Raw genomic sequence first — 144,179 nt, 5'->3', positions numbered from 1 at the left:
GGAAGGATCCTACGCCCTTCCTTAGTGAATCGACACTGATTTGGAAACAGTGGGTATAGACGCACAACTTCTATTGTGTAAAAAGTTGTAAAAATTTTAGCGTCAACATGTGAGTTTTTGGATTTCTATAGGTGTGATTTTGTGTGCAGCAAGCTCAAGCGTCTCTTCCGCCCCCCTCTTCACCCAGGACCGGTACCGTCAGCGAACGGACCTAGTTTTTTTCCCAAGATGCAAAGCCAGTTTAAAATGTTTTACTCTATTTTGACTTATTTTCCATGTAAAATATTAATATTAACGTATTACGCTCAATCGTTCTTGGAAATACCCTACAAAATTCCTGATTAATTTTATCAACGTGTATCCCATCCGCACAAGACATTTGGATCTTGTAATTGTCTAAATTAAATATTAACAAAGATGTTTCCTCACTCCCACTCCATACAAACATGGATGCCATTAGTAGCAGACAACTCGAAGGACAGCCTCAGGAAATTGGGCTTTTTTCTGTTACTGGGGGAGATGACAGTTTATGCCTAATATATCAATATATTCTATGTATATTTAACTTTATTTCAGTGTATCATAACATGTATTTTTCTTTTTTATAGTGTTGTTATAAGTGAAGATAATTATATTGTTTTAAAAAACTCTCATAGACTTCTGCTGGGAGCAGAAGGTTCCAAGTTCACCGTCATTATTAAGTACAGCAGCACCTGTCAAAGGGTGCAGGAACAACCTGCAACGAGAAGCGGCTGAACTGGTGGTATTTGCAGAAAGGGCCACCCAGAAGCTCGCCTCAGGCACAAAACCGTTTGTTAAAAACTCGAAAGGAAGCGAGTTTCTGCCTGTCTTGGTTTTTGTGCGGTAGATATACTTGTTTTGGTGGTGAACAAGGGAAGTTCGTTCTCTGACCTGGAAGTGGAAACACGTACAATTATAGTAAGGAAGTCATCTCTACTTCTTTGCTTAACGGTTAGTGATATCCCAGGAACGTGAGGACACTTTCGGTCCCCGTGGAGATACCTGTTGAAATACATCATTTGATGTATTCGGAACTCGTGTGAGTGATAAAACTTTGTCTATACTAATCACTATTTAGTGTGAATTAAAGAACGTGTTGAACAGTGCGCTTATCTAAGCAGTGGAAGCTTAGTCATACAAGTCAACTACAATTTATAATGGAGAGTTATGTTTAATAACCACATTTTTTTTACTAACCGAAAACTTGTAGGAGAAGAACTAAAGTAGACATCTTGTCTAAGACCCCACCTATAGTATGGGGAAACGTTTACACGTCCAGTATGGCAGTGAAAACATAAAAGTAGAATATCTCAGTTGAGATATTTTAAGGCCTGTAACGTCACAAACGCAGTGCCTTCCTTGGACTTTCTGAACAAGGTTCCAAGCATTTGTATTGCTTGCTCTCATGGACATACCACATGTCCACGTCCAGAGAATTCATCGTCCAGCATACTAAACATTTAACAGGAACATTCACCCTCTACAGTGAAATGGGAATGTGGAAGGACATGGTGACTTTGTGCTAGAACTGTGTACGTGAACGATTAGTCAACTACAGGAACAGGGCAGCAAACTTACCAAGATATTTAATCAACTTAGTTTATTTTTTTTATTTATTTTATCTTCATTTAACGTGTTGCCTAACAATGAAATTTTTGTGTGATAATATTTTCTCCTCTCTGAGACTGACAGAGACTATGAACTCATCAACTGAGGATTAAAGAAATTAGTATTAAATGTTCTATTAAATTTTCTAAGGTCAACCAGACCTTAATTAACAAGTTTTTGTCCTCCCCTCTTTAAGTTTCTAATATAGTGAAACAAGTGTTGTATATATATATATATATATATATATCAATATATATCATAGTGTCAGTGTGTTAGTAGTGCACTACATAAGAAGTTTAAGTATCAGTGTATTGGAGTGTTATCATCAACATCCATACTCATCTTGATGTTTCATTATCTTGGAAATAAACCGCCATCTCTAATCAGATTTTGTGTTGAAGTCAATTTGCTGCAGGGTGAGTACCTACTGCTAATGAAAATGTTCTGTTTCAGGAGGTTGAGACAAGGAAGCATTTTCCCTTGTTGTATGTATGTCTGACCAGCTCTCTGAATGAGGCCCAGAGAGAATATTATGCCAAGAGAACCAAACTATCAGTCATGAGTATAGTGAGTTTTTAGTGACAGGCTGCTACCTGTTAATTTAAAGTAGTTTTTTTTAAACCCTTTTTGGTATTTCTAAACAACTCACTATAGTAGCATCTTGGCCATGACTGTTGCGCAGATAACCCTGAGATCTGTTGCTCTCATTAACTGAAATTTTATGCTCTACCGATTTACTTGTGGCAGTGGCGGCTTTCACAGGAGAGTACCCTCATCTCCAAGAAGGGAAGTACTTATGCAGATGTTGGCAATTTGCATTTTATGTAAATTTTATCTGTTAGTTTTGAATATTCCCAGCCACTCCACCTTATGTATTTAATTTTATTTGTGTTGGTGTTCTTGGTAACCTTAGCTGCGGCTCTGGCTACCTGCACCTCACAATAATTGTGGCGCCCCAGCTATCGGGCTGAACTTCACGTGCTGTGTTAGCCACTCACAAATTTGTGGCTACCCAGCTGCAGGGCTCGATATTCCACGCTCTTGCGCCTAGAAACTGGGCGACAGCAGCGTTAAGGGCAATAGAGTATACTTCATATACTCTCTGGTCAGAGTACAATTTAAGTAAATTTTTCGGTATATGTTTTTGTTATTTCCTGAAATTTCCAAGAACGACGGTGTCTTGTGTTTTGAATTTATGTTTGTGTTTTGAATGTTCTGTATTACAATTGTGTTAGAGAATTCAGGCTCTTGAAGTTAGGGGGGAAGTATCTTTTTTTTATAACATTATTTTCTTTTGTAAATGGTCGTAACAAGAGCACAGTCTCGAAAATTAGACAACATGGACCAACAGTTCGTAAATGAAGATTTCGCTCAGAGAGCTGACGAGCTCTCAGAAGAGAGTAGTATAGTAGAACAAAACGCTAACGAGCGCACGGACAGCGTTGTGGGAGACGCTGACGTGGTGGAAACGCCAGTCACCGGTAGGGAACCGGAAGTGCCGTTGCGGGAGGAAAGGAACGAAACTACTGAAAATCCGAGTATTGTTAGCCCAGCCGTTAACGAAGGTAGCTCTATGGAAAACATAAGTAGCTTAAATCTAGCAGCCATTCTAAGCGAACTTTTGCAAGGTCAAAGGAAACTTGAAGAAAGTAACCGGAGCCTAAGGGAAGATTTAGACGTAAAGCTTAAAGAAAATGCGACAAGTTTAGAGAATAAAATGGTAGAAAACTCAAATAGTTTAGAAAGAAAACTTGAAAGGAAATTTGAGGAAAGTTCTCATAGCCTGGAGCAAGTACATAAAGAGACGAAAGATATGTATAAACGTCTCGAACAGGCTATTGAGTCCAGTAATGCTCGTCTTGAACTCCAGTTGGAGACTGTGAGTTCGAGACTCGAGCACAGTGAACGGGAGTTGACTGAGCGACTAGAGATTACCACAGTAGAGCTTAGGGGGGAGATTGAAGGCGCTCGGGAAGATCTCAACTCACGCGTCACAGAAACCACAAAGAAACTGGAAGAATATTATACAGATCTTTCTGCAAGTATACAACAGGTCTCGTCTCGTGTCAAACAGACCACTATACAACTTAACAATCAGGTCAGGAGAGTGGAAGTAAGTTTCGCTTCCCAACTAGCCAGGCTGAGGGGGGAAATCGAGCAGGAAACGCCACTTGAGGAAATTCGATCTGAGTGTAACGGTAGCATCCAGCAGATGCAAGATACCGTACAGGATGTGTGTACACAATTAGAGAAGAAGATGGAGGAATGGAAGAACTCCATACAGAAGGAGACGAGCGAGGTGATCGAGGGGAGACTCGCGAACATCTCTGTCTCCGCTACCCAAGAACGTCCTCCATCACCGAACAACACCTCGAGTCGCGACTTGCCCGGTTCTCAACCTGGGAACCTCGCTACTGCCCACGAGACAGACCCTGTTCCGTCAACGTCTCGCTCATGTAATCATGAGACGAGACAAAATATCGCTACTGCATTAGGTCTCATACACAGAGATGTGACTTTGCCTGTGTATATGGGAAACGAGACGGAAACCGAGACCTATAATTTTCTTCAAGATCTCGACCGGTACTTCGAGGTCACAGGGGTACCGGACGAGATGAGACTAAGCTTCATTCCTCGAGCTGTCCGGAACACATGTTACCAATGGTTCCAGGTAAACCGAAGCAAAATTCAAACTTATGAAGATTTTGTGAGTGAATTTAGGAAATGCTACCTAAGTGAAGAGCGGTTGGCTAACTTAAGGGCTAACATTTTAACTTCTCACTTTGACAGTAGAGTGCACAAATCCCCTGCAGAATATCTGTTGGATTTGCTGCACAAAAACAGCATTTTGGAGCCACGCATGTCAGATGCGACGTTATTGAAGGTACTCCCACGGCACTTTCCCAATTGGCTATTTAGGGCAATAGTCTCGTCTCGCCCTAAAACCATTGCTGAACTTTTGAATTTGGTCCAAGAACTGCAGTCGTCGATGACAAATCGAGACCAGTTCTATCAACAGAACCCGAGGAAAGGGGTCAACATGCTCCAGGTGAGCATAGACGGCGAGGATAATAACCCCTGAGGCCTTAGCGGTAAGCACGTGGCTCGTAAGAAAAACAGAACACGAGATAACCAGCGTCCTTACCAGAGACGTAGACACAACACGAACCAAAACAACCACCAGCGCTCCCCGCCTCGAAATCAGAGCAGCGGAAGTGGGTCAGCTGGCTGGTCACGTGGGGGGAACTCCCACTCCACCCACAACAACGGTCGTGTAGCCCGCGGTAGGAGGGGCGGAATGCGCAGTGCGGATGGACAGCGAGGGAATTCCTTCCGTCGAGAAGAGGAGGAAATACAACTTCTCGAACGCTATGACCGTGCGCCCCCTCCTCCCACTCAGAATACAAACAATACCAGGAGTAACCAATCCTCATCTCCTTCTTCAAGGGAATGAGGATTGTCCGCATGTACTTGCGACGGCGGTAGGAAGGACACGGTGAGAACTTGTCCAACCGAGTTAACAAAATTACATTCCAAGTATGTGCGACATTTTGAAGATAACGTAGAAAATAAACATGATGATAACTCTTGCGAAACCGCAGTGAAAGAAATTTTTGTAACTGAAGAAGAAAAGGAAGAAGAAAATTGTAATTTATGTTTAGAGATAAAATCAAAGAAGCATTTCAATGAAGGCATGTTTGAAAATAAATTAACATTACTTAGTAGGAACGGAGAACATATTGATCTAGATAGGGAAATCTATGAAGAAGCGAATGGCATATTTAAGAATTTGTTTGACTCATGTAATGATGCATTACCTGCTAATAACGTCATCTCACTACCAGAGATACAAGTGTGTTTGTTTGGAAAAGACGTAAATTGTTTATTGGACACTGGGGCTACTTGCTCTGCAATTTCGAAAGAAATTTGGGACACTGTCTCAAATAGCCCCCCCCCCACCCGCATTTCTGAGTGCGAAGAATATACGGGTAACGTCCGCTTTTGGTAGTAAATCAGCGACGATCATTGGCCAAACTCTGTTAGTCATTGAGATACAAGGGAAGGAATTTCATACTCTAGGTATAATAATTTCAGGTCTGAACAGATCTTTGATATTAGGATCCAACTTTTTTACCGAATCTCGTGCCGTGTTAGACTATGACACCGGCCTTCTACATCTCAAACATCCTCATGATGTAGAAGTTGCATTTAGATCAGTAAATTGCGAGACCGAGGATCTAGTAGTTCGTTGTTTAGAGTTGAATGGAGAGTGCCAAAAACCATTTAGTATTATGGATGAGGTAGATAATTTTGAGTGTAATTTTTCCCCGTCAGACGAAAGACGGAAGGCCATACGGGTTAGTGCACAGAATGAGCCTAAGACCTGCAGAGATAAGGCAGCTCGTGCCCCAAACTTGGACGATGGAAGATTCCCAAGTGCCCAAGAAATGGCAGTTCACGTATTCCCACCAGAAGAGTGGATGAAAGTGAAAACTCGCGCCTCCAGTTCAGAGATAGAAGAGTTTGTTTCGAACTACTCAGATCTCTCAGCCTCCCAAAGAGAAAGTTTGAAAGCTGTGCTTCTCAAGCATCAAGCACTTTTTGATGTCAAGCCAGGATGCATAGCTAACTACGAGCATGAGATTGGAGTAACGGACGAACGTCCAATCAAGACAAAACTCTATCCTTACCCTAAGAGATTTAGAAACTTAGTATCCAATGAAATTTCGAGATGGGAAGCATGGGGTGTGATTAAGAAACAGCCTACGGCATATATTAATCCTCTGGTAGTGACACCGAAGAGTGACGGACGTATTCGAGTCTGTATCGATGGCCGAGCTCTGGCCAAAATATCTGGTGATCTTTCTGACAGACCAATGCCACCCTTATCGGTTCTCCAGGACATTTGCGATAATTCTTGGTTTAGCTGTGTCGATGCAACCGAAATGTTTTTACAAATCAAAGTTAAGGAAAGCGACCAAAAATACTTAGGATTCCTACATGAAGGCATATCTTATGTCTTTCAGAAACTTCCTTTTGGGACGAAACAAAGCCTTGCTTCTTGCGTCAGAGCTTTAGATATGCTGATAGGAACTGAAGCTAGAGAGTACTGCGGCGCATATGTTGACGACCTAATTTTGGCCGACAGGAGCTTCAATGATCATATTGTACACCTCGACAGAGTGCTGGGTTTACTCACTGCGGGCGGCCTAACTCTCAGACTGAAAAAGTGCAATTTCGCAAGGAAAAGCTTAAACATACTTGGTTTTCATCTTTCTCAATCCGGTATCGGTAAAGATCCGGAGAAAGTGAAGTCGGTGTTGTATTTCAGAACACCCCGGAACGTAAAGGAACTGCGTTCCTTCATTGGCTACTGCCAGTATTACAGATGCTTCAGTAGGAAATACTCGGAAGTTCTCCATCCGTTGTTCCAACTACTGAAGAAGAACGTGAGGTTCAAGTGGGAACCAGAACATCAGGCAGCGATGGAGAAGATCAAGCAGATCTTCCAGGAAGAAGTAGTGCTGAAAACCGCCCTGCCTGACAAACAGCTGATTTTAGAGTCGGATGCGTGTGACATTGCGTGTTCATCTCTATTGTACCAGCGTGATGATAATGATGACATTAGGGTCATCGCATTCACATCACGTGTGTTTAATGCGGCACAGAAGAACTACTCTGTGACGGAAAAGGAATTTTTTGGACTGATAGATGGGGTTGTTAAATTTAAACAATATTTAGTAGGAACTAAATTCATAATTCGCAGCGACCACCTTGCTCTTAAGTTCATTCTATACTGTAGGCTTACAAACCAGCGCATCACCCGGTGGGCGATGCTGCTCTCCAATTTCAATTTTGAATTTCAGTTTGTTAAGTCCAACGAAAATTTGAGTGATTATCACTCTAGGTACCCTCCTCACACAGAAGAAGACCTCAGTGTTGCACGGAAGCCTATCCTCCAGGAGTCGCTGATGTCCATCCTGACGGAAATTCCATGTGAGTTGAGGAAGATGATTGCCATACTACCGGAGATGCAGTCTTCAGCTCCTGTCTACGGCAAGATCAAGAAAGATGTAGAAGAGAAGACGGACTCACCAAAGGTGAATGGTGCTTGTCACCGTTTTGAAGTGTTGAACGGACGCTTATGTAAGCGTGACCGGGAAGGAGTCCGGATATGCATCCCAGAAGTGCTAGTAATTCCACTGCTCGATTATTACCATACAGATCGAGGGCACATGTCGGCTAGTAAATTACTACCACTTCTATCTGAATTCTTATTATGGCCGAAGATGAGAGCAAGTGTGAGGAAATTTTGTGCTTCCTGCGAATTATGCCAGAAAAGCAACCCTCCCCAATGTTATCGTCCGGGACCACTGAATCCCGTCGTCGTTGAGAAGCCAGGCTATTTGGCCTGTGCTGACTGGTTAGGACCCATAACCAAGGGAATTGGGGGAGTCCACTACATTTTAGTGTTCTATGACGCATTTTCGAAACTCATTGGTTTATATGCGTGTAGGAAAGCCAACACTACCACTGCAATAAGGAAACTAAAGGAGTACTTAAAAGTGAACCCTAGTGTGGAACTAGTCTTGACAGACAGAGGGTCACCTTTCCAGTCTAACCGCTGGAAAAATGAGTTAGCAGAACTTGGTATCAGGCACATCACTTCCACACCATATTATCCCCAGGGTGAAATGGCGGAAGTAGCTGTCAAGGCGACAGTACGTTTACTACGTAAATTGTGCCATGATAACCAAAGATTGTGGCCCAAGTACTTAGATAAAATAGAGAAGTGTTTGAACTCCGCGAAACACCTGACCACTGGCGTGTCAGCCTTTGAATGTCACTTTGGACAGTCTATGTCTAGAGACATAGCCAGGCTATTTGAAATCCCTGAAGTGGATCAGCGCCATGACGTACAGTATTACATTGAGATTGCAAGAAAGAACCACAAAAAGAATGCTGCTGCACGAAAACGAAACTTTGACAAGTCACACCGTACTGTAGAGTACAATGTGGGTGACCTTGTTCTATCTAGAGTTTTCCCCAAGTCGGATGCTCTAGCAGGTGTTTCGAAAAAACTCTTACTCTTATACTCAGGGCCGTGGCAAATTGTCGCTACCACTGGCCGAAATATGTACACACTAGCGGATCCAGCGACAAAAGAGGTCAAGATGACCAGGAATGCCTTCCTCTTAAAGCCGTACATTGCTAGAGAAGAAGCAAATCACAGTGGTACTGGTGCAATAGAGTCGCAATAGTATCACACATTGATGCATCGAACCCCGGACTTGACACATGTGTAAATAGTGTTAGTGCTATTGTGTATTTTAGTGAACTAGTGTATTAGTGTATTTGTGTATGTATGGGAATTTATGTGATTCAGGTTTATGTAAAGTTAGGGAATCCTGAATTCTCTATATTTAGCTTTGTTTATTGGTATTGCTGTGTATTGTGTTTACTTTTAATTTACCTTGTATGTTTTGTTTTTTTTCTTCTCTGTTTTGTGGGATTATTTTTTTAGGAACAAAAATGTGCCCTCTTTATGATCTACGTCCTGTACTAGCAAGTACAGCACCTAGAATCATAGGGGGGAAATACTGTAGAAGGCCGACGTCCTTCTCCATCATCTGCATATCAAAATGCAGATGAGGGGCACATTTACATATCAATATGTAAATAGATCAATTTGCGATACAATTAATTGCTTAAATATTAGCATACTTATTGAATATTATATAGTTATTATGATTAAAATGTGAAAAACACCGAGCGTAGTACGGAAATATTAATACAATATTGTATTATATTGTATTTATTCATTTATGTTTATTTCCTTTATAGGCTAATTATATTGTACTTTACCGCCTGCATCTAATTACTGGGTCATTGTATAATGTATAGCATACATGGGGATGAAGGAAGAATGATATTAAAATACTCTACAATGGATATATTAATGGAAGAAATAAGCATATTCCATAGGAATCATGCATTGAGTTTTAGAACCATGGAAGACGGAGCTAGCGCTGACAGAGAATTTTTTTTTCTCTCACGACTTCTCGTCGCCTAGACTTCTATATGTGAGGTCCTCACGACTCACCACTTCAAGAAATCACTAGATGAGGGACAAAATAAGACTCATTATACACAGGAAGGATCCTACGCCCTTCCTTAGTGAATCGACACTGATTTGGAAACAGTGGGTATAGACGCACAACTTCTATTGTGTAAAAAGTTGTAAAAATTTTAGCGTCAACATGTGAGTTTTTGGATTTCTATAGGTGTGATTTTGTGTGCAGCAAGCTCAAGCGTCTCTTCCGCCCCCCTCTTCACCCAGGACCGGTACCGTCAGCGAACGGACCTAGTTTTTTTCCCAAGATGCAAAGCCAGTTTAAAATGTTTTACTCTATTTTGACTTATTTTCCATGTAAAATATTAATATTAACGTATTACGCTCAATCGTTCTTGGAAATACCCTACAAAATTCCTGATTAATTTTATCAACGTGTATCCCATCCGCACAAGACATTTGGATCTTGTAATTGTCTAAATTAAATATTAACAAAGATGTTTCCTCACTCCCACTCCATACAAACATGGATGCCATTAGTAGCAGACAACTAGAAGGACAGCCGCAGGAAATTGGGCTTTTTTCTGTTACTGGGGGAGATGACAGTTTATGCCTAATATATCAATATATTCTATGTATATTTAACTTTATTTCAGTGTATCATAACATGTATTTTTCTTTTTTATAGTGTTGTTATAAGTGAAGATAATTATATTGTTTTAAAAAACTCTCATAGACTTCTGCTGGGAGCAGAAGGTTCCAAGTTCACCGTCATTATTAAGTACAGCAGCACCTGTCAAAGGGTGCAGGAACAACCTGCAACGAGAAGCGGCTGAACTGGTAGTATTTGCAGAAAGGGCCACCCAGAAGCTCGCCTCAGGCACAAAACCGTTTGTTAAAAACTCGAAAGGAAGCGAGTTTCTGCCTGTCTTGGTTTTTGTGCGGTAGATATACTTGTTTTGGTGGTGAACAAGAGAAGTTCGTTCTCTGATCTGGAAGTGGAAACACGTACAATTATAGTAAGGAAGTCATCTCTACTTCTTTGCTTAACGGTTAGTGATATCCCAGGAACGTGAGGACACTTTCGGTCCCCGTGGAGATACCTGTTGAAATACATCATTTGATGTATTCGGAACTCGTGTGAGTGATAAAACTTTGTCTATACTAATCACTATTTAGTGTGAATTAAAGAACGTGTTGAACAGTGCGCTTATCTAAGCAGTGGAAGCTTAGTCATACAAGTCAACTACAATTTATAATGGAGAGTTATGTTTAATAACCACATTTTTTTTACTAACCGAAAACTTGTAGGAGAAGAACTAAAGTAGACATCTTGTCTAAGACCCCACCTATAGTATGGGGAAACGTTTACACGTCCAGTATGGCAGTGAAAACATAAAAGTAGAATATCTCAATTGAGATATTTTAAGGCCTGTAACGTCACAAACGCAGTGCCTTCCTTGGACTTTCTGAACAAGGTTCCAAGCATTTGTATTGCTTGCTCTCATGGACATACCACATGTCCACGTCCAGAGAATTCATCGTCCAGCATACTAAACATTTAACAGGAACATTCACCCTCTACAGTGAAATGGGAATGTGGAAGGACATGGTGACTTTGTGCTAGAACTGTGTACGTGAACGATTAGTCAACTACAGGAACAGGGCAGCAAACTTACCAAGATATTTAATCAACTTAGTTTATTTTTTTTATTTATTTTATCTTCATTTAACGTGTTGCCTAACAATGAAATTTTTGTGTGATAATATTTTCTCCTCTCTGAGACTGACAGAGACTATGAACTCATCAACTGAGGAGTAAAGAAATTAGTATTAAATGTTCTTTTAAATTTTCTAAGGTCAACCAGACCTTAATTAACAAGTTTTTGTCCTCCCCTCTTTAAGTTTCTAATATAGTGAAACAAGTGTTGTATATATATATATATATATATATATATATATATATATATATATATATATATATATATATATATATATATATATATATATATATATCAATATATATCATAGTGTCAGTGTGTTAGTAGTGCACTACATAAGAAGTTTAAGTATCAGTGTATTGGAGTGTTATCATCAACATCCATACTCATCTTGATGTTTCATTATCTTGGAAATAAACCGCCATCTCTAATCAGATTTTGTGTTGAAGTCAATTTGCTGCAGGGTGAGTACCTACTGCTAATGAAAATGTTCTGTTTCAGGAGGTTGAGACAAGGAAGCATTTTCCCTTGTTGTATGTATGTCTGACCAGCTCTCTGAATGAGGCCCAGAGAGAATATTATGCCAAGAGAACCAAACTATCAGTCATGAGTATAGTGAGTTTTTAGTGACAGGCTGCTACCTGTTAATTTAAAGTAGTTTTTTTTAACCCTTTTTGGTATTTCTAAACAACTCACTATAGTAGCATCTTGGCCATGACTGTTGCGCAGATAACCCTGAGATCTGTTGCTCTCATTAACTGAAATTTTATGCTCTACCGATTTACTTGTGGCAGTGGCGGCTTTCACAGGAGAGTACCCTCATCTCCAAGAAGGGAAGTACTTATGCAGATGTTGGCAATTTGCATTTTATGTAAATTTTATCTGTTAGTATTGAATATTCCCAGCCACTCCATCTTATGTATTTAATTTTATTTGTGTTGGTGTTCTTGGTAACCTTAGCTGCGGCTCTGGCTACCTGCACCTCACAAGTACAGAACACACATTTAGATATAAAATTTAGCTTGTACTAAGAAGTTGGAAAATTTGAATGAAAGCGGATTTCAGTATAAGAAATGTGTATTTTCAATAGTATGGGTAGGGTAAGAAGTAAGTACCTATAGAACTCCGGTTTATCATGTTTTTATATCATTCGGCATGCCTCCCTGTTACATTAAACCGAACAGTCCAGTATCTCCTGTACTTGAGAAACTCGTCAAAAGTCTAAAATTCTGGCTTCTACTAAGAGGTTGGACAGTATGAATAAGAGCAGGATTTGGTATAAAAGGTATACTTTTAATGGTATGGGTAGACCAAGAACTGAGTATTTGTAGAACTAATATGTATCAAGTGAGTTTTCTTTCTTTCTTATCATTATTTTTACACGAAGTCCATCTATTATAAGTAATAAACCCCAGGAGAAATATAGTTCCATTCCATAATTTTTAACGCTAACCTTACTGTTTTTACATTTATTCGGTAACTTACGTTAAAACTTATTCAAAACTTGAACCTTTTTGATAGAAGAAATGTGGGATCTTTCTTTCTAATGCAGTTTTCCGATTTCGAAACCATCTAAATGTGGCTTAGCACCAGGGGCACACCCAGCGAGGTCCATTCCCAACAACTTCCTAACTCAACATACATTTGTTCACTTTCGTAATAAACTATACTTTTTTTTAACAGGGAAATAATTGATGTAGCATGAACATTTGGTTTTACACTTCATCTGTACTCTGTCTCTCATAAAAAGTAATCTAGTTCTACAGGATGTCCAGTATACAATGCAACCCGGAGTTTGGATAGTAGAACTTTTGAACGTGAAGCGATACACAAATAATGGTTATACCAAAATGAAGCTTTGTTCATGCATATATTTTTAAACCAGGAAGCAACGATTGAAGTACACTAAGAACTACACAGTGTTGCCAGATGTAGCCAAAAGTGTAAATCTTTTTTTATTTTTTATTTTTTTGCAAAACATGTAAATTGACTCTCGGCTCATGCGTATGGATGTTCTGTCGTTAATTTTCAATTTGTTTAGTTGGAGTAGCTTGGAAACTATGGAGCAGAAAAAGGAATTTTTCATTTCCACCGATAACTAATCGGATGAGGCCTCTGTAAGGAGGAACTAGGGAAATCAAAGTTTTTATAAATTAACACTTTGAATTGGCAACATTGCTGATGTTTCAGTGCATCAAAAGATCTGTTAAGAACCCTGTCTACATTATGCAATTCCTGAAAACAACAAAAAGAAACTTTGAAATTATCATGATAAAACTTTTACTTACATGCAACCGACAACACTGTTATTCATTTCTATGGGGCTACTTAAAATAAAAGGTATACAAGAACAATTATCGAACTATACAAGACCTAGAAACAAACATTTGCAGTACCATTGAGAACATTAACATTTCTACTCTTCGTAAAGTTACTGCCAACATGGTAAAACGTGTGAACCAGTGTTTGAATCAAAACAGGGGCACATCCAGCATCTGCTGTAGAGCTGATAACTCATTGCGTGGTAGTAGCAGTGTTGCCGGGTACATGTAAGTAAAAGTCTCATTACAGTCAGTCTTGTAGACTCTTCTTTTTACCTTGATCTTAATCTATTATCAAAAATAATACCTAATATCTCCTTCCAATGCATCAATTCCAACTTAATCATGTGTTCTATTCCCGTATTTAAACTCTTACCCCTATTCACAGTGTAATCTATGTATTTAAATGTATTTACTTCCTTTTAAGATCCTGTCCTATTTGTGTGGCTTTCTCTCCATCTCCTCTGAAGTTCGCATATTCTGTTTTCTTTTTTTCTTATTTATTTTCTGTTTTCTAAAGCTCTTGTCCGCTCTTCTAATTTTTCTTCTATGTTAGTGTTACACCACTTGCAAACAGCATATCCCAGGGAAATGTGTATTTAGTACCTTCAGAAAGAATAGCCATAGCTACGTCGAATACATATGGGCTCAAGGAAGATCCTTGATGTAATCCGAATCTGACAGGAATCAGTCTCTGGAGCCCACGTTACTCTTGACTCTTGGCCTACCTTCTTTGTACATATCTCTGGCGACGTGAACATACTTGTCCTGGCACATTTCTAGTTCTTATGTATCTCCAGATTGACACTATACGCTGTCATGAGCTTTCTTAAGATCGATAAACACTACTTGCAATTTTTTTTTTGGGGGGGGATTTTCCCATCACTTGTTTAATTGCAAAAATTGAGTCTGTTGTTCCCCGAGTTGGTATGAATGCGAATTGTTCCTTTCCTATTTATGTCTCTTTTCGAAGCCGTCTATCAATGATTCTTTACCAATCTTCATTGTATGGAGTATAATCCGCTTAATTACTAAATAATTATTGCAATCTTGATTATCTCCTTTCTCTTTGAAAATTATTATTACGTCATTTCTCCATTCTTTCTTCGACGGAGCATTTCAATATTTCCACAAGTATTTCAGTATTTCACCCGCGCCGGTTGCTTGTCATTTTTCATTTTACTTATCGCTAATATTACTTCTTTTGTGTATATGGTACACTATCCTTCAAGATTACTATCAAGTTTTCTTCATTTAACAGCTTTCTATAGTGGTCTTCCCATTTTGTTTTGATTGTACATTCTTCCTGTAGTAATTCTTTGTTGTTGTTTATCTGTATAATATAAGAGAAATCTTACGCTGCTTTGTCTCTTGCCCTGGCTATCCGTAGAATTTTCTCATTTTCGCTACTTTCAAATTCTTCGTACACTTCTCGTCAGGTTTACATGTTTGTTTGGATAAAACAAGCAGGCCCGTATTTAGGTAAGTGCTATTCTGTGCTCGAGTACAGAGCGGCAGAATTTAGGGGACGGCAAAAGTTTGGATTTTTTTTTTTTTTGTAAGAGTCATAATAATGTTTAAAACTAGCAACCCGCAGAGTCCCGTGCAAGCAGGAGAAAATATGTTAATGTGTTTAATTCGTTCTAATGATAGTAGTTACTAATTAGCTAGCTTATTTGATTATTTTTAAAAAGTCATCCTCTCCCACCTCCACTCCAAGGTTGAGGATGAACTTGATCATCATGGGAACTGATACCGTTAAACCCAGCGACCTCGAAAACTATGAATTCAACACTAATGTGTGCCGTCTTCGATTACTTTTAAAATCTTGCCCCCTCCCTGGGGAGTGGAGTATGACTTTGAAGTTGAATTGGATTAAAACTCTCACTATTCATATCAGCGACCCCAAAAACTGAGTTCAACACTAACATTGGTTCGTTTTCGACTATTTTAAAAATGCCCACATGTTATTCTTATGGGGACTTTGGAGCCCCACATCTCAGCTCAGGTGTGACCTAGATACCTGGAACAGGTTATGTGGATCATTTCTCTGACAGTTTTAGAATAGGCCTATATTAAAATTCCATGCTTCTATTTATTATGGGTTTCGAGTTGAAAAGCGCTACAGATAGACACATTATTGTATTATTAATGTAGGTGCTATTAAACCATTACTAACGGTGAATAATGTAAACAATTACTTTTTTTTATCAGTTATCACACCAACGGTCACCTACCTTTGAGCAGAACACCACACTATAATCATCATTGAGAGAATTAGGCCATTTAAAATTATGTTGCAGCCTATATCTAAACTGCTACTCAACAAGAGCTATGTTCGCAAAATCACGGCTTGTTTCTTTGTTTGAGACATAAGTTTGTGCGGGGAGAGGGGGTGGAAAATTCTTTAGAACACAGGAGCGCACAATATATATATCGATAGTATTCATTGAACAGTGAGATATAGGTACTGTATTTTTTTTTTTTTTTTTTTAATTTAGTTTCCCAGACATTAAGGATGGAGTGATCTACCACCACACATTTCACATATCATGATGACATGCTGCAACCGCTCGGCCTACTTTATAGACTCTCATCGTTAACCATCCAGTCTGTGTTTCCTCTATTCTTGGACTCCAGTTGTACACTGCCACAGCCTTCTATATACCATAGCCACGAAGTAGGAGAATTGGCAACGCGGCAGGTAGTCCTTGTTTCTTCCCAGGATTCTTATCATGATTCTGCATTTGGATAAGAGAAATAGTGTGTGAAGAGCGTTGCTCTCAGTTTTTAATCAATTAATACTCATTTATTTTAGTATTTTTTTGACAATTGTGTTAGGTGTTACAATTTTAAAACTCTGTGATTTAATTTCAACGTGTTCATGTGCCGCTTATCCTTTTCGTTTTACATTAATAGTGTGAAAGACAATTGAGATTAAAACGAGATAGTTCGGCCATTTTGGCACGAGCCATCTTAACTCATAATCTTATTTAAAAAAAAAATTATAAGAATTAACGACACCCCCTCCTCTACTGATATATATCCTCAAACTCGTAACCAGCCCAAAAGTGTAGGTAGGACTCGGTAGAAGTTAGGGAGGTCGATCTAACCATATTATAATTATAGTATATTGAAAGCCTACCGTGAAAATTTTAGGTGGGCCCGGTCCCTGTAGCCTCCCCCTTTATATCCTGTTTCTGCATTGACAGGATTTTAATGAATGAAAAAAAAAAACAGAATGAGCATTTCTTTGTGATCTTAAAAATCATTCAATAAGAGCCTAGCGTGCAGTTTTACTATACGGATCCATAATATAAGTAGCAGTGGGGCGGGTAAGACCGTTTCTATCTATATATAGATCCAAAGAGGGCTACAGTTTCCCCTTGATGCTTAAGTATACACTGGATAAAATGGGCTTCAGTCATGCTTTACACTTGATACAGCGGCAAACTATGGTTTAGCCCCTTCCTTGATCATATCCTGGATCCGCCACTATCCTGGAGATTTGAGGTTTATTCTGGGGGATATCAATTTCATCTCACTTTCCTTTGTGGCAATCGGACAATAATCAAATTTCTCCCCAAAAACACATTTCAAATAGGATTATTGGGGGGACAGTCTCCCTCAGTTACAAGATTGGAAGGGCATGTCCCCTCATCCCCCCGGGATATGCGCCAGTGATAGAAGGAACGGGTTAGAAGTCCCACAGGAGTTGATTGGGTTATGTTCTCGACATCAAATGTGCAAATTAAAGACTTGCCCAAATTTTTCTGTACATTTTACAATCTATGGATGCGTATAGTAAAACTTCATCGAGCATTGTAAATATTCTTATAAAACACGTACGTATTGTCCAGAACTAACTGTAATTTTCATACAGCTCATGCACCTTTTCTTTTGCAAATATACGCTTTAAACTATAATAATCGTAGGACACGCATATCACGCATGGTGTAATAAGTATGGTCGTATGCCTGCTTTTTCGTGTTTACTGCATCCCCTACAACCCAGGGTTGAAAAAAAAACATGTTTTTTTTAAACTTTTATGTTTAAAACATGTTTTTTTTGTTTAAAACGTTTTAAACGTTTAAAACAAAGTACTTTGTTTTAAACAAAAAAACATGTTTATTTTGTTTAAAACAATAATCTAAATAGGCATATATATTACATTTTTACACTCTTAGGTATTGTTGCCATCTATATTCAACCACTAGATCAAATTTCCGGAACTTCCCTAATCTCGATCCGCCCAAATGTTCATTTCCGGAGAAAGAAATCGGGATTTTCCCGATCTCCGTTCACAGAATATGTAGTTGTTTCTAACGCCCATTGACGCAACTGCTGTGTCAGAACTTTAAACCTCAATGGCTCAGTCTTAAACCTCAAATTAAGGCTGGAAGATGGTCTAATTTATTCCTTATAGATGCAGCTTTGCTGGTGTGCATTTTATGTATCTGGGAGAAGGGTAAATATCTTGTTTTTTTAAACAGTTTTTTGGGGGGTCATTCCCCCTCTTGGGGAATAGATTCATAAAAAAATGTTACGTGAAGCAATGAAGTAGGCCACTACATGGTAATATTATGTATTTGTACTTCTTGCTTATATGGGGTAGCAGGAAGGGGGCAAAGTTAGCCAATTTTTGGAGTTTCAGTTTTTTGACGTAAATTACATTTATTTTTACAACAAACATCAATAGCTCAGTCCTTAATTAAGCTAGAAAGATGATTTGGTACCAAAGGGATGAAGCTTTCCGTCAGTTGCATTTTATGTATATAGGGGGTACGTATGTACAGCCGAGAAAGGCAGGATGAAGTTCGTTTTTTAATTTTTCATCGGGTTTTGGCGGGTTTCCTCCCCCCTTTGTGGTACATTCATAAAAATTGGTATGTAAAGCAATGAAGTAGTCCCCTACATGATAGTAACCTGTATGTGTACGTGTTGTTTATAGAGGAACAGGGGGTCAAATTTGGTTAATTTACATTTATTTTCGGGACGGTCCCATATAACACAAGATATATTTCACTGAAGTGGTCTAGAAGCATAATTCTTGTTCGTATACATGATGTGTGCAGCAAAAATGATTTGCATATGGACGTGGTACTATAGTGGGGGAGGGGAGAGAATGTCTAATTCAGCGTTTCCCAACTGGTGTGCCGTGAATGGGCCGCTGGTGTGCCGCGAGGAATCGAAACAAAATTACTAATTTTATAGCAATCAAAATGGAAAAGGTAGGGAAAAATGTATATTTGTGTTTCACATTACTATGAACCTCTACTATGAATCTACAATATTAAGTTTCATACCACTATTTCGTAACTTGAAAATTTAAAATATTATTCAATCCTTCCGATAAATTACCTACATTTGAGTTTAAAAAGTAAAAGAGATTTGTTTGTTCGTTCGTTATTTAGTGATCTTCCTTCTTAATAAAAGGTTGGATACAGTTTTTTTTAAAGCGTATTTTTAAAAACCTGAGTCCAATATTTCATTGCAATTGTTTTCTATTTTTAAATTAGAATTAAAAATAAGCATAATGATTTACCATGGGGGAAAACCAGTGATAGTGCTTTCTTCTCTGTAAGAAGGAGATCAATAATCACAGAAAAATACCACAGTGTTTTATATTTACAAATAATAATATCTATAAGTGTGCCGCGAGAATCCAAGTAACACCCGTAGTGTGCCGCAAGTTGAAAAAGGTTAGGAAACGCTGGTCTAATTCAATGAATGTTTTTGTGCGCATATATATATATATATATATATATATATATATTGATATTTCCTACATCAAATGAATTCATTACGTAATGGCAGCAATGGCTACCATTTCTTATATTATTGTCACACGTAAGTGGCCTACACATTAGCATCATTTTGTCAGCGTAGGGTGACTGCAAGGGTTGCCAGGGCTCTGCAAAGTCAATATTTTCATATTTTTAATGATTTTTTTATGTCTGTTCTTTTTCTACGAATACGGCGGGAATTTCACGAATGTTGCATCGTTGGAATTTGTGGTCTATAAGCTTTCCAATGGTGTATAACTCATGACTCTGTGATAATTAGGGGGGTCACTAGAGCCCTGAACGTGAGAGTCTACCATTTTGTTAAAATCCCTGGCGGGTGTCTAGAGTTAATTGTGTTGTTATGCTGTAGACACTAACCATTGTTAGCTATCCATGTTGCAGATAGAGCTGTATCTTGAATACTGTTTAGTTAAAAAATGTCATTTGCTCCTTGTAGGCTAGTCACTGCTCTTTTCTATGAGTTGTATTGTATTTGTCCAAATATTTCTTCTAGCTTATGATGTGAGAACTGTTCATTATTATGGAAATGATAGTGATCAAAAATACCCAAGTTTTGAATTTGTGAATTTGTATCTTAGAATAGTGTATAGTGTGTTTAACCTCCGTTATTCTTGGAAATTAAGAAATGTTCAAATACTTTACTTGAATTTCTGTTGGTTTAGTTATACGCACACTGATGTGCAGAATTTCGTTCAGTAATTGCTGTTATAATAAGAGAAAACTCTGCTTGTAATTTACTCCATGCACAAATTCTGCGGAGGATGGGTTGTTTGTTAGAAAATTAAATTAGCTTCTTCAATCTGATATTTTAGTTGTTTTAAACATGTCCAACCAGCATCGAAAAAAAACACGTTTTAAACAATTTGTTTAAGACATTTAAAACAAACTGAATAAAACAACAGCCCTCGTTTTAAACATGTTTTAAACACTTGTTTTAAACATTTTGTTTTAAACATATCAACCCTGCTACAACCACTAGTAGGGCTGTGCGATATCCGGTTTTGAATATCGAACTTCGATATTGACCAAATATCGAAAGTCGATCGATATATCGAATATCGAAATATCGAAGGTTTGATAATATATCGGTCGATAATATCGAAAAATATCGAAGTATCGAAATATCGAAAAATCTAAATATCGAAAAATATCGGAGTATCGAAAATATCGAAGTATCGAAAAATATCGAAGCATCAAAAAATATCGAAGTATCGAAAAATATCAAAGAAAAAATGCTATGGATATTAGAAAGTAGGGCATGACAGTGCTTACTTTTAAGCTTTCGAGCCACTTTCAGGGCCAGTTCTAATAAAATGTCTCGATATCTCTTAACCGTCAGATAAGGCAACGGGATGATACAACCGATCACAGTACTAATGTGTTATTTTGGGTAAAGTGAGCGCTCAGCGCTACTGCCGCGACATCTTTCTAACTTATCTGACGGTTAAAGATATCAAGGGATTGTAGGACGGGCTCGCGGTAATAGAAATGCTGTTAGATTTATCTTCCCTTCCTTCACAAACACACTTCAAAGGGCACAAGAGAAGCAAAATATCACCGGAGTGGAGAACTGCATTTGTTAAACCTTTAATTCTTTAGTAGGGTGATTGTTTACTGATAACGAGAATCGATTCTTTTGAAACTACAGCAGTACTACTAAAAAGAGACTCGTTTGTTTCTCGTTTTTTTACTTATTTTTTTCTCTCGACCATGATGAAAGAATATGTAATAAAAGCACTGGGTATTTAAAGTCCAAATTGTTTCTTGGCTCTTTTTTCTTGTTCTTGCACAAAAAAGTCATGAAACAAACTCTATTTTACCTCCCTCCACGTGATAAAAATTTTGCTTTTCTTCCACATAAATATATGAAATAAACCTCTCTACCTTCCTTAACAAATGCAATACCGCATCTGATTGACTTTTTGTTAGTGTTTTTTAAATCAATTAAGGTAAACTCTTGCTTTAATCAATCTAACAATATCAATATTAACATCCACTCTCTCTGACTTTACTCTCTATAAAAACCATACAACATTATTCTGACTCAAAATCTACACTAACTACAATCAACTTGAGTCCCTCAAAACCACATAAACAACTAACTAGATATATTCCAAGTTATATAGCAACCATTCTCACTTCTTCTTCTACCTCTCTCTTTTTTCGATACAGTACAAACACTAAAATACTTTCCGCCCTAAAGTCTAACTCAAGCCTATCCTCATTCCGTACACTAAGCCTCATTTTAGCTTATACCCCTAACATCCTCCCCGGGTATCATAAAAAAAAGAAACGACCCTCATACATATAACTTTCTCTTCAGCACTTGCTGAAATTCTAGCCCTTGCCTTTGCCTAATCGTTGTTCCTTGTTCTTATGACTAAATTTTTGTTCTAAGTCTGTTAGTATGCTATACCACTGAAGAACCTTTTGTTGCCAAATCAATAGATGTTTTAAAAGGAACTCCTGTAACTCATGCTTCAACGACTCAATATATTCTGTAACATCTTCTATCTTATTATCTTTCTGAGTCCGACATCGGTTGTAGATCTTCCTTGACTTTCGTGACCTTTGATGCTTGTCCTCGCACTCGTTTGTTTTAGCCTTTCTAGGTAAACTGCACTTCACTTCACCCGCAAATTTAATATTTTCTTCTTCTGACTCCGTCAGTAAACGGTAACTCTCAGAATCCGTTGGTATTGCTACAGATGTTTTTTTAGTTGTAGATTTACTTTTTATTTCGCTTTCCAGTATCCTGAGATTTATTAACATCTGTTAAACGACTACTAACATGATCTTGTGCCTTGGACGAGGAACCTGATAGTGATTCTGTTGGTGATTGATAAAAGATAGTATCCATTGTTAACATCTGGTACAAATCTTGGACTTGTTCTTTAGCTAAAATTGACGAACTTTCATCATTCTGATGCTGTAGTTGTTCTAATTCTTGCTCCTTCTCCGAAACTTGGTCATTTATGTTTAATTCTTTAATATCTCCATCTATATCCTGTAGTACACAAGCATACGCAAAATGATGTAATCCTGTACATTTGAAACATCGTTTTCCGAAGGCAGGACACTTATTTCTTGCATGCAAACGATAACAACTTTTGCATCGTGTAACTTGTCTACCACTTCCACTTGAGTAACCTGACGGCACAGAACCTGCCGATGTTTGCTTTGAACTTCTGGGTGAGGAACTAATACTAGTGGAATAATCCGACAGAGTGCCTGTGTTCATCTTTGCTCTATTAGTTTGCATGAGATAGACCGGATGTTGATTGCGCTCAGTTGTAGTACTGAATACGGACATTTGTTGTTCAATATTTTCAACAGCTGTTGCTATATCCATAACTTGCTGGAAATTTAGAGACTGTGAAGTTAAGATCTGTCTACGAGCAACATTATTTTTCATACCAAATACAAATTGGTCACGTAATGAATGATCCAAACAACTTCCAAAATTACAATAGGCAGCTTGATTTTTCAAAGTCATAACAAATTGTGCTACTGTTTGATGTTCCAACTGTATTAATTGATGGAATTTGAATCCTTCTGCCATTTCACTTGTCTTGACTCCATAGTGAAGTAACATGAGTTTCTTTAATTCGTCATACGTTTTCTCTGCAGGCTTGTTTGGAGTACACAAATTTCGTAACTCTTCGTATGCCGGAGTACCCATTACTGCTAAAAATGTAGCAACCTTTCGGTCTTCGGGTAAGGCTGCTGATAAAGCCACCTGTTCAAAACGTTCTAAGTAGATCTGGATTCTCCCTGTTTCTACATCAAAGGGCTCGAAATTGCCAAAAGAAGCCATCTTGATTCAGAAGCGTAACTTTTAATCCTTTTCGACTGCGCCAATTGTTAGGGTTTTTTAAATCAATTAAGGTAAGCTCTTGCTTTAATCAATCTAACAATATCAACATCCACTTTCTCTGACTTTACTCTCTATAAAAAACATACAACACTTTTCTGACTCAAAATCTACACTAACTACAATCAACTTGAGTCCCTCCAAACCATATAAACAACTAACTAGATATATTCCAAGTTATATAGCAACCATTCTCACTTCTTCTTCTACCTCTCTCTTTTTTCGGTACAGTACAAACACTAAAATACTTTCCGCCCTAAAGTCTAACTCAAGCCTATCCTCATTCCGTACACTAAGCCTCATTTTAGCTTATACCCCTAACACTTTTATACTTGTTAAATTCACGACGAAAAAAAGTGCCGGGGTCCTTCATGGTTATCAGCATTTCGAGGCACCCGCTGTATTTAAGCACTGCTTGTCTTTAGCCTTATGGAGGGGAGAGACAAATTTAACATTTGCAGCAAAGGTGGAAACCTCTCTTGATGAAGCAAACCAATATCATTACTGTTCTTTGCCACATAGGGCATTTTGCTTCTGTGTGGGAAATTTCAAAGGTCAGAGATAAGGGTTATACAACTAAGACATGTGGATTACAATACAACTTCAGAATCCGGTTTAACATTTTGGCTTTCAAATCGATTGTTGTATGATTTAATTTGTCTCTGCCAACTTGATTAAAGGCCACCTAATGCAAAACAGTGATTTTTTAATGTACAAATTGTTTGTTGGCGCCTACACCTTTGTTTCTTCATTTTAAAGAAGAAAGTGCTATCAAACGCCTCCTACCCCCCCTCCAAGATAAGAACTATTATTTTTCTTCCAGATAGATGTATCAAGTAAGAGTTTCTGAAAATCAAAATCTTGCAAAAAGAATCCAGTGCTTTCGCTAATTTTCTCCCTCGTAAATTTGGTAACCGTGACAATCTTCTCTGTGATTGTTGTTGGATCTCACACAGTTGTGTTGTGACTGAAATGCCATACCAGTAGTTACTATTTGGAACGAGAGGCAGGGATCATAAAAATGGCTGAAGAAAACGCAGATTGTGGTAGTTCAACAGGAAAAAGAAATGTATCTCTGTGGAAATATTTTGAAAAATGGACAGATACTAAATATGGTGGACCTTGTGTGCGATGTTCAAAATGTTTAGTGACTGTGTCTCACAAATGTGGAAATACTTCTAACATGAAGTCACACCTGCGTGTACATCACCCGCGCCAATATTCTGAGCTTCAAAAAGCGAATCGGTTAACTCTGGATGTATCTGCTGAAGATGAAGTCTCTTCTGGAGATCCAGATTGTTCAGAAAGAGAACAGCAGGGTGCACATTTGAGGTATGAATAATTTACTTGTTTTCATCGTAGTGTGTTACAAAAGCTTTTCTCATTCCCGATCATAAGCACATTGCGTGAGCACCCTGACTTTAACTGATTGCTCTAGGATTAATTTACATATCAGATGATGTAAATGAAATGAAATGAAATCTTTGAGTTTTACGTCCCACGGTTATGCCGATTAGGCTAAAGGAGACGGTGATAATGAGAGATGAGTGAAATGGTGGAATGAAGTGGGAGGAAACGGGAGTACCCCGAGAAAACCCACGAGCACGGTGTTTGTCCACCACAAAGTTCACTTGGCGGAGGCTGGGATCGAACCCGGGACCCCAAGCACCAGAGGTGAACGCTCTACCACTGAGCCACCGCGCCCCCCATATCAGATGATGTCTAGAAAAGTACTGTCTTTGTCGTTGATCCATCGCATGCGTTAATAATAAAGACAACATATCAATATAGTCCAATCACGATTTGTTGTCAACATAAACAGTTTCTTTACCATTTCTGAATGCATAAGGTGTACAGAAGTTAACCAGCAATGCATTGCCTGCGGTGTTCAGATATCTATGATGTTTCATTCCTGTCAAATCGTTTAATACAGGACAAAGGTATGCATGGTGTAGCTCCGGATTACCTCCAGATATTAATGGAAAGCACACGGATAATGTACATTAAAACGGATAATACAAACAAAACATACATAGAATTGGCAGAACCATCTGAAGTAAATCTTGTTACGTTCCATAACTTTTCTGGTATTCTGCAAAAAAAAAAAATATTATTTCATTCGTTTATTTATGTAGTTATTTATTGAGTGCTTTTATTTATTTATTGACATTTTACTTACTTTTATCTGCATTTGCTGTTTTTCAATTACTTGCAAGCAAAACTATGTTCGTTTTCATGAATTTGATTTCTTTAAGAAGAGGGTTTCAAATTAAAAAGCTTTCCAACGAGGTAGGTATTTTTCATGGCACTGTCATAATTAAGGGAATTTCTAGGACCGTCAACGTAAAGGTATACGCTTTTCGTAAAATCACTGTTGGTTAACAACGAAAGGTCCGCGATTTTATAGTAGCATCAGTTTTATTCTTTGGGAACATGGTTACAAATTTTCCTTGAACTGTAGGTAATATAGAAATATATTTCCTAAAGGATCAGAGGGTGGTGGTGCATATGGAGGCCCTCTGGCTCCTCCCCTATTAGTTTCCTGTCACCGGCGGAAGTTAGCCAAAAAAAAAAAAAAAATGGAAACTAAAAAGACTACCTAAAGGCGAGAGAAATGGTGCTCCCTCGAAACGTTATGTGACAGCAGCAGTAGTAAAATAGAGAGTGGATAATGTTCCATTTCATTTTCATGCTGGGAATAGTCGAAATATTAATTTATAGTCTGATTTCCATCGAGTAACACAGCCAGTCGCTACAAGATCAGTATAACCTTTTGACTTTGTATTTAAATTGATAGACTTGTACATTGGCACACATGTGGTAGCGACTATATTTTCATTGTTTTGGTTAGAATAGTGTTGATCACTGATCAGTAGGTGATGCTTGCTGATGTCTTGAAAATAATGTATAAGACTATTTGCAGATAAGATTCTGGACAATAATTTGTTACATGTTATCAGTTTCCTCCACTCCAAAAGGGCCCCGCAAAAGAATTCGGACAAAAATGAACAGTAAAGTAGTGAAGCGTTATTATGTCCAAATTATAGGGGGTACCTAGCCACATTATACGTTCCTTCGATTTCTGCTGCTTTGCTGTGGTTTGGCTATGAGAAAAGTTTTTATGAAAAAATAAAATTGGTGTTTAGCTTAAATTTGGAGTAATTGGCATTCGACTTTCCCGTTCATTTCCATCAAATTCGAAGTACAAAGTATTAGTGTAAGTCGGGACAGGGCTGAATATTTTACAAACTGCTTATGCGACAGAATGAAATCAAATACTATCAATGATGGGGCAAGGGAGAAACATTATGACGTTATGATCGTCATCTGCCATCTTTGTGGCGAACATATTGGATTCAACGTTATTTCAATTAAGAACATTGCCATGGGATATATCAAATGACACCCTCTTTTAACGAGAAATAGAATGGTGCAGTTCATTTTACAAATTGCTACAATTGTGTTTCAGCTACCTTAACCTACCATAACATGGTTAGTAAGTGAAACACGTTGCAGTTATCATAAAACGAACTGCTCTATTCGATTTTTCATTAAAAGAGAATGTCATTTGATATATTACATGACAATGTTCTTATTTGAAATAACGTTGAATCCAATATGGTCACCACCAAGATGGCGTACGACGACCGTAACTCGTCATAATGTTTCTCCCTTGTCCCACCATTGATACCATTTGACTTCATTCTGTTGCATAAGCAGTTCGTAAAATATTCAGCTCTGTATGTCGAATTTGATGGAAAGAACGGCAACTTCGAATGCCCATTATTCCAAATTTAAGCTAAACACCAATTTTATTTTTTCTTAAAATCATTCCCCACAGCTAAACAGCCAGGGGACAGCCAAACCACTGAAAAGCTGGAGAAATAGAAGGAACTACAATGTGGCCAGAATCCCCCTATAATTTGGGCATAATAACGGTTTCACTATATCACTTCTCATTTTTAACCGAATTCTCTTGCGGGGTACTTTAATGTAGTGGAATTACAAGTAACATTTCCGAATCCCCTCCTCCTACTCAAATTCCAGCCTAAATATATTGTTTTATGAAAGATATATGCAGATTTTTAACATGCATGTCGCAAAATTAATTATTTCCGTGCTTTGCTTGCAGAAAAAGTTCATCGTCTTGTTCTTCTGGTTCTCATCAATCAACTGTCAATCAAATGCGTAGGGCAGAGGATAGGAGTTCATTTCCACAGTTAAAAAAACGTACACTTCAACATTACCGACCACTGGACTCAAGAACACAGGAGAGGTGTACACGGGGCGTGGCATATTTCATTGCTACAGAAATGCAACCATATAGTACTGTGGATAAGCCAGGTTTTCGTTACATGGTAAAATGTCTACAACCTGGTTTTGAATGTCCAGGGCGACGATCTATGACAGATACTTACATTCCAAGACTTTATGAGGAAACAAAAAATCACGTAACAAGGTTAATGAAAGAAGCGAAGTCAGTAGCTTTAACTATTAACACATGGACCTCTGCTGCGAAAAATCCTTTCATCTCATTAACTTCACACTTTGTCAGTGACAACTGGGAACTACTAAGTGTGTGCCTTAATTGTTCACTCCTTGATATTGATCACACGGTACAACAACTCACCAAAGGTAGTCATCAACCTGGTTCGGCTAATAATATAAGTAGATTTCGAGTGGTAGTAATTGTTTACACATTAAAATATCTTCCGTGATTACATTTACTAGTATTCTCACCTTTTATATTGAAATCACAAAACGATGATACGTATTAAACAATTTTATTCGTTGATTTTCTTTGAACGAATATGCACATAGACTGTATTGCAATCGTACATGTTTGTTTGGTATCTATCAACAACTACATAGCAACTAATTATCCAATAATGTATGTTTCTTACATATATTAAAAATCTTCTTCTTCTGTTATTTTTAAATTAACATTATATCTGGTATAGTGCTTATGTAGAAGCACTTTCTGCCCAAAAATACAAGTAATTATCAATTTATACAAAGTATCTCGTTGTATAAAAATGTCGCCCGACGATGGGACTGAATATAAAAGTTACAAGGGAGCTTGGTTTTTATATTTAAGAACCACTGGTCCGTTTACAAGAACAATATTCCATTAATTATGTCCTATACATTTTGATCAACCCTCGTATGTATATATAACATTATTTAGTTTCCTTTACATGAATACATTTATACTAAATCTTTTATTCCATTAATACTTATTTTTGACAATAAAGTTTCAACACAAATTAATATAATGTAAACAATTTTTGTGTTTAATCGATCATGAATTAAATTATAATCCTTCACATTAATAAGAAAGAATTAAAATCGTTGGAAAATTATCGTTGGTTAGTGAAAATCAAAGAAAATTAAATTGAATAAAAATCAAAAATTAAACGCAACCTACGTTCGAGCGAACAAAAGGAAGAAAATAAATCTATTTCTACTCAAACAGAAGACACCCTTTTATTTATTTATTTTATTTTTTTTTCTTAATCTCCTTCATTCTTATGTATTTGAACAAGAACGTCAGGCGCGACTAACTTTTTCACTAGACGCATCCATTTTTCTTTTGTATACTGGGTAGGTTTCCAAACCTTCAACTCATCTATATTACGAAGTCCAATTGACGTACCCGTTTTAGCGTTCAACAATTCAAAAACTTTAGGGTTTATTTCCTTAAAACATAAATAAGGACCAGAGAAAATGTCACAAAATTTGTAAATCTTCTTTAACAACATATTACTTTGTGGATGTTGTTTAACAAAAACTAAGTCATTGACCTTGATCCGATATTTTCCTTCTTGCAAAGACTCTACTTGAGAATTACGTTTCAAAAATTTGTTATGTCTTCGGATTTTTACCATATTCACTAAATTGGAAGAATCTACGATTGTTGAATCTTCTAACTTGACATTAAAATGTCGTTCCACAGGGAAAATCAAATCAGAACCGTTATGTACATTAGCAGGAGACACGCCTAAAGTGTCTGATATAGAATGATTCAAAAGGTACGTGATTTGACTGACATGCTTGATCCATTCGGCATGTTTATCTTTACAAAAGTGTCGAAACAACATACCAAAATTGCGATGCACATTTTCTACAACAGAGCTACTAGGATGGTACGGAGTTACAAAATGAATTTTAATGTTAGCCTTGTTCATAGCTTTGATAAACACATCACTTTTGAACTGTGAACCATTATCACATAATATGTGTTCTATAGGGCCACAATGTGGAATATATACGTTCAAGATTTTATTTATGATAGCAGCGGAAGTTGCTCTACGCAGAGGATAAGCTACTACATAACGTGAAAAGATATCCATGGTTGTAAGTAGATAAGTTTCTCCAGTAGCTGCTCTTGGTAAAGGTCCATATAGATCGATAGACTGAAACGAATGTGGTCTCTCTGGCGTTATTGAGAGCATAGGTTTTTGTACAGCCTGGTAGTTATGTTTAATTCGCATGCACTCAATACAGTCCTTGATATGATTTTTGATTTGAGCTCTCATTCCTCTCCAATAAAAGGATTTATTAATCAAGGCACATACCTTTACATAACCAAAATGACCGAAATCGTCATGATAGGCCTTTAATATGCGTGTTGTCAGCGTAGGTGGAATGCAAATTTTGTTTCTAGATTTGAATTTAAAATCTTTAATAAGGAGAATTCCGTTGGATAATTTAAATCTGGAATTCCAATGTTTGGGACAATTACATCCTTCATTGCATGAAGACAAATGTTCCATGATTTGTTTATATTCATGATAATTCATTTGATGTTCTCGCAAATCTTCTATTGAAATGGTAGCTATTTCATCCTGTAAGACCTTAAATTCGTTGATGGACAAGATATGTTGTTCTTCTCCAGGAAACAGACGTGATAAGGTATCTACGGGTCCATTATCTACCCCTTTAATGTGTTGTACTTCAAAATCATAAGCTTGAAGCTCTAACGACCAACGAAGTAGTCTGTTATTATATCCCTGTATGCTGTTAAGGTATCGTAATGAATTATGGTCAGTAAGTACTATGAAATGGCATCCGCTGAGATATGGAGCAAATTTTTGCATCGCAAAACGTACAGCCAAAAGTTCGATTTCTGTCGTGGTGTATCCTTTCTCAGCTTTCTTTAAAGTACGGCTAGCGCAATGAATAACGGCCGGTTCCTGAATGGTTGGATTAGGTTGCCAGAGTACGGCAGAGATTCCAAGTTGAGAACCGTCACACTGAACATAGAAAGGAACGGCATATCGAGGGTGATTCAAATGGATGTTTCGCTTCACGCATTCCTTCAACTTATTAAAACTGTGTTCTTGAATCGGACCCCATTGCCATGGTACTCCTTTCTTTATAATCATAAATAAAGGCTGGGCTATCTCAGCAAATCGCGGGATGGCCTTGCGAAACCAATTGAAGAGCCCTAATACTTGCCGTGTGTGTTTGACATTTAATGGGGCAGGCAGATCTTCTATGGCTTGTACTTTAGATTGACTGAATTGTAAACCAGAGGCATCAATTTGGTATCCAAGAAATTCTATAGAATTCTGCAGAAATTTTGATTTCTGTAGGTTGATAGTAAGGCCCGATCTTTCCAATCTGTCTAAAACTATATCTAAATACTTCAAATATTCATGCGGATTTTTTCCCATGATCAAGATGTCATCGGCGTAGGTTATCACGTTGCTGCGTAAGTCTTGACCCAAGACTTTATTTAAGCAGGATGCTAACGCCGCACTACCATTGATAAGCCCAAAGACTACACGGTTGTATTCGTATAAGTGACCTTCAAAACTAAATGCTGTGTACGGTTTCGAATCTTCATGCAGTTCGACCTGATTATATGCCATTACTAGATCTAAATTTCCGAAGACTGCATTCCCTTGTAAAGAGGCTAGTATTTCTTCCACAGGAGGATACCTCACTTGTTCCAGATCAATATGACAATTTGTGCGTCTCAAATCTAAAACCACACGTAGAGAACCATTTTTCTTGGGAACTACATGTAATGGATTAAGGTGAATGCTACGTGAAGGCCTAATGATCCCATCTCTTAACATATCTGTAATTTGCTGACGTACATTTTCCCTGTATCTATATGGAATTATATAAGGCTTGCTTACAATGGGTTTGTCTGTTTTAACCTTAAAAGAATAAACAAAATCCTTGCAACGCCCAGGACGTTCTGAAAAGACATTTTTATGTTTGTATAGGATATCCTTAAAGTCAGCTTTTACTGTATTATCTGTAAAATCAAGACTACTTTCGAGTGACTTAACACGCTCAGAAAACAATACATCGTCTTTTGAATCCATCAAATTTTGTGTGTCTTTCGTTCGTTGATCATTTAATTTACCACTTTCTGAACTAACAGAAACATTATTCAATACATAAGGAACATTATTATATTGACAAGCAATATCATCTAATTTTGGAAGCAGTTTCTGAACGATTTCCTGAGGTATGCCAGGTATAGTCAACGTTTGGTTTCTAAAATCGAGCATGACACGCAATTGAGATAATAAATCTAAACCCATAATTAATTTTTCATTCAGTTCCTTTATTACTAGAATAGGGATTGATATTTCAAAACCTTGAATAGCTATTGTCACACGAGTAGTTCCAGCTACTCTCTTTTTATGTTTACCGGTAAAATCAACTATAATAAGATTCTCAGCCTTTTGTAACTTAGGATTCGAATAATTGCTAGTAATTGCTTTCCATAGCGAATATGATAATAAAGAGGCGTTTGCTCCTGTGTCAAGTAAAGCTTCTGTGTTTAACCCATTGATTTTGACAGGTATTTTAGCTGTACTGTATGATTTTAAAAATACAAAATTTTCTTCAACATCAAAACCATCATTGACGGTATCATCTTTGGACCAACAACGATTTACTACAGGCATAAATTGGTACTGACATCTATTAACTGCTATTTCCGAATAATTATTTACAGATACGTCATGTAAAAGGTCGTTTTCATCATTAACATGAACATGTAAGTTGGAAGATAAATGTTCATAAGAATCAATAGCTGACATGAGTTTGACGTTATCGCATAAATTTGAAGATAAATGTTCATGAGAATCTATAGCTGATATGGGTTTAACCCCTACCACATCAGCTGCAATTAGTTTAAATTCATACTCGTGTATGGTTCCAATAAAGTACATTGTACAGCACAATCATGATTATGTCCCGTATTACTGTTCTGTACAGGAATTGCATCAATATCTGGATTTTGATGCGTAGTGCCATCTCATAACCCCCGATTACGTCTATCCACGTAGTGTACTGTATTCCTGGAATTTCGCCATGTATTTCGTCTATTTCTGAACCTATTTTGGGTATATGGTCTTACATAAGGATTGCCACGACTAATTAGGTTAGGCGGATTCCCTACATAGCTCTGCCTATTTTGCTCGTTCTGATTGCTTGAATTCACTCGGTTTAGGTTGTGTTCTGTATCGTTCACACTACGGATATTTAGATTCCGAACAGGTACAAAATGATCTGAATTATTTTTACTTTTGCCTATTCCTGCTTGTTGATTCAGAGCATGGTATTGAGTTTCATAACATTGAACAAGCATTAATAAATGGTTAAAACTCATACACTGGGTAGAAAACAGGATCTGTTGTAACTTAAACGGTAGCAAATTTCGAATTGATGCTATGATTCTAGATTCCGATTGCAATGGATTTACGACTTTTAATTCGTTGTATGTATTTACAACAAACTCGACAACAGATTTGTGCAAACGAGGATTGAAATGTTGGTTTCTAATCGTGGCATCTCTATTTGCAAGCAAAAAGTCATTTTCGTAATTTGCGATTAGCGCTGCTTTGAATTCCTCATACGTACTAACGTGATCTCGTACTGCTTTAAACCATAAAGAACATGGTGGGAGTAATAAATGAGGGATTAGTTTCATATATTGTGATCTATCTATACACATTATATTGCACTCGTCCTGAAATTTTTCTAGGAAAGAAGTAGCATTCTCATTACATTTACCACTGAACTTACTCATAGCACGTATTTCACTCATCTTTACGCTTAACTTTACCTTCCTTTTATCATTCCGTGTTCTTGTTGAGTGACAATTCCTACCTATGGCGTGATGTGTAGTTGCACCATCTCTTTTCCGCCCATCTGTACTTCTCGGATGAATTTCTTCCAAAATAATGTCCTCATCAGATACGGGTGAAGGCGAAGTCATCTCTTGTGAACAAGGGAATTCTACACGATCATTATCCATGTTGTTGTGGTATGTGTTGTCCTTGATCTGTAGTGTCCTGATTTTCTCTTGTAAGGTAGCTATCAACTGTGTATTCGCACGTATCTGGTTGGAGTTATCCGTGACCTGAATCTTTTGTTGCTGTACAGAAGATGCTATTACTTCCAAATCCCTTTTTACACCACTGACTTCTTGGATTAGATGGTTTTGATTATCCTGGCAATCCTCAGATATTCTTTTTAACTTTTCATCAAACTGCGAAGTGATGTCATTCATTGCCTGGATAATAAATTGTTTCGTCTCATCTGACTTCTGCTCCAATCGTCTGTTGGATTCCTCGGACTTCTGCTCCATCGTCTGCTTTAATTCTTCATATTGTCTGTTGGATTCCTCGGACTTCTGCTCCATCGTCCGCTTTAATTCTTCATATTGTCGGTTGGATTCCTCGGACTTCTGCTCCATCGTCTGCTTTAATTCTTCATATTGTCTGTTGGATTCCTCGGACTTCTGCTCCATCGTCCGCTTTAATTCTTCATATTGTCGGTTGGATTCCTCGGACTTCTGCTCCATCGTCTGCTTTAATTCTTGCTTCATGGCTTCCATATCGTCTTTTCGGCTTTGTTCTTGCCGCTGTAAGACTAGTAAAATTCGGTCTTCTAATGTCATTCCTGGTGCTGCACTTCGTTCACCGTTATCACTATCACTGGTTTCTTTCTGCATTGCCTCACCGTTCATTTTTCTTGTGATTATTCTACCACTTCTAAGTCTTGTCAAGTTCGTAGTCATTAACCTTATTACAGAAGTAAATTCACCCTTACTTTACTTCGGGATATGAATTTACAAGATTCCCGGGTTTCGGGACCAAAATTTTTACAACGACTCACCAAAGGTAGTCATCAACCTGGTTCGGCTAATAATATAAGTAGATTTCGAGTGGTAGTAATTGTTTACACATTAAAATATCTTCCGTGATTACATTTACTAGTATTCTCACCTTTTATATTGAAATCACAAAACGATGATACGTATTAAACAATTTTATTCGTTGATTTTCTTTGAACGAATATGCACATAGACTGTATTGCAATCGTACATGTTTGTTAGGTATCTATCAACAACTACATAGCAACTAATTATCCAATAATGTATGTTTCTTACATATATTAAAAATCTTCTTCTTCTGTTATTTTTAAATTAACATTATATCTGGTATAGTGCTTATGTAGAAGCACTTTCTGCCCAAAAATACAAGTAATTATCAATTTATACAAAGTATCTCGTTGTAACGGCAGTAAACCTAAAGGATGCCCTATTAAGTGCACTCGATGACTGGGGGATAGCTACAGCATCTGTTGTTGTCTTTACCACAGACAACGCAGCTAATATTCTTTCAGCAATGAAGTTAATGAAATTTAACCACATTAGCTGTTTCGGTCTCACACTTCAAATAGGAATTGAAAAGGTCTTGAAAGAGGAACCACTATCTAGTGTGATCATTAAGTGTAAGAAGATACAGACAACACTTTCATTATCTTCCAAACTGAGAAGAGATTTCAAAAATGTCATGGAAAGTTTGAGCAAACAACCAAGACTACTTTCAGCAGCTGTACCTACTCCGTTGGTGGTCCACTCTGCACCTTCTGGAAGCTGTAGAATCTCAGTACAGTGGGTTAGTGGAGCTCTTCAGTTCATTTTATAAGGGCAAATACAGTGACATGCTGCTTGATCCCTCAGAGTTGAAACTGCTGAAGCAAGTTATAGCACTTCTGAAACCATTCGAGGAAATGTCACAGCTCATGAGTGGAGATTCATATGTCACAATAAGTGCAATCCTTCCACTTCTGTCGATAATTGAAGAATCTGGCGATGCGGAAGTGTCTGGTGGCTCAGCTGATGAAAATAGAAGTCCACCTGGCATCGAATTGGATGCAAGACCAACAGCAGATGATCCATTGATACCAGAACTCAAGCAACATGTCCTTTCCGCTCTGAAGAAAAGGTACAGTGATGTAAGTGAAAATGAACCTGAAGATTTGAAACCTCCATGTAAACTGCTGCAAATGAGCACGTTTTTGGACGTCCGTTTCAGAGAAACTTACCTGAATGAAAACGAAATGTCTTCGGTGAGATCAGCAATAATTGACGAGCTTTCTCCAGATTCATCAGCCAATGAATCAAACACCATGGTGGTACTTCCGACATGTGAAAAGCGTTCAGAAAAACAACTGTCTGGATTTGAGGCAGTGTTTGCCAAAAGAAAGAAGAAGGAACACCAGTATCGGAAAACTCCTAAAGATGAAATTGCAGAAGAGATTGATCACTATCTAAAAATGCCACAGCCCTGTATGAATGACGATCCTCTTATTTGGTGGCGTAATCACCAGTCAGTTCTGCCACACTTGAGCAAACTCGCTAAAAAATATTTGTGTGTACCAGGTACCAGCGTTCCATCTGAGCGTGTTTTCAGTAGTGGTGGAAATGTTGTAACAGACAACCGTACTGCTCTTACTGGGTTTCATGCTGAACAGTTGATTTTTCTTGCAATGAACAAAAAATTTGTTCCCCAGTGCTGAATGATTAAAGGTTTATTCAAGTAACAACAAATCCAATTGGATGTAAATAAGTTATCCAGTTCTAAACAAATATAAAATATGAGAAGTACATTTACATTAAAAGTCAAATATTCAAATGTTTAGATGTAAATCGTCTACTCTAATTTAGGAAGTTTTGAAAGGTTCAGAAATGTTAGTGAAAGATGAAAAAGAAATTGTGCTTTTAATTCAATACATTTTAAAACAGCATTGTACCTCGGTATTTAATATCATTAGTGGCGTTGATGTTCAATTGTTCTTGGTTATTTCAGAAATATTTGTTTTGCTGTATTTCTTAACCAATTGTACTGATAATGATAGTGGACATTATAATGTTAAGTCTGTGAAGGGCGTATCAGTATTCTCTGTGTCTTAATATATTTACTGTAAGTGAAGGCTGCAGCAGTGAATTATTGGGCCATTTTTAGAAATGTTATTAAGAAGAAATGATGGCATTTATTTGGGTATAACAAACTGCAATACAAACTAGTCATGAAAGCATTTACTTATTTGTGAATTTTAGTCACCAGACAGAAAACAAATTTACACGGAAAAGAAAAAAAATGTTTCACCAAAACTTACTGTCCAAAAATAACATCTTGCCTATGACCGCTATTTTACATTACACGCTCACTATGCTTCTTCCTAAGGTAATTTATTATTCCTTGCAGCATATCTTGGGGAAATTCTTGCAACTTCATTCTGAATGCAACGTTTTAGTTCTGGAATTGTATGTGGTGCAGTAACTTTGAAGACTGAATTTCAGAAGCTTCCTAAGCAAAAATCACTTCCCGCAAGATCGGGTGAAGTGGGATGTTCCATAATCTAGCGATAACATGGTTTTCCTAGATATGTTGCAGAGAGTAACGTGTGACCTTAGGAAGAGACTTACTGAGAGTGTAGTGCAAAATGGCGGTCATCGGCAAGATGTTATTTTTGGACAGTAACTTTTTGGTGCAACACTGTTTTTCTTTTTTGTGCAAGATTGTTTTCTGTCTGGTGACTTAAATTCACAAATAAGTAAATGCTTTCAGATCTAGTTTATGTTCCAGTTTGTTATACCCAAATAAATTTCATCATTTCTTCTTAATAACGTTTTTAAAATGGCCCGATTCATTGTCACACCCTATAAGTAAAATTATACACTTTATGGATATACTGGCATACAAGTCTATTTGTCTATATTACAACACTAATTTCTTTAAGCAGAACTGATTGAATTATTTGGTATATAGTAAAATGTAGCTATCATTTTTATAAATATTAAAATATTTGTTTTTTTGAAGTTGTGAACACGTCATAACATATTTTGAATAGGACAAATATGATAATTGTATGATGCTTTACAAAATAAAAATTGATAAGGTTTTATTACCTACTCTTAAAAAAGAATTGAAATATTGTCAGGTTTACAAAAACATGTTAGATTTCAGAAGAGTACTGTGTAATTTTTAAAGATAGTACTGTAATATTTAAGTAAGACTTCGCTTATCCAGTCCGGTGGTATAACATTATTGTTTTTTTCTTTTTCAATGAGATTTGTGTAAGGAAGAGAAAGTTAATCTTAATTCCTATTTAGTGCAAGTTTTGAGCATTTACTTAAATTCTTATTACTATCACGATGGTGAGAATTATTTTTACGAAAATCTCATTTTCTCTTGTATATTCACTTCAATAAGTTTCCTTTTCACCAGTTATACTCATTTGTAAGAAACAAAGATTAGTAGCATGTATACTATAAAAGTTTGTGTGCAAGTTTAGTTGTAGTTCACGTAATTTTTGCGTTTCCGACAACATAAGAGGAGTAGTATGTAGAAATTGTATAAATATATCTGGAATATTGTATAAATATATCTATTCTATCCAATTATACCAGAGTTTATAAACACAGCAGGTACTCATTATTCAGCTCTTTTCCTGTTACACAATGTCGTGTTTGAACGGCTCAGCGCCACAGATGATTAACATCAAGAAAGTTTCTAGAAAACTAAGGATAAGGCTTGCAGATTATATGCGCCCTTATGGATCGCCACATTTTCTCGATTCTGGCATCATGTTGACTATATTGTTTGGGCTTTGATCAAGTTTGGCACACAGAATATGTTACAGCCATTTCAGTATAAACTCAAAATATGCCTTGATATCAGTTATTGATCTGCGGCGCTCAGCCATCTATTTACGGGCAAACTGCACGTAACATTTTTGTTTATTTTTTGTAATTAAAACATGTTTTCTAGTAATTATGGAGACCACCTCCATTACCAAAATATCGAATGGTATCGAAGTATCGTAATATAGAAAAATATCGAAATATTTAAGTATCGAAAAATATCGAAGTATCGAAATATCGAAGAATATCAAAATATCGAAAAAACTCGAAATATCGAAATATCGAAGTATCGAAAAATATCGAAATATCGAAGTATCGAAAAATATCGAAATATCGAAGTATCGAAAAATATCGAAGTATCGATATATCGATTTCGATATTTACAAAATATCGAAATTTCGATATTCACAAAATATCGATCGATCGATCGATATATCAAAGTATCGCACATCCCTAACCACTAGGCAGGACCATCGGACTACCTATGACAGATAATGCGGCGTTGCCATTTTCACTTCGTGGCTAGGAACATATAGAAGGCTATGACACTGCACGAAGTGAACCTTCAAGATGTGTCCCTCGACCTGGGTACGCTTAAAGTATGCAATCCCAATTTTCTAGGCAGTGAAATACGCACACCACTCGGGCAGAGCAAAGTCCTTAGTGCCTACTAGTTTATCCTACTGGTCGAGTCAGGCCTACTAGCGAGTCAGGTCCTACTATGCCCTGCAGGCATGGAGACAGAGCTTTATAACGCAAGCTCATCTCCCTCTAGTGCAAACATCAGATACCATATCCTATGGTTTGATCACAGCCCGGGAGAGTCGAATTCAATCTGATAGCTCCAGGCGAACTCAAGGGGACTTCATCATTCCCGGCCTTGCCTACCTCTATCGTTCAGTGGCTACTCTCTCCTGCTTACAATTAGAGGTACCGCGAATACGTCGAGATACTTCCGTATCTCATCCTGGATCCAATGGTACGTGTTAAGTTATTATTTAGATTTGATGATAGCCCCTTATTTTAGAGATATTTCTCCTTTCCCCGGGGACGGGAATCCTTTACCCAGAAACCTTTGGGATCGGTACTTTCCCCAGTCAGCATTCAGTCCCCATACACGGAGTAGACTGATATTCCTCCGCCCAGAAGGATCGTAGAAGCAATCCAGGACTTCCTCTAAGGTATAGGTACTACAGGAGTTATTCAGCTTTTGGAGGGTCTTCTTTGCGTGGCCCTTGCATCATGTTCAATTGTGGATTAATAGAAAATGAAATCTCTGAATGTTACGTCCCACGTTTATGTCGGTTAGGCTAAAGGAGACGGTGATGATGAGAAATGAATGAAGTGGTGGAATGAAGAAAGTGGGAGGAAACGGGAGAATCCCAAGAAAACCCACGCACACGGTCTTTGTCCACCAGAAAGTTCACTTGTTGCAAGCTGGGATCGATCCAGGGACTTCATGCACCAGAGGTGAACGCTCTACCACTGAGCCACTGTGGCCCCGTGGATTGATAGAATCTACAACTAAAAATAATGAACGTTTCTTTTAACCCGACTTTTATCTGATATTTTGTTTTCGAATTATAGCTGTTTTTCCTTTTTTCCGACAGATTTTGGGCTGACCAGGTCCCTGGTTCGATCCCAGCTCGCGCCAGGTGTGCTTTATGGTAGGCAAACACCGTGCACATGGGTTTTCTTTGGGTCTTCCATTTCCTACCACTTTGTTCACTCCACTATTTCGTTCATGACGATAAACATCTTCCTTAGCCTCGAAGAATAAACGTGGGACATTACACTAAAATACTACTAATAATATTACTATTGACTAATAACACACCAATGACGTAGATTTAAAATAAATATCAGTTACTAATTTAAAAGTTCAAAAGATAATGTTAACACGTTAATTGACAAACTTTATAACGGTTTTTGAATTTTATAACAATTAATATATTGTTGTCCTTTGATGTTCTGTTGCCTGGTATATTAAGTGTGTTCATCTGTCATAGAAGGAGTCTGTTATTTCGGTTTGAAAACTAAATTATTTAAAAGTAGTAAATATGAAGAGCGATAAAATACAATCAGATATACTGGCCGCTACGAGTGCCATTAACAACGGCCGAGGAGCTTCTATTGATGACATATTTTCTTATTTGAAAAGAATGGACAAGGCTTACCTGAAAACAGATGAAATAAACCATGTTCGGTCGGAAATAACTGCCTTACTGAAGTGTGGCACTCTTGAGCAACGCGGAGACAAAATCAAGAATACCTGTTTGAAGGTCAACACAATGTGTGTTTTTGGAGACAATGAGGACGAGAAGCAAGGCAATAATTCGAGGCCCAGCAACGACACAGGTGACGGAGGGAAACCAGCGGTACAGATAAAGAACGAGGAAAAGCCTGAGAAACAGAAAAAGCCTGAGAAACAGGCAAATGACGATCGAAACCAACAGGCACAGGGTGATGGGAAATCCGTTCATCCCATTTGTTCTCGGTGTGGCAAGCCAAAGCGTCATGGATCGCAAGGCAAGAGTAACACAGAGAATGAAAACCAGAAGAAGTCGAATCCAGCTGAGAAAAGACCGCACAGCAACCAAGATTCATCTCGTGACAATGATCCGAAACGACAAAAGACCTCTGATTCAGGACACAACTCTTCCCACCGTGATGGACATGGCCGTGGATCCAATAAGCGCAGTTCCAGTAAGCATAATTCCAACCGCTGAAGACAATTGCAAACATGCAGCCTCTTCACCACCCTCACCTAAACCTCAATTTTTGTATTTAAAAAAAATAGTGAAATCTTATAGCCACAATCCCGTTTCAGAGACTGTTTGCATGCGTACACAAGGTGAAAATAACCTATGTTTGACAATTTAAAGCAACCAAGTATATGTATTGTAAAATTCTTATATGTACAAGTTTTGATTAATAGGTACTCAAATCCTCAGATAAACTGTATAAAATACACTTGCCGTTTGAGATATGAAGAATAATTCATAACAGCATTCAGTTAAATATTTTGTTTTATCAATTGGCCTTATGGAAAAACTCCTTCTTATGAACCAAATAAAGATTTTTACCCTTTAGATGTGTAGAATTTTTCACAATAGTAATGTTAACAACTATTAAAGTAACATCAAAGATAAGGATTACTGAAATTTTATTTTATTTTTATTCCTATGTTCATCTTTTCTGGTGGCCAGTTGTAATTATCTTGAGAGTACGTTACAACCTTATAGAGGGTACGTAATATTTATAATGACATTGTGCCATTAAATTTAGAGCACAATTCTTCTTTTTATAGTGAAACTACAAGTAATAGACTTTGTAATTTATTTACCTATAATTTGAATTCATTCTTGAAAGAAAAGTATCGTAGGGATATACGGAAAGAAATGTTGAATTCCGCTGGTTCCTAAGCTGAGCGCACTCCCGAGCGAGATTTGAGAAGCGAATCGGAGGAAAAAGGGAAGACGGAAAGATTATACAGCTTTCTGCAAAAGAAAATAGAATATTAGATATATACAGTGGCGGAAAATGGAAGCAGCAGCGGTGCCCCTCGCCTCAGGCCCTGCCTTTTGACAGGCTCTGACAATGGCTGGTACAAATGATCTATTGATAGCGAATTAATGGAGCTTTTCGACGGTGCCTGGTGAATTATGCTTGTATCAGAACTTACTTGTGTGTTTGACTGTACTTGCTGACAGAAAAGCTCTAATCAGTCTCAGTAACCATGATTATGCATAAAATACGCCGAGTTGAGCAAGAAGTTGACCGTTTTGCATAGCAAGTCACCCGTGGTAGCCCCGAACAATCCCGATTTCCTGTTCCTTCTCCGGCTCCACGGGTCCGTTCACTGATTTGCTGATGGAATCTTGGATGTTGTGCTTTACGTTGTACTGTGTATATATACACACCAGGTAGATTTACTTATAATAGACAAACATATAGAGCCCTTAAAATGTAATATTTATGGTCTAATTTGCTACTTGTTAAAGTCTTCATTTTCCTCTTTTCTCGCTGCCTTATTTTCCTCATAAAGTTCAGAATGATCTGATAAGTTAGATATTTAACACCTGATTTAGGGGTACACAGTGGCTCAGTGGGGTCCATGGTTCGATTCCCGGCCAACTGTTTGTAGTGGACTTGGGTTACTCCCATTTGCTCTCACATTCCCATTCCACCAATTCTTTCATCATCATTCACTTGCTCTTTCATCATTTCTCTCTCGCTTAGCCTAAAGGGCATAAATGTTGGACATTAAACTGAAAAATGTCATGTCATTAACTCTTGGTTGTTCTAACGTAGAACAGGTGTCGCAAATAGTTCGATTAGTGGATAGAATTTTTGCTGACGTATTAAACAAACTTCAGAGTAATGGACTTGACATTCCTGATTGTCAGATTGCAATGGCCAGTCAATAACAACAACCTTGCAGCAACCATTCCTTGGCGCATACATTGCACACGTTAACATTCTAACACTCGCTTTCTTTGTAAATAAAAATGAAACATTGTTAATTTTCTTCTCTGTTTATCCACCGGTGGATTGCTCTCCGGAAGTACACTCCAGTTGTGTCAAAATTTGTCTGAAACGCGAGATTGGTACTCGATGGAGTTCAATCGCAGAATCTGTGAAGGCACTTCCTAGTAAACTGGACAGGTTATTGATGTACTGGAAGAACTGTGTAGCACCTCAACTGAAACACTTGATACCTGAAAAGAAGCAGTTCCAATTCTCTCAAACATGTATTTATGTAACTGCAGTGTCTATATTCATTTCTGCTCTGAATTAATCCAATAGATATTGGATTGGATCCAAAAATAGCTACAATCTAAGGATATGAGTTCCCATCACACTCTTATTCGCTTGAAGTTCATAATGAGTACAATTCGTACTTGGAGATTCAATCTGCCGGAGCATATTATGCATGCAGCAGACAGAAGTGCAGAGAATGAAATGTGGCAGTGGGAGCACACTATAGAAGAAACTAATGCATATCTGAAGAAGAAATAAGTGATAAACCTTTGACTGCACAAAGCCAAAATGGAACACTCTATTGACGAAGTCTAGATAGAATTTGCCAGCAAATGTGCGACCTTTTTTCCCAAGTGCGAGACCTAAATTATTTAAATGATTTGGATTGTTCTGGCAACTTAGTCCAACATTAAATCAGATGCAAATGCAGAAAATTCTAAAGCATGTTGGTATGTTTTGGCACTATTGAATCCCAGTGACCTTGATGATATAGAGTTCTACGTGTTAGTATTACTAAGACGTCAGTAGTTCACTAAGGTGCACTCAGAATGCTAAAGAATGACTGAATTTTTCTCCGTATGCTTAAATACATATCTTCCATGGCACCTGAGCTCTATAAGACTTTAGTAACTGCTCTTCACCTGTTGATTACACTTCCTATATCTGTAATATCATGTGAAAGGTCTTTCAGTGAAATGAAGCTGATAAATTTACAATTATATAAGTACCACTATGCAATTATGTAAGTATTGTCTTGAGTACGCAGGTGTCCGAAAGTACCGTTACCTACTCCTATGAGAATCAATCACAACTCCCAAACGAAATTACACAGAATTTTAAGTCTGCTGTAAAATGTACTGTATCAAAGCTCACCAAGCCTTCTTTGTAATACTGTTGTTTACTTTCGTTTTAGATTGACTAAATAAACGAAAATAGGACATCACAGCACAGGGGCGGATCCAGAGGGGGCGATCGGGACAATCGCCCCCCCCCCCAGAAGAGGAAACTTTCTTATTTTATATATATAAATAAAACCCATCCCAAAGTTTGGAGCCCTTAAAAGTAGCAGTATGACAACCCCACCAGAAGTCGGTCCTGGATCCGCCCCTGTCACAGCAGAAGGCTTACTTTGTACTGACAAGGAACGGACATGAACATATAAAAGCATGTATAACAATACACATTTTCCCCTCATATCTATTCCGTCTATCAATACAAAATTAGGTACAGTCATTTCCCAACCCCTATAGCATTTTTAGTGATGCATGTGGATTGTGTGCTTTTACCTGGGGCCACTCCCGAGAAGTCCAAAGTCGATGAGAGGGATTTCTGGAGGGAATTTTCCCGACATTCTACCAATTTTCCCAGTTCAAGTACATTATGGACTCCAATATATAGCGCCTCTGGAAAGCTTGTTTCATGCTGAAGAGAATGAATTATAAACCATGACTCTCCAATGAACAGTGTTGATGCAATAGCTATTTCACTGCGAGTCTACGATTTTCTAGGCCTGCGCGGGCCGGGCTTGGGCGGGCCGACACTGATTTCTCTTTAGGTCGGGCTGGGCTGGGGCCGGTTAATTGCAATTCTTTAATAATTATTGACTTTCGTTAAACGATAATTGGAATAAATCTAAACGTTGAAGAAGTGTGTCCGTGAAAAATGTTACAAAGAATGCAATAGCTATTTACAGTTTGTGTTACTTAGCGGCTCCACTTTCACTATAGAGGATTGCAGGCATTGCGCGGTAAATTGAGCTCTGACCTTGATCTTTACTGAACCAAATATATGACAAGAAGGGGTGGGAAAGTTTTGCTTGTCGCTAAACAATATTGCCATCATCACTTTATGCTAAAATCAATCAAGTTAGATTTTGTTACATGAAATGGAGTTTTGTTCTCTTGATGACAGGCAAAGTTCTAGGAGGCAATGGTACCATTCGGGAGGCAAGCGTCAGGTTGTGAACCAGAGTTTAGAAAATGTTTCTGAGGGTTAGGTCAAGTTTAATACTAAATTTTGAGAAAGATTGGGGCTCGAGCTAAATTTTTTAAAAATTTATCGGGCCGGGGTCGGGCCAAGAACTTTTAAAATTTATCGGGTCGGGCTTGGGCCAAGAATTTTAAAAACTTATCGGGCCGGGCCGGGCTGGGCTCGGGCCGAAAATCTCCAAAAATTTTCGGGCCCGGGCTGGGCCGGGCCTAGGTACATTCGGGCTGGATTGGGCTCGGGCCGAAAAATTCGGCCCGTGCAGGTCTCTACTTCGTTGTCTATGGCACCTAACTTTTTCTGCATGAACATATCTTCGTTATGTTTAACGAATGGACTAAGTTTGATTCGGATGTCCGGACGACATGTTCATTGTTCATGTCCTTTCCTTGTGAGATGCGAAGATCAGGTTACCAATTCCCGGTATTCTGACGGCAAAGAGGTTTAAATATTTTTTCAGAAAAACTTTCCTCGTCGTGTGAAGAACGAAAATTTTAACTAGAATGATCATACTGTATGTCTACCAATGGAGCAATAATTCAGTAAATAATATTAATGATGAAAAGTTCAATAGACATGAGGACTGAAACAGGTGTTAAATTTCTCCGTAGCAGAGACCAGCACACATATGATATTTTGGAATAATTAAACGTCATTTTGAATGCGAATTGGTAGAATAGAGTTTAATATTTGTTTCCTTCCTGGCACGTATTGAGCAAATTTTCGTTGACGTTTTACAGTGGTATCAATGATGCATTGAAAATCATATGTTCATGTAAGTTTTTTTTTTTTTTTTTTTTTTTTGTCCCTAATGATGTTAGGAATTATCTCCTATAGTTTGCATAATGACATTAGGATACACTGTACACTAACTTCTACGATGAATAGCTTCAGTGTAAAATGGAACTCTGCGCTATTTGAAAGTTTCACATAAATAAATAAATAAATAACATAAATAACTTCACTGATTGGTTGAGTTGGGATTTAGTGTCCCTTTCAAAGCAAGGCTACATTAGACGTGGATCTATAGCAGTGACGTAAGGAGGGGGACAAACTGAGCTTGTGCCCCGGGTGCCGGATTGGGAGGGCGCAAAATTGGCCAAGCATTGGGAGAGCGTTTTGGTTTGGTTGGTCAGGGGGGTCGCTAAAGCGAGTTCTTGTCTCGGGCGTCAACTAGTTTAGTTGCGTCGCTGATCTAGAGGTTCAAGTGGAACCTGAACACATGAGGTCCCGCCGGGAATCGAATGCGAGTCTCCTGCGCCAAAGACGAGTACGCTCACAATATAGCCACGAGAGAGCTCAAATAAATTTTGCAATCAAATTTATGACTCACTGTAATTAAAGAAGACAATTTTCTACTTCTGTCTATTCTTTCGCAACTATTGTGAGTCAAATACTAAGAAATGGGGTGTTCAGAGCACAACCAATCACCAAAGTTGTGGTAAAATGAGAAATAAAGTTTGTATAATACGCTTAAGTACATAGAAAAGTTATCACCGTTTTATACACAATACTCGTATGAATTATTTATAATATCTGGACATGAATCTTCTAGGCTCTAAAGAAGTTTCGGAGAGAGTTCTTAAAGATGATTCGATTGGATTTGAGTTTAGCGTCCCGTTAGCAGCGAGGCTATTTGAGACGTAAACCTACAGATTACTGTGAGATCCGAAATACATCAGCTCCCACCGGGAATCGAATCCGGATCTCTCACGTCAAAAGCTCGTATGTACGCTATCCACATATGACCTAAAGGTGGACTTTATTCCCTTTTGCAATAAACGGGCCATATACAACATGATCCCTAATCATCCAATACTGTATTTTAAAAAACGGTGAAACAACTGAAGCGATACACTCAAATGTATCTTTCGCATGCAGTATCCATAGACTTAACATTGGCACTATTCGAAGAGCCAAGATCAGTTCGCTTTCAGTGGTTGTTCTGAGGGCTGTTACTACAGTTGCTAGCATGACCCTGGCTACTCTATTAGCACTTTACTGTGCTTCTCTGGTGGTCTTAAGTGTGGTAATGAGTGCTTCTATTAGATAAGATATGAAAGATACCAAACGGTGTGAACAAATATTCATATCTACTCTTGCTTATGCAGGAAATGGATGACTGACCCCTTTTTCTAACTTCGGATAGCCGGTAGAGAAAATAATAATAATAGGCCAAATAAAATAATGTGAATTTGGCTACATTGACAGCCCACTGACACATTGCAAGTTTTCTAGCATTAGAATCTCCCTTTAAACTTTTTTGTTTAGACGTAAGAGCTGCAGTAAAATCTGTCTTTTTGTCTACCATCGGTTTCATTGAAAACTGGCGAACTTAGAAAAGTGGCCAACTTATAGAAAGTAACTGTATCTTTTGTTAAAAAGTATTATTTATTATAATATACATGTTCCTAACCCAGTAACTAATTATTCGTATGCTGTTTCCATAATTATGTATAATACCGTAATATAGCCTACCATTATATACCTAGGCTTCTAAGGACTATTACGGCAATAAAAAAAAAAAAAAAAAAAAACATCGCATGTAATATTTACGTACTACGTCGAAATAAGATACTTAATGAGGGCACAAAAAAAAATTATTATCACTTTAGTTTTCTATATAGGGCTACATTCTTTTCCGCGCCGCTCACTCACGGCACCGGTCGGAGGCTCTTCTACACCCTAGGAAAGTTGTTCATTTTAACGTTCATCACTGACGTCATATTCGCTTGAATCAATGCAAGATTCTCAAGACTCTGCCCCTTGAGAGCAGATTTCAGCTTAGGCAAAGGCATAGATGAGGCGAATATCGGGAGAGTTCAAGGATTGTGATCCTTCTTTTGGCCAAAAATTAGCCCACAGGCCGTCTCATACCAGTTTCGTTTGTTTCATATTTTGCCATATATATATATATATATATATATATATATATATATATATATATATATATATATATATATATATATATATATATATATATATATATATATATATATATATATGCACCCCGAAACGATATAAGGTTAAGTGTTTGAACGCACCTTGATGTCATTCTGCATACGCCACTAGTTGAGATTATCTTGTCTCGAAATGGTATCATAAAAGTGATGTTCAGTTGGAGGAAAGGGATGTCTACTCTAAGATTCTGTCTTGTCTCGCCTCGTTTCGTGCTCAATACTATCCTGGGGACTTTTTTTTTTTTTTTAATAATCTTCAACTTAGACACGTTGGGCCTTATGCAGAGTCGTTTTGAGATGTGATTAGTGACATGCTAAAGAGTTCGACTAACATATGTTACCTGCAGTAGGCAGGCCTTTAGTATGACACTAATTATATGTCAAAACAACTCTGCATAAGGCGGGTTAAATTTACAAATAAAATGTTTTACAGTCTTAAAAGTAACTGAAAGCTGTTGTACCTATTTTGAGTCCATCGTAAAAAGTTCACTTCTCATACAAAGAGTTCATGGTTCGATCCCTAGCAACATGAACTTACGGAGGTAAACATCGTGCACCTGGATTTTCCTCAGGTTCTCTCATTTTCTTGCACCGTATTTCACTAACTCTTCCATGTGCGTCATTCTTAGGATGTATGACAAAATTAGGAGTGTGGTATTACTGCGTGAAGTATGTAGTGGCGTACACATAGGGTAGTTCAAGCACTAGATTTTATTTCCTTTCATGACAAGCGTGACCAACGTACGTATAGCTTAACACAGATTTATGTCTGTTTGCTTTTTTTATAAAATCTTGCTCAAGGGGGCTAGGTGAAAAACCATACCCTCTTGCGTATGTCACTCGCAGTATGTGTGTCACCGTTAGGAGCAGACAATCTGCTACGTAAGAGTGTATTTTCCCCTTTTCTTTTAACGTATACAATACAGGGTGGTCAGAAAGTCCCTTTACATTCGAACTAAATACGTGCAATTATGTTAAGATCTCAACATGTTAAGATCTCAACCTGCCATTCAGATTATTGATATAACAACAGTGCTTCTCATGTAAATTGTCACATGATTGCCGCGTTACTGCCACGTGATATTCCGCAGAGAGAGGGAAATAATGTCTGTGATTTGACCAGTTCATTGTCTCGCCTTTTTGTGTTTGTGAATAACAATAGCAGATACCAGTGACTTCACTTTGGAAGAACACTTTAGTGTATGGCTATTCGAGGATGCGTTTCCGATGCGTTACCCCCGCAGCGAAAGCGACCTAGGTGGCCACTCGGTTATTTTACTTTCACCAGAGTTATAAATCATACTGTGAGCCAGTCAGGGTTTCCAGTTTTTTTTTTTTTTTTTTCGGATCCAGGTCTATAATAGCAGAGTTTCAATACTCTGCACAAAGCATCTTCCAAGCACATGTTCCTTGCTAAAATCCCCTCGCCTGGCAATACGTCTTTCCTTTTTTCCTGATCTTTTACTGATTCCGAAACAGCAGGCAGTCTATTGTTCCGAAACGCACGAAATACGCTCGAGTACGAAATATGTATTCTGCACGTTTTTATTGCTGTCGCGTTTGCAGCGCATTGTGAATAGCCATGTACATTAAAATACATGGTCAGCGTATTCTAAGCGTACGCATGAGCAATAAAAACGTGTTGCGAACGCTTTGAATAGCCGTTCATTTAGTGTGTGGGCCCATGAACGGAAGCACAACAACAGTGGCGGCGTAAGGGCGGGGCGAGCGGTGCCACCGCCCCGGGCCCCACTTTGTGGGGGCCCCCGAACGGTACGTAAAAAATAATACAAAAGAACCATGTTAGAATGAGCCGTACAAGGGCTATCAATGTTTATAATCCACACTCTCCCTAAAAGTAAACGCAAATATTACACCAGATATAGTATGAAACAACAAATGTCTGTTAATAAAACTAATCAGTGTCGGATTTCCGTATAAGCTAAAAAGCTATAGGTTCGTGCCTCTCTCTCTTGGAGACCCGCAAAGAAATATAGAGAAAAAATGGATGTAAATTAAAAATAAATAAAATAAAAGTTTCATATCTTGGGGAGCCCCCATAGAAACTTAAAGGAAAGAGCTCCAAATACAGTTGAAAAATAGATAAAGTAAACGTTTCACGCTCTGGGGGCCCCCTAAGAAATTTAAAGGAAAAGACTGCATGTAGGTGAAAAAATAACAAAACAAACGTTTCACTCTTTTGGGTCCCCCCAAACAATTAAAGAATAAAGCTGAACGTAGATGAAAAATAAAAGTTTCAGTCTCTTGGGGACCCAAAGAAATTTATAGGAAAAAATGTATGTGGTTTAAATATAAATAAAATAAAAGTTTCACTCTCTACAATAACCTCAGAGAAATTTAACGGAAAAATCTGAGTGTAGATTAAAGTATAATAAAAGAAAAGTCAAAATATATTGTGTTGTTTACATTCTAAGGTCTTATGATGCAAGTAATGGGGCCCCGTCTGCTAGCCTATTTCCTAAAATATTATCTATTTATTTATCAGTTCAAGAGAAGGGCACAAAGAAGGGATCAACGTACATAAATAATGCTTTAACATTCTGTTGCTAACTAAAAGCTCATTGGTGCAGACGCTATAGTCTCTGATTCAAACACTTCAGCATTATATTTGATTCAACTCCTGATGGTTCTCAAGTGGAACAGTTGCCACAAATCATTTGATTTGTTGACATACAACGTGATTCTGTTCAAGTTCGGGAAGCATTTATTGATTTTATCTCTGTCGAAGAAAAAACTGCTGAGAGTATTCCTGCTGAAATACCTACTGAAGAAACTTTAATGTGATAGGCTTGATATTAAGATTGCAGAGGCCAGTCTTATGATAATCAGGCTACAATGGCCGGGCAATATTCTGCAGTTAAAACTTTGATATGGAATATAATTCCTTTGGCTATTTTCGTTCCTTGTAAATTCATTGAACGTTATGGCGTACAGTAACACTTTGCACACATTAACATTCTGGCGGTCACTTTCTTTGGAGCAATGAAACGTTTGTTTGTATTCTTCTCTAGATCTACTCACCGATGTGCTGCAAAAGCACGTAAAGATTGGTCTGAAACGTGAAAGTGACATCAAATGGAGTTCGAAAGCAGAAGCTGTGAAGGCACTTTCTATTCAATTGGATGAAGTAATTGATGTGTTGGAAGAACTGCGTGACAGCTCGACTGAAACGCTTGATACTCGAGAAGATGCTGGCCTTCTTCTTGCAAGCATCCAGTTATTTTAATTCATCGCTTTACTGTATTTTAAATTTGAACTTCTCTCATATATTGATCGGATCCAAAAATGACTTCAATCTCAGGATATGAGTTTAAATCAATACTCTTATTCAGCTACAGAACCTGGTTGACACACTGATACCTGAAGACATGAGCTGGTCAAGGAAATCATATATGCAACTGAAGGAAGTTGCAGAGCATGGAACAACTGGTACACACAGTAGGAGAAGGAGATGCATGCCTGGAGAAGCAAAGAATGAACCCCTAACTACACAGGCCAAAGTGAAGCGCATTATCAATGAAATTCTAGATGAGATAAGACAACAAATGTATGACCATTTTACTCACAAGGAACAGGCATGAACGTGTCATTCGGACATCCGAATCAAACCTAGTCCATTCGATAAACATAACAAAGATATGTTCACAAAGATATATGCACAAAAATTAGGTGACATGGACAACAGGGTAAGTCCTTGGGACCCATTAACCTGTTAATATAAAGAAAAACGTAGACTCGCAGTGAAATATCTATTGTAACAATACTGTTCATTGGAAAGTTATGGTTTATATTTCATTCTCTTCAGCATGAAACAAGCTTTCCAGAGGTGCTATGTATTGGCGCCCTAACGTACGTAAACAGGAAAAATTGGAATAATATCGGGAAAATTCCCTCTCATCAACTTTGGCCCCTTCTGGAGTAACTCCGGGTAAAAGCACACAACCCAAATGTATCTCGAAAAATACTATAGGGGATAAGAAATGAGTGAACCAAGTTTCGTTTTGATAGACGGAATAGGTATGAAAGGAAAGGTTTATACCAATACGCTCTGTGTGTAGAAAACCGAACCTATGCCCTGACCTACAAAGAGAACATAATATAAAAAAATAAAGGTGTCACTTATAAAAAATACAAAGGATATCAGAATAAATAGTAGTGCGTTTATATTTTATTTAATATGTTCTCTTTATAGCTCGGATCATAGGTTCGGTTTCGTATGTACAGAGCGTATTGGTATACAACCTTTCCACTCATACCTATTCCGTCTGTCAAAAACAAACATAGTACATCCATTTCCTAACCCCTATAGTATTTTTGAGATACATTTGGATTGTGTGCTTTTACTCAGGGCCACTCCAGAGGGAGGCCGAAGTTCATTGGAGGGATTTTTGGAGGGAATTTTCGTGATATTATCCCAATTTTCCCTGTTCAGGTTCGTTATGGGCGCCAGTACATAGCACCTTTGGAAAGTTTGTTTTATGCTGAAGAGAACGAACTATAAACCATAACTTTTCAATGAACAGTGTTGATACAATAGCTATTTCACTGCGAGTCTTTATATGAACATGTTAATGGGTCCCAAGGACTTACTCTGTTGTCTATGGCACCTAATATTTTGTCCATGAATATATCTTTATTATATTTATCGAATTGATTAGGTTTGACTCGAATGTTTGGATGACACGTTCATGTCCGTTCCTTGTCCGAAGGATGACCTGAACGACAGATTTGGATTTCTGCGTTCTATCGCCAACTCTGTGCAGCAGCTAGATAATGAGAGCGAGGAAAGGCTAAAAGCATGTTGCTCTGATTTGGCTTTCTTCTACCCGAATGACCTGGATGGCTTAGAATTATTTCAGGATTGTAAGGATATAATCCTTCGGTAAGGTGTGCTCAGAAAGCTAAAAAACAAGTTGACTCTTCCCTACAAGGCATACTGAAATATGTATCTTCAATGGGGCTTGAAGTTTACTAAAGTTTGGCAACCGCTCTTTAGATTTTGATAACACTACCCGTATCTGGCGCATCATGTAAAGGGTCTTTCAGCAAAATGAAATTAATAAAAAGCTGGCAAGATCTGTCCATTGTCTGGTGATAGGTGGTAATGAAAAGTAGAATGGTAGAACCCGAAGTTGAATTCTGTGCTCACATATTTAATCTATGATACATTCCCAATTATTCAATATACTCAGAATTTTTTATTATAATATATTCAAATACTAAGTATGTTAGCAAGTGGTAATGGAAATAGCCATAAGTAACAGAATATAAATATGACTGAATTATTAAATACAAAATAATATAATCATAAAACAAGTGTGATATCTATAAACGATAGCGCAGGAGAGAAATCTATTCTTGGCATTATTTACTAATAGTTCGGCTAAAAAAAAAATGTTTAAGTATCGTGTATGATCACTGGAGACAAACCGAATGTTAAAGTGAATGGGGCTAATTGTAGGAAAAAAATCTAATCAAATAAAACCTATGTAGCGTAAACTCAGACAGGTGAGAAACCATGAATAAACTTAACCGAGAAATTGCACAGGAGAAACACCAAAAGACGAGAACCGAACAAGAAAATTCTAGTAAACATAGAGCTTACATTTAGGAATCGCATTGGTTATATTTTTTATTTTCATTTTTTATTAGGAGCATTACTTCCACTATTCCATCTAATTACAGCACGCGTTGAAACTAAGATAGTATAGGTGTAGGATAAATTCAGGATTCTTTGTTGTTACGTTTTCTTTGTTCTTAAGATTATGTTATTTCTGTTGTGGATTGTACTTTCCGTTACATTTGCATCTATAATTCTTTTTTTATCGTGTCCTTTGTTTAAAAATGAATAAAAAAGGAAAAAATATGCAATGATAGTCTGGTCCAGTTTTATTTTTAAATACCAGCCTGAAGGCGGTTCTAAGCACTAAAAAAATAAACAGGGATGCTGAATGTCGCCCCCATTTATTTACTATATCCCAGATCAAGTTGGTTTAAACGCACACATCAACGGGAAAGGGGGAAGAGTAAACAGAAAGAATAATTATGCAAATGAATATCAAAAATAGAAATGTATAAATCATGGGTTTTCGAAAAGGGGTCCCGATCTACTTCACTGGCCCAGGGCCCCAGTTTGCCTTACGCCGCCACTGCACAACAAAGAAAATAAGTCGCAGGTGATGGATAGGTTTCGTGAACAGTTCGATAAAGGAGTCATGAAGTCGTCAGATTTTGATCAAGTGAGAGAAGAAAGCTTTTCGGCTGGAAAGTGTTTTGGATGTCCCTTGTTCTAGTCGTCCATCAACCCAAAACGAAACGTATGTAGAAGTTAGTGCGTCAATGACGTGTTCACCCTGCAAGTCGACCAGAAAGTGTTGTGCCAAACTTGAAATTGCAGGAAGCACAATATAACTACATATGAAAATGGATGGCAGGTGTAAAGGGATTTTCCGGCCACCCTGTACATAAATAAATAAACAATTTGTTCCAGCAGAATAAAAATTATGAATTCATAAAAAAAAGAACGACATATTCTTTTAGCTCCATAGAGATTTGTTTTGTATTATTCTCTGTAAAACTATGACTGAGAATATATCCCTCAGAAATCTCATTCCGTTCTAGCTATGTAGTCTATCAATAGGTATACGAATACGAGTATGTCTTGTTTTTAGACAATACTGTTGTAGTTAAACAAAAATCGAAGTTTAAGATTTAATTATTATTTTGGGCCACATCTCATTAACTGTACTGTCTTGTCTCGTCTTGCTAAATGTCATAACGTAAAGCTTGTTGAGTGTATACGAGGAAATCTCGTTCTTCCTCATGCATAAGCTGGGTTGCCACTTTAGAACAATCTTGTAGCTGCCATTAAAAAATCTTGTAACCCGATCTTTCTATTTACTGTTTTATACATTACAACTTTCTGAAAGCAAGAAAGATATCTCCACCCATGCAGCACTGCACTCTAGTGGACAAAAGTGAACCTTCTCATTAAAAACGTGTGTCTTGGCACGGTTCCCTTCCCCGTCCAAAGAATCTGTTGTTGCAGAAGCGGCTAAACTGTTTCTTTATTTATGTGAGCGGGAGAAAGATAGCAGGTAGCAAGCAAGACGACTCAGAAAGTTGCACATAGTTTAACTCCTTGCAAGATAGAAAAAATGTTGTATGTCCCTTTCAAGACTATGTTTGAATGGAGAAATATTATAGGATTTCAATATATATATATATATATATATATATATATATATATATATATATATATATATATATATATATATATATATTAAATGACAGCTACAAGATTCTTGTAAAGTGACAACCCAGCTATAGAGTTATCGCACGACTTCAACTTTCAAGTTTACGTAAAAAGAAAAATCGTTTTGTTCTCGATTTTCACGAAAAGTAAACATTACGCTTAACCATATCGATTTGCTAAGCTCAATAAAATCTAGCGATTGATATATTTTTGGTCATGGCAGGGGCGGATCCAGGACTGACTTCTGGGGGGGGGGATTGTCATACTGCTACTTTTAGGGGCTCCAAACTTTGGGATGGGTTTTAATTATATATATAAAATAAGAAATTTTCCTCTTCTGGAGGGACGATCGCCCTCCCTGGATCCGCCCCTGGTGCATGGTCAAAAGGGCTTAAGAGCCTGACATGCTAAAAAATAATACAACATTTACCATTTTTCATTTGCTTGTTTTTCATAAGTGAAAGGAGATAATGAAATGCAACTTACCACAATCATAGATAATGTTATTCCACAACAGAAAATATGAACCTGAAGAATTTTCAGTGCTGCCAGAACAATTTTCCCCAAAATCTAAGTTAAGGCAGCGACTAGAGGAACGAATTCAACTGCATTAGATTACGTATCATGTTGTTTTGGAATCCAGTGAACTACTTTTCAAATAACATTATTATTTAATTTTAATAATTGTATGTTAAAACTATTTTGTTTATTACAAACTAAATACAACTATTATTTAAAAAGTATTTCACTGGATTCCAAGACAACATGATATGTAATCAAATGCAGTTGAGTTCATTCCTCTAGTCACTGCCTTAACTTAGACTTTGGGGGAAATGTTATTCTGGCAACACTGTAATTCCTATGAATGGCAACACTGAAAATTCTTCAGGTTCATATTTTCTTTTCTGGAATAACATTATCTATGATTGTGGTAAGTTGCATTTCTTTATCTCCTTTCACATATGAAAAACAAGCAAAACAAAATTGGTAAATTTTGTATTATTTTTAGTATGAAAGGCTCTTAAGTAATTGCCTGTTTTCAATTTGCGATACATAAGAAAAAAGAAAAACACAATCTTTCGGTTGGTATTATGGGCTTAAAATTTGGTCGAAATTAAAGATTTATATCAATTTTATTTTAAAGTTTGATTTGGCTCTTCTGGAAAAGTTTTTTTTTTTTAACTTAAGCCCTTTTGACAATCCACCAAAGACATTAATAGTATTGTATAATTTACTTTTATCACATTCCTTTAGCGAAGACGATGAGTCATGAAACTAAACATTTCATATTAAAGTTGATTAATTGACTAATTAAGTAAGTATTTAAAATGTGGAGCAGATTATGTTTATTTTACATTTAAAAAATCAAATTATCTCTCTTTAATATTTTCCATTTGTTTCTCTTGGTCTCTTCATGTGCGTTTCTGCAAATGTCGGAGTATGTGAATACAACACAGCAGTAGCTTCCTCACTTGTCCCCAGAGAAGCAAGGGAATCACCCTTGGTACAGTCCCAACGCTATATATATAGTAACAAGATGAATGATTGGACTTTTCCTGTTTTATGATGGGCTGTGTGCTTCACAGTTGAAGCTCTGCTGTGTTCGTGAGTTTGTCAAATGGACCACTTACGATATCTTCATCTTAGAGCTTCTTAGTAAAAACTTATGGATCTACGATGAACTTTATTTGTCGAGTACGTACATGAGTCTTAGGTTTCCAATGTCCGCAACGTGTAGCATGAAGATGACTTGCAGAATGGACAATTGAAGCTCATTCTGGCATTCTCGATAAAGTAAGCAATTAAATTATCTTCGACACATCAAACAAAAAAGTATTTATACATATCATTCAACCATCTTGATTTCAGCAGGTATGTATGTTTATCTAATCTTATCTTCTATAGGATGCAACAGAAATACATATAACATCACGAATCAGTTTGCATCTTCCGCATAGAATACCAGGTAATAATTAAGTTCTTTACATGCGATGAATGCAGAGTTTATTTTCGACAATTGTATCCAAAAATAATAAACATAATACTAACTTGGTATTTAATTTCAGACATACAGTAATTCAAGCAGAAATTTTAAATGTACGTACGTACAATACCACCACATTTGTCATCACGTATCAACATTTTTCTTTTTTAAAGAAGTTTTCCGAAATAGGAATAACAACTAAAACAAGAGCAAGTGTTTCATGGCTTTCTAAATTTTTCTTATTTTTTAGTTATATATATATATATATATATATATATATATATATATATATATATATATATTATTATTATTATTATTATTATTATTATTATTATTTTGACATAACAAGACAGAGAAAACAATTGCTACTCAGCAAGCTACAAATGGCTATTCAATAGGAATATCAGATTTTCATTTGTTCTTATTTGTTTTTCCTAACTTGTTAACCACACAACTGCCTAGAGCAATGCTATTCAACCTATTTTTCTCGTGTACCCCTTCAGGCCCATATCCAGGGGGTTCTAGGGGGCCGGGCCCCTATAACATTTTCACAGTAGGCTTGCAAATGAACTATAATATGGTGATGAACTATAAGATGGTAGATCGCTCCCCGCCGTAAATTCTACCATCCCCTACATTTTTGGGCTGTCTACCGGCCTGGACACAATTTACCATCCAACTGGGTACCCCTGAAGCTTTTTAAAAGAAATAAAATCGAAATGAACTTATTAAATTTAATACACATGTTCTGTTGATTAAAAAGGGGGACAATTAGTGTACCAATCAAAAGACTATTTACAGGGGAATAACCTGCATATCCGAAAAAAAAAAAATAAGATGGGAAATTTCAAAAATTTCTTAAACTATAATTATTCAATAAATATACCCTATTGGAAATATGTTTATTTAAGGATTACGTACCCCCAGAAACATCTTCGCGAATAGGGATATGCACGAGACAAGATTTCTGGCTGTCTCGTCTCGAAAATGTGCTGTAAAAAGTGATGTTTCGACTCGAAAAATGTATATTTTACTATTGGAAGAGCCGTGTATCGACTCGAATTTTGTTAGGAAAATCCTGTCTCGACTCGTCTCGTGCTCATCCCTATTCGCGAACCCCCGGTTGAATAGCATTGTCCTAGAGGACTATGATAACTCAGTGGTAGAGCGCTCCTCTTTGATGCATAAAGTCCCTAGCTCGATTCCAGCTGTCGTCAAGTGAGCTCTGTATCATGTGCATGGGGTTCTGTTCATTATCATAATCACTGTCTCTCTTCGTCTAGAAGTATAAACACGTTGGACGTTAAACTAAACTTAAAAAAAAAAACGGTTCTTCAAAACACGTTTTTCTTATTTTCGGTGTTCCATAAGAATTCATAAACTCTAAAATTTGTAATCACCCTGTGTCATTGATATTAGTTAATTGAAAAAAGTGACATCTTTGAGTTAAACGTCCCGCGATTATGCCATTTAAATTAAGGGAGACGATTATTAAAGCAAGTGAATGATGGAATGAGAAAGTGGGAGGAAACGGGAACACTCTTAGAAAATTCATGGGCACGATGTTGTCCATTGCAAGCTTGCTTTACCAGGTATCGAACCAGGGACCTTAGGCATCAGAGACAAACGCTCTACCACTGAGCCATCGTATTTCCCTATAGTTTATTGAGTTCAATCTAATCACATTGAAGGAAAATCTTGAAAATTAGATAAGATTTTTTTTTTCTCATTTGTCATGTGATAAAAATTGCAAGTGATTATTTGATTTTTATTTTCCTGCACTTTTGCTTTTGTGTTGTGTGTCAGTCTTATAATTTACGAGTGAAAAGCTATTAAAACCTTGGTCGTAAATCCGTCACGTGCAGTATTTCACAAATACAGTGCTAAAAATCTCACCCTCTGTCGATTAACACACATGCTTTTTTTCTTTCTATTTTACATTTTCTTCCTTTCGCCTGTTCACCATACCATGATTATTATTTGCAGCTGACTCACGGCCTCAAGAATAATTTCGGCGCCAAGGACGTTTTCCTTTGGCCGGCCAAAGGAGAGACCATTTGTGTTGTTTGAACATCGCGGTTTCTGACTGATGGACAATATCTTTTTTTAAATGTTGTTATATGTGATATTTGGCTCCTGTGTGGTTTTCTTCCAGACTCTTTCTAACAGTGCTTCTTACTTAAGTGTCATCTTCTTTCTCGTCTAGTTTGTCTTCTGCAAGTGTATAGTCTGTGCTTCTTTAAATCTCTTCAATCAATCAAAATTTAATTGACTAGCCCTGTATCTATTAACTTACGTTTGTGTGACTTAAGAACTGCATCCATTACTGACCATAAGTGGTAAGTTATTATTATTATTATTTATATGTAAACAGTTATTTAAAAGAAAAAGTAATTCCACTTTTTCATATTCTAGATCAGGAATTAGGAATTAGATTTCTGGCTTTCGACATCTGTGGCCATGTTCGCTCGTCAAGTATGAGGGCTCCTCTGCGATCACACTACCCGAGGAAAGGGAAGGAAGAAAGGATTGGGAGAAGAAAGGAAGCGGCCTGGGACCTATATATTAGGTACCATCCCGGCATTTGCCTGGTGTGAATGAGGAAAACCTCACTCAGAATGGCTAGCCTGAAAAAGCTTTTACACTTTTCCGACTGAGTGTCCTTCCTCCGGAATCGAACCCGGGACAGCTTGCACCAAAGACGAAAGCATTAGCGACTACGCTACGCGGGACCACTTTTTCATATTCTACTCATTGTAAGTGCATTATTGTTAGCAGAAATGAATGCCACTGTTAACACTGCTAGTTAATAAATAAATATTCCACTAGAATAAAAGTTACCAAATGCATAAGATAGGCAACGAACTACATATCTTTTAGCTCCATAAAAAAAAATCGTTTTTCTCGATTTTTCGAAAACTACGAATGAGAATTCGCCGTTACCGCAATAAAATTTAAATTTTAAGAGTTAATAGTATTTTGGATTATAAACCTACATATGTTGTTAGCTATATTCTGTACGGTGGCCTTGTTAATACTATAATGAAAAGCCTGAATGCTATATATATCAGCGTTGCTTTTACCTTAATAGATAGTGTGGTTAATTTACAATATCAAGTTATAGGTTTATATATTTTCTCTCATTTTTCTCGAAAACGACGCATGTTGATTTACCCTCACCTGTATTATTTTGCTAAGCTCAATGAGGTCTATAAACTGGTATATATATATATATATATATATATATATATATATATATATATATATATATATATATATATATAATAAATCTTTGGACAATTTTATTTACGCTAAACGCATTAGCTGTTACAGAATAACGTTAGTAATGTCATAGATAAATTTTACTGCATACGTATAATCAGGGTCGGATCCAGAATTTTCTGAGGGGGTGCACCAATAACTACCAAAATAACCAATCACACTGAAACTCTTCAAAGTGACACGTGACAACATTTTTTATGCTTACAACGCTGATACATAGAAGGGGGGGGGGTTTCAAAGAGGGTCGCAAGTGTTATGCAGGAAATATTTTTCTTCTCTCCTCCTGTGGCTTCTGTTTTTCTTTTCTTTTTTTATTTCTAATTGACATTACATTAAAATGTTACCATTATTTTGCTTGATGAATCCTGTTCCTTAAGCTCTGCTTTCTTTTAAGCTCCAAACGGAAACATGATGGCAGAAAGTTTCGGAAAGTGTTGCTATTTTTAGTGCTAGCTTCTCATTTTAGATAATGTATATTTACTACGAAAGGGGGCGGTAGTGCACGTGCATCAGTGCACCCCCCTAAATCCGATCCTGTGTATAATGAAAGAATACCGTCAGTGATTTAAAAACTTTTTCTCTAACCAGGGATGATATCGAAACTGCACCTTGAATTGGGAGACATTCTATATATTTCCTGATAGGACTACTCGAGCAAGTTCCAAAACAGGTGTTTGTTTCGTGCCCTTAAGTGACTCCATCTTTGCAGGGGCTAAAATATATAGAACATTTTTACCTATTTTCTATAGCAGGTGATCAAGATTAACGGAAATTATTGTAAAACGTATATAACCGAGTAGAAAATAGAGACAAGTTACTCACATACGTTCGGTGAATCAGTTAACTTAAAGAAAAGAAACAAAGTGCCTAAGGCATTTGTCTGTAAATTGAATGGAACTCTTAAAGATTAGTTCCAGTCCCACCAAGGTAACATTTTTCTTTTACCTGTTCTCAAAGTTTCTCTTTGTATTTCTATCGGATTCGATTAAATAGAACTTCGAATAGAGACCACGTTGAATTCATTCATTGACTAAGCCTGAAATTCTGATAAAGGTATGGCTATGATTTTATTATTATTATTATTATTATTATTATTATTATTATTATTATTATTATTATTATTATTATTATTATTATTATTTAAAGTACGAAGTTTCAAATGAGACGATGCAGTATTTACGTAAACAAAATGATAATTTATTTGATAATATTCACTAGTCCATTATACATTTGCGAGGTTTTGCTTTGGGAAATGTAGTGTATACAACATTGAACAGTAACAGTATTACAATAAAAATATATTATTAAAAATATTGATTAAGTAATTGGAGGTAAACACACTTTCCAGTAAAAATTATATATAGAGAGGATTTATTTTAAAGTGCGATGCAAACGAATATTCGAGTTTCAATCTGATTAGAAATCGATAACTTACACAAGAATATTTACTTCATTAGTTCTATAAATCTTTATGCTTATCGTATTATAATTCACTTTAAAATTATGATTTTTCCATTTCAAAACGTAGAACGAGAAATAAATGTAATATTCTATTTGTTAAGGAAACCATTCAAACAGTGATTATTTCAGGGCATGACTTGTGGGAGAATTTGAGACTGTCGACATAAATTTCCCCCTTCGTGGCCATAAGTTATCTTCGATCATGCTCAAAGTGGACTAATAATGTTTTATCAGTTTTCTCTCATTCATATATTGACCATTATCGGGGGGAAATCTTCTGAAATCGTCAATGCTTATAATTAGTTTTTCATTACAAATCAAACGATAATAATGAAATATTGAACATAATATTTTGTTCTCAGCTGTGGATTTTAGATTTGCAATTCATATAATGTTCCCTTCTAATGGAATTTGAGAGAAAAGTAGTTGCAAAGATTTATTTAAAGAAATGTTCTCAGTTCTCTGATGAAAATAGGAACATACTTTAAAAAATAAGAAAAAAAAAACGAATACATCCTTCAGGGTTTGAACACATAAACTTCTAATTGATAGATTAGTGACCCAAACCTCTGACCAGTTCGTATGTCTTCAGTGAGTCTCTTTTGACTTTTGGGTAAAGTAGTTTCCTGCTTGACACTTCTTTTCGTTTATGTCGATACGACTATAAGTTTGTGGTGAATATTTGGCAGTTACAGGTCTTGCAATGCATAAAAGTCTTTTTCGTATAAATTATATTCAATTTTACGTCCTAATAACTTATATACAACAGGTTGAATCTGTGAAATGCATAGATCGTTGGAGTGATCGTAAATGTTTTCATAGTTAGGAGCCTGGATATGCAAACCCGCTCAACGTGGGGATTTACTTTTGAGAAGTTTGGTACAGTATTTTGAATTGTGGATTCGTGGTACCAGTCAATAGATGAAAATTTTGTCAATTTTACATCTTGCTTGCCTTTCAGTTCAGAACTCACAAGGAACGGACATGAACGTTTCATCCGGACATCCGAATCACACTTAGTCCATTCGATAAACATAACAAAGATATGTTCATGCACAAAACATTAGGTGTCATGGACAATGGAGTATGTCCCTGGAGTCCATTAACCCTGTTAGTATAAAGAAAATCGTAGACTCGCGTTCTGCCACCACGAACTTCAACTGTTCTACATGTTGATGTTGCACATGGTTTTCGGCATCGATTGGGCGGGACCATCCAACGCTACGAACATTTGAATCACACTGGTATGAGCAAGAAATCATTGGTTGAGTGTGAATTCCATGGAGGCATGAGGGAAGTGCGAGTAATATTGTAATAAAACTTGAATAGTATTAAAGATTTTTCTTTAAATATTCAATTAATATTTAACTTGGTAAATGAGGAATCACTTTAATAATAATAATAATAATAATAATAATAATAATAATAATAATAATAATAATAATAATAATAATAATAATAATAAATCATTGTTAGTGTGTATAGCTCACTCAGATACGTTCTTCCAGCGTCGTATTTCACAATCTTCCGTGAGCGCACGTTAAAAGACCCATAACAAAAAGCGAACTATTCGGTTCTACATCAACTATTTCTTTCGTTTTCTTTCTCACTTCAACCATAGGTTGGTGGGCAACATGGAAATTTTAAAACTTTTCTCCCCCTTGGAAGAGCTGTTTTATAGGCCTACTTTGATAAGATCTCTTCTTCATGATTGCATCTAGATATTCTATCTTTTGTCTTCCTCTTCCTGATTTTCCTTTTGCCTTTCCCTCTATCAACACGGTGATCCAATCGGAGTGTCGAATAAGATGGCCAAGTGCGCTGTTCCTTCTTTTTCCTATTATTTGATCTGTCGTTCTTCATTAGCTTCTTTTAGTACGTCTTCGTTCCTTTTAGTAGTAGGGGTCCGCGTATGGCGAACTGAGTCAGCAAAAATTTTCTCGATTCTGATTGGCTGAGAGAGGTCACGTGACGTTAGGCCCCGCCCACGCGGGAAATTCAAATTTTCAGGTCACGTGGTATGACGTCATGAGTCACCCCGCGGGGAAATCCCTCACTAATTTGTTCCCTTTTATGGGTAAGATGTGTGTTTCTGATTGGTTGATAGCTGTCACGTGATTTTAGACCCTGCGATATTTGAAATTCGTTCCCTTTTACGGGTAAGATGAATGGTTTGGTACCACGATGCTGATTGGCTGATAGAGGTCACGTGATCTTAGGCTTTAGGACTTTTTTTAAAATTCGTTCCCCTTTTATGGGTAAGATGAGTGGTTTGGTACCTTGAATTTGATTGGTTGATAGCGGTCACATGATCTTAGACCCTGGGTTTTGAAATTTGGGTATCCTCTTTGATGAGTACTTTGGTACTACGATACTGATTGGTTGATAGAGGTCACGTGATCTTAAGCCCTGTGACTTTTGAAATTCGTTCCCTTTTTACGAGTAAGATGAGTGCTTTGGTACCTCGATTCTGATTGGCCGACAGAGGTCACATGATCTTAGACCCGCCACACGGTGAACAGATTACATGGGAAAACCCCTCACTCATTTGTTTCCTTTTATGGGTAAGATGATTGCTTTGGTACCACGATGTTGATTGGTTGATAGAAGTCACATGATCTTAACACACCACAGCCCATGAGTGAAATATAGAGCGATATGTTGGTGATCACCCTAGACATGGTTTTTAGAATTTAGTTCCCTTTTTATGGTTATGTGTAAAGTTCCCATGAAGGGTTCAACCTCCTCCTTAAATAACCCTTTTTTTTGGTATCATGATATTGTACTGAAGTTTACATTAAATATTATCGTTCTTTTTGGCAGATAAGATGATTACCAGCTTTCTTACCTTGATGGAGATCCTGTCCTTGAATTAGTAGCCTATGTCTCTGGAAGTAACAATGGTGAAAGAGGGGTGTCGCTTGTAGATTTCTTATAACACATTGTTGTGAGTTTCAGCGATTTATTGCTCAGTAAGCGCTTCATTAATGGAAACAGTGTTGCCAGATTTTTCTTACCTAAACTGTTCCGATTCTTTTCGAAACGGTTCCGCAGAGTACAAGAAATTTTAAACTAAAATTTTTTCGAACTAAAAAAATTTCAAAACTAAAAATTTTCGAACCAAAAAAAAAGTTTGTTACTAAAAATTTTGAAACAAAAAAGTTTCAAACAAAAAATTTTCGAACAAAAAATTTCGAAACAAAAATTACAAATAAATTTCAAACTAAAAAAATTAAACAAAAATTTTTCGAACCAAAAAAATTTAAACAAAAAAATTTCGAACCAATTTTTAAAAACAAGTTTCGAACTAAAGATGTAAACCACATTTGAAAGTTTTCAAATCAATTTTTCGAACTAAATTAAAAATCAAATTTTGGACACTAAAAATTAATTAATTTTTCGAACAAAATCGTGTAAACCAAATCTTGAATATATTTTTCACCTTAAATTTTCAAGATTACCATGATTTGAAAACAAGTGTTCAGGGTTTCAAGAAATAATAAAACATATTTTTTTTCAACTTGTTGTATTTAACGAAAGGTATGTGCTCTTCCTATACATGTTTATTATCATAATAAATACAGGATCGAGTTTATGAATATGTTGGACGTGTCATCATCTTCGAATCTTGTAGCCGTATCCTGTAAAGAAAAAGAAGAAACGACGGATTACTTTATGAATTTCTTTTATTTCTGAAACAATAAAAATGAGTCAATATTGATAAGAGAGAAATAAAACTTACTCGTAAATGATGGATGTGTTTAGGTTCATCTTCCTCCTCGGGTACAGGATCACTGCATTTTTTTCACAGATGGTGGTGTTGGTGGTTTACGAACTCTTCTGGGTACTGCATTTTTCTAGGTGTTGCTGCTTTATGGTCAAGGTTCCCCCTTCGGTACGGGATGACTACATTTCTTCCACTGATGGTGTTGGTGGTTTATGAACTCTTGTGGGTACTTCATTTTCTTCTTGGTGTTGCTGCTTTGTGGTTAAGGAAGGGAAAGAAGAAAAGGAAAAGGAAAAAAGAAATGGCGGCCTTATTGGGTATTTACAGTTTTTTCTTCTTCATCTTCTTTTTCCAGTTCCATCTTCTGTTTTTTAACATACCCGTACGGAACCGTATCGTAGGAATTGAGTTCTTTAAATCGACGTTTTGTGTATCGGATACTGTACATTTTTTCTTCCTTTCGTGTGACGATGGTATGGTCTTTAGTCCTGCATATCTTATGGGGGATAGTGATGGTGACTTGTCCACGGCATTGATTTGTAATCATTTCTTTTAGCGTATTGAAATTTAATTGTTGTCCTGCATTGTAGTTTAATGTAAATCCTCTAATTTTACATATGTAGCTGGTGACGTTGGTATCCGGATTGTATATTTCTAGGCTGTAATTTTTTGGTCCTCCACTGACAAATGTCTTGATGTATGCTCGTGGTCCGTAAGACTCCATCTCATCCGATAAGCATCCCAAGTACGTAGAAGGTTCAATGGTTGGCTCCCCGGGCTTCTCCGTAAATATTACAGAATCCGTGTCGAAATATAAAACACGTTCCTGCAACATTTCCAGGTACTTGTACAGTTCCAGACGTGCCTGACATGTTGTAAATGCACCTAACACGACATTGGTGTTTCGGTTTTGAACAGGCACATGTTCATTGTACTCCCAGAACGCATACAACATCGTATCATTGATGGGTACAATTTGATGGAGTTTAATGTCGGGGGAAGTGAGTTTTTCATAAAATTCTTCCGGCCGATCAATAATTGTGGTCTGGCTAAAGTTTGTACGCTGGCAAAGCTTTCCCCATAGAGAGTTCCCACAAAGCCATTGGATCCGTCCAAAATTGAAAATAATCCTGCACGAAGAAGTTTATCTAAGCTTTGTGGGAACTCTCTATGGGGAAAGCTTTGCCAGCGTACAAACTTTAGCCAGACCACAATTATTGATCGGCCGGAAGAATTTTATGAAAAACTCACTTCCCCCGACATTAAACTCCATCAAATTGTACCCATCAATGATACGATGTTGTATGCGTTCTGGGAGTACAATGAACATGTGCCTGTTCAAAACCGAAACACCAATGTCGTGTTAGGTGCATTTACAACATGTCAGGCACGTCTGGAACTGTACAAGTACCTGGAAATGTTGCAGGAACGTGTTTTATATTTCGACACGGATTCTGTAATATTTACGGAGAAGCCCGGGGAGCCAACCATTGAACCTTCTACGTACTTGGGATGCTTATCGGATGAGATGGAGTCTTACGGACCACGAGCATACATCAAGACATTTGTCAGTGGAGGACCAAAAAATTACAGCCTAGAAATATACAATCCGGATACCAACGTCACCAGCTACATATGTAAAATTAGAGGATTTACATTAAACTACAATGCAGGACAACAATTAAATTTCAATACGCTAAAAGAAATGATTACAAATCAATGCCGTGGACAAGTCACCATCACTATCCCCCATAAGATATGCAGGACTAAAGACCATACCATCGTCACACGAAAGGAAGAAAAAATGTACAGTATCCGATACACAAAACGTCGATTTAAAGAACTCAATTCCTACGATACGGTTCCGTACGGGTATGTTAAAAAACAGAAGATGGAACTGGAAAAAGAAGATGAAGAAGAAAAAACTGTAAATACCCAATAAGGCCGCCATTTCTTTTTTCCTTTTCCTTTTCTTCTTTCCCTTCCTTAACCACAAAGCAGCAACACCAAGAAGAAAATGAAGTACCCACAAGAGTTCATAAACCACCAACACCATCAGTGGAAGAAATGTAGTCATCCCGTACCGAAGGGGGAACCTTGACCATAAAGCAGCAACACCTAGAAAAATGCAGTACCCAGAAGAGTTCGTAAACCACCAACACCACCATCTGTGAAAAAAATGCAGTGATCCTGTACCCGAGGAGGAAGATGAACCTAAACACATCCATCATTTACGAGTAAGTTTTATTTCTCTCTTATCAATATTGACTCATTTTTATTGTTTCAGAAAAAAAAGAAATTCATAAAGTAATCCGTCGTTTCTTCTTTTTCTTTACAGGATACGGCTACAAGATTCGAAGATGATGACACGTCCAACATATTCATAAACTCGATCCTGTATTTATTATGATAATAAACATGTATAGGAAGAGCACATACCTTTCGTTAAATACAACAAGTTGAAAAAAAATATGTTTTATTATTTCTTGAAACCCTGAACACTTGTTTTCAAATCATGGTAATCTTGAAAATTTAAGGTGAAAAATATATTCAAGATTTGGTTTACACGATTTTGTTCGAAAAATTAATTAATTTTTAGTGTCCAAAATTTGATTTTTAATTTAGTTCGAAAAATTGATTTGAAAACTTTCAAATGTGGTTTACATCTTTAGTTCGAAACTTGTTTTTAAAAATTGGTTCGAAATTTTTTTGTTTAAATTTTTTTGGTTCGAAAAATTTTTGTTTAATTTTTTTAGTTTGAAATTTATTTGTAATTTTTGTTTCGAAATTTTTTGTTCGAAAATTTTTTGTTTGAAACTTTTTTGTTTCAAAATTTTTAGTAACAAACTTTTTTTTTGGTTCGAAAATTTTTAGTTTTGAATTTTTTTTAGTTCGAAAAAATTTTAGTTTAAAATTTCTTGTACTCTGCGGAACCGTTTCGAAAAGAATCGGAACAGTTTAGGTAAGAAAAATCTGGCAACACTGTTTCCATTAATGAAGCGCTTACTGAGCAATAAATCGCTGAAACTCACAACAATGTGTTATAAGAAATCTACAAGCGACACCCCTCTTTCACCATTGTTACTTCCAGAGACATAGGCTACTAATTCAAGGACAGGATCTCCATCAAGGTAAGAAAGCTGGTAATCATCTTATCTGCCAAAAAGAACGATAATATTTAATGTAAACTTCAGTACAATATCATGATACCAAAAAAAAGGGTTATTTAAGGAGGAGGTTGAACCCTTCATGGGAACTTTACACATAACCATAAAAAGGGAACTAAATTCTAAAAACCATGTCTAGGGTGATCACCAACATATCGCTCTATATTTCACTCATGGGCTGTGGTGTGTTAAGATCATGTGACTTCTATCAACCAATCAACATCGTGGTACCAAAGCAATCATCTTACCCATAAAAGGAAACAAATGAGTGAGGGGTTTTCCCATGTAATCTGTTCACCGTGTGGCGGGTCTAAGATCATGTGACCTCTGTCGGCCAATCAGAATCGAGGTACCAAAGCACTCATCTTACTCGTAAAAAGGGAACGAATTTCAAAAGTCACAGGGCTTAAGATCACGTGACCTCTATCAACCAATCAGTATCGTAGTACCAAAGTACTCATCAAAGAGGATACCCAAATTTCAAAACCCAGGGTCTAAGATCATGTGACCGCTATCAACCAATCAAATTCAAGGTACCAAACCACTCATCTTACCCATAAAAGGGGAACGAATTTTAAAAAAAGTCCTAAAGCCTAAGATCACGTGACCTCTATCAGCCAATCAGCATCGTGGTACCAAACCATTCATCTTACCCGTAAAAGGGAACGAATTTCAAATATCGCAGGGTCTAAAATCACGTGACAGCTATCAACCAATCAGAAACACACATCTTACCCATAAAAGGGAACAAATTAGTGAGGGATTTCCCCGCGGGGTGACTCATGACGTCATACCACGTGACCTGAAAATTTGAATTTCCCGCGTGGGCGGGGCCTAACGTCACGTGACCTCTCTCAGCCAATCAGAATCGAGAAAATTTTTGCTGACTCAGTTCGCCATACGCGGACCCCTACTACTCTTTTCCTTTCGGTCCATGAGATGCGCAGCATTCTGTGCCAACACCACATTTCAAATGCTTCCAACTTGGATATTTGAGCTTTTCTCAATATCCACATCTTTGATCCGTAAAGCGCCATGCTCCATACCAGTGTTTAATAAATCGTTTTTGAACGTCCAACGGCACATTTCTTGATGTTAGTAGTCCTCTTTTCCTATAGAATGCTTGTTTAGCCTGCGCTATTCTGGAACTTAATCTTTTTCACTTCTTCCGCCCGAGGATATTAGACTCCCTAAATAGGGGAACGTTTTAATGTCTTCGATTTTCTCTCTCTTTAGCCCTATGTTTGCCCCTTCCTTTCCTGCTCTTGTAAATTTTATCACTTTGTTTTTCTTCTTATTTATCTTCATTTTGCATGTCTTTTCCACTTGGCCGTTCAAGTTTAAAAGTGCTTCGTGCATGTCCTCTTCGTTCTCCGCCATCAGTGCTATGTCATCAACAAGCCTTATTGCGCTGAAAATCTGACCATTTACTTTTACACCTTTCTCGTTTTTATCAAAGAGTTCCTTCATAACCCCTTCTATATAGACATTGAACAGAAGAGGTGAAAGTCCACATCCTTGTCTTACTCCTTTACTTATTCTTGCTTCCTTCTGATCTCTTCCTATAACAGCTGTCTGGTTCCTGTAAAGTTGGTATATTATTATTTTGTCTCTGTAATCTACCTTCAGATTCCTCAACGCTCTGAACATGTTATCCCAATTACAACGAGATACTTTGTATAAATTGATAATTACTTGTATTTTTGGGCAGAAAGTGCTTCTACATAAGCACTATACCAGATATAATGTTAATTTAATAATAACAAAAGAAGAATGTTTTTAATATATGTAAGAAATGTACATTATTATATAATTCGTTGCTATGTAGTTGTTTATAGATACCTAACAAACATGTACGATTGCAATACAGTCTATGTGCATATTCGTTCAAAGAAAATCAACGAATAAAATTGTTTAATACGTATCATCGTTTTGTGATTTCAATATAAAAGGTGAGAATACTAGTAAATGTAATCACGGAAGATATTTTAATGTGTAAACAATTACTACCACTCGAAATCTACTTATATTATTAGCCGAACCAGGTTGATGACTACCTTTGGTAAGTCGTTACAAAAATTTTGGTTTACCTCACCCGGGATTCTTGTAAATTCATATCCCGAAGTAAAGTAAGGGTGAATTTACTTCTGTAATAAGGTTAATGACTACAAACTTGACAAGACTTAGAAGTGGTAGAATAATCACGAGAAAAATGAACGGTGAGACAATGGAGAAAGGAACCAGTGATAGTGATAACGGTGAACGAAGTGCAGCACCAGGAATGACATTAGAAGACCGAATTTTATTAGTCTTACAGCGGCAAGAACAAAGCCGAAAAGACGATATGGAAGCCATGAAGCAGGAATTAAAACAGACGATAGAGCAGAAGTCCGAGGAATCCAACAGACAATATGAAGAATTAAAGCAGACGATGGAGCAGAAGTCCGAGGAATCCAACAGACAATATGAAGAATTAAAGCAGACGATGGAGCAGAAGTCCGAGGAATCCAACAGACGATTGGAGCAGAAGTCAGAAGAGACGAAACAATTTATTATTCAGGCAATGAATGACATCACCTCGCAGTTTGATGAAAAGTTAAAAGGAATATCTGAGGATTGCCAGGATAATCAAAACCATCTAATCCAAGAAGTCAGTGGTGTAAAAAGGGATTTAGAAGTAATAGAATCTTCTGTACAGCAACAAAAGATTCAGGTCACGGATAACTCCAACCAGATACGTGTGAATACACAGTTGATAGCTACCTTACAAGAGAAAATCAGGACACTACAGATCAAGGACAACACATACCACAACAACATGGATAATGATCGTGTAGAATTCCCTTGTTCACAAGAGATGACTTCGCCTTCACCCGTATCTGATGAGGACATTATTTTGGAAGAAATTCATCCGAGGAGTACAGACGGGCGGAAAAGAGATGGTGCAACTACACATCACGCCATAGGTAGGAATTGTCACTCAACAAGAACACGGAATGATAAAAGGAAGGTAAAGTTAAGCGTAAAGATGAGTGAAATACGTGCTATGAGTAAGTTCAGTGGTAAATGTAATGAGAATGTTACTTCTTTCCTAGAAAAATTTCAGGACGAGTGCAATATAATGTGTATAGATAGATCACAATATATGAAACTAATCCCTCATTTATTACTCCCACCATGTTCTTTATGGTTTAAAGCAGTACGAGATCACGTTAGTACGTATGAGGAATTCAAAGCAGCGCTAATCGCAAATTACGAAAATGACTTTTTGCTTGCAAATAGAGATGCCACGATTAGAAACCAACATTTCAATCCTCGTTTGCACAAATCTGTTGTCGAGTTTGTTGTAAATACATACAACGAATTAAAAGTTGTAAATCCATTGCAATCGGAATCTAGAATCATAGCATCAATTCGAAATTTGTTACCGTTTAAGTTACAACAGATCCTGTTTTCTACCCAGTGTATGAGTTTTAACCATTTATTAATGCTTGTTCAATGTTATGAAACTCAATACCATGCTCTGAATCAACAAGCAGGAATAGGCAAAAGTAAAAATAATTCAGATCATTTTGTACCTGTTCGAAATCTAAATATCCGTAGTGTGAACGATACGGAACACAACCTAAACCGAGTAAATTCAAGCAATCAGAACGAGCAAAATAGGCAGAGCTATGTAAGGAATCCGCCTAACCTAATTAGTCGTGGCAATCCTTATGTAAGACCATATACCCAAAATAGGTTCAGAAATAGACGAAATACATGGCGAAATTCCAGGAATACAGTAAACCACGTGGATAGACGTAATCGGGGGTTAAGAGATGGCACTTCGCATCAAAATCCAGATATTGATGCAATTCCTGTACAGAACAGTAATACGGGACATAATCATGATTGTGCTGTACAATGTACTTTATTGGAACCATACACGAGTATGAATTTAAACTAATTGCAGCTGATGTGGTAGGGGTTAAACCCATATCAGCTATAGATTCTCATGAACATTTATCTTCAAATTTATGCGATAACGTCAAACTCATGTCAGCTATTGATTCTTATGAACATTTATCTTCCAACTTACATGTTCATGTTAACGATGAAAACGACCTTTTACATGACGTATCTGTAAATAATTATTCGGAAATAGCAGTTAATAGATGTCAGTACCAATTTATGCCTGTAGTAAATCGTTGTTGGTCCAAAGATGATACTGTCAATGATGGTTTTGATGTTGAAGAAAATTTTGTATTTTTAAAATCATACAGTACAGCTAAAATACCTGTTAAAATCAATGGGTTAAACACAGAAGCTTTACTTGACACAGGAGCAAACGCCTTTTTATTATCATATTCGCTATGGAAAGCAATTACTAGCAATTATTCGAATCCTAAGTTACAAAAGGCTGAGAATCTTATTATAGTTGATTTTACCGGTAAACATAAAAAGAGAGTAGCTGGAATTACTCGTGTGACAATAGCTATTCAAGGTTTTGAAATATCAATCCCTATTCTAGTAATAAAGGAACTGAATGAAAAATTAATTATGGGTTTAGATTTATTATCTCAATTGCGTGTCATGCTCGATTTTAGAAACCAAACGTTGACTATACCTGGCATACCTCAGGAAATCGTTCAGAAACTGCTTCCAAAATTAGATGATATTGCTTGTCAATATAATAATGTTCCTTATGTATTGAATAATGTTTCTGTTAGTTCAGAAAGTGGTAAATTAAATGATCAACGAACGAAAGACACACAGAATTTGATGGATTCAAAAGACGATGTATTGTTTTCTGAGCGTGTTAAGTCACTCGAAAGTAGTCTTGATTTTACAGATAATACAGTAAAAGCTGACTTTAAGGATATCCTATACAAACATAAAAATGTCTTTTCAGAACGTCCTGGGCGTTGCAAGGATTTTGTTTATTCTTTTAAGGTTAAAACAGACAAACCCATTGTAACCAAGCCTTATATAATTCCATATAGATACAGGGAAAATGTACGTCAGCAAATTACAGATATGTTAAGAGATGGGATCATTAGGCCTTCACGAAGCATTCACCTTAATCCATTACATGTAGTTCCAAAGAAAAATGGTTCTCTACGTGTGGTTTTAGATTTGAGACGCACAAATTGTCATATTGATCTGGAACAAGTGAGGTATCCTCCAGTGGAAGAAATACTAGCCTCTTTACAAGGGAATGCCGTCTTCGGAAATTTAGATCTAGTAATGGCATATAATCAGGTCGAACTGCATGAAGATTCGAAACCGTACACAGCATTTAGTTTTGAAGGTCACTTATACGAATACAACCGTGTAGTCTTTGGGCTTATCAATGGTAGTGCGGCGTTAGCATCCTGCTTAAATAAAGTCTTGGGTCAAGACTTACGCAGCAACGTGATAACCTACGCCGATGACATCTTGATCAGCCCAGCCTTTATTTATGATTATAAAGAAAGGAGTACCATGGCAATGGGGTCCGATTCAAGAACACAGTTTTAATAAGTTGAAGGAGTGCGTGAAACGAAACATCCATTTGAATCACCCTCGGTATGACGTTCCTTTCTATGTTCAGTGTAACGGTTCTCAACTTGGAATCTCTGCAGTACTCTGGCAACCTAATCCAACCATTCAGGAACCGGTCGTTATTCATTGCGCTAGCCGTACTTTAAAGAAAGCTGAGAAAGGATACACCACGACAGAAATCGAACTTTTGGCTGTACGTTTTGCGATACAAAAATTTGCTCCATATCTCAGCGGATGTCATTTCATAGTACTTACCGACCATAATTCATTGCGATACCTTAACAGCATACAGGGATATAAGAACAGACTACTTCGTTGGTCGTTAGAGCTTCAAGCTTATGATTTTGAAGTACAACACATTAAAGGGGTAGATAATGGACCCGTAGATACCTTATCACGTCTGTTTCCTGGAGAAGAACAACATATCTTGTCCATCAACGAATTTAAGGTCTTACAGGATGAAATAGCTACCATTTCAATAGAAGATCTACGAGAACATCAAATGAATTATCATGAATATAAACAAATCATGGAACATTTGTCTTCATGCAGTGAGGGATGTAATTGTCCCAAACATTGGAATTCCAGATTTAAATTATCCAACGGAATTCTACTTATTAAAGATTTTAAATTCAAATCTAGAAACAAAATTTGCATTCCACCTACGCTGACAACACGCATATTAAAGGCCTATCATGACGATTTCGGTCATTTTGGTTATGTAAAGGTATGTGCCTTGATTAATAAATCCTTTTATTGGAGAGGAATGAGAGCTCAAATCAAAAATCATATCAAGGACTGTATTGAGTGCATGCGAATTAAACATAACTACCAGGCTGTATAAAAACCTATGCTCTCAATAACGCCAGAGAGACCACATTCGTTTCTGTCTATCGATCTATATGGACCTTTACCAAGAGCAGCTACTGGAGAAACTTATCTACTTACAACCATGGATATCTTTTCACGTTATGTAGTAGCTTATCCTCTGCGTAGAGCAACTTCCGCTGCTATCATAAATAAAATCTTGAACGTATATATTGCACATTGTGGCCCTATAGAACACATATTATGTGATAATGGTTCACAGTTCAAAAGTGATGTGTTTATCAAAGCTATGAACAAGGCTAACATTAAAATTCATTTTGTAACTCCGTACCATCCTAGTAGCTCTGTTGTAGAAAATGTGCATCGCAATTTTGGTATGTTGTTTCGACACTTTTGTAAAGACAAACATGCCGAATGGATCAAGCATGTCAGTCAAATCACGTACCTTTTGAATCATTCTATATCAGACACTTTAGGCGTGTCTCCTGCTAATGTACATAACGGTTCTGATTTGATTTTCCCTGTGGAACAACATTTTGATGTCAAGTTAGAAGATTCAACAATCGTAGATTCTTCCAATTTAGTGAATATGGTAAAAATCCGAAGACATAACAAATTTTTGAAACGTAATTCTCAAGTAGAGTCTCTGCAAGAAGGAAAATATCGGATCAAGGTCAATGACTTAGTTTTTGTTAAACAACATCCACAAAGTAATATGTTGTTAAAGAAGATTTACAAATTTTGTGACATTTTCTCAGGACCTTATTTATGTTTTAAGGAAATAAACCCTAAAGTTTTTGAATTGTTGAACGCTAAAACGGGTACGTCAATTGGACTTCGTAATATAGATGAGTTGAAGGTTTGGAAACCTACCCAGTATACAAAAGAAAAATGGATGCGTCTAGTAAAAAAGTTAGTCGCGCCTGACATTCTTGTTCAAATACATAAGAATGAAGGAGACTAAAAAAAAATAAAAAAATAAAAGGGTATCTTCTGTTTGTGTACAAATAGATTTATTTTCTTCCTTTTGTTCGCTCGAACGTAGGTTGCGTTTAATTTTTGATTTTTATTCAATTTAATTTTCTTTGATTTTCATTAACCAACGATAATTTTCCAATGATTTTAATTCTTTCTTATTAATGTGAAGGATTATAATTTAATTCATGATTGTTAAACACAAAAATTGTTTACATTATATTAATTTGTGTTGAAACTTTATTGTCAAAAATAAGTATTAATGGAATAAAAGATTTAGTATAAATGTATTCATGTAAAGGAAACTAAATAATGTTATATATACATACGAGGGTCGATCAAAATGTATAGGACATAATTAATGGAATATTGTTCTTATAAACGGACCAGTGGTTCTTAAATATAAAAACCAAGCTCCCTTGTAACTTTTATATTCAGTCCCATCGTCGGGCGACATTTTTATACAACGAGATACTTTGTATAAATTGATAATTACTTGTATTTTTGGGCAGAAAGTGCTTCTACATAAGCACTATACCAGATATAATGTTAATTTAATAATAACAAAAGAAGAATGTTTTTAATATATGTAAGAAATGTACATTATTATATAATTCGTTGCTATGTAGTTGTTTATAGATACCTAACAAACATGTACGATTGCAATACAGTCTATGTGCATATTCGTTCAAAGAAAATCAACGAATAAAATTGTTTAATACGTATCATCGTTTTGTGATTTCAATATAAAAGGTGAGAATACTAGTAAATGTAATCACGGAAGATATTTTAATGTGTAAACAATTACTACCACTCGAAATCTACTTATATTATTAGCCGAACCAGGTTGATGACTACGTTTGGTAAGTCGTTATACAATCTACATTGTCAAAAGCTTTCTCTATATCTACAAATGATATCACAATTGGTTTGTTTATTCTGATGTGCTGTTATATGATCAACCACAGACTCAATATTGATTCACTTGTTCCCCTTTTGCTCCTTAATCCAAATTGGTCCTCCGATAGCCGTTCTTCTATTTTCCCTTCCATTTGTTGGCCGATAATTTGCACAGTATTTTTGATGCATGGGAAAGCAAACTTAACAATCTGTGTTCTTCGCATTTCCGTGGGCCTTTTCACTTCCGGATAGGAACCATTATGCTTTTCTCGAAGTCTCTTGGTATTTTTCCCGAGATGTACGTTTCATTAATAAATAGTTTCTTCTTTGTTGCTATTCCGAGATTCTTAATCACTTCTGTTGGTATTTGGTCTATTCCTGGCACTTTACCATTTTGCGTTTTGTCCAAAGCATTGTAAAATTTGCACTGTCAAATTGATGGTCCTAATTCATTTTCACCGACGTCTTCTTCCTTTTCTATCTCTTCTTTGTTCACTCTGTCCCCTTTGTTGGTTCTGTTGCTATCTTCAACATTAGTGGTATCCTTTCGTTGTATCTCCAACTGCCTATAACTTTCTGTCCTATTTTCTTATTCAAGACAAAGCCGACTCCTACTGTACCGTTTACAGCTCGTGAATAAATCATTCTGAAGTCCCCGCTCCACATGTCTCCCCCCTCAGGCCACCTAACTTAGCTGACTCCCAAGATATCTATCTTCATGCGTTCCATTTCTTTCTTCAGGTTTTCCAGTTTCCCACACTGTAACAGCGATCGCACATTCCAGCTTCCTATCCTAGAGGGTTTTCGTCTGATGACAAGCGAGAAGGCCCTGCTTTGTTTCCCTCTACTGCTGGGGACGACCCTCTGTGAAACGGTAGTGTCGTATTTTCAAAAATTACATTTTCTTATTTCTCTTTCCATGCTGTTTTCTAGGGACTGAGTAAAGTAGTGGTGGCCCAGATCCTTTCACCTCGCAGTGAAACAGTCATAGAGGACATCCTGTTCCTGCCTGTTTTCGTCCACATCCGAGCCTTGCCGATGTCAATCACCTTCAGCTTCAGTGTAGTAATCGTAGAGGTGTTACTCACTATCATATTATCACTTCTCGTCTGGCTCCTACCCCTAATGACCTGTCCGGCATGGGAAGCCCTTTGATAGCGAAGCTAACTCCGGCATAGCTCTTGGGATCATTAGAGCATGCTACCCCCTCCCCCCGCGGCAAGGTGGAGATATTATCGAGGGGTCAACTATTTAAATGAAGTTTCTTAAAAGTAGTTATACTGAAAATGAGAAACTTATTTGTCAACTACAACAATGATTTAACTAACAATTTACTATAGAATCCAACACAACTATGTTTTTAAACAAACATGTGTTCAAAAATCGTGGACTGGTTATGATTTCCTCGGACAAATTCATAAGAATGCGTTTATTTTTCGGTACAACTAGTTGTTCCCCTGAGCCTTCGCCCTGCCTACACTATAGATTAAAATCGCACTTAATTAAAAGGTATTATTATTATTATTATTATTATTATTATTATTATTATTATTATTATTATTATTATTATTTAGTTTCCCGCTAATCACCCCAAAACTCCCTACCAATTATTTAAGGACAGGCCGTGTAACGTTCCTATCACCACGGCATGGCGCGTCCTCAGGTTGCGGATCGAGGAGAAGGCCTCTAGATATAGAGGTTAGCTGCGAATATACTGAATAAGCAGTCGCGGACATCCGACTAGGAGTGGTCCTCCAGCTTGGGGGTTTGGGTGGGGCTAACAACCTCATCCTGTAAAAAAAAAAAAAAAAAAAAAAAAGCACTTGTTCAGAAATATTCACAAAAGCCTCGGACAAGGACTGATAACTTGGCACGACCTCAGCAAAAGAAAATGGACATGAGATTTGGAACATGGAATATTAGGAGTCTTTATAGGGCAGGCGCGTTAAAATCCGTAACGAGGGAGTTGGAGAAATACAGGATGGACGTAGTAGGAGTTCAGGAAGTTAGGTGGGAAGGAAATGGATCTGAGAATTCCGGGAATTTTACGTTCTTTTACGGGGAAGGTAATAAAAATCACCAGTTAGGAACAGGGTTTTTCGTTCATAAACGTATATTACCAGCAATTAAAAGGGTTGAATTTGTTACTGACAGACTTTCTTTTATTACTCTTAAGGGACGGTGGTGTGATATTATTGTTTTAAATGTACATGCCCCAACAGAAGATAAGGATGACGATATAAAAGACAGTTTTTACGAAGAAGTGGAACGGATATTTGACCAACTCCCGCGATACCATATGAAAATTCTATTAGGGGATTTCAATGCGAAGGTAGGACGAGAGGATATTTTTAAACCGATTATAGGGAACGAAAGTCTGCATAAGGAAAGTAATGACAACGGTGTTAGACTCGTGAACTTTGCAACATCCAAAAACCTAATCGTGAAGAGTACAAAATTCCCACATCGGGACGTTCATAAATACACTTGGACATCACCAGACGGGAAAACACATAATCAAATTGATCACGTTTTAGTAGATAGAAGAAGGTAATCTAGCATAATTGATATCCGGTCGTATAGAGGGGCTGATTGTGACACTGACCACTACCTGGTAGCAGCGATAATACGAGAGAGGTTATCGTTGAATAAAGGTAATATTCATTGTCCGAAAACGGAGAGATTCAATTTAAAGAAATTAGAAGAGAGCCAGGTAAGAGAGGAATACCAGATTGAAGTTTCGAATAGATTTTCGGCTTTAGAAGATTCGGAGTGCACTAGTGTTGAGGATACCTGGATTGAAATTAGAGATAGCATTAAAATTTCAGCAAAAGAAAAATTGGGACACGCGGAAATACGTAGGAACAAACCATGGTTCGACCAGGAATGCATAAAACTAGCAGAGAAGAGAAAACAGGCAAAATTACGCTGGCTACAAAATCCGAATGAAATGACTACACAAAATTTCGCAGATATCAGGCGGGAAACTTCCAAAACTTTTAGAACAAAGAAACGCGATTTTCTGAAAGCTAAAATTAAGGAACTTGAAGATAATAGTAAAAATAAAAACATACGGGACATGTATAAGGGAATCAACGAATTTAAGAAAGGCTATCAACCTCGTGCTTATATATTAAAGAAATCTGACGGTACAGTTCTCACTGACACGGATAGCATCTTAAATAGATGGAAAGATTTCTTTGACGATTTGCTTAACACGCAACCAAAAACTAGTGTTCGTGGAGAAAAGGAGATACACACCGCAGAACCGTATATTCCAGAACCCAACCGATTGATTGATTGATTGATTTTGAGTTTATCGTCCCGTTCAGCAGCGAGGCTATATGAGACGTGGACCTACTGATTAACGTGGAATCCGAACCACATGAGCTCCCGCCGGGAATCGAACCCGGGTCTCCCGCGCCAAAGGCGCGTACGCTAACCGCTTAGCCAAGGAGGAGCTCAGAACCCAACCGAATAGAAGTAGAAACCGCTATAAAGAAATTAAAGAAACACAAATCTCCGGGTGTAGATGAAATTCCGGCTGAGTTAATTTTAGCTGGAGGCGAAAAATTGTGGAACAAGATACACAAACTCATTCTCCTTATCTGGAACAAGGAAGAATTGCCACAAGAGTGGAAAGAATCAATCATTGTTCCAATCCACAAGAAAGGCGACAAAACTGACTGTAATAATTATCGAGGCATTTCTCTTCTGTCAACATCCTATAAAATCCTTTCAAATATTCTGTTAGCAAGACTGACCCCATACGCAGATGAAATTATTGGAGATTATCAGTGCGGATTTAGACGAAATCGATCAACTATCGACCAAATATTTACCATTCGCCAAATACTCGAAAAAAAAGTGGGAATTCAATACCCCGGTACATCAACTATTTATTGATTTTAGAAAAGCGTACGACTCGGTTAGGAGAGAAACATTATACAATGTTCTTGCAGAACTTGGAATACCGAGAAAGCTAATTAGATTAATTAAGATATGTTTAAATGAATCCCAAAGTAAAGTCCGGGTAGGAAAATTTTTGTCTACGAGCTTTCACGTCGAAAATGGCCTAAAACAAGGAGATGCGTTGTCGCCATTATTATTTAACGTCGTTTTGGAATACGCTATAAGGAAAATCAAAGATAGCAACCAGGGCTTACAGTTGAACGGTATTCACCAGGTTATGGCATATGCTGATGATGTAAATTTAATAGGAGATGATAGGAGAACAATAGAAAGAAATGCAGAGATCTTATTAAACGCTTGCAAGGACATGGGTTTAGAAGTAAATGCAGAGAAAACTAAATACATGGAAGTGCGTCGGGACCGGAATACAGCAAATTATGGATGCGTTAAAATACTAAATAATACGTGTACTTTTGATAAAGTGGATACTTTCAAGTATCTAGGATCAATATTAACAGAGGAAAATCATATTCACGGAGAAATTAAATGTCGACTAAAAGCAGGGAATTCGTGTTACTATTCGGTTCAAAATCTCTTGTCGTCGCGAATTCTGTCGAGGAATTTGAAACTTAAAATATACAAAACGATAATCATGCCTGTTGTTCTGTATGGCTGCGAAACATGGTTACTTACTCTGAGGGAAGAACATAGACTGAAAGTATTTGAGAACAAGATCCTGAGACGAATATTCGGACCCAAAAGGAACGGGAATGGGGAATGGCGGAAACTTCAAAACGAGGAACTAAATAATTTATATGGCTTACCCAACATTGTTAGGGTCGTCAAGTCTAGGAGGCTTAGATGGGCGGGTCATGTAGCTAGAATGGAAGAAAGTAGAGACGCTTTCAAAGTCTTGACTGGAAGACCAATCGGAAAACGACCATTAGGAAGACCTAGGCGCAGATGGGAGGACAATATTAAGATGGATCTCGCAGAGATTGGAATACAGGGTAGAAACTGGATGGAGTTAGCTAAGGATAGAAGTCAGTGGAGAGCTTTTGTGAACGCGGCATTGAACCTCCGGGTTCCATAGGCCATAGAGTTAGTTTTTAGTTTTTGTTATACAGGCAACCGATAGCGCAAATAGCGACATCTATCAGCATGACTGTTTATTATTAGAACTAGTGTGATATACAGGTGACGCTTACATATTTAGAAGTACACTCTACTATTCTTTGGTTGTTAACTTATTTGGAAGTTTCTAAGACGTATGTGTAATCCAGTATATATAGGTAGAAAATGACCTTATTGATAGAATAGCAAAGGGGAAATGTTTAGATTTAATGCATAACCTTTAAAAGAGTGAATGAAGTGTAACGTGAAATTCAAAGACAACGCTATGAGAGTTGAGGAAAAATATGGCCTGTCATTTATTTACGTGACCTTGGACTACGTTTATTCAAGATCACATGGGAGTCAATGGGTACAGCAATATATATATATATATATATATATATATATATATATATATATATATATATATATATATATATATATATATATATATATATATATCGGTGTGAGGAAGGGAAAATTCGTTATTTTCCACGTTCTATCAGCCAAATTCCATTGATGTAATTTCCAGACTTCTTATATTTCTTGTGTACTTTGCTCATTTCGATTTCGCATCTTAAACTATTTCTAAGGTGTAGAAATAGCATATTCAAACTATCAGAAACGGGCAGAGAGAGACTGTTGTTAACTATGTGCAAATCTTATAGGTGGTCATTAATATTTTTATAAAATCATAAACACTACGCCAAATAAAAAACTAAGAGAAAAAATGTATTACATAAATTCATCTTTGATGCCTTCAAGTAACAAATAAATTACACATAACTCATAGTTAGTCAGAGCCAGAGGCGCAACCACGTGGGGGTTCCACCAGGTCCGGATCCCCCCCCCCCAATTTGATAACTCGATATATACGTTTGTACACTTTCTTAATAAAACTATATTTATTGAGCTGAGAAATGATTAATATAACCTAAAGATCTTGATCTTACTCTTCAACTATACTCTTTCTTTCCTTAAAAAATAATCTAGTTCTTCTATTTTTTCTGGGAATATGAGTAACAGTACTTAACAATTACTTAGTATAGCTTTTTTTTTTCGGAGCAGAATAAGACCACTTCAATAGTACACACTTCAATACTCTTGTTGTATTGGACTCCTCCCGAGAGAAAAATTCTGGGTGCGTGCCTGGTCAGAGATGAGGGTAGTCAGTGGAGGAGGAAGAAAATAACTCGTTTCTGTCAAATTGCTCGAGAGATTATAGAAATAACATGACAATTGTGCAGTAACCATATCAGGATCTTTCAAGTGAGGAATCCTTTTCCTTTAATCAACAAGAGAGGGAAATTGAACAGATGATATGATAAAGAAATGATATATTTACTGTTTTTCTCTTTGGTCAACCCGAGCAACTGATAAGAATATTTAAAAGACGGAGGGAGGGGGGGGCTACGAGGACGATATTCTCTTAGGAGCCTGAATACGGAAGTCAAGCTCACAAGAAGGTATCTACACTACTTTTCAGTAGAATTCAGACGTCACTCAGAAAATACAAAAGAGTTGAGTTGAGTGTCCCTTGCAGCAGCGAGGCTATATGAGACGTCGAACTCTGTTTCCCACACCAGAGGCAAGCGCTAACCGCTTGGCCACGAAGGAGCTCTAAAAATATAGAATAGATTGGCAATGGTTCAATGACAAAAAAAAAAAAAAAAAAAAAAATCGTAACGTCTAAGAGTGATCGATCCCCTATATTTTCATCTTAATAGACTGGTGTAATGGTAATCCCTAGCAGACAAGTAATACCTGCATACATACACACGAGTACGTTCGTAGCCTTGATAATACCCCTACAAACAACGCCATTCCTTTACATTTCACGTACTATTCATTCGTGGACAATGACGTCACAAAACAAATAAAGAGTACTGAATGTCTGCGAGGCACTCTTCTAAGACGCTATTCAACGCGTATGATGTAATAACTTTTAAATGAGTATGTGTATCTACTTAAACATTACTTTGCAATAAAGAATGACAACCATTTAAATGATTTAATCAGTATATACGTGACATTTCCGTTAGGTGTTATGTCTGACGGCTCATTTCCAAGAAATTTTTATCAATACAGTGATTGCACTAAGATGTACGGAAGATAAGTTTTTATCTTTTTATATGTTATTTATTAGTGTCAACATTGTTTAAGAAAACAAGGAAATCATTCAGAAGTTATTACTGTAACTGGTATGTAAATTCTTCGTACTTTTACCAATGTTATTTATTATCAGTTCTTACTGATGTTGTGTAGTACTTCTATGATATACACGGTTATCGCGTGGCCTATTTCTGACGTGATTAGTTTGATTCTCGGTAAGAGTATAAAATTTCCTGTGGTAACCTAAGGCATTTCAGTCTTACTAGCCTTCTAAATGTGAACGTAAAATTGATTTCACTTTAGTGTCGTTAATTTTGAAAAAAAAAAAAACTCCAACTATTTGCTGTATGACGTCACAATTTGCTGATCCGCTTCTCAGTAAATCACAAGGAGAGGAGAACAGTAGAAAGCAAACGTGACGTTGGTAAAAGACAGCGTTGGCTGGCAAATAAGATTGATAACATCGTTAACGTAATTGAGGTTTGGTAACCATGTTATTCGTGGATTCATTACTACGTGTATTGGCACTTTACTGACTGATTTCATTTTTTTATCTTCTTCCCCTCCCTTCCCTCCTCTCCCCCTTGCTTCATTTGTTTCTCTCTGCTGTTCTCAAATAATGGATGAGTCAAGTGTTTTTTGTCACTCCCCCTCTCAACCTCATCGGTTTCAAGCAATACGTCTGTTCTTGGTAAAGAAGGCACAGAACCGTGTGTGTTCCTATTTATTTTCATATAAATACTAACTGAACCTGTCTATTCTCTTCCCACTTCTCACTACATCTGTGCTAGTTCCTTTGCGAACAGAAGTAAAGGAGAGAAAGACTCTCAAAGGGAGCGAATTGCTATAGACAAACATATAAATGTAGTATTTTAATATATAGAGTGTGTGTGTGGGGGGGGGGGGGTTGTGGCAAAGTTGGATAAGTAATAGATGATACCAAATGCAAATATTTTTTTCTCATAATTCCATATCCGAGTACGCCTCATTGTGGATTCATAAGCCTTCGAAGTTGCCAGCTTGCAATAGGTTTTGTAATTTAGATTAAAGCAAAGCGCCTGAAATGTCCATCAATCTGCTATACGTAGCTCCTCTGCTGGTTGCCTTTCACCAGGGTATCAACCTTAACGTTTTAGTGACAATATTGAACTAATGGGTTCAAAACGACCCCTAAGATGTGGAATAGAAAAATAAAGAAAAGTTTTTTTTTTTTTTTTAATTTGAAAATTTGAATGAGAACTGGCATATCTACACAAAATTTGGAATCGACCAGCGAAAAGGGTACGTTTCTAGCACTTGTAGTTTTCTTAATCCCATTGTCGAAAGCTTAACCATAAACATATAAACTTTTCCAGCTTTTGAATATATAGACTAACTGAATCTGCTCTCTCTACACAGCGCATCATTCACATATGAGCATGAATCTTCTTGTCGTTCCTCACAACATCTGTACATGTCCCTTTACAAACACAAATGAAGGACGTCTTGATACAAATCGGCAAAGGATAGCATAAAGGGGAGATTTTTTCGATTTTTTAAATATCTCGTTTGCAAGATTGAGTCTACTTCAGGTTGGAGTTTCCAATTCATGTATGATCAGTGTTTTCTTTCTTCTTGTATATAGTGTGTAATAAGCAAATACATTACATACACAATTAATTATAATGTCACTTATATATGGTGTTCTTTGGGCAAAAGGCTCCAAACAATAAAGATTCATCTTAGAATGGAGAAATGGTTATCCTTCCTTCGTTTTTCATTATTATTTGGCCATGAAACAAACGCCCGAGTGATATACAACCCCTGTATACAATTATGTTGTGCTGGAATGCATAACACATAGGATATGATGCTTTTTTTCAATACTTCCAGTGTACTCCTAAAAAATGTAATAAAGAAATAACGACAACATTTTTAAAATATTCAATTAGAACTGAAAAATCTACACAAAATTTGGAATCAACCAGAGAAAACGGCACGTTTCTAGCACTTGTGGTTTTCGAGATTTCATTTTCGAGAGATTGGAGAAAAAATATAAACTTTTCTTTGGATACAAACATATAAACGTAGCATTTTAATATATAGACTATCTTCTTGTTATTTCTCACATCTGTACATGTTCCTTTGCAGACACAAGTGAAAGACGTCTTGATAAAAATCTGCAAGAGATACCGTAAAGGGAAGATTTTTTCGATTACTTTTTCAATATCTCGCACCGTTTGCAAGATTTGAGCCTACTTCCGGTTGGAGATTTCAATTCATGTATGATCAGTGTTTTCTTTCTTCTTGCATGCAGTATGTAATAAGCAAATACATAAACTAACTAACTCTATGGCCTATGGAACCCGGAGGTTCAATGCCGCGTTCACAGAAGCTCTTCACTGACTTCTATCCTTAGCCAATTGGATCCAGTTTCTACTTTGTATTCCTATTTCTACGAGATCCATCTTAATATTGTCCTCCCATCTGCGCCTAGGTCTTCCTAATGGTCGTTTTCCGGCTGGTCTTCCAGTTAAGATTTTGAAAGCGTTCCTTCTTTCTTCCATCCTGGCTACATGACCTGCCCACCTGAGCTTTGATGACCCTAACAATGTTGGGTAAACCGTATACATTATGTAGTTCCTCGTTATCAAGTTTCCGCCATTCCCTATTCCCGTTTCTCTTGGGTCCGAATATTCGTCTCAGGATCTTGCTATCAAATACTTTCAATCTATGTTCTTCCTTCCGAGTAAGCGACTATGTTTCGCAACCATACAGAACAACAGGCATGATTATCGTTTTATATATTTTAAAATAAGCTAATACATTACACATACAATCAATTATAATGTCCGTGTTGTATGGTGTTCATTGGGCAAAACACTCCAAAAAATAAAGATTCAGCTTAGACTGGAGAGCAATGGTTATCCTTCGTTTTTCATTATAATTTGGTCATGAAACAAACGCCTGACAGATATGCAACCCCTGTATGTAATTATGTGGTGTTGGAATGTATAATGCGTAGGATATGATGCTTTAGTTTTTTTTTTAATCGACACTTCCAGTGTACCCGTAAAAATGTAACAAAGAAATAATGGCCATGTTTTTTTAAATATTCAATTAGAACTGGACAATCTACGCAAAATTTACAAGCGATCAGTGAAAACGTCATCTTTCTAGAGCCTGTAGTTTCCGAAATCTCATTGTCGAAAGGATTGACCACAAACATATAAACATTCACAAACGGATAGTTTAAAAGAACTCCAAATATGCCAGCACAATTCATTTGCATTGATTTGTTTAGAAGGCTTACTAAAATACAAAGGCTTTGAACAATAATTTAAAAACATAAGCTTTGTGAAAAAGATCTATTTAAATAACCGCAAATCAAAGGTTTGAAATCAAGGCGCGTTTATAGCATTTTAATAGATAACTAGCTGATCCTGCCCTCTCTACACAGCGCATCATTCGCATATGAGCATAAACATCCTTCTCATTCCTCACAACATCTGTACATGTTCCTTTACAGACACAAGTAAAAGAAGTCTTGAAAATAAAATCGGAAAGGCGTATCATAAAGGGGAGAATTTATCGATTATTTTTTTCCCAATATCTCGCATCGTTTGCAAGATTTGAGCCTACTTTCGGTTGGAGTTTCTAATTCATGCATGACTAGTGTTTTATTTCTTCTTGCATGCAGTGTGTAATAAGCAAATACATTACATACACAATTATTTATAATAGCAGTTATATATGGTGTTCATTGGGCAAAACACTCCAAAACACTCCACGATAACCATTCATCTTACACTGCAGAAATGGTTATCGTTCCCTTTACATTATTATTTGGCCATGAAAAAAACGCCTGAGACATATACAACCCATATATACAACAGTTTGGTATTGGAATGTATAACGCGTAGGATATGATGCGTTACTTTTTTAAGTTTCAACGCTTCTAGTGTACCCTAAGATATGCAATAAAGAAATAACGGCCATGTTTTTTAAATATTCAATTAGAACTGGACAATCTACGCAAAATTTCCAATCGATCAGTGAAAACGTCATCTTTCTAGAGCCTGTAGTTTCCAAAATCTCATTGTCGAAAGGATTGACCACAAACATATAAACGTCCACAACATATAGTTTAAAAGAACTCGGAAGATGGAAGCACAATTCATGTGCATTGATTTTAGAGAAGGCTTATTAAAATACAAAGGCTTTGAACAACAATATTTGTCATAAACTTTATGAAAAAGATCTAGTTAACTCATTTATTTAAATTAATCGTACTTAAAATGTTTGTCTCTGTTAAACGTGAAATCACATATAACCGCAAATTAAAGATTTGAAAGCCGTAGTTATAGGTTGGAGCTCGGGCAATTTTAATTGCTATTGTAGCATTTTAATAGATAGGCCTAGATGTTTCACTCCTTTACTTATCTTTGCCCTGTTTGTCCTTTAAAGTTTCCTCTTTCAGACACTTAAAGAAAAACTGCAATTCTCTGTAAGGCAACACAAAACCTAACCGTTGTTACCTCACATTTTGGCAGCTTACCGAAAACAAATGAACATCAAGTAGTGGCGGAAACACGTCATCCTTAATCTCTCTATAAATGTGTGCTTCTAAGTTATACATCGACCAGTTAGAAATGAATGCCATATGGTCACATGAGTAGCGCGCTTTCCTCCTTTGGCGCCATTGTTTCGAGATTAGTGTACAATGGTTGCACCACGGAGTTTACGGAACCGTTGTTGCAGCCAAACCAAGGTTCAAAATCCCGAGCAAGCTTCAAAGTAACAGTAAGACGAATGCAGCAAGCAAGCACACACTTTTCAAGTTAATAGGTGCATAGCATTTTTTTAAGTTATATTGCTGTTAGCTTTGTATTATTTTGTTTTGTCGTCCATAAAAGTGTAAATTTAAGGGGGAAAATGAAACTTTTAGTTTAATGTCTCACGATTATGTTCCGAAACTAAAGGAGACGGTGATGGTGAGAAATGAATGAAATGATGGAATGAAGAATGTGGAACTCCGAGAAAATCCACGCACATGGTGTTTGTCCACTACAAAGTTCAATTGACGCAAGCTGGAATCGAACCAGGGACCTCATGGACCAGAAGTGAAAGCTCTACCATTGAGCCACCACGACCTGTAAGTTTAAGGAGACCAATTATTATTATTGAAGTCATTTATTGTGCAGAAATTGGCAAAATAAGATTATAACTGCAGCCCTCAGAAAATTCATACATACGATATTATCCATCATAAACTTACATGGGTTAGTATCGAACCACAAACTTCTAGTACTAGATGTCTATCATTCACTATCACTCAGTCACCATACCACTTTTTTCTTTCTTTATGTTTACATTATTGGTATCGTTTGACCAGAGCAGCCTATCTCAATATTTGAGCACAAATTACATTGAGGTTAGCGATCAGTAGTCATACGCAAAATATTCATCTCTGGCCCAGACAGCTTTACTCTAATTGCAAAATCCATTGCTGAAATTAACTACACGTGCCCTTTGCCCAACCACCACAAACTAGGGTAACTTTGAGTAATAAATATATCTGTATAAATTTCGCACTTTTGTTTAAAACAATTTCAAAACAAATATTACGTCTTTTGGAAACCACCTACGTGATAGGATATGATACTTAACGAGCTCTTTTCGATATAAAAGTCGAGGAAAGTCAACTTTCAGTGCCTTGTGACTTTGTTTCTATTCATTCGAAATATCTTATCCTAAATGGAGAATCACTTTACTTAGGTTAGGTACCAATAGTACATACTGCGGAAGACTTAAGCTCTATTAAGGAAATGTTCAAAATTATAATGTTTGAGAGGGAGAACTCAATGGATGAAAATGGTAACTTCAATTTCAGCTGTGCAGTCCATATATTATAATTTTGTCAGTTTTACTAGCATTGATTCATATTTTTCTAACTTTGTTGGTTTCTATTATGAACTGTAACAATTTCTGTAACTAAATACTATATGGCCCAACCATGAACTTGATCGCTGACAGAGTTGAACATAAATGTTAAAATACTATAACAAACCATTAAATATTTAGCCTAAAAAGAGATTACCTAAAAGTAATCAATTCTAGATATAAACTGTTGTAACTAAAGCATGGGACACAATCGATAGCGTGTGGGTTAGGCAAATCAAACAAAGTCTCTGATGAAGCATTACCATGTAGTAAGAAGGCAGACGAACCTCAGCGTTAGCAGGTGTTAGATGCATCCGTGAGCAGGTGACAGATTTTTTTTTTTTTTTTTTAAGAGTAGCTGTGGTGTTATCACGTCCTGTCTATCTTGTTAAAACAGAAAACGAGATGAATCTGTCATCTACTCACGCTGTAGTATGCCTGCCTCTATACCACATGACAACGTTGTGTCAGAGCTTCGTTTCATTTGCGTAACCCGTACCGCATTGATTGTGCCCCATGTTTTAGTTACAACAGTTTATCTAGAATTGATTACTTTTAGGAAATCTCTTCTTCGGTTGACTAAATAATGGTTTACTGTTACATTTTCTCATTTATTTTCAACTCTGTCAGCTGTCATTTGTTAACAGCGTTTAAAGGAAACTGGAAGCACTTCCTTGAAATGTCATGAACGCTGTCCCTTAGCATCGATACCAATGCAATGCTGTACCCATACATAAATTTAAGTTATTACAGTGTTATATCAAGTTTTTGTACACTCGCTACATACCAATAGGATGCTTTCTTCTTCGGTGGTTGTGGATTTTACAATTAAAATAGATATTTTATAATTTACCTTATTTATTTATTATTTTTATTTATTTATTATTTTTATTTATTTATTATTTTTTTTACAGAGGAGGATCTACTGAAAAATGGCGTTCTTTTACATTACCATTGTGGCCCCAGCAGTTGTCCTTTGGTGGTTGTCCCGAAAGCCAGAAAAGTTTCCGCCAGGTAAGTTTCGTGGACTAGGAAATTAGGACAATTTCTCTTGTCATAATTCTGTAAGAACTTCGAGCATTATAGTTTACTCTTGACCACTTGTTAACCTTCATTTTCTTAAACTTATTTCACGTCATATATCTCGTGGAAAGATAATGAAATTTAACGTATAATTTCAAAACTAAGTTTTCATAAAGTACAGATATGGCAATAAAGTTCCACGACTGTATCTGCTGGAACAGACAGAAAATTGTTTATTATGTGAGAGATATTCTTCTTTGCATGATTTGTGAAGATTTGTTAAAATGAGGATCTGTGCCATTCTAAACATCGGTCATAGAAGACACTTTGGTTCCATGTTTAGAAGGCCACAGATGCCCTCTTTGCCAAACCCTCAAGTGTACTGAAAAACGGTTATAATAATAAACAATTTTCTGCGGTTAGCACTTACAATCCTGGAATTTTCCTGGAATTTTATTGTCAGACCTTGTATTTCTTTACAAAAGAACTTTAAGTTTGTGTAATAACTTGATACAATTATGTAATTACTATAAAAACCGAATAATGGATCAAAACTCATATGTCAATTGAACCTGGAAACAATGTTTACTGAAATGTATTGAGTTAAAATCTTCACTGTACAATAGATAAACTTATTTGAAGTTTGTAGCACACGTCGAGTGTCCTTCAATGTTGCTCAGACCTTTCTTCTCTGTTATAAAGAAATACAAATGTTTTGAACCGAGTAGTGCTAAGTGTAGTGCATAGGCTTTACCTCTACATACATTTCCTCCTGCTCCGGAAGCAACATATACAGCAGGAATAAACAGCCCTTTTGAATGATGCTACTGAATATGACTTCCACATTGAACTTCACATAGGATTCCAATCAGGACTCGTAATTATTATATAAGATCGGAAATAATAATAAGATTTAAGTTGAGGAATTTAGAACTGATGTGTTCTTGTGTCCCTGTTACGGAAATCACTCAAAAAGAGGTCCAAATCTTAGAAGGTAAGAAAGTTCCTTAGATAAGACTATTATGTTGAAATATAGAGGTCCCATGACGGCGAATTTAAAATACGGTTAATTTTACAGTAATTATGTGATATCTTCAAATAGATAAAAGATAATCTAAACGTGGAACAAGAGCTCGCTAGACAATATTATTTTACATGACATACCGTTATCACGACTCACTTATCTGCTTTCGATTTCCAGCCATTTAGAAAATCGGCATTTATTTTCGCGTTTCTAAATGGCTGCAAACGGAAAGCTACTAGGTGACTCGTGATAACGGTATCTCATGTGAAATAATATTGTCTAGCGCTCTCTTGTTCCACATTCGATTTATCTTTTATCTATTTGAAGATATCACATAATTACTGAAAAATTAGCGGTATTTTAATTTCGCAGTAATTAGGCAGCTGTTGCTGTTCTCAACCAATGTAGCTTTTACAATAAGCGTATACATACACTTTGCACCTACTGCAGACAATTTAGTATGAATCCATCTATGTTATGATAGTTAAGAGGGAGAATGAATGGATGGAGTTAGTACGAATTAAAGAGCTTTTAATTGAACACTTTAAGTGCCAAATACCAAAATCAGATGCTTTACTCTGAGCGTTTACTGATCTATTGAATAATACGTAAAATCTGGATAACATATACGCATATGACCCCCAATAATAGACTAAGTGTGCAGAAAACATATACACATGACGCTTGAAGTATTAATATAGCCATTATAATTTTTCTGACAAAAGAAGTGATACAGTCTCGTTGAATGTCAACGGCAATATACTTATATTAATAATCGATTTCCCTATGCACGTTTCTATTATTAATACAATAAATTATAAACTCAATGTACACATGACGCTTCCGTCGAGACAGTTGCATTAATTTAAGTGTAGGGCGACCATACGTCCCGTTTTCACAGAGACAGCCCCGTTTTAGAAGCGTGTCCCGGCCGTCCCGTCGTAGATGGAAAAAGTAATATTTATCCCTTTGTATGCAAGTTAAAGAAGTAAATAACAAACCCAGTACATTGACTTTTTGTAAAAGTATTAATAATTAATAATAACAAAGAGGCAAGAATTGAAATGAAAGTCCCTACATTAAACATGATCTATAGTTCGTAGTACTACTCGAAAGGCACCAGAGGTTTTAGCAATTGCTTGTTTGTTGAACAAACTTCAACGTGTCTTTCCTTTTTCGTAAGTGTCGAATTACTTGAGTATATATGAAGATAATATGTTAGTAAATTTATGCCACTACAATGGAAAATAAAACTTTTCATATACGTAGAAGACTCCAAGACTTTTAATGTTATATGTACCCGTATTTGTGTTCTTCAGGACCTCCAAAGTGGCCAATCATCGGTAACATCTTGGAAGTGGCAACACTGGGCCCTCTTCCACATCAAGCAATTCAAAAGCTAGTATCGAAGTATGGAGAAATTACAGGGTTCTACATGGGACAGGTCCCCGTCGTTGTCATTTCAGGACTTGATGCAATTAGGGAAGCATTCAAAGCTGATGAACTCACTGGACGGCCAATAACAGACTTCCAGAAGAATTTGGATGGTGGAATAATTTGTGGTAAGTGTTACTATAATAATAATAACAACAATAATAATAATAATAATAATAATAATAATAATAATAATAATAATAATAATAATAATAATAATAATAATAATAATAATAATAATAATAATACTATGGATTTAAAGAGTCTATTATTTTTTTATAATAGCAAATTAAATCCTTAACTGGATTCAAAATAATAGATTATGTACACAAGACCCAAAAAAGTCATTCTTAACTGTAAATGTTTCAAGAAAAGTAATAAAAGCTGTGTTATGTTAACCATATCGGTCCCGGCGTCCCCCACAGGGGACATAAAATTAGACGACATTATTATTTCTTTACAACTTTAAAATCAGATTGGCAACATTGAAAACTGTTTACAAGGGACGATCCATCTATGATCATCCCCTGTAAACAGTTTTCAATGTTGCCAGTATAATTTTAAAGTTGTTAAAAAAAAATAATAATGTTGTCTAATTTTATGTCCCCTGTGGGGGACACCTAGACCGACATAGTTAATCGTCTCTTCCCCAGCTACACAACAAACAGATTATTTTAACAATTACGTTGTCCATGAGACGAAAATAAGGTGTCTTCATCTTATCTCGTAAATTTCGTGAAGTTTCGGCTAATTTGTATTCTCCAAGGATTCTTTTTTCGTCTTATGGGAAAAACCAATGAAGAACCCTGAAGGTGAAAATGCAACGATTTTTTTAGTTTAAAGTCCCATGATTATGCCCTGTAGACTAAAAATCACAACAAAACTTAATTATTGTGTTTTTCTTTTTCAGATGACATTTTATGATGAAGTTAGCTAAGAATACATATGGCTTATTATAGTTCGATCCTAGCGCGCGCCAAATGAACTTTGTGGTGGGCAAACACCGGGTACGTGGGTTTCCTCGGAGTTCTCCCGTTTCCTTCCACTTTCTTCACTCGACTATTTTATTCATTTCTCATCATCACTTTCACCTTTGGCATAGCCGGCATAAGCGTGGGACGAAAACTCAAACAGTTCATTTACAAATTATCAATACATTTTTGAAGGAACCCTACTTTTAAAGCAGCCGTTAAACGAAATAAAACCTTATGAGGACGAATGAACATCTTTTCAAATTAGTTTTACTCATTCAGCAAAATTATATAAATAACTGTTTTACAGGGAAACTAAAAACTGCTTCTATATATTTTCACACTTATTTAAAATTGCAGTCGTGTTGAAATGTTATAGGTTATAAATACATAATAAGTAGAGCAACCTACATTATACTTTTTTTTTTTTCAAATTATGCTTCATTGTTTTACATTAATTGTGTATAATGTATAATATTTACTATACATTAAATATTCTAAATATCTTGATCTATTTATTAATATTTTCTGCAAGAATTTCTTTTATATTTAATGAACTTTCTACTTAATACACTGTAAAGAGATATGCTTTACTCGAGTCAGTTTTCTATTACTTGTGTGCGCCTTAGAGGTAAGTTTTCTTGTTTTCCTTTTTTTCTTTTCTCCACATAAAAGTATTACACCGAAAAGTTTACAGAAATAAAAGTAAGCTTTACATCGTTGCATTGTTATGTTCTCAATGATTTTGCATTGTAAATATTGGTTTTAAAAAACATTAATACAATATGTTAAATTTGCATTTTCCAAGAATTTTGCTATATATTTTAAATTGTGTTTTATTTTCTAAAATTATGCTTTATTATACTTTTAAAATTAGTTTCTTCTAGACCCTTAGGCAACCACAACCATGTTCAAAGTACCAACCATATGTGTAAATTGCTGTTATGCTTTTTATGCTTTTGGGTTGCCCTAATAAGTAACATAGTAATAGTTAATTACTGTAGAACTGTTTGTATATTACACAGTATATGGCTATATAGGTAAGAGACTGGTGTGCAAGACAATAACAGTGCATAAAACTCACATGTAAAAATAATCTTGGCTTGTGTATAGCCTGCTCCCCCCAGTTGTTTGTCACCGGAACTAGAAGAGTCACTACTACTACTACTACTACTACTACTACTACTACTACTACTACTACTACTACTACTACTACTACTACTACTACTACTACTACTACTACTACTACTACTAAAGCTTCCTTACCACAAGATTTACGTCTTAAATCTTTACAACATGCGATTCCGATTCATTATGAACTCATATGAATCGTTAGAATCACTATGATTCGTTAAAAATCACCGGGGGGAGCGGGCTATACTCAATCCATATCTTTATGTATTTGAGTATTGTAATATAGTATAATCTAATTATGTTCTTTCCTCACTATTGTTGATAAATTAACTATGTGACAATTAGGATTCAACATATTAGAAAAGAAAGATAAATAGGTATGCTATTGTTGATTAGAAGAAGTAAGATATAAATGAATCTAGTTTGTTAACAACAATAAAATTGTAATTAAGAAAATGTCCTTCAAATCAAAATAGTTTGATGAACAAAGATTCTGTTCATTTCTATTAATAGCAATTCTATTGTGAAATCAATAGTTTTACCAATATGTTTGAGTGAATCAGCTTCGGGTGCCCTCAACCTTTTTTCCTCACCTCACCTTATAATATAATCCTCTCTATCTTTCTGGTATGGTTATGTACAGGCGTTTAACCTTTCAAGTAATTTTATAAACTGCCATAATGAAGTTAAGTCTCGACGTTGAAGCTGTTATTATTTGGTTAATAGATTTATGAAGTAGTGTAGAAGTATATATACTTATCTCTGACATGTACTGGATGGTTGAAAGATATATACAGGGTGCGGCACGTAAAACCGGCCCGTAAAGTGAACACGTAAAATGAAATGTAATGTATTGAATATGATTAACTACAACACATAAATGAAATGTAATGTACTGAATATGACTACTCACCTTCCCAGCAGGTGCTGAAAGTGTCCTCCGCCCACTTCAACACACATGTGAGCACGATTGAGGAGATTCATATATACCCTTGTCAGTTCTTGTGTTGTAATGCTATTGGTGACATCCTGGATCCTGGTCTTGAGTTCTTCAACTGTGTGTGGATTTGTTTCGTATACTCTTCCCTTTAACAGTCCCCATAAGTAAAAGTCACACGTGGACAAGTCTGATGACCGAGGAGGCCACAAGCCTTTGCTGATTGTCCTCTTTGGTGTAAACATCTCATGCACAAGGGACAATGATGCAGCTGATGTGTGGCATGTTGCACCGTCCTGCTGAAAGTAACATAACTGACGCTCCTCTTCGGTCAAGTGTGTATAAAACTCCTCCAGGATTCCCATATACACGTCACTGTTCACTGTCGTCTCAAAGAACAGGTGTGCAGACAAATGGTCGTCTGTTCCTGGGAGCATTTTGAACCGATCCTGTACGCCGCCATTTTTCAATCACTTCCTGAATGGTGCTTTTTGCTGGCACAGAACGTCCTGGAAATTTCTCCCGAAACAAATTCTTTGTTTTCACAAAAGATCCAGTGAGAATGAACCCTTCAACAATTGCAACACGCTCGGGTATCGAATACGGCATTATCACACACTGACACTCACCCGGCTTACCACCACGAGGCCTTTTTCTCAACTGGTTTCGACAAGTTTCACTTCACTGGCTGCGGCTGCACGTGACTGCTGCAGGTCACGTAAGTCGACCCGACCTCGACACGCCATCTCTTGGTAGGAAGGTAGATTATTTAAGTGTTGCCAAAAACACAATATACCAGAATATTACGACGGGCCGGTTTTACGTGCCGCACCCTATATATATATATATATATATATATATATATATATATATATATATATGTATAGAGTCGGCGACTGGTGCTAAAACTGGATTCTACATATAGATAATATTTCAAGTTCGAGCCGTAGTATGCCGAGCTGAATAATGGTTGGTGTTGAATCCAATGTAGTAGATTAGTAACCTCATTGACCTTAGTTTATGATCGCCCCTGTATATGTAGTTACGTTGTTATGTGGCTATACATTTCTAAGCAAGTTGCTTACGTTATCTAAACCTGCCTTTTTTGAAACGCCTTGTGTTGTAATATTGAATACCGTAGCTCACCGTAAATACAGTCAGGAATTCCAGTTTGAAGCAAATCTGGATAAGCGATGTCCTGAACGTATTAATTGATGTCCGGATTCTCTGTGTTGGTTCAGGAGAGGATTCGTCGACAATGTTATATACGTACTTGTGTATTAGCCATCATTGTTATTTTGTTTTTTGATTGACGATTGCAGAAAAGATATGAATCAACTTTTTTATGAAATTGTATTATGAATATTTTTCGATTCGCTATGGATATACGCAACTATCTGTATGAAAAACACCAGAATCGAAGGTTTCGCAATATGGTAAACACAAGTTAAATTATAAGTTGAATCCAGAAAAATGGTTATTGAAGAGATTTAAACAGTTTTTCTTTTAATACCTCAAAGCTATACAAAAAATTCAGATCCTTGTAATCATCGATTGATTTGAATGTTGATACGTTGAAGTATGACAGAGCACCAAAAATATGTTTGTGTGTAACAGTCTCAATAAAGTTTACAACCACCTGCTCCATCCGTTGAGGCAAGAGTTCAAGAGAAAAACTGTTAACTCAACTACTTTGAACTTGAAGTCGCAATAAATCTGGTGTATTTATAACAACTTTTCGGATCATGTTGTTTTCAGGTGAAAATTATGTTAAAGTAACAAACTATAAGATATTCGACATGGAAAGAACTTTTAAGGCTTCCACTTTTAAACAACTTATGAAACTGGGGTTGCCGCCTTTTCTTAAAATTTAATTTGTCTATCACATGGGCGGCGATTAGGGGGGGGGGCAAGAGGGGGCAGTTGCCCCCCACTTTTTTTGAAGTGACCCCTTAATATATATAGTTCCATTTGGAAATGTAAAGTTTTTCTATGTATTACTGGTTCACAGAAAAAATTATGCCATATAATATTTGCTATTATGTGAGTACGTATTGGTTATTTGTTTTCCCGTGGAGTTAAGATAACTACAAGAATTGCGTTTGAATTGCAATTGAAATCAATTAATATCTATTCTTACACTTCTGTTTTTTAAGAGTACACAGGGCTAGTACCTACTTGCATTGCTCTTGTCAATTTACTTAATAAAATATAAAATACGATAAACGATATTTTAACTGGAAAATATAGTATCCTATTAGTTATACAACCTTTTGTCGAAAATCCATATCATGTCTTGCCCTCCCACTTTTAACGTCCAATCGCCGCCACTGGTCTATCATTATATCTATCTATAATATAGCCATCATCTAGCAACATAACTTGAACATCAAATTGAACATAAACACATTACTTTTATACCTTCCCTTACAAGAATTTTAATCTTCATTCTCCATTGCATGATTCATCAATGCACAATCCAAATCGGTACATGCCTGGAGACGAAAACTAACGTTGTCACAAGAAGCTTGACAGACTCGTACTGGTATCCTGTGGAACTCTTCTGTGATAGCTTCCCATAGTTCGGCCAAATTGCGTATGTGTTATTGATACACTTTGTCCTTTAAAACACACCATAAGAAAAAATCGGATGGTTCGCAATTCGGGAGAACGAGCTGGCATCTTCACAGACTCATGTCGACCGATCCACCGGTTCGGGAATGTTTCGTTCAGTCACTCTTGCACTGATACGGCATAGTTGGTGGTGCTCCATTTAAGTCCAGTGACCGTTATCCCAACTCTCAGGCTACACGGTTTTGCCATATCGAAACGTTTTATCCAGAATTACAAATACTACAGTCAGTCAAACATCATATACACAATTATGGGCATTATATAATTGTGTGTCCGGAAAATAGGGATGTCCGGAATATATATAGGGTATCCGGAAAATAGGGACGAATATTAAAGTACTATAAAACTAATATAAAATATATTGAAAATTCTTTTTTATAAACACATTGAGTAACTTCTCCCATTTACGTATACATACACATTAGATAATTTTCTCACATTTATGTATCAAAAATTGCATCCGGTATATGACCACCCAAGGCTGCACGGCAATAAGCAATGCGTTAATTGAAATTTGCGATGACGCGTTCACAAACATCTGGTGTGATGACGTTAATAACCTCTCTTAATTTCATCCTTCAGTTGTTGTATTGTCTGTGGTTTGTTCACATACACTTTAGATTTCACAAATCCCCACAAAAAAGTCATAAGGGGTAAGATTGCATGACCTGGCAAGCCATTCCTGATTTCCTCGTAAAGAAATAATTTTTTAAAGGAAAATTTTTCATTCAGCAGACCAATTGTTTCACGGGATGTGTGACAGGTCGCACCATCTTGCTGAAACCAAAAATCGTCATTTTCAATTTCCATTTCATCCAAAACTGAAAAAAAAAAAAAACAATCTGAAAGCATGTGTCTGTAACGGTCGCCGTTCACAGTGACGCCAGCTCCCTCATCGTCTTCAAAAAAGTACGGGTCAATCACTCCTCCTGCCCAGAATCCACACCACACAGTCGTGCGTTGAGGATGCATCTGTTCTCCCACAGTCATTTGCGGATTTTCTGTACTCCAAATTCTGCAGTTCTGCTTATTGACGTACCCACTGAGATGGAAGTGTGCCTCATCTGAGAAAATTATTCTTGTCGTGAAGTTCTCGTTCTCCGCTTGTCTAGCCAATACCCATTGAGCAAATCGATGTCTCTTTCCATGATCTGTAGGTTTCAACTCTTGTGTAAGTTGAATCTTGTATGCATGCATTCTCAGATCTTTCGACAGGATTTCATGCAGTGAACTTCGTGATAAATTCAATTGTTGAGCTCGTCGGCGAACTGATTTCATGGGGCTTACGGTCACACTGTCATGCACGACAGCAATGTTTTCTTCTGTTCGAACAGAACGCGGTCTTCCAGTTTGCTTAACATTTGACACTGACCCCGTGGTCTCAAACTTCAGGATCAACTTCCGAACTGATGATTCAGTAGGAGCAACTTTGCGTTCAAGTGTCACACGCAAATCTCGAACGGTTGCTGTGGGACTTTCCTTGTTTTTGTGATAACTTTTAATCACTTGGATAACTTTTAATCACTTGGACAACTTTTAATCAGTTGCTTTGTTGTCAAACGCTCCATGCCGAAATAAACACCAACCAACAATGCTCACCACACAGGCCACTAATCGGAAGGAAAGAGGATAACAAACATGGTAAAACCACGGCTGCCAACCGTCATATGACAAAATGGTGCAAAATTCAAATTCGTCCTTATTTCCCGGGACCCTCTCTCTCTCTCTCTCTCGCTACATTATATATATATATGCCTACTGTGTTACTTCTGTATACAACACCACGAATATCTAAACTAGTAGAACGTATGTTTGTAGTGAGCTAGTCCTTTCAAAGGGGTACTGCCAAAAATCTGTTGTCGTTATTTAGATGAAAGGCTTAATCAAGATACACGAAATTTTCATGCCATTGATCTTAAGATAATATAATTCTATTTCAGATAAAATTGGTCATGACGAGAGAGAGGTTATCTACTTCAAATAGTGGTCATCCATCTATTTAGTAAAAACTGTTATCAATAGAAGCTGGTTGTTTCGTTTATTTCCATCATAACTCTGTTTATTTCATTTTCTTCATTGACTCTTTGCTTATTTCTTTCAGGGCTGTTCAATACTCAAGGAGAGTTTTGGCGCGAACAAAGACGTTTCACAATGCAAGTCCTTCGAGACCTTGGATTCGGAACGCCAAATATAGAGGGCGCAGTTCATGAAGAAGTAAACATGATGTTAAATAGTATAAGAAGCTCTCTGGGACCCAGCTACAAGAATTCAGTGGTTGCTCAAGAGATACTGGGCACTGCAAATGTTAATGTGATCTGGAGGTTGGTGAGTGGACAAAGGTTTGAGCATACAGACGAAAAGATGATGAAATGTATAGAAATGGCTCGAGTGCTTCAAGCTGCTGTGGACGCCTCTGGTGGCATTGTGTGTAATTTTCCATTAATTTTGAAATTTTTCCAGAAACAAACAGTGTACTCAGCGGCTCAGGATATTCGACAAGAATTCGATAACTTTATCGTTGTAAGTATGGTGTATAATGATAGAATTACTGTTTTAAATTTTGGTATGTTCTATGAAAACAATACTTTTCGTTAAATATTTATTATGATAGTGTGCATGTATATTCCCTTCGAAACATTTTCAAATTCCCACCTTGGACTAGGGTGCAGAAACATCACAGTAGAAGTGAAGACGGAGGGGAATGGGGGAGAAGAAGGAGTATAGAAAAATATTCCCCACAAGAATGCTTCGATATAGGGAGTTCACTGACGTTATGGCCTAATTGCACAGTTGTAGAGATGAAGACAGAATTATATTAGAATTTCTGTAATTCCCGTAATTTTCAAACTTTTAACAATAATGTTCCTTTATTCTCTCTAAGCAACTTATTACTGGAGTGACTTTTAGTCCCAAACTATTAAGTGGTGGAAATAATCTCACCCTGAATTCGCACCCTATCTTGAGATATCTGTAGAACTGTGTGGCGTGTGTGTAAATTGGAAGATACAGGCAAAACTTTGATTAGTACTATAGTTATTAAGTTTATTAATGTTTATTTTAATCTCTAAAATACACTTTTCGTTTTTACACGTAATCACTCGACACCGTAATAACGGCGCACCTGTTAACATAACTATCTTTGTTTCTTTCTATGCAACAAATCTGCCACGTTACTGCGAGGTAGTAATATTATTATTTCCTGTTGTTGTTCTTTTGGTACTATATTTTGAAAATTCTCATCTTCAACGTCATTATTTATTCGATATCCTACTTTATTGTTATAGGATTCCATTTTGAATCACCAGGCCAAAAGTGTTAGACAGGGAGACCTTATAGCAACGTATCTTTTGCAGATGGAACGACAAAAAGATAAAGATACATCTTATATGCGTAAGTAATAAGCAATATTTTTCCTTATTGTTAGAATATGCTGAATATTAAGAGCACAGATTATAAAGAATATATAGAGAAAAACTATCAAAACTGACACACTGTAGGTACGGTAAACCGACGTACCATTCTTTGTAGGCTATTAGGTGCTGAACCATGCCGGAGTGTATTATGAACGGCGTCTACTGTACGCAGTAGATAGAGTTGGTGTGGCTGAAGAAACACGTTAGTATTCGTTATAGCTCTATGAGGAGCTTGTTTGTGCTTGCTTTTCCGAAAGTTTTTGTTGATCTATTTTCACGAAAAGAGTAGTTTTGTGTAACTAACGGGAGGTAAATTAGTGACTTCACCATATCACGAATAGTTTAAAGTTTGAAATACTGAAATCAATTTGGAGTTTTTGCTTCTCAGTTACGATTCTTTGGCGAAAAACATGTATAAAATATAAAGTTTGGATGTACTATAAACCGACATACCTGCAATTGCTGGTCTGTAAAACCGAATATGGTACATTGAATATCATTGCATTTGGTATGATATATTCAATCATAAAGTGCAGTGAAATGTCGCATGATGTTTTCTGGAGGAAAAAAAAATGAGCATCATATGAAAAGGTACCTCAAGTCCAAAGAAGAAGCTACCGTTTGCTACAACAGACAATAACTCATCATCCAATGAAAGTTAAGTGTATGATGATGCAGCATGCATGTTTTCTGAGTGGTCCCATTCGTAAGAGAGCAGCGGTGGAATGGTTTCAGTGCATATCTTTTGTTGTATAGGTACACACTGACTGTGCCGAAGAAGAGAAAGACTTTTATATCTGCAATCATTGGCGGTACATGATAGACTCATGTAATCAAGTTTCGCAACTTATTTATTTCAATTCTTTCTTCATTTCATGATGTTAATTTTTGACTAACATTTATTCGACCAAACAATTCATCCAAACTAAACAAAACATAAAATGTTTCATGTTCAAGATTATTTTCTTCGGTCCCTCCGAGTTCTGTGGCGCTAGTCAGTTTGCCTATTTTCATAGTCAAAAATCCGACATTGGAAATAAATATTTTCTTCGGTAAGGTTTCAATATTATTTTTAAATGTACGGCGTAAGTTCTTCTGTAATCTAGGCTATACAATATACAGTATTGTGTTTTCTCTTTTTATAATTATCTTGAACACGATTTTCAAATTTAGGAGTAAGACGTTGATTTCATTTCAAATAAAGAAAGACCTCTAAAATTTTACATTTACTTCATATGGAAGAAATCCTTTATAAGCGGTATAGGTAAATTCATTACAAGTTCAGTAGTAAAAACAAAATACAACACTATAGTATAAATATTAAATGCTTTTATTTTCCCTTTTTTTTTTTAAAAAAAAATACAGATCCTTTTTGTTATGATTGTCTCTTATTTTTTTCCCCCACAGATCAACAGTTAATCTCAGTTTGCACTGACTTATTCCTTGGGGCAGCAGGAACTTTTGGAAATGCCTTTAACTTTGCACTACTATTTATGGTTCTTCATCCACAAGTCCAGAGGAAGATTCGCAAAGAATTGGATGCTGTTGTGGGCAGGGATAGACTGCCATCTGTCGGCGATAAACCAAAGCAAGTTATTAACATTATTGTTTTCCTTAAAATAACAACAACAACAACAAAGAATTGAGACGAGCAAGTCAAAATGATAGAAACTATTTCAGAAATTTATTGTGAAATCTAATAAACAATGTTATTATGAGACATGCACTTCGAACAAGGGTAAAAGTGGATCTGAAAAGGTAGGGGAAACGCGTGACATCACGCTGTTCCACGTGCCTAACTTTGGCCATTTTATTTTTTAAGTGGAGGGACGCCACACGCTATAGATACCTTTTGGAAGTGGGGTAAAGATGTGCCCCCGCGTTTCCCCTCACTTTTACCTCTGACTTCGAAAGGTTAACTTTCAACATTTTCCCACTTCCTACCGCGAAGTGTGAGCAGCAAACAGTTAAGGAAAATGGCGTTGACTTGAGAAAAAAGATCTTTCTGTGTGCTTGATTATCATGTAAACAAGTCGATGGTTACTGTATATATTACTTGACTCCATGTGACTTCTTCTTATGGGGTTTTGTAAAGGATCATATTTACGGACGTACCCTGGAGTGACATCCAGAAGTCCTAAACAGCAGAAGTCCTAAAAATATAGGCACTATAGTACTCGCGCCCAGTCGTGAAGCTTGGGCTCTAAACCAATCATAGAAATATTTTGTTTGAGCTCCGATGCATCGGAAAACTTCGGTACAATTCTTGGAGCCGCTTCCCTAGCGCACACTTGGGGAAACGTCCAACAGCTGAAATTTAAAAACAATGTTGCCAAACTTTGAAGACATAGTAAATGAATATGTGAAAATGCATTTAAAAATTACCAATAATAACACCCCACAACACTAACCAGTGTAACAATTATCTAAAATGGTAACTAACACGATTAGTAACAACGAAAAAAAAAAAAAATTAACAAAACGGAACTTGGCGCCAATCCGACAACACTGTGCTCTCGGGAGATGTTTTCCGTGTAGCACGAGAGAAATGAAATGAAATGAAATCTTTGAGTTTTACGTCCCACGATTATGCCGGTTAGGCTAAAGGAGACGGTGATTATGAATAATGAATGAAATGGTGGAATGAAGAAAGTGGGAGGAAACGGGAGAACCCCGAGAAAACCCACGCACACGGTGTTGTAGCACGAGAGAAGACACTGACAAAATCTGATGGGTGGGGGTTGACGAATGGAACGATGGTCACGTTCTATTGGGTGGTGACATCGGTAGATCTAGGTCAAGCTTCACGAGTCGGCGCGAATACTATAGATCTAAATTTTAGGACTTTTGCCGTTTAGGACTTGTGCCTTTTTAGGGCTTGTGCCGCGAAACGATTTTTAGGACTTCTGCCGTTTACGACTTCTGCCTTTTAGGACTTCTGCCTTTTAGGACTTGTGCCGCGAAATAATTTTTAGAACTTGTGCATTTTAGGTCTCATGTCGTTTAGGTCTTGTGCCTTTTAGGACTTCTGCCATTTAGGACTTCTGCCGCGTCCCCCTTTCAACAATATTGGATGACCTGCATGCTCGCATCACAGCAATTGCTGTTGACTGCAACATGCTACAACAGGTTTGCAGGAGATAAACTACCGGCTTGATGCGTGTCGTGTTTCGCTAGCTGCTCACGTTGAACACTTATGATAAGTTTGAAGAAAACTTCGATAATTTATGTATCTTTCTTAGCCCATGTCTCACAATAACTTATGTTTATTATATTTCAGAGAATAAATCGAGCCCATTATTTTAATTCGCCCTGTATCAAAATAAGTACAACTATAAAAATGTAAGCAGATATTGTTATAAATATATAATCTAGAATTACCATACATCCTGTTTTGACTGGAACAGTACCGGTTTGAAGGCTCTCATTCCGATGTCCCGCCAATTTACATTTTGTTCCATGCTTTCAGTCATGACTATCTTTTCACTCCTCTTTTGAAACTTTATCGCCACTGAAGTATTTCGAAATATTATTTTTGGTATAGCATATTTTTAAATTAACAGCTACAAATGTAATCTTGATTCATTACACTTGAATATGATTCGAATGCACCACCTCACGGTGCTCAGCTCATTTGCATCTAAGATGTGTGTTACTTGTCTAACCATCATTATTGATACATCATCCAAAAGAAGTGAAATAAAAATGGCTCGTGTTGGTTATGCTATCAATGAAAAGAGTTTTAAAAAATAACTCCCAATAGTGTCCAGGTTTTGACTAGCAGAAATATGAAACTATATCTGATGTTTAGGCGCGCACCCAGAAATTTGTGTTAGGAGGGGTCCGAATTTTGGGGTGGGTGCAATATTACAAACCACTACATCTATGTAGTGTTGAACAGGTATTACTTCACCCGTAAAGAATGGAAGTAATTGTAAAATACTTCCATACAGAAAAAAATTATAGAACTAGGTTGTTTTTATAAGAAAAAAAGTACAGATAGTGTAAGATCAAATTTTTATGCTACATCAATCATTTCCCTGATAAACAAGTAGTTTTATTGAGAAAGTGTACAAATGTATGTTGAATTAGGAAGTTTTGTTGGGTCCACACCTGGTGGCCCCTTCAACCTCGGGAGTGCGCCTTTGCTGATATCTTAATTACCATATGTAGAATTTTCCAAATGATAGAATCAAATTTCTTGAAGTAACAAAGTGGTTTATAATAAGGTGATGAAATTAGAACGAACAGCAAAAACTTCTTGTAAGAAGTATGAATCAAAAAATAATAATTGCTGTAAGCCAATCGATGAAATATAATGAATAAATTTAGATAAGTTCGATGATTTTGATGAAATGGTTTGCAAATTTATACGACAATAAACTACTGTCCATTTCAGCGTTACACGTAAACTCACCAACCTCTGGATTGTTCATTGATAAATTATGTCTCAGTTTCTTGTTTATTGCTTTAGTTTTTTTTTTTTTTTTTTTTTTTTTTTTTTAAGAATTAATTACGCATGGTTTTCTACCATATTACTAGAAAAGTTTCTGAAAATAAATCTGCAAAAGTGTTTTCGTCATAATTGATCCATGTTTTTGTTATAACTGAACAACAAATTTTATATGAGAAAATTGAGTCAAAACTGGAAATCTTTTCGACACGTATTTTTACTTTAAGTATTCGTGATTTTTGATCTCAAAGAACGCGCACACAAACGGAATACCCAATACGCATTGATCATCTAATATTATCAAATATCATCTGTTGTATCATGTATGGATGCTATGTTTAACAACCTAACATTATTATTATTATTTTACAGTTTGCCGTTCACCGTGGCCACAGTACAAGAGATTTTACGTCATAGTTCTGTTGTGCCGATGTGTATTCCTCATGCCCCATTGCTCGCTAAGGAAAATGTTACTTTCAGAGGCTATGTCATCCCTAAGGTAAAGTAATTTTCAAACATATACTATGTATGGTTTTAAAATATGCAGTTAAAAAAAGGGGGAATGTTTAGTTTGTACTATTTACTATCCTACTATCATAGAAAATGAAACTGCAGAGACTGATCGAGAAACCCAAAACGTTTCCTTTCGTTTCAACTGCAGTTTTGATCGCTAAGATGCAGGTTTTACAAAATGACCGTAAACGGCTGAAATAAGACATTTTATCTGACCAAATGTAATGAAAAGCCGCCGTAACTTAGATTTTTTTCTGGGGGGTAAGCATTAATACGCGTATTTGGACCTCCTAGAAAAAGTTGTTTTTCTAATTCTTGGGCCCCTTTTTCTGTCTTTCTCTTATTCTTTACGGCCCCCACGGAACCTGTGGGCCCTCCCGCACGACAAGGTCTGAGAGGCCGTTACTTACGCCCCTGAGCCCGTTCCAACATGACAAATTAATAAGGGGATAATATTGACAAATCTCAAAGCCATACGAATAAATATAATTTCTAGTGCTCCTAATAGACATTTTTTACTGAAATGGGCCCACGACACATTTTGGTTTTATTTACCTTTTATATGCTGTTTTGTTTATGTAATATAGTGAAACTGTTTGATGCTTCATTTATAATTTCATGTTCGTAACGTATATGGAGTAAGAAAATTTTGTATAAAAATGGCCCCCCTCGAACGGCGGGGAGCTTCTCTGAAGGGGGCAGTTGCCCCCTTCCCCCCAAAGGTTACGGCCCTGCCCAATTACCATTGTCCAAAGTAAAACTGTACGATAAAAAGGTTTCCCCTATTTGGAAAACTAATAAATTAGATACGAATTCTTTTATTTTTGGGAAGCACACAAAATGCCACTTTAAATCAACATGTTCTGACAAAACATGGCTCAAGTGGTAGCATTCATTATCTATAAAAAGTGTGAAGCTGGTGTGAAATGCACGCTGCGTTGACCGGAGATCCGCCAATTTCTCCTTCATGTTCTCTCGACTACTACGTGGTGTACACTGAAAAGAGTACTGCACTGCTGTTCGACAACATGCTCTGACCAGTGTACAATTCCCCAGTAAAAATCACCAATCTTCATCTGAAGCCACGCCCCTCCCAAATTGGTGAATTCTTTGGTGCGGCAGAATAGCAAATTCTCCAATTTGGAGGCAGGGGCGGATCCAGGACCGACTTCTGGGGGGGGGCGATGGGTTGTCATACTGCTACTTTTAAGGGCTCCAAATTTTGGGATGGTTTTTATTTATATGTATAAAATAAGAAAGTTTCCTCTTCTGGTGGGGGGCGATCGCTCCGCCCCTTTGGAGTTGAATAGTTTCGAGTGAGGAGTGTGTTGAACAGCGGTATAGTGCCTTTTTCAGTGTACACCGAGCATCATCGGGGAATACCATATCCTTTTTATCGATGGGGGCGCGGTGGCTCAGTGGTAGAGCGTTCACCTCCGGTGCTTGGGGTTCCTGGTTCGATCCCAGCTCGCGCCGTGTGGACGTTGTGGTGGACAAACATCGTGCTCGTGGGATTTCTCGGGGTTCTCCCATTTCCTTCCACTTTCTTCATTCCACCATTTCATTCATTTCTCATCTTCACCGTCTCCTTTAGCCTAACCGGCATAACTGTGGGACGTAAAACTTAAAGATTTCATTTTTTTCCATTTTATCGAGAAGTTAAAAAAAAAAAAAAAAAAAAACTGGTGGATCGCCGGCAGCAACACAGCGTGTATTTCATATTTTACGCTTTCTATCACTAATGAAGGCCACTCTTGAGGTGATGTTTTGTTGAAAACATGCTGATTCAAAGTACGGCATTCTGTGTACTTTTCAGGAACGAAAAGAAAATTACTGTATCTTTTGTGTTTATTTAATTTACTAGTTTCCCAAATAGGAGAGATCTTTTTGCCGCACTCTTTTACTTCTACACTCAGCTTAGGAAAGATCGCAGATGCGATGATTAGAAGACAGGAAGGACAGAAAAGTGAAGAAGCGCAAGTGGACCAAGTAACAGAATTTTTGGAATCACAGAAAAGCAAAGGATTGGTTACTTCCTCAACTGAATGGTAACTTCATTCGATACAGGAAGAAGTTCCATACCTTGTTCATGAGAAGTCAAGGTATTTTTAAGCTACCCTTTACTGCAGCGATAGATTGGGCGTGAATAACCAGATGTTACTCTTCTAGCCTGCTCAATCTTCAGTCTTAACCCAATATGATTTGTTTACTGTCAATTTATGTCAAGGATACGTTTGTTTTCTTTCCGTCCTGTAAATATTGAAGAAATCTAAGTGTGAATCACAAGTGCTATTAATAGCAATTAGGCTGTGGTAAGTTTGGGTTACGAAGCTACTAACATATAAGTGACTGAAGGCAAGTACAGACTAAAGAAATTTTATGAATGAACTAAAACTTTGAGAGCTTTCTTGTAACAGGATCACAATTTCGTTCGTGTACTTCCGACAAGTTTCATTCAAATCCTGATAGTTAGCTATACTAACCCTGTATTTACATTTGAAAGTCCAGAAAAGAGTGTTTTGTTTGAGAACACAGAAAAGTATTTTTAAAGCTGGTATGCCACATTTTTGCTTTTGAAATGTATTTCTATGTAAAATTTAGTGTCTGAAGTTTATTTATTATTATTATTATTATTATTATTATTATTATTATTATTATTATTATTATTATTATTTAACAGGATAGCCGCGTCTTGCTGAATCTGAGTCAACTGCACATGGATAAGACCATCTGGGAAGATGCTGAAGAATTCCGACCTGAGAGATTTCTCGACTCAGAGGGAAAACTCATAGAACATGAAGCACTTATTCCTTTTGGAAAAGGTAATCCATTATTTTTCTATTATTATTATTTACCATTACCAACAACGGAAACAAGTTATGCTGAAGCTCCTGCTTTAAAAACGTCACCACACTACAATCAGATGAATAACGATTTTAATAGATAAAACAAATTCTTTTTATACGAATAAACGTGAATTCATATACTTTATTGTGGAAACGTAAACAGTGAAATTAAACTTAGGTTTAAATAATACTGTGTTGCATTTGGCCATATCTTGCAAATCTGACCATAATTTGGCACACCGGGACCTTAAATGACGGAAAGGGAAACAGGGCAATCGATTTTTTAACGAAGCGCGTTCAGAAAATGTTTCCCTAGGGCGCTAAATACAAAAAAGACACGATGAACTTGAAACATTTATTACCACAGATACAGCACAGATACACTATTTCCCAATATATTCACCGCCGGAAATCAGTTACTTCCATACTATTGAATCATCTTTCGTATTCTGATGGCGTAACAGTCAACTACCCGAGAGTGGAATCAGTGTATGATAGCCCTGTTGAATTTTTCTTAACTATCAAAATGCTTACCTGACAAGAATTTCTTGAGATGTAAGAAAATGTGAAAATCGCTTCGAGCAAGATCCGGGCTATATAGTGGGTGGTCAAGCATGTCCTAGCGGAACGACTGCAGAAGATTGGTTATCACCCTCCGTATAGCTTATCACGGATCGCCAAACGTATCTGAGTCTTTGATATTCAGATTCAACGAGTTCAAAGAGATCCGTATCTTTAGACCCACGTTAGGATATTTGGATCTCGGTCTTCAAGTTTCTGCGGTCCGAATGTCTGATTCCTCTTGAATCAGTCCTAGCTATTCCTGCTCTGAACCCACTTTCTTAACTTCAGATATAAACTCACTACGCATTATGCAATATCTTGATTTTGTCAATCGAATAATACACGGAAATATAAATTGAAAATATAAATTGAAACAGTTCCGGATTAGAATCCGAATTCCGATTCTTAGTCTGAACCTGACCACCTCTACTTTCCCGGAGCTAAATAAGTAGCTTTCTCAATTTTTAGTGCAGAAGATGAGTTCGATTCCCGATGAGTGGAGATTCATTGTTAAATTCTAGAACCACATTTCATGTAGTTTCTCAATTATGACAACGGATGCCAACTCCTAACAATTTATCAGTTTGCCTAACTCTTTGATTCTTGGATTTGCCCTTTATTCTTTGAGCTCCTGTATGACACATTAAGCAACGGCATTTGTCGTGCGTTATGGGTATTCACTAGCTCTGATACCACTTGTGCCCGTTTTTGAAATTTTCACAAAACTGTACGGGTTATTAAAATTTCCTAGCCTTGTCTTTTGCACTTACAAAATGTAATTTAGTAAAATTGTCATTGTCAAGTGTCATTCAATAGTAATTGAATAGTGAGATGCTCGTTGTCAAGAGATACGAATGTTATCATTTATAAAACAATAAGCTTAGACAACTGATCCTTCAACAATTAACAACTCATAATTAAGTTATTGAACATGAATTTATAAGTACAGTCATGTTGAAAATGATTGTCGCATGTCTATAAATATGTTGTTGTAGGAATATAATTTGATAAAAATTTCGCCCGGTATTTCTTACAATGTTTCTGTGTGTATAATCGCACAGAGACATGTATACGGTAAATTTCATGTCAAAAGAGCTGTAAATATGAATATAACGAAAAAATAACTTTTTTGTTCATTTAGCAACATTTTGCTGTACTCATTCTAATTTTCCTATTTATAAAGTTTTTCCTATGAAATTTATCACAAATATACATTTCTCGATTATACACATAGTAACAGTATTAAAAGAACCCTGCGATTTCATTATCCAATTATGTTCGCACAACAAGACAGTTATAGATATGCGACAATCATTTTGGACATAAGTGTACATTATAAGAAAATTACGTTGAAATTTTCAGATTACTCACTGGGTTTCTAAACACGTGAAAAAAGAGGCGAAAATTAAATGAACACTCTTAACAGCATCATTGCTTCAAGAATTGACATGTGGATTAGAATCATGATCTAGTTAAAATCAACAGTTTCTAATTCTTACATTACTATATTTCTATTTAGCTAGACGAAAGTCAATATTACCTCATTAACATGCGTAGACTAGGCCTCCTACGACAAGGAGGCTGAGAATATTTCTCGGGGCTAACTTGAGTTCACCTTACAGTAATTACGAATAATCAATCGAAAGTTTCAGGGCAGGATTAAGGTGCTCGCAGGAATGCTCAGCCCCCTGGCCACCCTGTAGCTACGAGCCTTGCGTAGACATCTGCCAGGAGATTGAGCCTAAGCAGGCAGTATATGTACAGCAGTCTGCTATTGTGCTGCCAAAATGACTTGAGCCGTGGGAAAAATGCGAACTAACGCTCACACACTCATGTGTTGAGCCAATAAGGGTTCAGCTGTTGCTAAGCGAGAGAAAGCGAGTGGATTTCCTTCAGCCGATAGCAGCGCTTGCAAGGGAAGACTAGGGATCAAGTCAATGTGGCATATCAATAGTAGGTTTCGAGACGTCACAGTTGGTTATTATTATTATTATTATTATTATTATTATTATTATTATTATTATTATTATTATTATTATTATTATTATTATTATTATTACGAGAGCTGGAATGACACACCTAGAGTACGTTTGTTTTATCTTGGCACGCTGCCCGCTTAAAGGATGGATCTATATGCAACGCGTTGTTGCCATGCCACGGTTCAGAGTTACAATACGCTAGGAAACACAGCAAAACGACTCACCACTCACAAATCACTGTATCACACTTGTTCGCGTGTGGCAACTAAGCACTTCAACTACCCGCCAAACAGCAATGACCTCATTTGATGGACTGGCTGACAACTAACGTCACCTATGCGACAAAGCCAATAAGACGTCTATTGGTTTAAAATGTTCACGTGAGTGCTGGCAGAAAGTACTTTAAAGACCAACTATGTGCATTGGCGGGAAGTGTGCCAAGATAAAACAGATGTACTCTAGCAGCATTCTATACCTACAGTATTAATGTATCAATTACATAAAACGACAATATATTGTACAAATCCAATGTAGTTTAAAAATAGTATGTAATCAAATAATATTGCTTTCCCAGCAGCGTTGTGATAAGCATACAGTGTTGCCACACTTGGTACAATTGTACCAAATTCGCCTCTTTTTGTCATTTATCGGCCCGTATGTACCACGCTGGCATTTTCAGCCTCTTTTGTGAAAAAGTTGGTACAATTCTACCCAATTCAGCACCATTTAACAAATACTTGTCACATTTTCGAATAATAGATACCATTGTGACTTAAAATTATTAATAATGTGCTGTGATGTCATTCAGGGAAGATTATAGGGTCTTGAACCGGTTTTACAATTTTTATAAATGTCAGTTTACTTACATTATATTCTTCTTACAGTCTATTATCTTCCTTCGGTCGTAAAATAAGCGAGAATAAAGTGCAATAATTTATATGCTAATATTTTATCATTACGTAGTACTTACACACAAATTCGGAGATGATTGATTTGTTCCTCGTTTTATATATTTTTTCATATATGGCCATAATACCGTTTTGGTTTATTGGTTACTTTGAAATAGAGGCGCGTTTGGTTTTCTTAAATACATACCGAAGATAACTGTTTTTCCCTTTTAATTTGCTGCCTCTACTTCCTACGTGCATGAAAAGTTTCATCTACTTCCATGGTTGTTCAGGTCCTCCTATTTGGATGTTTTTAAAATATAATTTTTAAAAAGAACACTTTCTTGATTTGGACTCTTGGGAGAGGAGGCGCAGTGTTCTAGAACTTCACCTCTTTTATTTTAATTGAGTTGATTTTGAGTTTAATATCCCGTTCAGCAGCGAGGCTATATGAGACGTGGGCCTACTGATTAACGTGGAATTCGAACCACATGAGCTCCGCCGGGAATTGAACGCGGGACTCCCATGACAAAGGCGTGAACGCTAACAGCTTAGCTACGAAGGAGCTCCTCTTTTAATTGAGTTGATTTTAACATCCCTTTCAGCAGCAAGGCTTTATGAGACGGCCCCTACTGATTAACGTGGAATCCGAACCACATGAGCTCCCGCCGGGAAAGTTTACCTCTTTTAGTTTCATGTTATAGAGTCATTAGTAAGACTATTCATGGCTTTTGATTGATTGTTTTAACAAAATATACACTGACCAAAGCTTAAATCCACTTTATTTTAAATTATAATTTGTAACTGTTTCGGATATCTAGCATATCCTTCAGACACTATCTAAAATAAATGAAAATACAGACAAATATATATAAATATTCTATTTATATATATTTGTCTGTATTTTCATTTATTTTAGATAGTGTCTGAAGAAGGATATGCTAGATATCCGAAACAGTTACAAATTATAATTTAAAATAAAGTGGATTTAAGCTTTGGTCAGTGTCTAGTTTGTTAAAATATAGAGTCATGTATTACACTGGAATAAAATAATGAATTCAGCCCTTTTTGTTTCAATTTGGTACAATTTTTCAGCCCACTCCAGAGCTAGGACTGTGGCATCACTGTAAGGATAGCAAATGATTATAATCTTGGGTAGTAACGCAAGGACAGGCTCCTGGAGGTCCAGATCCCCTGCCCCAAAATCCCGACTTTTCTGCAAATTTAGTCTAATTTTAGGGATGATATTACAAATTTTAATATATATATATTTCTCATATTGCATTTCGACCCCTCAAAAGCTTTGACCTCTCCCGACATAAATTCCTGCGTATATGCCTGATCTTAGGATAAAAGCGTGCACCAATTACGTAGCTTATTCATAATCAAGGTAATGTTTGTTATTTTTTAATTGTTTCTCTTAATTTTTTTATAGGTAAACGTTCATGCGTCGCCGAGGGAATGGCTAACATGAATTTATTCCTGTTCCTCACTGGATTGTTGCAGAGTTTCCGATTGCGTGTTCCTGACAATGAACCCACGCCTTCCTTGCAACCACGAGGAGGAACCACGATAGCTCCTCAACCATTTAAAGTGCAACTAGAACCAAGGATTTTATAAGATTTCTTTCATCTTCATTAACATTCAAGCTAATTATATTTAAATAAGTATTTTCATATTGGACACATTTTTCTCAAGTTGTATCAAAGGCCTTCATTAAATCCCATATCAACAGAAGTTTTAGAGATAAAGAAATAGAAATATTACTACCATTACCGATCAATATTTCATTATAATAAGTTTCTATAAGATATTAAGATAATTATTTTTGTGTTTTATCTTTGAAAGGACTTAGGAACCATAAAATAGGAAATGTTTAATGCTTATTTTATCAAAATAATAATGCTAATGGTAATGGATTCGCTCACTGTTTAACTAATACAATTCCGGTAAAAGTGCTGCATTTCTGTTTTCTAATCCAAGCAGAGAAAACTGAAGTACTGAAGTGTATCACATGTTTTGAGTATTTGTGGATGTAAACTGGCATTAAGCCTGTTCCGTATCCATTTGTTTTTCTTAACAGAAATAGGCAACCCTTTCACGTACTTATCTAACATTGAATGTCATTGAGTGATTAGCAAAAAATCCCCCCCTTCTTTTTGACAATGTGATGGCATTGCAAGGTAAGTAAATTGTAGATTGCCTTCCAATCATTGTTGACCATAATGCCTACTCGTGATACTAACAGTGCTTTAGGCATACTATGAGCATACTCCCACCCTAACTTTTAAGCCCTTACAATAACATAAAAAAAACAACAACAATGAAATGTCATGCCAGGTTTGGAGGAGGAAGGAAGAACCGAAAGGTATCTTACTATGGTCACACCTATCACTCGTCCAAAGTTAAGCTGCTTATACTCAAAGGCGCCGGTCGGGGAAGGGGGGCTAGGGCCCCGGGTCCCAAATGTTCATGTGGACACCCGCATTGTATTTATAAATATACAATATTTGGCATAATTTGAATTCAATTTATCTTAAAATCCCCATATATACGTTCTGCATCTGAATGGGGCTCCCCAAAGTTAGAGAGACATCGGCGCCCTTACTCATACTGTGGCTACGTACAGACCCAAAACACACCATCTGTTGCTATCGATGTTGGTAAGGGTATGTTGCTACAAACAGTACACAGACAAAAGTACAACTCAAAATAAGAGCCGGGTCTCGCATCATTCGCTGTTATATTTATTCTACGCCCTGGTATGTCCCACTGTGCCCGTTTACAAAAACATATCTTCGACTAAATAAAATTTTTGTCGGGAAAGCAACCGTGTAAGGCAAAGTTACAACGCCTGGGGCATGATACAATAAAGTTATGGCATGTTATGTTGTTAACCAAGTTATTTTGTTTTAAAAAACTGGATACTCTATAATAAACATACTAAAATACACTTTAAAAATAATTCCAACGATACTCATGCTACACGTCATTTATTAAAAACAACTCCAACAATGTTAATACTAAATTCGAGGTAATAGCAGAAGCATTTCCAATTTTGCAAAAAGCTAACTTACAGTAATTACTTTGTAATTATTGTAATTTTGTAATACGCTCTGGGATTTTTTCAATACTTAGTTTTGTTGGAACTAATAATATTGAACTATTTTAATTATAATATTATCGTGATATTTGACTATTTTTAAGACTGTCATTATTACTTAAGACTGTTGTTTGATTTACATTACTCAGTCTGCTAATACACTGTGGAGTTCTATTGTCAAGTAAGGTAGTACTCCTGGAATTACCTGATAGATATTATAAGTAGTATATCTGTGTTAGGTATTGATTATACTTATTATGGTATTTAGTTGATGCGCGTCGTCTGCAATAGTTCTCTTCCCAATTTCTCTAATTTATTTTTTCAGTGCTTGGTGTTTTATTGGAAGTCACAGGAATCATCTATGTTTAGTTAGTCTCGTCATTTGTTTATTATGACTTCCTTGTGTTTTATTTGTTTATTTATTGTACATACACGCGACTTAGGAATGTGGATTAATTGAAAATATCTACTTAAAAAGAACGTAAGTAACACAAAAATACAAGAAAGACTAATACCAAATATATGTAAAGCATTAATCATGATGTATAACATCAATCATGATATTTTGGTATAAAATAGAGGCATAGTCAAGAAGAGTTTAACAAGAAGTACTAGGCAATCCTAAAGGAATAAACTCGGCTTGCAGGTGCTAAGATCAGATGATAATTAATGAATTAAACTAGTAATAGAGAAGACACTGAAGAGGTGAATGAAGAGATATTTTTGAAATGATTAAAATAATTTATTGTAACATTTGGAATTATATAAAGCAGGTTGAGAAAAATACCGGTACTCACTGGCTTTTATTCTTCTCAAGTAACTAATACTAATATTGATATTGTTTTAAAAATATACAATATATATTTTTGTCAAATATTTCATGTCATGGTTAAATTAATGAGGATGTTCATTAAAAAGCAATTGTTTTATGAAATTAGCTTTGTCCAATGACTGTTGTTATATTCGTAATTGTCAAAAATTGTAAAACGATTAATTTAATTTAGCGTTCAGTAACTGTTTTAGTACGTGGGCTTCACATATCTTGCTCTTTTTTTTTTTTTTTTGTACATAAACCAACGCATACAAAGTCAAACTAATAACGAATTGTCATTTTCTTTGTTCTAAGTTATAGTTGGTTATCAAAAGATAATCAATGTGGTATGTAACTGTGAATTATGATATGATAACATTTATATTCCAGAAGATATCATCAAAATAAATAAAAATCAATTTATATAATTTAATTTTTAATCATAAAGTACGTGTAGAGGATGTGTGTAATGTGTATGACTAGCTAGAGAGTAGCCATGGGTTCTTTACCCCAAAATTTATTAATTAACTAAAGTTACAGGATTGTCCAAATATCCAAGGAACGGCCGGATAAATGGAAACCTTCTTTGTGAAGAGGTCTTGAAGAACCAATGGCTTTCTGACGGTAGACGTTTAGACTGTTAACTTACAAGGAGCACTAGCATACTATTTACTATTTTGAATATTATAAATTAATGGACTTTCTTTCAATAACTAGTAAATACGTATATGTTAGTATAACATAGAATAATATCGATATCATTCTAGGATTGGTAGCCTGTCAACATATTTAAGTTATTAAGTGCAGAGAAACAGGTGAACATATAGTATGAATGGAAATAGAAGGTAAGTATATTAGATAACGCATCTGAAAGCTTACACACATGAAAGATGTTTCAGTGCCACTTTCATATTTTGAATATGTCGTATTATTATTATTATTATTCAATCAAATCTCGTATTTATATCGCAATAGAAAATAAATAATACTGCGGCAAACTGAAAGCATACTTATCTGATTCCCACATTTCGCCGTACATCTGGAAACCATTCGTATACTCAAGTAAGCTCCATAACATAGAGCATACATAACATATCAAATCATATCAATCAATATAGGATAGATACATTAAAAAAACATCAAAACTACAAACTAAAAAATTGTCACTATTTGCAACCACACATTCTTGACATCGCTCAGCTAATTTCGTAGCAAAATAAATCTAAAGTTTGCAATGCGAAGAAGTCCACAACCGCACCCTGTATCGCCGGATCATCAGGGAAAGATTTCCTTTCTAAGAAGTGAACGAGATGGCAGAAGAGATGGTAGTCGGTAGGTGAGACGTCAGGAGTATACGGTGGATGAGGAAGAGCTTCATATTTGCAACTCATGAAGAGTATAATCGAGTAACATGATGATAACAATGTCTTTTATACATTTACGGACGCTTGCGGGCAAACTTGGCGTGAATTTAGTGGAGTTCAGTACTGTAACAATCCCAGTGATGGTTTCGACTCTACGTGGAAAGACACGATGGATCATTTTCACCATATATCACTATACCAGCATCAACATCTTTAATACTTTCCATTGTATAAGCTTTCCATTGTATTTCTGTAGACTTAAATCCAATTTAAACTACTCACTGAGCCATACAATAAGTTGATTGTAAAAATTAATAACGTGTAACAGTTTCGCCAACTATCCACTTGGCTTCATCACATACTCTTGATAGTGTTTGATGAAGCCAAGTGGATAGTTGGCGAAACTGTTACACGTTATTAATTTTTACAATCAACTTATTGTATGGCTCAGTGAGTAGTTTAAATTGGATTTAAATCAACATCTTCTAAGACTTTGGGAAATTGTTCTGGACTTTGGTCAAGATACGTTTACGATTGTCTTAGCAAATCCAATTTTCTTGTAAAGTGACAATCCGATACAAGAAACTTTCCAGGTTATTCCTTATATTCAGAGAAATGTACACCTCCAGACGGCTGGTATCAATTCACGCATAACCGAACGAAAGTGATATAGTGTGTCTGACTTGTCTGCAATGGCACAAACACTTTTCCGAGGCTCCGCTGTCAAGGCGTTCCTGAGGGGCTCATCCGAACATGACGTTGGTTGGTGCCTACTGGGTCGTTTTTTAATATTACCGGAATGAAATTTTGACAATCCAACACTGAATGGCACATTTATTTGTCATTTCTGCCAAACTACAATGTTAATGTATTCAATAATTTAATTTGTAAAGGAAAGTTACTTGTAATTGTGTGTCCTTCATGGTGAATATTCATACGATTGTGTTTAAAAACTTACTGCCCCCTGACTTTTTGACTACCCCAACATGTTTGATGGATATGGATTTGTGACAGATGACGCATGAAATTAGTCAAGCCCTGTATTGTGTTGATGAGATGAGTTTCCCACCAGACATCAATACAGATATTTCACTCGCACCAACCTACTATTTTCGAATTTTTGGTTTAAGTCCGACATTCTCAATACATTGTTGGCCCAAAACTAGCACACATACAGCTTTATAATCACAATACTGTGTGTATATGTGTTCCTGTCTGAAATTTTATTTTCACCAAATTTTTAGATCTGAAAAATGACTTAGGCTTAACATAACGTCAGGGTGGCTCAGTGGAAGGGAGCTCACCTCTGGTGCATCCTTGCGTCGATCTCGTTGTTTTTAACATCATGTCTGTGGATTTTCTCGAAACTTTCCTGTTTTTCCCATATTCTAATTCCACTAACTATTTTATATATATTTTTTTCACTAATCATGTGTGTCCTTCAGCATATAAAGGATAATCATAAAACACAAAACTAAACGATTTCATTTTAACCGAGCCTAAGCAAGTGACATTTGATAAATCATATTTGAAGGACTTGGGATATTGGTAACTATTTAAAGGGGGTGTTGTCATCAAAGTTGAAACACTTTTAAATAGGAGAACAATAAAAGCACAACATTGACGGGCATGCTAGGGGATATGACAGCAACAAAGGAGGAGAAGGCTACAGTTGATGAACGGTTTTGCAACGGAAAACATCTGTGTAGAGGCAAAGAAGTTTGCTGAGGACTGTGATGCATGCAGACTTCTTAGTATGCGGCAAGTGAACTGCCGATAATGTCAGAATACCTATGGTGATGATGATATGACAAAGAAGACAGCACTTAAATTCAATCAAACTTGACTTCTAATATAAGGTTACTTTATACTCTGCTCATCTTCCAGGCTATAAATCCAAGTTCTTACCGCTCTAGCGTTATAGCCATGTCGCATATTTCGAAAGGAATATAGAATAATTGTCTAGAGGATATGCATAAGAATGGAAGAACGCTCACCTTAAAGTTTCTAAGGTTTTTCAACCCAGTGCTCCCATCTTTGAATTACCCTGTAGACATTGTTTCCTGGACTGGCAGTAGCAACCACCTGTCGATGACCTAACAATTTATAATCTTCCCTCAGTTCCCCTGCTTCCACTCCACAAGCCAACAACTGTTTAACAGCCGTTAACTGTTTCTCAGTAGGAACAGCCTCTGAAAAGTTAAAACCAGAATTTATTAGTAAAAAAATCATAAGAACTACAGTTAGTATTGAAGATATTTAAGAGTCTCTCATTTCACATTTCATACAGAAAATACTTCCTTGGGAAACAAAATACTCCGAACCTGAGAAACAAAATTTAACGGAGTTGAATCCGTTGCCATCTTTGTTTTCGAGCCCCCTGATTTGTACAATACAGCATTATTATTTTTTTTTAATGTTTCCAAATATACTTTTTTCTCTAAAATTTGCATAAGGATTTACACTCACCCATATAATTTAATTCAGCTTGGTTAGGCTTATTTATTGGTATTTGCGTATGTCTCGTCTTTGAACACTTTTCTCAATTAAATATTAATATTGCAAGTAGTGTGTGTGCGTATCACTGGTACAGTATGTCTGTCACTGTTAGGAGTCTGTCTGTCACTGCTAGGAACATTTTTGTCACTGTTAGGAGTATTTATGTCACTGTTAGGAGCATTGTGTCACCGTTAGGAGTATGTCTGTCAGTGTTAGGAGTATGTGTGGCACTATTAGGAGTATGTCTGTCACTGTTAGGAGTATGTCTATCAGTGTTAGAAGTATGTGTGGTACTATTGGGAGTATTTTTGTCACTGTTAGGAGTATGTCTATCAGTGTTAGAAGTATGTGTGGTATTATTGGGAGTATTTTTGTCCCTGTTAGGAGTATGTCTATGACTGCTAGGAGTATTTTTGTCACGGTTAGGAGTATTGTGTTACTGTTAGGAGTACTGTGTCTCTGTTAGGAGTATGTCTGTCAGTGTTAAGAGTATTTTTGTCACTGTTAGGAGTATGTTTGTCACTGTTAGGAGTATGTTTGTCACTGTTAGTAGTATGTCTGTCACTGTTAGAAGAGTATGTTTGTCACTGTTAGGATTATGTGCGTCACTGTTAGTAGTATTTAAGTCAACGTTAGAAGAGAAATAACACTAGAAGCCTATGATTTATTAGTTAACAGTGTATTTTTTTACACATGCAGCACACAAATAAATAAATAATATATTCCAACAGTATAAAAAATTGTCGACAACGAACGTCATATTTTTTAGACCCATAAAATACTTTTTCACAATTATCTCGAAACTTACACATGAGAATTCACGATCAAGCATGTCATTTTATTCGGGTCGAAATTCTCCAAAAACTAATTTATATCTTATTCTTCCAGAATACTTTAGTTAAACAGAAATTGAAGTTATACTTCATACCCGTTGCGGTTCTTGAAGGAAGTCAGACCAATAAAGTTTAAATTCTGCTGCCACAATCTAAGGGAAGAAATCTAATGTACTACTAATTGTTGTCTACAGCTTTCTGAATCTATATGAAGCTTTCATCCCTTTGCATGTAACGATACGTTTTTTTTTTTAAAAAAAAAAAGAACTATGTGACTTCCTTCAAGAGCCGCCACTGGTTGATACCTACTAAATTAAATTAAATTTTAATAGAGACTGGCATTAATTACCCGCTTCGCTGGGTTAAACTAAGAAAAAATAGTAATATGGTTCGTTACTCAGTCACTTTTTACTATTACTAAAGCGCTCTTTGATATCAGTCATTTTTGATGATTTTTATATATTCCCTCTCCTCTCCGTGTTGCGGGACACGGCTTCGAAATTGTCAATGTTCATCTCAACGACCCCGAAAACTATGAATTTGACACTGATATTGGTCATTTCGATCATTCTTATATATATATATATATATATATATATATATATATATATATATATATATATATATATATATATATATATATATATATATATATATATATATATATATATATATATATATATATATGTCCCCTTCCCACCCCCAAGTTGCGAGGCTGAATTGGGATTTAAACGGCATCAGAAGTATCACTGTTCATCTTAACGACACCGAAAACTATGGATTCGATACTAATATCGGTCATTTTTGATCATTTTTAAATGCCTGTCCCCTCCCCGAACTTTAAGTTACACCGTCAAAGTGATATGACGAAAACCATCTCAGGTTTAGACTTCATCTAGGTTGTAAATTTGATCGAGATCAGTCCGGTGGTTCAAGAGATATTAAGCTTTATTTATTTTTATATATCTCCCCCTCCTATCCCCGTCCCCTAAGTTCTACTGTCAAAGTGAAATGATAAAAAAAATCTCATCTATATTAAAAATTTGAATTAATTTTTATTTAAGTTCCACTGTAAAAGTGATATGATAACCACCCAAAGTCCGAACCTCATCTATGTTGAAAATTTGGGTAAAATCGGTTGGGTGGTTTGAGTGTGATAAAGTCACAAAGACGGGCACTTTTATTTTTATTTTTTTAACATATATGTTCCCCTCCCCTTCCCTACATTGCTTCGTCAAAGAAAAATGATAAAAAAAAAAAACATCCCAGGTTCGAACCTCATCTATTTTGAAAGTTTGATCCAGATCGGTCGTTTGGTTCAAGAGTTATTTTTATTTTTTTTATAATTTCCCCTCCTCCCCTAAGTTCTACCGTCAAAATGAATAGCTAAAAACACTCCCGGGCCAGATCCGCATCTACGTCAAAAAATTGATAAAAGATCGGTTAGGCGGTTCAAGAGATTAAGAATCACAAATATAGTCATATTCAATTTTATAATATAGGTTAAGGAAGTTTACTACTTAAGTCTTTTCCTTCCTCTTAATCAATCCTGTTCACAAAAATAATTAAACCTTGTTCACATTATAAAGGCTTTATGAGTACAGTTGGACCATCATGGATGTTCTATGAGCAGCGGTGGATCTAGAAGGTAAAAACGGGGGGGGGGAGCATCCAGAACCCAGATTATGGTAGATATATCATAAGTTTAATATAAAATTTGGAAAATAAATAAATAATAGCTTCAATTACTTTTGAAACTCAAAAAACTGGGGCCTTAGGTCCCCCGGCTAGATCAGCCTCTGTCTACGGGTACTTTTGAGCCCGGCTAGATCAGCCTCTGTCTACGGGGCTATATTTATAAAGTACCGCCAAAAGTATACATATTACCTAGCTTGTTCTTTTATCAATAACTTCGGAACAAATAGGCCGATATGCATGCAGATTTCTTTATTTTGAAGTACAGAAAATCGAGTAGTAAAATGGTTAGAACGTATGTTTTTGGAGTTGTACATGAACCAAGTTTCGATTTCTAGTATTGACTTTTTACGATAAGGGAATTCAGGGGTTACTTAAATTAAGAGTAATAAACTACAAACTAGAAATTTAGAAATAATGTCATGTTATTGTAATGATCAACAAACTAGAGCCTTTCTACTTTAAGTGTGCCCTCGGAAAATATGTGAAACATACTTCGGTCCTACCTCCACCGTCCTCTTAAGGAGAAAATCTTCCCTTAGCTTTGGGGAAAGAAGTGAATGACCTCGGTTGTGTTGCCAATTTATCATTCAGTGGTTTGGTCTTGGCAAGTGAAGATCGTGGGCTACTTAGAATGGCTAACAAGACAGAGCACAGCGAAGCCCGTGAAGTAATTCAATGTGACAACCCCGTCCACATCCAATCATTCAAGGATCTCGGTCACAGCAACTTGTCCCTCCTCTTTCGAGGGAGGTACGGAAAAAACACACAGCGACAGCTGCGTCAAGAGGATCACTCGGTACGTAAGCTTACGCCAGATCCCATACACTAACGAATTGACAGCTGATAACAAGACTAGCGTATGAAATTTTATGGCTACGTCGGAAAAATACGTCAATGTATGGCCCACTTAATAGCTCTCTGAACTGTAATATTCTTTATGTGTATGGGAGGTTTAGTTTAGAAATGATCTATTCTTTTACCAAACTGAAAATTCCGATCAAAATTGTTTATATTCATTATATTTTAAGTTATATTAATATAAACAACAAGAAGTGAAAACGTTCGGCATTTAGTAACAGCAAATTAATATATTAGTCGTGTCAGTGTTCAACCAATATCTTTGCAACTATCATTACCTTGATAGTTTCCAATAAAAGAGATTCCTATGGATCTTGTATTGAATTTCTTGGTGTGGGCGCCAGCTTTATGCCATCCCCGGCCTTCATATATATTTCCGTCTCCACCAACTAGAAATCTAATTTTAAAAAAGAGAAAAAGAAAAACATTTTAATACTGCAAACTTTTTTGATGATTTTTGCATTAGTTACGCTAGTTGACTCAACAAGGAAACAATTTCGCATAATCATACCGACGCTAGACTTACTATGTAAGTATATGATTATAAATAGCATAACACATTCATTACAACAGGAAGAAAGATTACAGATAAACAACTTTTGTTTCCTATTATAAATTATTAAAGAAGCAAAAAAAAAAAAAAAAAAAAAAACAATAACTTTCTTCCTCTTGAGGTAACTGATAGACAAAAATTAGCTTATTCATACAGAATGGTCATTAATGACAACTCATTTTTAATGGTATTTCATATATAGCAAATAATATCTGTTTAGATTTGGAATATTTAGTCTACGGCTATTCCATGCGTTCGCAACGCGCTTTTATGACTAATGCGTGCGTTTAGAATACGCTGACCATGTATTTAAACGTTGCTGGCAAATCACAATGCGCCGCAAACGCGAAAGCAATAAAAACGCGCAGAATACGTATTTCGTGCTCGAGCGAATTTCGTGCGTTTCGGAACAATAAACCGCCTGCTGTTTCAGAATCAATAAAAGATGTCTAAAGGAAGGGGGAAAAGAAAAGAAAAGACGCGTTGCCAAGCAAGATGATTTTAGCAAGAAACAGCTGCTTGGAAGATGCTTTGTGCAGAGTATTGGAATTCTGCTATTATAAAATATGTGCGACTATAGCAATAGAAAATTCACAAAGATACAAGGAAAGTTCGAAAAATTAGCTAATAACATAAAAAATTATGTAACACAACAAGACTACATAGAAAAAAAGACCTGGAAACACTGGCTGGTTCACAGTATGATTTATAACTCTGGCGAAAGTAAAATTACCGAGTAGCCACCTAGGTCGCGTTCGATACAGGGGGTAACGCATCGGAAACGTATCCTCGTCTAGCCATATCTTGTCTTTCAACGAGTTTGGTTTACAAAAACTAATTTATATATTTCTTCTGTCTGTCCGTATGTTCGTCTGTACGGAACACAAAATATCTTAAGAATTAGATGATCGACCACCATCAACTTTAGCCAGACTGAAGAGGGACAAAAGGTAGGAATTGAGTTCACTGACGGAAGTAATCCATCAACCGGAAGTTCCTGGTTTTAACGTTAAGCAAAAACGGTAATAGGTAGCGAGAAGTGTTTTCTTGCAATCGATTAAACGTCTTGTATATAATACCCAATCTCACTTTACTAAAAACCGGAAGTGATAGGAATACACTACAACTTCCGGTTTCAATGTTGATTTATATAGAGCAAAAACGATTTTTTTTTGGGGGGGAGATTGAGGAATGGAATTTAGTTTTAAGAAAAGGTAAAATCTTGTCTCTAACCCTGTATTCAAGCAGGAAGTGACAGAATCAACAACTTCCGGTTTTAACATCGATCACTATATTGTAAAACGGTAATGGCTAACGAAAAGCTTTCTGCAATTAAGTAAGCGTCGAAAGAAAATCTTTAAAATGAAATATGTCAGTTTAAGTCCACAATTATGCCCTTTAGGCTAAGGGGAAAGGTGATTAAAGCAGTGAACGATAATTTGAAAAATTGGCGGAATGAGAATGTGGGAAGAAAGGAGCGTAAACCCTGAGAAAACCCACGGACACGTTGTTGTTCACCACAAACTTAGCCGGGGATTGAAAATGAAAAAGAAAATGAAATGAAAATTTTGAGTTTTACGTCCCACTCTTATGCCGGCTAGACTCAAGGAGACAGTGATGATGAGAAATGAATAGGAATGCGCACGAGACGAGTCGAGGCAGAATTTTCCTGACAAAATTCGAGTCGAGACACAGCTCTTCCATTTTTCGAGTCGAGACATCACTTTTACAGCACATTTTCGAGACGAGACAGTCTCAAATATTGTCTCGTGCGCATCCCTAGAATTGAATGAAATGGTAGAATGAAGAAAATGGAAGGAAACGGGGGATCCCACGCACCATTGCTAAGCGCTCTACTCCTGAGCCACTGTGCCCCTCCCTGTAAGCGTCCGAAGAATATACTCTTATCCCCACTCTAACGTCTCTACTAAAACCGGAAGTGAAAATCTACAACCACTTCCGGTATCAGTATAAATTGAGAAAACGTCACCCCATTCAAATGAAGCTCCTTTACGTGTTTTTTTTTTTTTTTTCGTTTTGTTAAATTTACCTACTAAACTTTCCCTTGAAGTACGAACATTGCTCAAAAGCATCATCTCCAATGTTGAATACGTACTAAGTCTATGCTGAAATGCTGTTATTACTTAAATGCTAAACTTTATATCAGTCATTTCCAATAGACCTTTGTCCTTTAAGATGTGAAACCTCGTATGTCTAATTTATTAATTTTACAGGAGACTTCACTATGTCTATTCACAATATTTATATTTCAGACCTTCTGAAGAGTGCGTTATCCTTTTAAAAAACACTGATATAGCTGCTCTCATCACAACACAAATGATTATAAAATCCATTGAACTCTCTGCCATACGAGGTATCACCTGAAATTTCCAATTCTCGACACACAATCCAACACTATAATCGACTGTTTCTCAGCAGTCGATTGTTTGTTGCGTACGACGGTGGGTTATTTTTTCTCACTAGGTTTGAGCTTTTAGCGTAAAATCGCAAAAAAAAAAAAAAAAGGAACATAGACGTATCACATTTTAAACAACGTTATGTATGGCGTAGGAGCGCAGTTTTTACAATTGAAAAAAAGGAGACAGAAATACAATAAGCAAAGAAGGAAACGGGATTACGTAGGAGAGCAAGTGCTGCTAGTATACTCACAGCTACGGATTCACGAGTAGTATGCCTACAAAACCACCGGCTATACTATTAATGTTCTTGTTTGCCTGCTACCATTGTCTTTAGTCAACGTCAGGTTACCTGGTAGCTGCTTCCCTTCTAATTGAGAAGACGAGAACCAAACCAGACCCGTATCCAGAGGGGGTCTAGGGGGGGCCGGGCCCCCACTAAATTTTTGCTGCCCCCCTTAAAATTTTCACGGTAGGCTTGGAAATGAACTATAATATGGTGATGAACTATAGTATGGTTGGATCGGGCCCCCCTAACTTCAGCCCCCCCTAAATTTCTGGGCTGGCTACCGGCCTGAACCAAACTGTAACGGTAAACAGCATTCAGTTCAAAATGGCCGCTTTAGAACATAAACGAACATATTAGAATTTCTACAAATCATAATCAAGTACATCGTGCTTAAAAGAGAAATCACTTACGAGTATCCAATATCTTCCCAGTCCAAATCCTCCATTTGGAAACGCTGAATATTTTTTACACGAACTTTACACGTCGCTTCATCAGTGCAGACAGGAGTCACTGTGTGTGAAATGATTACGTATTCAACGGGGATTATTATATAGTTCACCTTCTTTGGCCTCATTCCACCCCATTCTTCTCTTGGGATGATTCTTGGACAGTTGTCTTGGCCTAAAAGAAGTTTGAATTTAGAGAATTGTAAAAATCGTTTATCATAACACAAATAAGCTTTCAAATTGTTGATAAAATTTAAACAAAAACTTAAGATATTAACATCTCGATTCTTGAACTATATATTCAGAGATAGGAAAGTAGTTAACAATGCAAACTAGAATTCTGGCGCTTTCTATTTCATGAATTAAGGTGTACTGAGTGTTAATGTATAGTTATCTTTGCTCTCTCAATTTAAACCTAAGTAAATTGTTTTGAAGCCCATTTGAATTTGTTTTAAGGAAATATTAACTTGTTTCAACCCACTTTGATCGCATTCTCTATAAAGAAGCAAATGAGTTTCGTTTCACAGCATGAAACTACAGTAGACTTCCAACCTACGGGAATTCAATACTCAAAGTTGAAGTAGTATTTCTATAACTATTGGTTTCAATAAATTGATAAGATAACAGATAGAATCTGTTCCTCGGACGCTGAATCCATATTAAATAGCCATTATTTGCTATGCCTTATTGTTTTTGTTCTATGACGACAAAGGTTGAAACAGGAAACGATTCATTTGAACCACTTCCGGATTCAATAGAAGGTTAAGGGAGGAGTTAGAACCAACTCTTGGGAAGCTGAATCGATTGCAAAAAATTCCATCTCGATTTGTCTTACCGTTTTTGCTCTATAGAAATCAGTGTTAAAACCGGAAGTAGTAGTAAATTTCAACCACTTCTGGTTTTGGTAGAGTGTTGCGGGTTGTGATGGTATGTACTCTTGGGACTAAATCGTTTGCAAAAAAAAAAAAAAAAAAAAAAAAAAAACCGCTTCTCACTACCTGTTATTGTTTTTGCTTTATGGCGATAAACATTAAACCAAGAAATGACTAAAGCCTGTGACAAACATCTTGGCATTTCAGCTAAATGAATAAAACGCAAGCTCTGAGGCGACGTTGCCAAGTAGTATAGGGGTGTGGCTATGGCTTGGCTAAACAGACGAACTACAGCGCGATCAGGTGGCAAGAGTAGGCTGAAGTGAATCTGTACAAAATGAACGTGGCAATACCGCAGGCTTCTCATTTGCTAGCAGCATTTAAAGGGAACTTAGAGCGCCGCCTTCAAATACCAAGATGTTTGTCACGCCGTTTACTTTGACCACTTCCAGTTTCAATAGAGAGTTAACGGAGGAGATGGATACTATTCTTGGGACGTTGAATCAATTGCAAAGAATCGCATCTTGATATCTCTTACCGTTTTTGCTCTGATGCCTGTCGACAGATGGACAGACGGATAAAGCCTCCTATAAGACTTCCAATACTTATGCATAGTACAGTTTGAAAGTCTGAAATGAATGTTACTACATTCGTCCCAACATTACTAAAAAACCCAGTCTGGTTTTCCTCTTCGGAATTCTCTAGATGTGTTTTATACAAACGAGGACATGAAAACTAAAGGAGAGCACGAAACTAGAGGCGCGTTTAATGATATCTTTTCTGGATGCTGACTGTATTTAAATTGTTGAGATTCATCACTAAATATGTCTGCACTCTACAGTGGAAAATGCTGTAGAAAAAAAAAGAAGAGTGTTGTGTACAAATGGTTGTCGAGTTCAACAAGAACATGAGAAGATGAAAGACAAATGAACTAAAGCTTATACCACAGGTAAAAAGTGCCCACGCTTGGATAAAACACATACACTCAAGTAGTCACGATAAAAACGATATCAAATTTGGGATTTTGAGATTATTTTTCTCGTGATCTCATGGATGATCTGTATGTTCAAAGGTAGTTTCATTAAATTCAAAGTTCTGCCACTAGTAAGAAGACCTCAAAAGGCATAAAACTAAAACGTTATAATTTTATTTTATGAAAGTAAAATAACTTGTATTTTCACTGTCTTCCAAAGGGCATATCAATTATTCAAAATCAGTATTAAAAAAGGGGGAAAATATTATTACAGAAGGGCTTACAACCTGATAGAAAAGCAGTATAAAGTATTACTGCAAGCAGTACAAATATTCATAGACTAATGGTTAGCGTTCTTGTATCGTAATTGTAGAGATCCCAGATTTAAATAGCTGGCCTGGTCAATTTAACTTAGCTATTTCCAGTTTTTTTTTTTTTTTTTTTTCACCAGGCGAGTGGCGGGTTGGAACTTTAAAATATATGTATATACAGTAGTCGTAATTATTTCATTTTTACGGTTTTTTTTTTTTTTTTTGTAGTAAAGCACTACTATGAAACAAATTTAAGTTTGAAAAGCCATTTGAAAGTCTTATTCTCATATATTTCTGTTAATAATTTGAGGGGATTAATTATTATCGTTCTAAATTCATGAAGTACTAATCTAACTAAACTCATGAGTATACAGAGTTTCCATAAAAATACTATCATATTTTAAAAGTGGTATTACGTCGCTGTGGATAATTGTATTTAAATAAAATTGGTCACATTTGAAGGAAAAAAAACTCAAATATTTTTGTGCATGTCAACAACGAACACCAATGGACAACATTCTCAATAATGGACGGAATTAAATACAGAAAAAGTAAATTCACTCATGTTTACTTTGTGATTAGTCGATATGGGTTCAATGTTGGATATTTAGCAGGCATTTTCTGTTTCTGCTGCAGGTCACTTGGGAAGTTTTTATGTTTCTGTATTGTTATTAAATTATTATTAAATTATTAGTTTTAAGGAGTTATGGCGATAACACAGGAACGAAGTTGGTCTGTTTTGGAATATCACAGCACGTATAGTCTGGCGCAGGTTCAGTGTGCTTTTAGGCAAAGGTTTCAACATCAGGCTCCCACATAAACTTCAACTTTGAAGTGGTACCGCGATTTTATGGACCGTGGCTGGATGTCATCACAGGAAAAGCCATTCAGGGAGACCATCTGCTAATGCGGGAATTGTAGAACAAGTGCTAGTCGCCTGATTTGGCGGTTTGTGACTTCTTTTTATGGAGTTACGTAAAAGATTGTGTCTATGTACCCCCATTACCTCAAAACCTCAAGAAGTGCTAGTTCTTACCAGTGCTGCCATCCAATCCATTTCACCAGATATGTTGGAGCGTGTGTGGCGTGAATGGGATCGTCTTGATCTCTACATCGCTACTCGTGGGACTCACATTCAATGTGTATGAGGTATAGTAAATATATATATATATATATATATATATATATATATATATATATATATATTTGAGTGTTTCTTTCAAATGTGACCAATTTAATTTTAATACGATTATCCAAACCGACGTAATATCACTTTAAAATATGATTGTATTTTTATGGACACACTGTATAATTCCAGTCCTATTATTATTATTATTATTATTATTATTATTATTATTATTATTATTATTATTATTATTATTATTATTATGTGCGTATCAAATAAAAAATAGACAATTCGTGAACATAATATAGAAATGGTATCGAAAGTGAAGCAGAAATTATTAAAATAATCACATTAAGAAAAAAAGAAGTATTATCTTTGTTATCCTATAGATTTTTTGAGCCTGCAACTAGTCTTAAATATGCCTACTCTATGTATATGCTAAATTCGTTATGCCGCTAAGAGACAAAGGATTGAAAAATCAACACAATTTCCTAAGTCAACATTGATTTTTTTTAATGGCAAAAATCTCAATAAGAGCTTCACACAATATGTACATTTTTCTTTGCACACATAACACCTAAATTGTATACAGGGCCAGTTAGTTTTTCCTATTACTTAAACTTTGTAAACTGAATGCTATTTTAAAATCTTGCCTTTTCAATGAACAAAAAGAAGTGATCGTAAAAATGGAATGTTTCTCCTACTAGACCAATGCTGAGAAACAACTATGCCATTCATGAAACCATACCTGCAGCTAGAAACAGCTGAGAAATGATAGAAAGGTAGAAAAGGAGTGCTACAAAAGTATAACTTTTTCTTATATTAGTGATTTATACTATAGAGTAGTGTTATATACAACTTCTTTTTTTTTTTTTAAAAAAAAGCAACTTTCACCTTAAATTGAAGGCATTTGATTTCTCGTTAGCGATATGTGTGTGTGTGTGTGTGTGAACATTTTGGAGCATTGTTATACAATCAACTGAGCCGAAAGTGACATTAGCTCAGTGGAATTGAAGTGATAACGCTCCTGTATGTGATATTTTTTTCTAAAGTACAAATTTCTATAACGATTTTCTATCCAGAATTATTGTTCTGTAAATGTGAATAATTTTAATCTCAATAGAATTTTCACTTTTAGTGATCAAAAATTACGTTAAAACAACAATAATGAAAAAAGTGGCAGATTAAGAACATTTCAGAAAGAAAATTAAAATTTTGCGCGGAAAATGCAAAATTTCGAAATTAAAATGAGTGCCTACCTAGAACAGTGGTCGCCAAACTTACGAAGCTTATAAGCTATGGAATCGTTTTAAAATCCTACTATGAGCTACCAACCAAAAGAACTACCAACTTTAAAAACAAATCTTACATTTGTTTATTGCCTATAGACTTACATTTCTAGTAAATATGAAATCAAACTATCCAAGTTAGCAAATGTCTAATATACACACGAAAAACATAACGTTTAGCAAATGTCTAATATACACACGAAAAACATAACGTTTAGCAAATGTCTAATATACACACGAAAAACATACATAACGTGCACAATCCCACGCGTATACAGTCAACTGTGAGATACGGCTGACAATGGCAATTGCGCGGGAGAAACAAGCAGTTATTGTCGTCAGCGCCCCCTGTCGTTAGCGTCAGCTCAGTAGAGGAATCAAGGTTAGCCAATCAGTACATTAACGTTATATACCGAAAACGTCCCCGTAAGCTACTAGTAGCTCGCGAACTACGGTTTGGCGATTACTGGCCTAGAAGGTAATTTTAAACTTAACATTTTACCTTAGAATACGTAAATAAAAATAAAAACATTAACACCAAACACTATATAACGTAAATGCAATACATCTTACAACATACCTTGTAAGCTGCCAAAGATAGAGAGTGTGTGAAAAGTTTCTATGCACCGAAAGTAGCATCTTTTATAGAAGACATTCTGAAATGTCTTGTATAAAAGATGTTTAAAACGGAGCTTTCCGGATGTACAAACATGTTTGCATAGTCATCTGTACGTAAGTTTAGCAAAGATCTTTCTTTAATTTGGTTTAGAAGTCATATATTACATAATAGCATGCATTCATAATGCAAAGCATCTTTACAAACATCCTGTATAAGCGACAGTTGACTGCAGTGGCGTAGGGAAGGGGGGCGGAGGGCCCCCCAAAGAGGTCCGACAATGTACTTTGGTATTTTGATGTTTGTAATTTTTTTATATATTTTTATGTTTACATATTTTTTTGTTTGTAATTTTTCTATATGTATCTATAACAGCACTTGGGCAACCCCAAACACACATCCTGGCTACGCTACTGGTTGACTGTGAACAGAGCCTACGTCTACAATTTTGATAGCTTAATCTCTTTTTCTACTCGCTAGCCTGTGCTTTTTCCGACTCCAAAATTACCATGTGGTCACTACAGTCATCTCTTTGTTTAAGCATACCGGTTTTCAACAAGAGGAAAGTTTCTATCAAGATACTAGCAGATGATTAAAGCAGCTAAGCCATAATATACTGTATATGCTGACCTGTTGTCAATGTGTACAGTAAAGAATGGTTAAATGTAAAAGCGCTATTAGAATATTAGTTTTGAAGGCAGCAAAGTAAAGGAAAACAGCTTCAACGACAAAGGTATAATTTTACTCACCAGTTACAATTACTATCCCACCAAGGAATAAGGAAAATGTTATCCAAATGGTCATCACGTTACTTCTAAAGCTGTACAACAAACTAGTTACGAATCAACTTCTTCACCTTGTCTCTTCTGCTGAGTGCACACTGAGTCTTCCTCTCGCAAATAACGGAACAACAGGCAAAGAAGGGAAAAAACCTTACTGCACGTCACCACGTCTCAAATGCTGGAAAAATTGCAACACACTGCTTGCTGTAGAAGAGAGTTCCTCAACCGGATGCTTCTTTCTGCCCTTGAACTTCCTGTGAGACAGAATTATTTGTAAGGGAAATTAAAATATTTATGACCTCATCCGTTCTTCCGTTAAGGTAATTCTTCGAATATTACGTATGTATTGAAAAAACAAGGTATATTTACACAGAATAATTAGGGAAATTACACTATTCTTGTTACATACGTAATAAGGAGTGCTTATAGTAGCGTACACAGAAGTTTGTCAAGGAATTTTCAAGTTTCCGAGTTCATGTCATTTCAGGTATTGTATCTTACCTATCTCAACATGATAAATGTTTATATTTACATAATATCTTGCTTAAGAAAGATTAAAACTCCGAATTTTCCTTGCATAGGCTCAGGCCCGCAACCAGAGGGGGGCTAGGGGGATCCTGGCTCCCCTAAACTTTTCGTGGCCCCTCCAGATCTTAACACAAAATGCTATTATTAATACAAAAAGAAAAAAAACACACAATTTAGCTATTTGTAAGAGAATTTTTAATTCCTAATGACTTCGGCCCCCCTAACATATTCATGTCCCCCAAACCTCTGTGGCTGGTTGCGGGCCTGCATAGGCTGCTGGAGACTTAAAATGAAAGTTAAAAATAAAATTCTTCTTTACAAAGAAGATAAGAACGGAAATATCTAGGGCTACTTGAATCTGTCCTCATATCACAATGCAAAACTTGGCACTACTGATCTAACTTTGAATAGTATATTCATTGGTTGCCATGTAGTTTAAATACTCTTTTAACACTGAGAGTATACAAGACGTGGACCTACAGCTTAACGTGGGATCCAAATTACATGAGTTTCTCATGGGAATCGAACCCGGGTCTCCTGTGTGGAAAGACGTATCCTAATTATGTAGCTACGATTGAACTTTTGCAATATTATATTTTCTGTGCAGAGACTGTGGCATGATTCGATAGCTTAATCTGTTATAAATTAGATCAGCGTTCCTTCCAGGCATGTTTCCAGGGGGCCTTTTTCCTGTTCCGCAGTAGTTGACTAACCGCGTCTCCGGAGCCACGATAAATTAAATTACATGTCACTTTTATCTGGGGAACGTCATTTAGCAAATAGTGTCCCCGTCTCTGATTTTCTCCTCGCCATTCCAGATTTCTTTTAAAAGAAAGCTTCAATTTGATTTGAATTGACTTTAATTTACCCCCCCTCCCTTTTCCAGCACAGAGGACATGTGAGGTGTGGATCTACTATATCCGAACCGCTACTGAAAATCGAATCGTATCCGGGACTACACACATTATTCATTCCACGTGAGGCACTGTTACTCCTATTAAAAAAAAAAAAAAATCTGAATCAAAATCAAAGATACCGACTATATTTAGCAATGAGCACTCTTGAAATAAGATAGGTAATTCTCAGAAATGTCTTTCCAGTATTTAGACTTAATCCCACTAAACTGTCCTTACGGATTCACTAAAAAAAATCTGATAAATAAGCTATTAAACATTTCAGACGAGGAATATTAAGTACTACTGTTTCGATTTCCACGGTCTTAAACCAAAGGAATTTATAAGTTTAGATTTCTTCACTTGTATTACAGATGCCCGTTGTTGAATCAAGTAATTCATTATTCTCCTCTCTGTTTTCCGTTTGGTTAGTTTTATCTGCTTTTGCTCTGTTAAACGGTTAAACTTGCGATTATCGACGGCCAAGGTTCTTGACGGCAGTCATATAGCAACTAATTCCGGCAAAGAAGAGAGACTATTCTTATTCTGATAACTCGTACGTAATAAAGTAGCATTAAAATATACAGCTTTCTGCTGATGTTGTTGGTGAAGTTTAGTATCCCTTGTCAGTATCGAGGCTATACGAGACAGGTACCTACAGTTTAAGGTGGGATTCGAACCACTGTAATGCGTCTTTTCACCAGGAATCGAACTCAGTACCCCATATTCCCAAGTTGCGAGCGCTAGCCACTAGACCAGCTGGGAGGGCTGCTTCCATTGAGTTCTTTTATTTAGAATACTGGTATATTTAGCCAGCGGAGACAAAATCAATCCTATGTATTAGTTACTAAGCTGTACATCTAACATTTACCAAATTAAATTGAATTATGGCATCCTGCATTGTGGTTTCAACGTCTTCGAGTTGGGATGTTTTTACTCAACAACTTGGCTACGAAAATCGGAACTTGCTACTGAAGTAGACTATCTAAACCAATACTCGGGGTGTTACTCATAACACTGTATTCCCAGCAGACTAAACATGTGATTTTATTCACAAAAAGCCAGCACGTTAGTCATAAGGCTACCAGGAATCTCATAAATAGTTGAGATTGCTTATTTATTTAGATTTTTGTCCCTCATTTTTATGCACTGTTTTTTTCCTCCGAGAAACGAACTGGAAATCAGATGGAACAAAGGTAAGCGCGCAAACTATTTGATTTCTCGAAAGTCTTTAAAATTTCTGTGCTGTCCGGACTTCGAATAACTACGTTCTAATTTCAATCGACGTAACGATAAACGTTTAGACTGGCGACTTGTAAAACTACTTAACTGAATGTGTTTTAGGTCCAAATGATAAGTTAATTTCGCTTTTCAATCAGTACAGTTTACAAATTCATGGTTGAATTATAACTAGCACGTATTATAGAAATGAAAATAAAATTGTGTTTTTAACGATAAATTACAGGCTATTGTAGGATACCCAAGTATTCTGATTATAAGGGTTGCTTTCAAACATCCATGACTTCACCATACGCACCACAGTACATAAATCTACGTGTACAGTGTGTGTTAGTTCTTACTATTAAGGCTAGTAACAGATTATAAACCATGCTCTATCTTTGAAAATTTTCAGCCTGTTTAGCTTGAAAAGAATGTAGGTAATTAGTTGTAATCTAGCATAACATGATCAAAAAATCATTATTAAGACAAAGTAGATAAGGTTGATTACAATTTTAGAAGCACATCAACAAAGCTCTATTAATTAACACCATGAAATTATAAAGAAAGGGAATTGCGTCAATTAAAAATGATTTGTCGGTGTTAGAAAGTTGTTACAAACTTCCGCACAATTTTATGAGATTCTCAAAAAGGAACAACAAGTTGTAATTGTTGAGTAGTTTTGAACAAATGGATAGAAGCGAAGGAGTGAAACGAAATCGCAAAACAAAGCATATTTTTGTTAAAAGGCATATTACATTGTTCTTTACTTCTTTTTACGTGCAAGTAAAGTTCAACTAAATGCGAAAAGACAAATAAAACCCATTGACATATTTTGTTTCCCGGCTGCAGAGGGGCGGAGGAAGAGGCATCAAATTAGCTTGGAAAAGCTCCACGTTTCGTACTAATCTCACATAACTGGAATGAGATATTAAACTTCAACTGGGCTAACAAGTAAACAAATATCTGTTTAATAACAACTTAAACAGATCCACTAGAATTTTCAAATTATTAACGAAGAGTTAAAAAAAAAAAGGAGCAAATCACAGTTTGTGGTTAGCTTTTAAAACAACTGAGAAATACATGAGGGAAAATTCAGATGTTTTCTCTATTCACACGTAAAGCTTATTAAGATGATGTACGATGCTTTAAAACAAAGGTTTGATTATTTATTCGTTTGCAAATTATTTCTTTATACAGGTAACGACAAACTTCTGTCTAGGTAAACCAAATGGCTGCCTAGGGTCCTAACTATCCGGATCCGGATTGACTGGATAGGGGACGAAATGGTACTCATTGAGGACTCAGGACATGGAAAATAATGTCAATTTTTCTGAACTAAATAAAAAATGATTGACTATAGCTTTTTTTTTAAAAAAAAATAAGTGGGAACGTTGTGTTAGTCACTCGTGTTCTATATTCAATGAACTTAAAAAGTTGGTTACTGAATTCTCTATCTCTCTCTGTGTGTGTCTGTTATTTGCATTTTTTTTTTTTCAATTTTAAACCCTCTATTCGATACACCATCAAAAACAATCTGAGAAAGTGATGGAATTTTTCGTGTCACTTTTACCGTTTCCGATTTCGGGAGATTTAAGGAGCCATATCTCAGGCATTGTAAGTCATAGAGAGATCATATTGGTATTGATCAATACCTAAGAGGATGGTGAACATTTTGGTACCAAATAGTAACCGGTGGTCACTGACCAACTGCCGATCGTTCTCCAGATATTGGCCAAAAAAGTTCGGATTTCGGGAGATTTAAGGAGTCATATCTCGGGAACCGTAAGTCATAGAGAGATGATATTTTGCGAATTTTTCAATTTTGAGCCCTCCATTTTGAGCACGTGTCTTCGTAAAACAACATATGCGTTCGTAACAACAAAAGTCTTAAACAAAACATGTGGAAAAAATTTAGTACTCAAGGAAATTATAAATGGATGGATATATTTACAAGAATTGTTTAATGAGTATAATAATAAAGTGCATAGAACAATTGGTATAAAGCCTGTAGAAGTTAATAAGTTTTTTTTTTTTTTTTTTTTTTTAAGTTCGTTGTCGCAACCCACTTGGAGCATTCTCGACTGGTTATATTCTCAATCGCATCTATCAGTGCTGGCGGTTTTACAATCACGTTTAGTGGCGAAAATTGATAGTCTGCGGGTTAACGGGAAATTTGGAGATTTCAACAGCTAATATCGATACATTTCGAAAGCAAGTGACATGCGCTTCTATACATCTCTTTCTACATTTAGGATTGATAGGACGAATATAAATAGCTACTCTCGAATTGCATGCATAAGAGAAATAGCAAAAATGTGTTTTTTTTTTGGGGGGGGATACTCCCTGAATGTATCATATTTATGATTCAAGTAGGAAAACAACAGGAAATTTGCAAATATTTAGGAATGACTGGTTAAGTGATCCGAATTTGAAGGTTCAGTGATCCAAATAATCTGGTTAAGGTGATTAGGAAAATACTACCATTCTTTAGATCGTAATTCTAATATTTCCGTATTGTGAAGTGTTGATGCAATGGCAATAGCAACTTACTGCACGTTACAAGCTGAAGAGGTCGACTCACGGTTTAACATCGATCAATAATACACAGTTTTAGAAAATAATTTCTGAACTATATAGAGTATAATTAATTAAAATACGCCTTTTTCTTACCAATCAATAATGGGGTTATGGCATTTTTTTTTAAATCATCACATTTTCTAGCGTTTTGCTGACGAATCTGACGGAATTGTGAATCATTTTATTCGTAACACTCTCTGACATCATTCTATAACTTGTTACTGCTTGTTAGTTAGCGTTGAAAGTATGTCTTATTGGTGTCAATTATTTTCAGTTTTGAATTATTATTTAAGTGATCGTGTGAGTGACTGTAACTCACTATCCTCTTATTTTTTAAAATAAATTTCTGATGTTAAAAAATAATTCTTTTTTTTTTTTTTTTTCGAAATTATCAAAAATAATGTTTCGACTTTGTTAACTGCTTCGAGCAGGGCGCAAAATTTCAGTCACACGAACTCGTCAGTCCAAAAATAATGGTCGCCAGTATCTCTCATGTACAAATTCAGAGGTGGCCAACCCCTAACCCCGCCCCCAACGCCTTTGGTTTGATATAGAAATATATTACATTAGGGCATAAAATTTCAAAACCAGACAATAGATTCAGAAAATCAATTTTAAATTGAACAATTCATGAACTTTTTTTTTTTTTTTTTTTTTTTTTTTTAAATAAAATATCTTACCTTAAGACTTCACTTTTGTGTAACGGTCTCTCTCTCTGCACTGAAGTACCAGTTGTCGGTTGCAGTTTTAAGATCAAAGTCCTTAAGTGAAGGGCCATTGATAGGAATGGTCAGCAAACCATTCACTGTGTTAGTCTTTAGTGAATTTCTGTAGGCAGTCTTAACTCTGTTGAGACTGCTGAAAACTCTTTCACATGAAGCAGTACTCACAGACGAAACAGCACAAAATGTGACAATTGGAAGTAAATTTGGGAATCTCGTAATGAAGTTTTCACTGTAGATCTTTTTCATTGTCTTCTTCAACGTCAATGAAGGAAACGAAAGTGAAGACAACGTTGTGAAGACTTCACATTCCGTGTTTTCTCTCATTCAGTGACAATTATTTTCGTGCGAAACAGAAAGTATATGCGCAGCCCTGTGAGTTTAGGCAGAAACCATTCCTACTGAACACTGGTCGCCAGCTCTAAATTTCTAGTCGCCAATGGCGATCTGGCGACCGGAAATTTTGCACCCTGGCTTAGAGCATCTATGTGTACAATGTAAACAGAATGAGTTTGATGCACTTGATATCATTCTCCAAATTAACTGCACAATGATAAATAAACATTGGTAAATCTGATTGAAATCTGGATGCATAAATCAAAATGCCGTATGGGGTTTTCGCTAGAACTTTTAAACGTGTGAAGTAACTATAGAGCTTATTGCAAGTCAATGTGTTGTCTGTTCAAAAGAGCAAAAAAACAGATGATGTTATAGTGAGACAAATTCTGTTTACTTTTGTGTTTGAAAGAGATGCTATTTTTCGCAATACTATCTGGAACAGAGGAATTGTGTGCAAATTGCAAAACATTAATAACATTGGTGATTATAGAGATTTACCTCATTGGACGTCCGTGAACTTCCCCCCCCCCTACTTGACGCACTAAAGATAAAATTAGTGTCAATCGTTAGTGTATCGTTAGTGCTTCTTAGTGCACCAACTCCTATCGTTAGTGTTTCATTAGTGTAGGAGCTACAAATAAAAACTTTTGGGCAGCCAAGTTCACGCTACCACTTCAAGCACTAATTAAATAACTAGTGACATTCGATAGTGCATCGTTAGTGCTTCCTAGTGCACCTACCCCTAACGTTAGTGCTTCATTAGTGTAGGCTCCAGAGCCAAAACAATGGTACACGCTGGCCCCCACTTTAAGCACTAACGAAAAGATTAGTGCCATTCTTGTGAATCATTAGTGCTTCTAAAGATACTAACACTTTCGTTAGTGCTTCACTACTAGTGTAGATACAGCCAATTATAAGTTACGAAAATCCCGTAAGAAATGCATGGAAAATTTTTCATTTTGTCAAATTACCGCCAAATTCAAAAGTACTAATGACATCTTCTTCTGCAATCGTTAGGGCATTGCTAGTGTTTATTAGTGCGCCAACCCTTAACATTAGTGCTTCATTAGTGTAGGTGCTACAAGTAAAAAAACATTTGGGGGGCCAAGTTCATGCTACCTCCACTTCAAGCAATAACGATAAACTTAGTGCCATTCGCTAATACATTGTTAGTGCTTCTGGAAAACACTGATAGTTTTGTTAGTGCTTTACTATTAGTGTGGTTATGGCTAATTACATGTCACGAAACCCCTATAAAAATGCATGCGTAATTTTTCATTGCGTCAAATTACCGCCGAATTCAAAAAGCACTAATGATCTCTTCTAGTGCAATCGTTAGTGCATCATTAGTGGTTTTTTCTGCACCTACCCTAACCTTAGTACTTCGTTAGTGTAGATACAAGTAAAAAACTTTGGAGGCTAGCGTGAACTTGGACCCCCACTTTAAGCAGTAACGAAAAGATTAGTATCATTCGTTAGTGCATCGTTAGTGCTTCTAGAAAATACTAATACTTTCGTTAGTGCTTCACGATTAGTGTATATATAGCCAATTATAAGTCAAGAAACACCTAAAAGAAATGCATGGAAAATTTTTCATTGCGTCAAATTACCACCAAATTCAAAAGCACTAATTATCTCTTCTAGTGCAATCGTTAGTGCATCATTAGTGCTTCTTAGTGCACCAACCCTAACCTTTGCACTTCAGAAGTGTAAGTACTACAAGTAAAAGACCTTTGGGGCCTAGAGTGAACTTGACCTACCCCACTTCAAGCACTGACGATAAAATTAGTGCCATCCGTTAGTGCATCGCTAGTGCTTCTAGAAAACACCGATAATTTCGTTAGTACTTCAGTATTAGTAAAGATATAGCCAATTACGTGTCACGAAACTCCCATAAGAAATACATGGGGAATTTTTCATCGCGTCAAATTACCGCCAATTTCAAAAGCACTAATGATCTCTTCTAGTGTAATCGTTAGTACATCGTTGGTGCTTCTTGTCGTGAACGTTTTGTGGAGAGGGGCTAGCATGTAAGTAGCTTCCCCTATGTTTCATCTTCTAGCGTCTATGCAATTGAAGCACTAATGTTGAGAGTTCGGCAATAAGACCCACTAACGTAATAGTAACCATTATACTAATATATGGTTATTAGTGCTTTTAAATTTGGCGGAAGAGTTTTACATAATGGAAAATGCTACGTATCTAAATTTAGGCCCGCATGCATTTCAAATACTACCCATGGTTAGTGCTTCGTTAGTGCCCATTAGTACACTAAACTCTAATGTTAGTGCTATGATAGTTTAGGAATGATTAGTGAATCTCATTTGCGGGACTAAATTGAAATTTTTCGAATTCTACAATTGTCCTATAAAGGTGAGATAGACATCAAAAATAAGTGCATTGTTATTGGTTCCCGAAACACCAAGCATTAATGCTAGTGTTATTATAGTTTAGGAGTTATAAGTGAATAACTCACTCAGTGCTAAATTTAATTTTAGCGAATTTTAGAACAATTGTCCCACAAAGGTGGAAGAAACGTCAAAAATTAGTGCATCGTTAGTGCTCCGAAAGACACTAGGCATTAACGTTACCGGTATCGTAGTTTAGGAGTTAAAAATGAATGACTCAGGATGTGCCAACTTTAGATACAATCTCACACTAATTGTCTGACAGAAGTTGGACAAAACTAGCGGTTAGTGCTCCGCTGACTAAGCACTAACGTTAGTGTTATCATAATTTAAGTGTTGTTAACGAATAACACACACGAGGGTAAATTTAAATTTATCGAATTCTACAATAATTGTCCATCAAAAGGTAGGTTAGGCCTAATAGCTAAAGGTTTGTGCTTTGTTAATGCTGCCATAAATACTAGGCACTGACGATAGTGCTATCGTAGTTTAGAATTTGGACGAACTCAATTAAAATTTATCGAATTTTACACTGATTGTGTAAAAGTTG

At 36.4% G+C, this 144,179-nt stretch overlaps 3 protein-coding genes across 4 annotated transcripts; 2 read left to right on the top strand and 1 right to left on the bottom strand.

The window, feature by feature from the left end:
- Positions 1–35,408: 35,408 nt before the first annotated feature.
- LOC145660874 (E3 SUMO-protein ligase ZBED1-like) lies at positions 35,409–36,266 on the top strand. Its single transcript, XM_081726304.1, has one exon. The coding sequence runs from the start codon at positions 35,409–35,411 to the stop codon at positions 36,264–36,266; it is 858 nt and encodes a 285-aa protein (XP_081582430.1).
- A 20,772-nt stretch (positions 36,267–57,038) lies between these two features.
- Positions 57,039–118,503, top strand: LOC145694747 (methyl farnesoate epoxidase-like). Of its 2 annotated transcripts, none has more exons than XM_081771358.1 (9): positions 57,039–57,174; positions 91,204–91,303; positions 93,656–93,898; positions 101,548–101,966; positions 102,731–102,836; positions 104,267–104,447; positions 107,685–107,811; positions 110,506–110,647; positions 115,537–118,503. In XM_081771358.1, exons 2-9 carry the CDS (start codon positions 91,222–91,224, stop codon positions 115,719–115,721), a joined length of 1,485 nt encoding a protein of 494 aa, XP_081627484.1. In that variant the 5' UTR covers positions 57,039–57,174; positions 91,204–91,221; the 3' UTR covers positions 115,722–118,503. The 2 variants fall into 2 exon arrangements, with proteins under 2 accessions (XP_081627484.1, XP_081627485.1); XM_081771359.1 differs by lacking the exon at positions 57,039–57,174 and adding an exon at positions 59,199–59,703.
- On the bottom strand, positions 104,171–135,155 carry LOC145694748 (peptidoglycan recognition protein-like). The gene is made up of 5 exons (XM_081771360.1): positions 134,909–135,155; positions 128,937–129,147; positions 125,546–125,664; positions 121,377–121,571; positions 104,171–104,428 (listed from the first exon to the last, which is right to left on the bottom strand). Exons 1-4 carry the CDS (start codon positions 134,961–134,963, stop codon positions 121,387–121,389), a joined length of 570 nt encoding a protein of 189 aa, XP_081627486.1. The 5' UTR covers positions 134,964–135,155; the 3' UTR covers positions 104,171–104,428; positions 121,377–121,386.
- Between the last annotated feature and the right edge of the window lie 9,024 nt (positions 135,156–144,179).

The sequence above is a fragment of the Thermobia domestica genome, chromosome 9 (assembly GCF_964235325.1).
Source record: "Thermobia domestica chromosome 9, izTheDome1.hap1.1, whole genome shotgun sequence".
Classification (NCBI taxonomy): domain Eukaryota; kingdom Metazoa; phylum Arthropoda; class Insecta; order Zygentoma; family Lepismatidae; genus Thermobia; species Thermobia domestica.
This window is presented reverse-complemented; position numbering and strand designations above follow the sequence as displayed.

Excerpts from the sequence above, each read along its gene's own strand:
- LOC145660874 (XM_081726304.1), top strand. The coding sequence starts at position 35,409 with ATGCTGCTTGATCCCTCAGAGTTGAAACTGCTGAAGCAAGTTATAGCA.
- LOC145694747 (XM_081771358.1), top strand. The coding sequence starts at position 91,222 with ATGGCGTTCTTTTACATTACCATTGTGGCCCCAGCAGTTGTCCTTTGG. Across the intron at positions 101,967-102,730 it reads AATTCGATAACTTTATCGTT|GATTCCATTTTGAATCACCA; the intron begins GTAAGTATGGTG and ends TTATTGTTATAG. Across the intron at positions 107,812-110,505 it reads GAGGCTATGTCATCCCTAAG|GATAGCCGCGTCTTGCTGAA; the intron begins GTAAAGTAATTT and ends ATTATTTAACAG.
- LOC145694748 (XM_081771360.1), bottom strand. The coding sequence starts at position 134,963 with ATGACCATTTGGATAACATTTTCCTTATTCCTTGGTGGGATAGTAATT. Across the intron at positions 129,148-134,908 it reads TGGGATAGTAATTGTAACTG|GCCAAGACAACTGTCCAAGA; the intron begins GTGAGTAAAATT and ends AACTTCTTTTAG. Across the intron at positions 121,572-125,545 it reads TTTTATTGGAAACTATCAAG|AGGCTGTTCCTACTGAGAAA; the intron begins GTAATGATAGTT and ends TTAACTTTTCAG.